We start from the raw sequence: 144,179 nt of genomic DNA, 5'->3' as shown, positions 1-144,179 counted from the left end.
GGGAGGACAGATCAGTGTGTGTCCAGCCCTCAGTGTTGTTGCAATTAACTATAAATTGTGTCCTTCAATGATTGAAGCACGGTGATTGCTGTGGGCCCTGAGGGGAGGGAGATGGATGAATAGAATATATGGAAAAGAGGTATGTAGGTGGCAATGGAAGGGTTCTGTGTGATCTTGTAATTGATGGTTACAGGCCTTGTTGAACATCATCATAAATTTATAAAGCTGTACGGTCTAGAAGGGAGACCATAATGTAAACCACTGACCATGGTCAGTGGCTATGTTTCAATATTTGTACATCAGCTGTTACAAATGTACCATACACATATAAAAAGGGTATCGATACAGGAAGGGGGCAAAGGGAGAGGATATTTGGGCATATGGGATTCCCCTTGGTTCCATCTGTGACTTTACTGTGACCTAAAACTTTTTTGAAAACAAAATGAAAAAGAGTAAGACATGGGAAGAAATGGAAGAAAATGGCACTATATAAAGGACAAAAGATATTACAGCAATGAAAAACAAAATGTCAAAAATTTTTAAAAATATTATTTTCATACACCAATTTTTAAATTTTATTTACTTTGTTTTTCCAAATTATTGTGTATTTTACTTCTTATGTCTAAACCAATATTTATTATTTGATTTTCCTATTAATTGTATTTGGTGACAGTCTTGGCTTCATTTTTGATGATGTTTTCATTTACAGAAGGTTTACAACTGTGGTAGGGAGGATCACTGGTGTAGGGTGTCAGTGAGAAAGTTCACTTGGGCATATATATTATGTATTCAAATATGTTCAAATGTTAATTGGGCATGTCACAGTGGGTAGAGATTCACACAGTAACAGAGAGAAGATTGAATTCCCATCCTGGGGAGCTCTGCCACATCCTCTAATAGAACAGCAACAATTCCCCAGGTGCAGTGACAAATGACTACGATGGTCAATTCATGCAACCCTTGATATTCACAACTACGCTTATGAGTCTTTGCTCTTGAAATTGGAACTGAGCCTACAGTAGCCGGGTACCTAAGAGTTACATTCTGAGAACCTCCATGTTGCTCAAATGTGTCCTCTCTCAAAGCCAAACTCAGCATATAAACACCTTACCTTCCCCCCAGTGTGGGATATAACTCCCAGGGATGAGCATCCCTGGCACTAAGGGATTAGTACCATGTTGCAACTAGAAATGCAACTGGAAAAAGCCCTTGAGTAAAAGTGGGAAAAGATAAAGAGATATGAGTTTGTATGGCTAAGAAACATCAAAGTGAGTCAGGAGGTCATCCCAGAGGTAATGCTTATGCATGTAACTGTAGAATCTCATAGATGACCAAAGTAGATACTACCCCAAATAGTGGGACTCCTGAGGGCTCTGTAGACACTCAGGATCTATGGTCATAGCATAAAACTGTAGAGTTTGGAGCCTTGCCAGTCTGCTCTTCTTTGGAGTTTGTGTTCCTGGGTGTGAAAGAGTTGTATTCAGTTGTGATTTCTCTACACATGCCTATTCTTTTCCTTCTGTTTGAACCTATACTTGGTGTGGGAGTTGGTAGGTGTGACAGGCTATTATCGCAACTCAGCTAGGTCACTGTTCCAAATTTGGTCAAGCAAGCACTGGTCTAATTATAATACAAGGGCATTTATGGACTTTAGTCAATTTTGATCTTACTGAAGTGATAAATTATAAATAGGTGATTACAGTTACATTGATCAGGGAGATTGTCATCAGCAACAAGTGAAACTTTATCTAATTAGTTGAATGCCTTAAAAGGGGAAGTGATTCCAGCATTAAGTGAGAAAGTTCCAGCTCATCTTTGGACAGCCAATGCCTCCCATAACTCATCAAGGATCTTCATTGGACTTCATTTGCACCCGTGGTCCTAGTTGCAATATGCCTGCAGAACCTGGACTTGTGTGTGTATCCCCATGGTCACATGAGAGACTTATAAAATCTCTTATCGTTGAGAGGTATGTCTTGTTGTTTCTGTTTCCCTAGAGAACCCTGACTAATAGAGGAGGTGTACATCCAAGAGACTTGATTCTGAGCTGTCCATGTGCCAGCTGGGTTCTGAGCCTCAGCAGAGTTGCAAAACCTGCTCTCCTGTTCATTGGACTCACCCAGGACAACTAACAAGGAGGTGGGGATGGACAACCAACATACCAAAGAACTAAGAGAATGTACAACAGTAAGGAAAAGAGTCTCATCCATCAGCCATATGGGATCAATGCCCCCTCTCAGTTATAGGTGGAGTGGGCACCACCATCCCAGAATACTCAAGACTGGGGAACAAAATGTGGCCTAAAGTAGACTTACTAGTATTCTACTATAGAAACATATTGGTTTCTAGCAATGGAAGAAATTATATCATTGATGTGGAGAAAGTGTCCCCTGGTGATGCTGGGCCCCTGGTGATGCAGCAGGGAAAGGGAAAAAGAGGTGTAATATTTGGGCATTTTGGGGACTTGGAATGGTCCTGAATAACATTGCAAGGAGAAAAACAGGCCATTGTATATCCTGCCATAACCTCCAGAATTGAGTGGGAGCGAGTGTAAACTGCAAGGTAAACCATAATCCATGCTTAGTAGCAATGCTCTAAATGTGTCCATCAATTGCAATAAGTGTATGACACTAATGAAAAATTTTATATGGAGAAGGGTCGGAGGTGTGGGGAGTGGGGCATATGGGAATTCTTTATATTATTTTGTGTAATATTTTGTGTCATCTAAGTATTTAAAGACAAATAAAAATATATTGTTAAAAAAAGAGGAATAGACAAGAGGATGAAATCCATCCCACTGCTCACTGAAATGATAATTTTGTGATTAAATGTCTGTAATTTGCCAGGTATTATTATACTTGATAACTTAATCATCACAACAACCCTATTAGGATATTATTATTATTGCTTTTCTTTTTGGATGAAAAACCTTACCCAAGATCAATATGAAAAGTGGCAGAGAAAAGGTTTGAACCTAAGTCTATTCACTACAAAAATGTCTACTGCTTCCTCCATTGTAAGTTTAAAATAAGTTTTAAACATGTAAGTATTTCTCTATGCTGTTTTAACCAAAAAAGAAATTATTCTGGCACTATGTAGAAACAGCTGTTTTTTCAAACAAAATCTGATTCTATTCCCAAAATTTTGATATGGCAAAGGAAAGATTGCTACAAAGAGAATTCTTAGTTGAACATATTCAAAATTTAATTCCTTGGTAATCTGGGATTTGGGCAAGACAAATCAAACGTATAGCTATTTTACAAATGCCAAGTTTTGAAAGAAAGAAAAAGATGCAAAATCAACAGATGTGATCACTTAGACATTTGTGTTGAACCTAGTTATATCCAGATCTTGAAGCAAAGGGGGGGGCTTTTTCATTTTTATGAATGTATTCCTAGTTTCCCTTATTGTCAGCCAATCATATAAGGTTATGTACACTTTTTTGAAAATTAATCAACAGGCAGCAAAAGAGAGAGAAAGGGAGAGAAGGAGAGAGGGAGAAAAGGAGAGAGGGAGAGAATGAGGGAAGTAGTGAGAGGGAAGGAGGGAGGAAAGGAGGAAGGAAGGATTTTAAAAGGCTAAAAAGGACTAGAAAGTAGCCCATCTCTGATATATCTTTGCAGCAGTTACAATTAGACTTTTAAAGTTCCATTAAGAGAAAATACAACAAGCATCTCTCTTTTTCATTTATCTTACAGTACTCTCATGGTAAATTAACAAATTAGAGTCCTACCTAAATGAGAAATTGTTTCTGAAGTTGGTAGACAACTGATAGAAAAAATTAAAATGTAAAGAAAGAAACCATGAATAACTCAATAAGAATGAGTAGTTCATTATTGTAGAATGGATGATATTTGCTTACGTTTAATGTAATGAATGATTTAAAAAAACTCAAACAAAATATCTAATATCTTTAAATACCTTAAAGGTAAGTTTATGCTAGGTAAGTAAATTATCACAAAATTCAGAGGTCATCTCCTGTGGACCTTAACACCAAATAAAATTCACTGCTTTTTAATGTCACAAAATGATTTTTACTTATATTTATTTACTTATTTTTTCCCCTACTTTCTCCCCCTCACCCCAGTTGTCTGTTTGCTGTGACCATTTGCTGCGTGTTGTTTTTGTCCACTTCTGTTGTTGTCAGCGGCATGGGAATCTGTGTTTCTTTTTGTCGCATCATCTTCTGTGTCAGCTCTCCATGTGTGCAGCACCATTCTCGGGCAGGCTGCACTTTCTTTCACACTGTGTGGCTCTCCTTATGGGGCGCACTCCTTGTGTGTGGGGATCCTCTATGTGTGGGGCTCCCCTATGTGGCACGGCACTCCTTGTGTGCATCAGCACTGCACGTGGGCCAGCTCCATACAGGTCAAAGTGGCCCAGGGTTTGAACCACAGACCTCTCATGTGGTAGAAGGATGTCCTATCCACTGGGCCAATTCTACTTAATATTGGGATTGCTTTTTCAATTTTAACTATGAATTATATAAAACGCAAAAATGTCAAAATTCAGATTGCAGCTCAATGGTTTTTATAAAGCAAACATCCATGATACCAACAACCATTAGATAAATAGAATGTTGCCACACACCAGGAGCTCCTAGAGAATTCACATCAATCTCTACAATTTCTCTTCATCTCTCTAAAGTTTAACTCATTCTTCTATTCTATGAGTTAATCATTATAGTTACTTTTGTGGTAATTACTTCTCATACCTCTAAATACAACAGTCTAGCTTTGGAAGTTTGTGTAAGAACTCATATAGTATTATTCTTTTGTGTCTGGCTTTTCTCACAACATTATTGCATTAGTCAGCCAAAGGGGTGCTGATGCAAAATACCAGAAATTGGTTGGTTTTTATAGAGGGTATTTATTTGGGGTAGGAGCTTACAGATACCAGGCCATAAAGCCTAAGTTACTCCAAAGTCTATTTTCAATGTTGGAGCAAGATATCTGCTGATGTCTGCAAGAGTTCAGGCTTCCTGGGTTCCTACCTTCCTGGGGCTTGCTTCTCTTTCCTTTGTGTGTTTACTTCTTGGGGCTCCAGCATAAGGAGTCAGCATCAAATTCCAACATCAAAACTCCAACGTCAAAAACTCTTAACTCTGTCCTTTGTCATGCCTTTTATTTGTGATTCTCCACCCCTACTGGCACAAGAGGTTTATATAATTAATTCAGTAAACCTATGAATCCAATAAAATCTAATACCCCAGAAGAAAAGATCACTTTACAAATATAATCCAATATTTCTTTTTGTAATTCCTTAATAATATCAAACTGCTACAATTACGTTTGTGAGATTTATTCATGTTATTGTGGCTGAACTTTGTTCATTTTCATTTCTGTTAAACCATCAAGTCAGCAAACCTTTCCATAAAAGGAGCTATTTTCCAATGTTTTATCAGCCTCAAACCATTAAATTGTAGTACACAACTGATATACCACATTTAAACTTTTCAATAGGCTCCATCAAACTTTTCAATAATAAAAAGTAGCTTTAAATGAAAAACAAGTGTTGTTTGTCAGTGAAAGGACTGCTAATGCTTGTCATCTTTCTCCAAGGTATTTCTATCTAGTTTTAAGAACAAAATGTTGAACTAAATATCTAAGTCCTGACTTAAAGCTTTCTTTTTGTATGCACAGTTACTGCTAAATTTGAGAATCCTACCTTACAAATACAGATAGTCAGGAATGGCCATTGTTAGAGATTTCCTCTTACTAGGTCTGCAATAATTAAGCTAGGACTCAGTTCCCCCTGACATTCATTGAGGAAAGACAAGTCCCCCCCCACCACCATAAGCCTAAATGACTGAAAGCAAGGCATTTCCCCAAAGGTTGAACAAAGAAACCATATAGAAATTGGAGAAAAGAGAGATACGGACCTTCACTCACTCCAGATCAAAGCACCACCTGCTCCTCCAGCATTCCAAGGAAACATAAAACCCTAACCCACTACCCTCTGGCCACACAAGGGAAATTTTTCACCTCTAGCTTCCCTTTGGCCCCTGCACCTCACTCAGACCTTTGACTCCCTCCCACTATCATTTCCCAAGTAGAAATGTACTGTATAAATTCAAGCCTCCCTTTCCAAAAGTGGGCTAAAGTCCCATATGCTGGTGAAGGGTGCTGAAGTCTATTGTTCAGATCTCTCCATGAGAGAGCTTCCCAATGACCTTTCTGCCTGCAATCAGTCTCTGGGTTCTAGTGGGTGCCCCTTTTCACCAACATTTGGTGCCAAAACCTGGGACTAGTTTCACGTTGAAACTGATTGATTGGTGAGGAATTTCCCCTCTGCTGTGGCTGAATGCTCATCCTAAACCAGACATTGAATCACAGCTGGGTGACTTAAGGATTTCTCCACTGGAGGATACTGCTCCCTCTCTCTCTCCTTTTCCATTGTCCAGGACAACCCATGGGGAAAAACCTAGCACTAGGTCAGTGACCTCATTGTGTCTGAGGGCCATGGCAGGTGAAAGGCCTGCATTCTCATGGGGAGAAACCCCTTGGCTGCAGAGAATTCTGGTTCCAAGCATGGCTTCCTGTTTCCTTGGAGGTATCTGGCTGATTAGGGAGGGCTTCTCACTCAGAATCTCTCCTGTCCTTGAGATCTTTAGTCTCACCCCAGCCACCTGAAATGGGGAATTCAAGTTTGACCCTCCAAAAAACCACGCCTATCGGCTGTCTCTTTCATAACCTTAAAATTCTGTACCCAGAAGGAGACATCAGACCTTAAAAGATCATTTTCTATTCAATCTCTGGGTGGCTACATACAAATTGGACAATGAAAGTCAATGACCAAAAAACAGCACTTCCAATTTCTGAGTTCTCCAAGACTTAGAGAACTTCATCCAATTCAAGGACAGATGGCCAGAGATCCCTTACATTCAGGCATTCCTTTTCATTCATTTCCTCCCTCTGCCAATCCTGTTCTTCTTTCACATCAGAAAACTCCTCAAAAATCTTCCTCCTCAAACTTTCAACCCCTAAATCTTCTGAACACTCTGTCTGACTTTGGTTCCTCAGATCATGCCCCCCAACACACCTCCTCCATATAATCCTCTGGTATTATCTCTGAACTCACCCTCCACCCATTCCTATGTATAAAGAGTTAGAAATGTTGCAGGTTCCCTCCCACTAGGTTTGCAATAGCTAGCAAGCTGTGACTCACTTTCCCCTGACATGCATTGAGGAAAGAAAAGCACCCCCCCCATAAGCCTATGTATCTGAAAGCATGGCACTTTCCCAGAGGTTAAAAAAGAAATCACATGAAAAGCACAGTAAAGGGAGACAGAGACCTTCACTCCTTCCAGATCAAAGTGCCACCTGCTCCTCCAGCATTCTGAAAAAACGTAACCCCCTAACCCACTACCCACTAACATACAAGGGAAATTTTTCACCTCTAGGGCTTCCTATTGGCCCCTACACCTTACTTGGGTGCTCATGACACTCCCACCAGCTATCATTTCCCCACCTAGGAATGTACTGTATAAATTTAAATCTCCCCTTTCCAGAAGTGGCCTGAAGTCTCTCTTCATACATCCACCATGCTGGCAGAGGGGCTGAAGCCTATTCTTCAGACCCTCTCCATTGAGAGAGCTTTGAAATAAACTTCCTGCCTGCAATCAGTCTCTGGGTCCCAGTGAGAGCCCCCTTTTCTCCAACAGCCATAATGGATGGTGACTCAGAATGCTCCAAATAAATGGCATTAGACATGAACCTAGAAATTATGGAGATTTCTCACTGTAGATTACTTTCATAACTCTGCCAGATCCTATGTCATCAAGAATATGACATTCAAAATCTGTAGAGTCATGGTTCAATTTTGGTGGTAACTGGGGAAGACATGATTGAAGTACATTTAAATAAGTATTCATTTTCTATTGCAAAATGTGGATACTTTCAAAAATCAAAACAAGAATCAACTCTTGATTCTTATCACTGAGGAATGGAAAAAGTTATCAATTGTTAAGTAAAAATCTGGTAGTATGGCCATTTCATCACATGTCATGTGAATACCACAAGGATTACATACTAGGTAACCTTCCAGAAAAAAAGTGTCAAGAATATGAAATTATTTTTCCTAGAACAAGTATTAGCTTCCATTGCCATTCTTTTTCTGCTTCAGAACTTTATAAAGAGGATAAATTTCTTACTTTCTAAACAGCAAATCATTAACACATGTCTCTTATGTTCTTCCTAACAAGACAGGGCATTGGTCTTCACAGTACACTGAGCCCACAAAATTTATATATTTTCATAGTAGATTATGGACACAAACTTAGTCCAATTCACTTTCAAATTGTAAAATGATAAAAGACTTAAAGTTTCTCTTACAGGGTGGTGGTTTTACATACATATATTAAGATAGTCAATCTCTGTTAAGAAGCAGTATAAAAGGAAGTATCTAATTTCAGAGCAAAAAGGGAATATCATTGCACAATAGCAGATATTAAACTCATAGGAAATTACTTCTTTTCATCAGAACACTCTCAAAATTCTTAACAATTTTCTCCAAGAAAATGCACATGAAATGAATCCATTTTTCATTAAATAATATTATGGCAATATTTATGTTATTAGTTAATAAAGGCTCAACACAAACTGAACTTAAAAATTTACGAACAATTACACCTGTAAATTTTGTAGGGAAATAATTCCAAACACTATTATTATCACATTATTCTCTAATAATACCTAAATAGGCACAAAAACAGGGACAGAAAATAGAGTGTAGATTACTTACATTCAGACGGGTATAATAATTCTCTCTCTCAGGGTTCAGAAGACTTATTCTTTGTGCTTACAATACTCCTGTCTCCAGGGTATTCTTCTACTTCCAGAATAGGTCAGGCCAAAGCTTCAGCAGACTTTTTTCATTTGTTTGATCTATGGGGAAATTATACTTTTAATTATTTTAAAATGCATCAAAGTTTCTTCTTACAGTGCTGGTGGGGACAGGGGTTTGGCATATGCCATTTATTTCTGATGGATCTTTTGTAAACAGATAAAATAGGAATTGCCAGTGTTGAACACTGTAATGACCAAAATTAGTATTTTAAATCTAAACCACTAAAAGAAACGTACATCTCTCTTCTGTTCTATTTTTATGGCTAAGCAGCATAGCAAAAGAAAATTAATATTCAAAATCCAAATGACTACAAAAGCCTGCTCAATGTATTTTTATAAGACTTCAACATAATTTTGCAAATCCTTGAGTTTGATTCAACTGGCAGAGATGATTAGGTATCAAATACTTTTATTCATTCATGTTAATGTCTTAGGGCTAAAGAATTGCAGGATGCTTACAAAAATGTATAGCAAAATCCAGTTATAAAAATTTGAATGGAATAATAAAAAGGATGATTTCAAGAACACGAGACAAATCGGAAGCAGCAGAGGGTTGGTAAGGCAGGGCGAGAAATCTGGAATAAGAATTTTATTATTTTTTTATTTATTTTTTATTTTTTTAAAGATTTTGTTTATTTCTTTAATCCCCCCCTCCCCCAGTTGTCTGTTCTCTGTGTCTATTCTCTGTGTCTATTTGCTGCGTCTTGTTTCTTTGTCCGCTTCTGTTGTTGTCAGCGGCAGGGGAAGTGGCGGCGCCATTCCTGGGCAGGCTGCACTTTCTTTCGTGCTGGGCGGCTCTCCTTACGGGGTGCACTCCTTGCGCGTGGGGCTCCCCTACGCGGGGGCACCCATGCGTGGCAGGGCACTCCTTGTGCGCATCAGCACTGCGCATGGGCCAGCTCCACACAGGTCAAGGAGGCCCGGAGTTTGAACCACGGACCTCCCATGTGGTAAACGGACGCCCTACCCACTGGGCCAAGTCCGTTTCCCTGGAATAAGAATTTTAAAGGTAGTAAAATAAGTTTGGTAAATTGTTGTTTAAACAAGGCATATTGGGTAGAGTATAAATCACAAGAATGTTCTAAATCTGGCTTCATCTTAATTCTCTACAAAATCTATAACTCATAAAATACAATGCATCCTACCTTTTCAGGGACACTGAAAGGTGATGTGGGTGATTATGTGAGCTTTGGTGGTAGGAACATTCATAACTTTAAGGGAACTTATTCTATTCTGCAAATTTTGCCAAAATGCCGGTTTCTAATAATGGGCACTTTTTGCCTCATTAAAATTAAATATTAAGATAAATGTCTTCTACATGTACCAGAGCTAGATCACACCTTCTTGGTTTATCTTGAATTCTTTCATATTCCAGCGTACTCCATAATGTTGGTAGAGCATTTGAAACAAAACTGAAAACAAAATACAGAAGTTTGGGGGAAAATGTTCAATTCTTGGGGACACAGCTTGCTGGTGCTTTAAAGCCAGTTTTTGCTCAGAAATTTGACTATTATGTTGGAAACTTATTTTTTGAAAAGTATAGTAGAAAAATAGTAAATAAAGTAATTAAAAGGAAACCAATTAATACCTACATCAGAATAGCCAAACTAAAGCCAAAATAAATGTGGCCCAAGAGGGTACCACTTGAAACCATTTACTTAGTCACAAATTGATACCCTCAGGATCTCCTTCTGTTTTTAACCATTATAAATGGCACTTAGAATCATTTACTTACTATCACTCAAAATAAAGGAAACCTAAGTTTGATTACAAATGTTGAAAGCTATTAAAGGTAATAATCCATTCAAGACTAGATATTTGTATTACAAACAACTGTTGTGTTCTCTTCTGCAAATATTCAATTAATCTTGACCTATTTTAAAGTACTACTGCTAAAATTTATCACTATACACTCTCTATATGAATATTTCCATATAGCGATAAAAACATAGATAGTTCTACTATGGTTTCTAGCATACAGAAATGATTTTTGCAGTAATTTGGGTCAGTCTTAGATCAGTGCACATACCTTCAGGGAAGCCTCTTGAACTGACAAAGGATGCATGATTCACAATAGTAACAAATACTTTTTGTTGTCTTGGACTTACATGTCATTTAAAGCAAAACCTATGCTAATTAATGCCATCCATATCTACTAGAGGTGTCAGAGGAATATGCCAGACCCTTCCAGAATATAGCTTGAGTATGGCTAAAATTATATCGTGATAAGGAAATGCATCCCTTTATGGAAAAATGTATATAGTGAACATACTTTTGATGTTGGAGAAAAACCTGTTTATATGTACAATTATCTATACCTTATGTTTTCCCTTGAAACAAATTTTTAAGAATCAAACTATTCCTCAAAATTTCAATATTTAATATGCTATCATCCTAACCCTATAAAACATAGGACAAATATACCAAGATGTTAGTTGGACATTATCATTATTGCACTTAACACACTACATGGAAATTTTGTTCACAGACTAGACTACAATGGTAGATTCTTTTTTATTCTTTTTTTAAAAGATTTATTTACTTATTTCTCTCCCCTTCCCCCTACCCACCCTGGTTGTCTGGTCTCTATGTCTATATGCTGCATTGTCTTTGTCTGCTTCTGTTGTCATCAGCACGGGAATCTGTGTTTCTTTTTGTTGTGTCATCTTGTTGCATCAGTTCTCAGTGTGTGCAGCACCATTGCTGGGCAGGCTGCACTTTCTTTTGTGCTGGGTGGCTCTCCTTATGGGGCACACTCCTTGTGTGTTGGGCTCCCCTATGCAGGGGACACCCCTGCGTGGCAGGGCACTCGTTGCATGCATCAGGACTGCTCGTGGGCCAGCTCCACACGGGTCAAGGAGGCCCAGGATGAACTGCATACCTGCCATGTGGTAGACAGACGCCCTAACCAGTGGGCCATGTCCACCGCCAGTAGATTCTTAATAAATGTTACAAAATATTAATTATGTTCATTTCCCTAAGACAAAGCTTGATATATATTGGGTACCAATTTTTTTAACTGAGTAGTTAAGTTCCATTAAGGTCATAAAAATTGTGCTTGGCCATGGTGGCTGCTGGGTTTGGGGAATGGGAGGAAGAGATGAGATGTGGAGCCGGTTTCGGGACGTCGAGTTGACCTGGGTGGTGTTTCACAGACAATTACAGGACATTGTAGATCCCCCCAGGGCCCACTGGATGGAACGTGGGAGAGTGTGGGCTATGATGTGGATCATTGACTATGGGGTGCAGTGATGCTCAGAGATGTTCTTACCAGGGGCAATGGATATGTCACGATGATGGGAGCAAGTGTTGCTGTGGGGGGAGTGGGGGGTGGGGGCGGTGGGGTTAAATGGGACCTCATATTTTTTTAATGTAATTTTTAAAAATAAATAAATAATAAAAAAATAAAAATAAAAATAAATTGTGCTTGGTATTTTTGTCAATTAATTCAATATATACAAAAAACAACCATTATTATTGGCAATTAAAACCCTCATTCATGGGAAACAGATGTGGCTCAACCAGTTGGACTCCCACCTACATACAGGAGCTCCAGGGTTCAATGCCCTGGGACCCCTGGTGTGGGCAAACTGGCCCACATTGTGAGCTGGCCCACACAGAGTTCTGGCACAGGCGGGAATGCCACTCTGTGCAGGAATGCTCCCTGTGTGGGAATGCCATCTTGTGTGGGAAAGCTGCCCCGCACAGGATTGCTGGCCAATGGGGAGAGCTCAATGAAGCAAGATGACACAAGAGACACAGAGGAAAGAAAATAAGAAGATGTAGCAGAATAGGGAGTTGAGGTGGCACAAGAGAGTAATCATCTCTCTCTCTCTCCTACTCTGGAAGGTCCCAGGATCAGTTCCTGGCCAACTAATGAAAATACAAGCAGGCACAGAAGGGCACATTGTGAATGGATGCAGAGAGCAGACAATAGGGTGACTGGGGGAGGGAAAAATAAATAAAATAAATCTTTAAAAAAAAACCTTTCATTCATTAATTCAGATATGCTGGTGAAGAAATTGTCTGCTACTCACTTTTCTTTGATTATTCCTTTATCAGCAAATCATTGTTTATATGTATATATATAATAATTTTTTCTCATATGTAATATGTATACAGTAGTGTATATGTAACTATACCTATAAATGCACTATGTAAATATACATATGATTCATATAAGTATGCATATATATGTAATACACATGATATAATAATATAAATATATGTATACAATTTTTTAACTAGAGTTCAATATAACCAATTTTCATTAAATTATTTTCAAATACTTTTCAAACACTTTAGATTTCTCATTTAACATAATTTATAACTGTACTGAGTCAAATAAGGGCATCAGACATGCTAAACTAATAATTTTCCTTTCTGAAAAGGGCACAGCCAATATCATCATTAATGGATTCATACATAAAGGTTATCTAGTTTATGCATAATTTCTGAGTTGACTATATATGAGCTTGTTCATAAAGTAAAAAATATCTCAAAGCAAACAGGCAGGAGAGATGGGGGGGAAACTTACTTTATCTGTATTGCCCTGACAATTCAGTTTGGACAACATTATTTCTAAATGTACCCTATTAAGGACTGGATATGTAATTACATCTAGTTCATAGTTTAGACATTAATGCTTTCATAATATTTAAGAGGCCTTGTAACAAGCTTGAAGCTTGAAGTAATCAAGGCTAAATCTTGAAAACCATGACCATATAATTATCAAGGAATGCAATAAAAGCTGCAATGAAAGAACTTCAGCCTACAAACCTTCAAGTTGCTGTTAAATGAGATTTCTTTGAAATGCAGATCAGTTGAACTAGATTAGTGAATTTGAGCTCCTGTCAACATCATAACATCATGTAAATACAATTGTTCATTGGCCTTAGCTTTTTTAAAAAGATTTAATTTTTATTTCTCTCCCCTTCCCCCCAATTGTATGCTCTCTGTGTCCATTTGCTATGTGCTCTTCTGTGTCTGCTTGTATTCTTGCCAGTGGCACTGGGAATCTGTGTTTCTTTATGTCATCATCTTGCTATGTGAGCTCTCCATGTGTGCAGTGCCACCACTGGGCAGGCTGCACTTTTGCACTGGGCGACTCTCCTTATGGGGCACACTCCTTGCATGTGGGGCTCCCCTATGTGAGGGACACTCCTGCGTTGTGCAGCATCCCTTGCATGCATCAGCACTGTGTGTGGGCCAGCTCACCACACTGGTCAGGAGGCCCTGGGTTTGAACCCTGGACTTCCCATGTGGTAGGTGGAGGCTCAATCTGTTGTGTCAAATCTGCTTCCCTATTGGCCTTATATTCATGCTTCCATCTGCTGATATGTTATTTATTTTCCTTGATTTACCCTGCAGATCTAAATAAGGCACATCAAGGAGGGTTACCAACACAATGGCTTCTTAAGCTTTAAATAAAGGTATTTGAAAGTGAAGACAGGAAAGGGCTGCCATCAAAAACTTATCTCAAATGAACTTCCACATCAGAGAAGATTTGGTATTTAACACTGCTGTGAAAAGAAAGAGTTACAAACCAGAATGGCCTATGAAAGAAAATACCTAAAATCTTAAAGAGATTAGCACCTCTGAGAATTAATATCCCAATAAAAATGATGCCTGATACCTTGAAGTTATCTCCCAACCTTTGCAAATATAATGTACTGTGTCAAAGCAGGGCAATCATTTGACAAGGTTAAAAGGTCAGGAAAGAATTTTTAAAATTTCCCCCAAAGCTAAGAAATATTTTTACTCCTGCTCCAAGTACACCCTTGTCAGAATAAACATATTTCAACATAATTAACACAATTAGCAGATTTGTAAAATTACTCTCTATGTAAAGGCATTTTGCACTATTTTTTAAAAAGGAAAATTAGGAACAACTTCACAGTAAACTAATGTAAACTAAAAAGACAGCAGGTAATACATGTTCATCAATTCAGGTATTTCTCTTTTCTTCCCAAAAGCAGTCTATAGTGACACAGAGTAAAATCTTCAGTTATTTTGAAAATCCTACATTGCGATTTTTATTATATGCCAACTCTCCTTTTTAAGAATACAGTAAATAAGGGGAATTTTTCCTCATATCTTCTCTTTCCCTTTTTTGTGTTTTCCCATTTTTATTTCTAATACACCAAAGTTGAGCAAGCAATGATTCACTAACTTAACTGTGAAAGTTTCCAGCAAATTATACTTGTGTTATTATTTGACAGTTTATACCCCATATGCAGTAAGGTCTATAAACCAATGATACCCTTTCATTTTTACTAAAAAAAAAAGCATTTCACTTATTTATGTTTTTCTATAGCAAGGGAAGATCCCACAGGCGTGTTCTGTTCTGTGAATCAATCAGCTCCAAACCACAGAAGACACATTGTCAACTCCAATGCCTGGAAATCCTGCTGCAGACTCACCAGATGATGAAAACTGAGGTATGTGGTGTTCGGGGCCCACGTGGCATTTGGTAGCTTCTGGGCATGTCAAACTTCATAGCTACCCTACAGTCAATGACAGAAATCACCTTATCTTTTCTTGCCTCCAAACTTATTTTTCCTCTCTATCCTCCCTCTGAATTATGGGCAGTCTTCCAGAAACAAAGTCCTAAACAGAAGCAAGCTCCCATGACTACAGAACAGAAATCAGTTGTCTTTTTCCTGAATTTTATTTCATAGAGGTGATACTGCACACTTATTTAGAATCCAAGAGACTGTTATCTCTCCTTAGTTTAATGATATGACAAAACAACAGATTTGCATATGCAAAAGCAGGTGCTGTATCAGGTTTGACTACTCTTTACCTAAAGCATGTAAAAGAAGTTTATCTGCAACAGCTGTTCTCAAAGGAACTGAACTATGTTGGGCAGTCAAACCTCTACCATCTACAAAAGCATGTATACAAAATGACAATCTGAATTAAAAATTGATTGACAGAGATTCCCTCATCTTTATCCATATGTTGAAATCCCAAAATTGTGTACATATTAGGATATTTTCCTATGAACTCTACATAGGGATGCTGACATGCAATAATAATATGCATTCAATTGATCATTTTAGGACAATGCTTTTCACTATTCTGACATAAAATAAGATATACGACAGTGACTTTCAATTGTAGCATTATATAATAGAGAAAATTTGTTACAGGTTTAATATTCTAATTGGAGGGAATAATGAGCAAAATAACTACTTTGTAGGCTTTTTGCTTACTTAACTTTTTATATTTGGTCTGTATTTTTAGATTTTGAAGGTAATGGAGTTGTATGCAATGGTTTCTTAATCTCTCTTACCTTTAGCTTCAATATACATAGGTACATTTTTCTACTGGGATTAAAATTTTGTTTTAGGATAAAAAGCTTTCTTTCCCTTTTATCCTAAAGAATCTAGTCTGACCACTCACTGAGAAAAAAAAAACAACAAAAAATATGTTTTTGAGTTAAGTCTGCCGAAGGTAACTCCATATGCCCTGTATTAGTCAGGGTTCACTAGGGAAACAGAATTAACAAGAGATATTTGTCAACAATAGCATGCGATTTTATGAGTCTCTTACATGACCTTGAGGATGCACAAGTCCAGGTTCCACAGGCAGGCTGCAACCAGGAGCTCTGATGAAAGTCCAGTGCAGTTCCTTGACAAGTTCTGAGAGAAAATGGCTTTCCAAAGAAGAGCTTGGAAATTCTCACTCAATGCTGGAATCACTTCCCCTTTTAAGACATTCAACTGATTGCATAAAGCATCACTCATTGCTGATGGCAATGTCCCTGATCAATGTAATTGTAATCAGTTATCTATGGTTTACCACTGCAGTAAAGTCAATGGTATCTAAAGTCCATAAATGTCCTTGAATTACAGTTAGCCCAGTGTTTGCTTGACCAAACAACTGGGCACAATTACCTGGCCAAGTTGACACATTTGCCTAACAATCACCGTCTACTCTTGTCATCTTTGCAACCATACACATTACCTTAAACCATACTTAGTCACTAAGAGAAAACAATAATGAACATACATTTATACATATATATACATTTTTTCTGCCTAACAATGTTCACCTCTCCTGCATACAACTGGAAACTCATTAATTCCATACAGAATAGCATGCAAAATCCTGGGTAATATTCACTCAAACTTGACATCCTCAAATTTTATGACACAAAATGGGTACAACTTGTTACATGATAAGGGAAAAGTTTGGGGAAGATGACAAAGAAAATCATTTTTTGTATCATCATCATCATGAAAAAAGGAAGGAAGATTCTGGACAATTACAGCCCTCATTTCTCTAACTGGTCACTTGGCCGAAGTTCATAGTTATCACTACCTTCTTCTACTACCCATTCCATATTTCCATTACACTCAGCAAGCAGTTCAGTTGGCCATGGTTGTTTGCCTGATGGGGTGACCCAAACTTTCATTCCTGATGATTCTGGGCCATTATTAGTCCTGCTTGAATTGGGTTGTTGCAATTTCCCATTGACTTTAATCTTAGGATGTGGCAGTACTAGGAGATGCAGGAGAAGATCTCCCGTATTTCAGGGACACTCATCTTTACCCCCCCATATGTATATGCCATCTTATTTCCCCTTGAGAGTAAGGATCAATCTCCCCAGGCCGTGTAATAATTCCCTTCTTTGACTGTTGATTCAGAGGGAAGAGGAACCCAAAGTGCCCGGGTGGCAGTCTTAACTTCCAGTTCAATGAAATCATTGTGTGGTCCCTGCTGAGAGCAGGCTTCCTTTTGTGACTAAAACCTGCAGACCAGCAGAGTTTGAGGTTGCAGGGACAGGAAGCAAAAATTTTCCTAGTGGGACACCAGGGGTAATAGTGAGTGGTGACACTCCCATTTCCACCCCTTGATTCCTGGACCCATGGATCCTGGTAATGGGAGAAAGAACACCACAGAGTGGACACTGATTTAGAGCATACACAGCCTCCTGGAGAACACTGCCCCAGTCCTGCAAGGTACTGCCCCCTGGCTGGTGCCATGATTAAGACTTCAAATGACCATTGCAGGAGTTAAAAATGCTTTTTGACCTGTATCAAGGGAGAAATGGAAAGGACAAATGAGTTTATATGGCTATGAATCTCGAAAAAGAGCCGGGAGGTTATCAGAGGGGTTGCCCTTATGCATACCTCAGCAGAGTCCCAGAGAGAGATAAAGTAGATACAACCCTGGTACTGGTTTTTCTCAGGGCTACTGAGACACACAGATTCTATGGACATGGCAAATAGAGTTCAGTGCCATGTCAATTGGCCCTTCTTTGGAGTTTGTGTTTCTGTGTGATGCAGCTGGACTCAGATGTGATCTTTGTTCACAAGCATCTCCTGTTAATTTTACCAGAACTGTAGTTGGTACTGGGGTTTAATGTATACCCAGGGGACCTGAATCTCTGGACTGACTATGTGAGAGCCAGGCCCTGAGCCTCAACAGACTTCAGCTTCTACACTTTGGTTTATTGGACTTACCCCACTCAGCTAACATGGAGTTGAAGAAGGTCAACCACCATACCAGGGAGCCAAGAGTGCCTACAACTGAAAGCAGGAGGATTGCATCCAGTATCCATGTGGAATCTAAGTCCCCTCTTGATATAGATGTGAAGTGGACACAACCATTCCAAGGTCCACAGGATGGAGGAATAGAATATGGATTAGAGTGGACTTACTGATATTCTATTCATGAACTATTGTGATTAGTAATTGAAGAAAATGTGGCATTGGTGTGGAGAAAGTGGCCATGGTGGCTGCTGGGGGTGGGGAATGGGAAGAAGAGATGAGATGTCGAGGCGTTTTCGGGACTTGGAGTTGTCCTGGGTGATGCTGCAGGGACAGTTACTGGACATTGTATGTCCTCTCATGGCCCACTGGATGGAACATGGGAGAGTGTGGGTTACGATGACATACAGTTGTTCATAGTATCCTCTCACAGTTTTTCTAATTTCAATTATAATGTTCCCCTTTCATTCCTATTGTACCTTCTCCCTTTTTATTCATATTTCTCTATTGCTTTTGTTCTATTCATTTTATTTCCAGAATTTCCTCCCAGCTCTGGGCTACAGAAGTACTATAGTGGATGTTGGTGGCAGAAGGTTGGTGGACCCAGTTTCCAACCCTGAGCCTAGCACACAGACACTGTTCTATAATGAGATTCTTTAAGTAAAAGCTAGTGAAGACTAAGTCATTCTTTTGTAACCCCAGCCTCTGCTCCAGAGTACTGACCTTTTGCCCAAGGCAGGTCCTAGGATAATCTCAAAGGCTAGCAACACCCTGACCCTGCCAAGGGACCAGGTACTATTTGGATAAGACTGTAAAGCAATTAAAGTCTCAGGGTGTTGTTGAAAACAATTGAGTATTCAGTTAGCAATAATTGGGGCCTAACAGCTGGGTTGGAGACCAACAGAGCCAAAAGCTTAATGGTTACATAAGAAAAAGAGACATTCAAAGAAAGCCCAGCTAAATCTCTGTCATCTTTGGTGATCAGGAAAACTGTACATGCTCAAGGCTGTACACTCTAAAGAACCAGGGAAGGAATTTCTGAGCTACAAGTCTCTGGCTACATATTGGACAAATTCATTAACTCCCTGAAGAGTGAAAGAAGTCTCCCAGTCACACACAGATTCAATAGTAAAAGATGAAAATCTTACTGATTCAGGGGACTTAAGCAAATCCTGACCAATCAGTGGCTGAAAATTAAATGGTGCTGGGAGTGGATGTAGATCAAGTGGTTTAGCACCTGCTTCCCATGAAGGAGGTCCTGGGTTCAATCTCCAGTGTCTTCTTAAAAAAAATGGCACTGACTCCTAGGAAAACTCTAGGGAGCCAACCATAAAAAAACAAACAAGGAAAACAATTGAGCAGGCACATGGGAGGTTGTAAACTAAGGGAAAAATAGACTTTCCAGCCCAGTAGATAACAAACAAATGAGCAAATAATAACAAGTGTAAGAAGTCTTAGGAACATGGGTGGTTGGGACTCACCATCCCAAAATACTATAATATATTATCTAAAATATTCATTTTTCATAACAAATTACAAGACATGAAAAGAAACAGGACAGTGTGACCAACACAACTGGGGAAAACGTGCAGACAAAAGATATTGCCTTTGAGGGGACCCGGATGCTGCACTTAGCAGAGAAAGACTTGAAAGCACCTATTTTAAATATGCTCAATTACTAAAGGAAATCAGGTTTAAAGAACAAAGGAAAATATAATGATAATTACACATCAAAGACAGAATATGAATAATGAGATGGGAATTATAAAATAAAGAATGAAATGCTAATTCTGGACTTCAAATGAATGATGACAAAATTGATAAATTTGCTAGAGGGAATCAACAGTGTGTGCTGGTAGAAGGAAGAACCACTGAACTTTAAGACAGATAAATGGAAATTAAGCAATGTAGGGAACACAGAGACCAAAATTATAGGAAATAAACAGAGCCTTAGAGACTAACTTTGATGACAAACATTAATTTACACATCCAAGAAGTTCAACACACTTCAAGTAAAACAAATGCAAAGAGTCACACACAGGCACATCAAAGTAAAAATGCTGAAAAACAAGACAAAAGGAAATTCTTGAAAGCAGCAAGAAGTATTTGACTATTCACATACAAGGGAACCCCAAAAAGATAAATAGCTGACATCTCATCAGAAATAATGGAGGTCAGAAGGCAGCAAGAGGGCATGTTCTAAATGCTGAAAGAAAAAAACCAAAACTGACAACCAAGAATCTCATATCCAGCAAAACTATCTTTCAAAACGAAGACAAAATAAATTTCTAGTAAGAAAAACTGAGAGAAATAATTGCTAGCAGGAATGCCTTACAGGAAATATTAAAGGAAGTTCTTCAGGCTAAAAGCAAGTCACAGTATTTCAAATCCACATGAAAAATGTAGAGAGTGCCAATAAAGATAATTATGTAGGCAATTAAAAAGACATTATAACAACTTATGTCTTCTCGTAACTTCTATTAGTACATTAAAAAGCAGCTACAGAAAACAATTCATTTGTAATTTTATTGCTGGACTTATAATAATTTATATCGCTGGGTCCATAATATGTAGAAATGTAAAAATTTCATTATAGGAGCACAAAGGAGGTAGATGTGAACAAATCTAAACTGAAGTAAGGACGTAATGCCTGATGGTAACATACCTGCAAGAAGAAATGAAGAAAACCGGAGAGGCAGGTGCAGTGGGAGGAGGGAGAGCGGCGGATGGCTGGTAGCCCCGGGGACAGGTCAGCGCTGCTCCGCCCCGGGCCAGGCTTCGTCCTGCCCATGGCCTTTCTGCACAGGAGATGGGGCGCCAGGGCTCTTCTCGGCTCAGGCTCAGGCTCCAGCTCTGGTCACAACTAAAACCAACCTTCCTCAAGCCTGCAGCTGCGGCTACATCCGGGGCTTTGCAGAGTAAGTGGGACTGAAGCCAGAGGGCAGGAGGAGCAAGGGGAAGGAGGAGGGATGGGGAGGAGATGGGGAGGGGAAGGGGATGGGAGAGGGGAAGGGAGGGGGACAGGAAGGAGAGGGGAAGTGGAGGGGGAAGGGAAGGAAGGGGAGCGGTAGGGAGGCTCAGCTAGAACCTGGAATTGTAATAGAAAAGCAGAACTAAGCAATTTTATGGATTTATCACAAACCAAAACTAATAAAGCAAATTTTATTTTGAAAACTAAAAAGAAATGAAGAAAAACAGATATGATAAATAAGGTTAATAAAATTAACTATTCATATATACTTTTTCTGCATTCTTTACTGAGGTACTTTAAAAGAGATAAGGTTATATAAAATAATAACTATAATAATGTATTTGGGACATATATAGATGGAATATGTATAATATCACAAAAAGGGGAGAGGGAAAACATACAGGAGTAAAATTTCTATATCTCACTCAAATGAAGTTAGTATAAATTTGACAATATATAAGTTTTTATGTATATGGCAAGGCCTGCAGCCAATTGAGAAAATAACTCGAAAATAGTTTCAAAATCATTAAATCAATCCAAATACTTCCCTACAAAAAATATCCATGTAATAAAAAGAATATTGGAGAAGAAAAACAGAGGAATAAAAGGATATAAAATTTATAGAAACCAAAAGGCAGATATAAATTCAATAATGTCCATAACATTATGTGAACAGATTATACAATGCTACCAAATGGCAGAGATTGTCATGCTGAATAAAGAAATAAGAACCAACTCTATATTGTCGATAACAAACACACTTCAGAATAAAAAATACAATAGGTCAAAACTAAAAGCATGGGGAAAGACATACCACAGGAGAGTCAGAAGGATTATACTGATATCAGACAAAATAGACTTTAAATCCCCCCAAAAGGGGACATTTTTAAATAATAAATGGGTAACTGCATCAGGAAGATATAACAACTGAACACACATTATGCATCTAACCACAGAACTCCAAAGAAAGAATGAAACAATTCAGCATTAATAGATGAAGGCTTCAATAACCCATTTTCAATAATAAATAGAAAATGGAGGCAGAAGATCAAAATCTACAGAAAATACTGTTGTGGAAAACTGGCTTACGTGTTTGTTATTATAAATGCTACACCTGTTAAATGTAGCGGTTGTTAGATGTTGCAGTTGTTCCCTGTTATTGTAAATGATGTTGCAGTTCTAATAGCAAACAGCTGCTTGGTAGTTTCCCAATAAATGCCATGGGAAAACTAGGGTTGAGGCTCTCAGGTCCAGAAGCTGTGAGTCCCCTGGTCCCAGGGTTGTCTCCCCTCTTGTGTCTCTACCTTTATTTCTGTGTTGCCTTCCCTTCAAGCCAAACTATTCTGAGATGAATGCAGCAAAATACCACAAAACAACTAGCTTTAACAGATATTTATAGAACATTCCACACAACAAAAGCAGAATACACATTCATTACAAGCACAAATGGAACATTCTTTAGGATTAGTTATATGATAGACCATAAAAATCACCTTAGGAAAAGATGTTTCTAGGACACTGCATTTGCCAAAACAAAATTACACCTTTATAAATCCTACTTGTAAGAAGTGTTTTAATAAACTTTAAAAGTTGGACCCATACAAAGCTATGAAGTTTAGAAAGCAGTAACAAGGAAATTTTTGAAATTCACAAATAAGTGGAAATTAGCACATTCCTAAATAACCAAAGGCTTTTTACTGTCTGTGCCATTAGCTGTGTGATTTTCTGTATCTATTTCTCTTTTTGTCTTTTTTCCCTCATCTTTCTCCTCTAGGATTCACCTGGATTCAATCCTGGGGACCTCTGATGTGGAGAGAGCCACCTCAGTTCCTGGTCTCTGCTGCACTTCACCTTGACTCTTCCCTTCATCTCTCTTTTGTTGTGTCATCATTTTGCTGCATGACACACTTGCATGGGCACCAGCTCACAGTGCAGGCACTTGACGCACCGTGCGGGCACTGAGCTCACCATGTGGGCACTTGTGTGGACACTCAGCCTGCCATGTAGGCACATGGCTCACCTCATGGGCAGTTGGTTCACTGCCATCACCACGTGGGCACTGACTAACTGCTCAGGCATGTGTTCCCTTCTTCTTTTACACCAGGAGGCCCCAGAGATTGAACCCAGGTCCTCCAGTATAATAGGCAGAGGTGCTATCACATGAGCCACATCCTCTTCCCTCCTCTATGGTTTCAGATGAGAGGTGGGTGCTTAATTGTATTGAGTTTCCCTTGTATGGGATGCTTTGATTTTCTCTTTCTGCTTTCAAAATCCCCTCTTTATTGCTGATATTTGTCATTCTGCATAGTAGGTGTCTGGGGGTAGGTCTATTGAAATTTATTCTTCCTGGGATGCATTGTCCTTCTTGGATATTGATATTTATGTTTTTCGTAAGTGTTGGGAACTTTTCAGTCATTATTCCCTCAAATATTCTTTCTGCCCCTTTTCCATTCTCCTTCTTGGACACAAAGAGTACAAATATTGTGCATTTCACACTGTCATTCAATTCCCTGAGACTGTTCCATTTTTTCCATTATAGTCTCCTTCTGTTCTGTCTTTTCCAGTTCAGATGTTCTGTCTTCAAGATGACTGATTCCGTGTTTAAGCAATTCAAAGCTCTTTGAATGTGCTTCTAATGTTTTTTTTTATCTCATCCATCATGTCTTTCATTCCTGTAAACTCTGTTACTTTTATTTGCATGTCTTCAAGATTTTCTTCATACTCTTCCAATGTCTTCTTTGTATCTTTTATTTTTCAGTCCTATTTTCTTTAAATTCTTTGAAGTGATTTAGGAAAGTTGACGAATTGTCTTGAATTCTATATTTCTTCAGGATATTTGGTTTGTTCTTTTGGCTGGGCCATCTTTTCCTGTTTCCTAGTAATTTTTCTAATAATTTTTTGCTGATGTCAAGGAATCTGAATATGTTGGTGAATTTATTCTGATGACCAATTTCTCTTTCCTATTGTTTTTTCTCTTTTCACAGTACTTCTTTGACATTTGATTCAAGTTATTCTAAGTATTTAAATTGACAAGGCTTAAGTTTTCAAAATCAGCCAGACACTCACCAGTGGGGCATAGATTTTTCTCCCAGGGGTTGGATACAGAGAACATGAACAGTTTTTGTCCATGCAATTTCCACACCACCAAACAGATGGCGCTCATCAGCACACCTTTCCACAAAGGTGTTTCAGTCTAGGCTATCCTTTCTTCCTGTGTTGAATCTCCAGATCCATGATTGAAAGTAAAATCTCCTGGCCAATTCACTGAACAAAAGCACCCTGACCTGCCCTCCTTTACTCCCTTGAAACTGCTAACAGGGGGGATGATGTCCTTTCCCCTCTCAGTCAGCTACAGTGAGCAGGGGTTTTTCCCAGCTTAATATCTTGGGGGTAAGGGAAGGGAGCCTTTCTTGGCTGCCACAGGGGCTTGGTAAGTCACGTTTGTCATTTTTGCTTCTTCATCTCTCTGTCCCTTGCTATCCTTAGAATTGTGTAGCATTGTCCTGGTCTGCTGATCCCCAAAGCAGGTCCCTCAGACAGCTTTTGGCTCTTTCTCCACTACTTTTGTGAGAGCATTCAGCTCTGCCTGTTAGTCCATTGCCGTCTTCCCACACCCTCTAGCAATTAAATTTGACCCAGTTTTCAAAAACATCTCAATGATGGGGAAAGAATAGTGCTTCCAACAAATACTACGGGGACAACAGGATATACACATAAAAAAGAATTTCACACTCCTTGCAGAAATTAACACAAACTGAATCATATATCTAAATATATGAGGCAAAACTATGACACACTTAAAGAAAACATTGAAGCAAATCTCCTTGACTTTGTGTTAGGGCATGGTTTCTCAGATATGATGCCAGAATCAGTGGTAATAGAAGAAAAATGGATGAATTTAACTCTATTAAAAAAAAAACTTTTCATTTGCAAATAATTTCATCAAGAAAGTGAAAAGACAACTAAGAGAATGGGAGAAAAAAAATTTCAAATTATATATTTAATGTGTGACTGGTATCTCAAATACAAAAAGAACTCTCAAAGCAGCTCAATAATCAAAAGATAAATATCCAGATTCAAAATGGGTGAAAGATCTTAAAAGATAGTTCTCCAAAGAAGATCTAAACTGGCCAATAAGCATAAGAAAACTACATCATTTGTCATTAGAGAAATGCAAATCAAAACCACAAAGAGATACCACTTTACACAACTAAATTGGCTTTAACAAAAATGACAGTAACATATGCTGATAGGATGTGGAGAAATGGAATTTTCTTACATTCCTGAGGAAAATGTTAAATGGTGCTGTCACTTTGCAAAACATTTTAGAACTTTCTCAAAATGTCAGACATAGAGCTATCTCATGAGCCAGCAATTCTACACCTAGGTATATACCCAAAAGAAATAAAAACATATGTACGTGCAAGAAGTTACACATGAATGTTAAGAGCAGCATTAGTCACAATAGTCAAAAGTGCAAACAATACAAGAGTCCATCAATATACAAATAGATACATAAAATGTGGCATACACATACAGTGGAATAGCTTACATCAATAAAAAGAAATGAAATACTTATGCATGCTATAACATGAGTAATCCTTGAAAACATGCTAAGAAAGATGCCAGTAGCAAAAACTATTTTTTCTGGTTCCATTTATATGAATATCCAGAGTAGGCAAATCCATAGTGGCAGAAAGTTGATCAGTGTTTGCTGTGGACTATGGGCAGTGGCATAGGGAATAGGGAGTAATATGCTAGCAGATACATAGTTTTTTTCTAGGATGATTTAAAATTAGATTGAGTAATGGCTACAGAACTCTGAGTATACCAAAAAGCACTGAATCATTCATTTCAAATGCATGATTTGAATGGCATGTGAACTATACCTCAATAGAGGTGTTTTTGAAAATATGGTGTAGCCTCAGCAATATTTTGAAAAGAAAATCTGGAAGAAATCATTCAAAGATGATAATAGTAGTTGCTTCTGAGTGGTTACATTAGGGATGACTACTTTCTGATACTAAAACTTTTCTGTATTTCCCAAAAAAGCTCTGAAAAGTAAGTCTTTAAAAAATATAACCTGGAAAGCAGACTTTGCTCAATGGATAGAGCATCCACCTACCACATAGGAGGTCCAGGGTTCCAACTCAGGTCCTCCCGATACCCACATGATGTGTTGGCCCACTCACAGTTTTGACACACTCAATGAGTACCATGCCATGCAGGGCTTTCCCCTGCACAGGGGAGCCCCACACTCAAGGAGTGCATCCCGTAAGGAAAGCTGCCCAGTAAAAAAAAAGTCCAGCCTGCTCAGGAGTGGTGCTCCACACATGGAGAGCTGACACGGCAAGATGACACAGCAAAAAAGGACACAGATTCCCAGTGCTGCTGACAGAATATAAGTGGACACAAAAGAACACAGAGTGATTTAACACAGAGAGCAGACAAACTGGTACGGGGGAGAGGAGAGAAATAAAAAATATATCAACTGGGAAACCTATCTTTATAATTTTATAAAATAATCAGGCTGGATTTCAGTTTTATAGAATAAACTATATATACATATATATACACATACATATATTTCCCATATACCCAACATCCTTCCCCTTTACTCTTTTCCTGTATGAATTGCATTTTTTAATGTGGATGGTAGATTTGTTACAATTAATGCACAAATATTGAAAATAAACTACTAACCACGGTCAATTGTTTACATTATGGTTTATATATTGGACTATACACTATTATAAATTTTGATGAAATTTAACATGGCCTGTATCCATTATCGCAAGCTTATGTAGACCACTTCAATTGCCCCACCCCCAAAATGTCCCATGTTCCATCTATTCTATTCCTCCCTCCCCTCCCCTTGCGACCCAGGCAACCACCCGGCTTCACTCCTTGAAGACCAAGATTCATGGTTACTTACAACAACATGGAGGACTTGACATATTGTTCTGTCCTCTCCTATTTGAAACTGCCTGTGCTCTCTGTAGACTCCTGCCCCTCTATTTCAGAACATAGCAAGACTCCCCAGGACAGGAGTGCAACACCTTCTTGCTCATTTTGTGGGTTTCCACCCACTGATACAACCCAAAATGACAAGATTCACACTAACACACTGCCTAGAAGCCTGCCCCAGGGGCATCCTATGCCTAATGTCCCCCACATCCAACACCCTAAACCAGTAACCCTCCGCTGCCATGTTGCCAAAAGAGCATTCCCAGTGTTGTAGTTTTAACCACATACCCATCTATTTCCAGTGTTCACCTGCTCTGTCCCCCAACCCTCCCCCAGTTCCACAGACAGTGCACCCCACCTTCTCCACCCTATTCCTCAGACAAACCAGCACCATTCAACCCAAAGGTATTATTGCACCACTGAATGACTGTCATTTCTAACTGAAAAAACAGGAAAAGAAAGTGACCTTCAAGTAAGTAGAAGAGGATAAGCAAATGATAAAGGAAAGGAAAAAGTAAGAAAAGCAAAAAGATTTAGTTTCTTTAAAAGATCTACCAGATTGGTTAACTTCTACTTAGATATATCAGGAATTAAAGAAAATCAAATTGAATACTAATATTAGTAATAAAATAGTTTACTGAAGGAAAATCTATGAAAATGAAGCTAAATATTTAGTTTCAATGACATTAGTATTTTAGAAAATTATTCTCCACACAACCTTACAAATCTCCCAGTAACGAAAGACTTCTCCATGAGAATCGTTAGTGAAATAAATGTGTTTCATATTTGTAAGTGTATATGTGTAAGAATTATTTCATATTTGAAAGCTCACCAAATATGTAAACATGTAAATATTTTCTAGATGAGCAATATATAGTATTACAAAATCATGCACAGCTGTGAAAATATTCAATGTTTTTAATTCAATGAATTTAAATTTAACATAATATGAAAGTTTTTGCATATTTTCAGATTATAAGCTACAATTATTCTTTGTAAGTAACCACTTGTTGAATTTCTTGTAGAATTTCAATATTATGAAGAGGTATTAATGATTATCTAAAAGTGCTTATCAAATAGTCAACATGTCTATTTTTGACAACATGTCTGTGTGAGGTCCTCTTTTCTCAAAAGAATAAATAAAGACACAGGTAACAAATTCCAGCTCTTTCTTAACATGCAAATCTCTTGGTTTAAAGAGATTTTCATAAGTCCTAAACAATTTCTCATTATGCCCTGGTTTTAGAAATGAATGTATTTTGGACAAAAGATATTAATATATTAATGTATATAGGATTCATTCGGTTAACTAAATTAAATCATTTACAATTGTATGCCTTTTAATTTCTAATATGGTAAATATACATATATGTATTTGTATATATATAACTATCTTTCACGTAATAGAATTATCATGGTGTATTATTAAGAGTGTAAAGTGTAACAAAAACAGCAAAAAATTGAGAAGTGATGACACATAAATTCCATTAAATTTTATTTTCAAAAGTTCAGGAAACTTCAGGAAGCATGTTTTTGGCATGCATTTTGCCTACCAGAATACTCTTTTGAAATCATTTTTTCCATGGAAATAAGGAGACTGTGGCTTTATTAAATGCCTGTTGATCATTATTTATTTATTAGATGCCTGTCCATCATGCTGGGTATATGGGGACCTCATATTATTTGAATGTAACATTTTAAAGAAATAGAGAAAAACAGCATGGGGAAGTGAACTTGGCTCAACTGATAGAGTGTCCACCTACCACATAGGATGCCCAGGGTTCAAAACCAGGGCCTCATGGCCTGTGTGGTGAACTAGCCCATACATAGTGCTCATGCATGCAAGGAGTGCCCTGCTACACAGGGGTGCCCCCCACATAGGGGAATCTCATGCATAAGGAATTCACCCTGTAAGGAGAGCCACCCCATGTGAAAAAGGGCAGCCTGCCCAGGAGTGGCACTGAACACATGGAGAGCTGATGCAGCAAGATAATGCAACAAAAAGAGACACAGATTCCTGGTGCTGCTGACAAGAATGCAAGTGTACACAGAGAAACATGTGGCAAATGGACACAGAGAGCAGACAATGGGAGAGGGGGAAGGCAAGAGATATAAATTAAAAAATAAATATTTGAAAAAATAGTAGCATATTCTTCTTTGCCTAGAGAAGCCTGCACCAAATCTTGGTTTGCATTTCTTTCTTTCTCTCCCATTTCTTAGCAAGCTCTGTTCTTTTACCCATTCCCCAATAATTTTTTTTTTTACTGGCCTAACTAAATTGGTGTGTTACTATATTCATTTGTGCAAAATAGCCAAGAACCTAGAGGAACCTAATGCTTTTCCATCTTCATTTTGTTAACCATTTCTTGCAGAAAATAAGTATGTGGTGCTCCCTGGTTCCCACCAGAGAATGCTGTGAAAGTTAAAGGAACTTCCCAGCTGGGGGCACTTAACCTGAGTGAAGCCAGTTTGCCAGGGAAGTGCCAACTCACCAGAAGCACCTGATGGGGGATATGAGCGCCAGTCATTGGATGGCTTGAAATACATCAAGAGACAAAGCTATGTAATTTCTGTGTCAAATCCAGCTGTCCCTCTAATTCTAGTCCAAACACCTATTGCTAGGGGCAAGGCAAACCAGACACCCCTTAAGAAAACTTACCTGTTTTCATTTCCTATAGTTTCTCACTAAACAATTACTAACAGGGAAATGCCTCTTCTTTACCCCTCTTAGCTGTCTTAAACATAACTACCACCACAGAAAACTGGGACTGGCAATTTAAACCAAACCTTTTATCTATTACCATCTCTCTCTAGAGCTAATAGGATAGCAGAAATTGGCACCCCTTTCCCAGACTATTACAACTCCCCAATTAAATGATATAGAATGACAGAACAGATAAAAATACCAGTCATCTGTTTGTTGTCTACAAGAGACTCACCTTAGGCACATGGGCAAAATCAGGCTGAAAGTAAAAGTATGAGAAGAAATATTCCATGCAAATAAATACTAGTACAAAAAAGATCTGGAGAAGCAATGCTAATATCAGAAAAATAGATTTTAAAAGCAAATGTATTAAAAGAGATGAAGAAGTGGTTATATATAATAACAGGGACAATTACCAAGAAGAAATAACAATAATAAATATTGTTCATCTAAGTTATGTACACCCAAATGAGGCACACACTGGCAAAACTGAAGGGAGGGATATATATCTCTACAATAACTGTTGGAGAAGTCACACTACTTTCAGCAATGGGTAGAACATCTGGTCAAAGGAAAAGTAAGGAAATAGAGAGCTTGACAAATGTGATATATGAACTAGACCTATCGGACATTTGTATTACATTCAACCCTCAAATATTTGTGTATATATGTATATATTCCTTTCAAGTGCTCATGGATTTTTCTTCCTGATAGGACTTATGTGGGGAATTAAGTCAGATCTCCACAAATTTGGAAAGATTACAATGATAGAAAGCATTCTCTGAACATAGCAGAATAAAGTTGGAAATCAGTAATGGGAGGAAAAACTAGAAATTCACAGAAATATGGAAATTAAACAATACAATTAAATACTTCGTGTTTCAAAGGAAAATTACAAGAGGTATCATAAATATCTCAAGATGACAGAAAACAAGAAGACAGCATATCAAAACATATAGACACCAAAAGCAGTGCTGAGAGGAAAATTGACAGCTCTCAATGCTCACATTAAAATGAGAGTTACAATCAAAGACCTAACTGGACACATGGAGGAACTAGGAAAAGAACAGCAAATGAATCCAAAAGCAAGCAGAAGGTATGCAACAGTAACGATTAGAGAAGAAATAAATAAAATGTAGAATTAAAATCAAAACAAAATCAATAGAACCAAAAGCACATTCTTTGAGAAGACCAACAAAATTGACAATCCTCAGCTAGACTAAAAATGAAAAAGCAAGAAGATGCAAATAAAGAAAATCAGAAATGAGAAAGGGTACATGACCACTGACCTAACAAAAATAAACAGATGCTAAAAGGATATTATTAACAGCTGTATACCAAAAAAGTAGACAAATTGAGGAAATGGAAAAATTCCTAGAAACACATGAGCAAACCACAATGACCTCAGAAGAAATTAAAGACTTCAAGAAATTAACCAAAAGCAAAGAAATTGATAGAATCAACAACACCCACCAAAAATGAAAACCCATTACCAGATGGCTTTTCAAGTGATTTCTACAAAGTATTTGAAGGCATTCTAATACCATTCTTCTTCAAAATGATCCCAAAAATTGAACAAAATGGAATGCTAGCAAACTCATTCAAAGAAGGAAACATCACCAAATCAAATAATTAACACCAAAGTCAAATAGAGATATTGAAAAAAAGAAAATTATAGACCAGTTTCTCTAATAAATAAAGATGAAAAATCCCCAACAAAAATATTTTCTAACTGAATTCCAATGTATATTAGAAAACTAATCATCATGATGAAATGGGTTTTATACCTGGAATGCAAGTGTGGCTCAACAGAAGATACTCAATCAGTGTAACATACCAAAAATATAAAATGAAGATGAAAAAATCACAGGATCATCTCATTTGATGTAGAAAAGGCACAGACAAAATGCCACATTCCTTCTTTATGAAAATACTCTGAAAGATAGGAATAACAGGAAAATTTCTCCAAACGATAAAGTGCATAAGGGAAAAATCCATGAAAAATATCATAATGAATGACTGAAAACTTTCCCATTGAGATTGGGGGGAAAAAAAGACAAGGATGCCCACTGTCATCACTGTTATTCAATATTGTGCTAGAAATTCTAGCTAGAGTAAGTAGGCAAGAAATAAAGAAATAAAAGTCACCAAAATACTAAAGGAAGAAATAAAACTTTTGCTTTTTATGGATGATATATTCCTATATACAGAAAATCCTTTAAAATCTACAAGAGAAAAACTAGAAATAATAAACTATTTGAGCAAAGTGATTTAATGTTTAATATACAAGAGGACTTCCGGCAAGATGGTGACTGAGAGAGCCTTGCCGTCTCTCTCCTGGGAAGAGGCAGCTGGGCATCGCTGGAGTTCTCTGGGACCATGCTTTTTCGGGACTTTTGCAGACAGGAAGTGTCTGGACATCGATTTGGTGGGAAGGTAATGGAGAGGACTGGTCTATAAGATATAATCTGGGTTCTATTGCCCGGAGGTGAGACCTGCACATGGGTGCTCCCTCCTTGGGTGTGGGTGGAGCCATGGAACCCGCACTGGGGTCATGCGTTTTGGTGGCTCTGTGGTGCTGTGGAATTCGCGAGTCCTGGGCGGGCTGTTGGGGGGTTGATGGGACGGGACGCCTTTGCGGATTGATTTGGGGAGACAGACGGTGTTTTGTTGTGAAGCGGGGGAATTTTTGATTGTGGACACAAATAATAATGCTTCCACCTGGAGCCCTGCCCCCACAGGCCTGGCTGCCGATCTGCAATGGAATTAGATTGTTGGCAATAAAAGGACGTAATTGGGAGGTTGTTACAGGGTGCGGTGAGGGAGGGGGACACGTCTGGAAGCCGATTGGGGAATATTTTGCGAAGCCTGGGAATTCCAGTTTTGGAATCTGTTTTCGGCATTTCCAACTGGAGCCCAACCCATGGGCTGGGCTTCAGACCTGTGTCATTAAATTGGCTGTGGTGTAGAGGTGCCCTCAGGTGGCCATTTTGTGGGATCACAGGGTGGGAGCAGTCAAAAAGCTGAATTGACAAAATATCCACATAAATAAACCCTAGTGAGTAAGTGAATTGCAGGGTTCAGACATAATATAGAGTTTGCGGATCTGACTTCCCCCAGAGGGCTGGCACCCGGCTGCGGGGATCCCTGAGGGCTGTGTTACACTGCGGGGCTCCTAGGCTTCCTGTTGACCAGATTTGAGGTTGCCAGGTCTGAATCCCCTGAACTCTGGTGACCCACAACCCAGAGACTCACACCACTTGAGTCTTCAATATCTCAGACTTACCACCCCTGAATCCATCATGCCCTGAGGTCCATCTGAGGTTCTTGAATGCCCTAGCCTTCAACATTTGCATTTTTTCTTTACCGTTTCATTTTGTTTGTTTTTATTTTCATTTTATCTTATTTTTTACTTTTTTTAATGTCCTGATTGCTAATATTGCATTATCTCCTAGTCTTTTCTCCCAGCATATCGCCCAAAGTCTTCTTTTTTATTCAGTTATTTAGGGTTTTTTGTTGTTGTTGTAGTTGGTGTTGCAATTGTGGTTCGTGTATATCTCTTTTTTCCTTTCCCCTACCTGTTCCCCACCCTTTGCCCACCCTCTTTTACTTTTTTCCTTTCTTCTCTTCTTTCTTTCTATTTTCATTTTTTCTTTTTTCTTTTTCTGTTTTCACTCTCCCTCTTGTCCCTCATTTTCTACTTATTTTATTTTAACTCAATTATACAATAGGTGCTGCAGGGAACACCTCACATTTCCTGGGTTTTCTCATCCTCCACTGCCTCATTTCTGTGTGAACTGATTTAGGCTACCTACACTATCCCCTTTCCCCTACATCTTGATATCCGCCATCATCTACTGTCTCTCCTATATTCCATCTCCCACCTCCCTTTCTTTGATCCACAAGATATCTAACTCTTAATTTCTAATACCCTTGTTTTGTTTTCTATCTGTTATCCACTCTTGAAACTATTACCTTTCTTTTCTCTTTCCCTCTCTCATGAAAACAATAGCTTTTTAGCTCATACTATATTCCTCCCATATTCAGTCATCTACCTCATAATAGGTACTCTACCTACTGTTATAACTCTACACAATTTTACATGAATCTAACCTCCATCCTCTTAGATCTCATATTCTTGCTTTGTTAACATATATCACCAATACTACTTTACACTTTTTCCTTGCTTACACAATTGCCTTTCCCCGGCACTAATACTTTCCTTTAAAGTGAACTTAACCAGCAACAAGAAATTAGAATAAGAAGAACAAAGTCACAAAGAGAAGATATAACACCTATGCAAAAACAACAGCTAATTAATCTCCAAGAGCAGACAAAGAAGCTAAGGAACTGATTAAACCCATCAAGATAAAATGATGACCAGACAGCAACAAAAATCTACAAACCAAACCAGTAATCGGGAAAACATGGCTGAATCCAATCAACAAACTAAAAATCAGAAAGGGGAGCAGAACTTCACAGAAGCAATGAAAGATCTCAGAACATTTATCACCAACAAATTTGATGAAGTAATGAAGGAGGTTAACAAAATGAAGACAATACTTGGAGGGGAAATTGCAGACATATGCTAAAAGATAACAGATATGATGGGAATGAACACCACAGTTCAAGAAACAAAAAATACACTTGCAGCAAATATTAGCTGACTAGAAGAGGCAGAGCAGAGAATTAGTGATGTGGAAGACAGTACATCAGAAATCAAACAGATAGTAGAAGGGGTCGATAAAAAGATAGAAAAAATCCAGCTAGGACTTAGGGACCTGAATGACAATGCAAAACGCTCAAACATATGTATTGTAGACATTCCAGAAGGAGAAGAGAAGGGAAAGGGGTCAGAAGGAGTGTTGCAGGAAATAATGGCTGAAAACTTCCCAAATCTACTGAAAGAGACAGATGTGCATATCCAAGAAGCACAGCACACTCCACAAGTCAAAAACCCCAACAGACCCACCCCAAGACATATACTTGTCAAATTATCCAATGCTCAAGACAAAGAGAAAATCCTAAAAGCAGCAAAAGAAAAGAAAACCATCATATACAAGGGAAGCTCCATAAGATTAAGTGCTGTTTCTCATCTGAAACCATGGAGGCAAGAAGGTAGTGGTATGATATAATCAAAGTACTAAAGGAAAAAAATTTCCAACCAAATGATCTATCCAGCTAAACTAGCATTCAAACATGATGGAGAGTTCAAAATATTCGCAGATAAACAGAAACTGAAAGAGTATACCAACAAGAAACCTCCCCTGCAAGAAATTCTAAAGGGAGTTCTGCAGGAAGAAAGGAAAAAACAGGACAGGCAGAGTTGGAGGAGAGTATAAGAGCAACAAAAAAAAGACAAAAATAGACGGAAAAAAATACAAATAAAATATGACAAACACAAATCCAATCACAATAGGGCTAACACAAATAATTCCTTGAAAGTAATAACACTGAGTGTCAACGGATTAAATTCACCTATCAAAAGATTCAGACTGGGACATTGGATGAGGAAATATGACCCATCCGTATGCTGTCTACAAGAGACACATCTTAGACCCAGAGATGGATGGAGATTGAAAGTGAATGGCTGCAAAACAATCATACAAGCAAACAATAACCAAAAAAAGGCAGGAGTAGTAATATTAATATCAGACAAAATAGACTTTAAATGTGAAACAATTGTGAGAGACAAAGAAGGATACTACATTTTAGTGAAAGGGAAAATCTGTCAAGAAGATCGAACAATCATAAATATTATGCTCCTAACAAGGGTGCCTCTAAATACATGAGGCAAACGCTGGAAAAACTAAGTGAAATAATAGATGCATCTACAATTATAGTGGGGGGTTTTAATACACCACTATCTACCTTGGACAGAACATCTCAAAAGAGAATCACTAAAGAAACAAAACATTTGAACAGTACAATAGAGGAGCTGGATCTAATAGACATATATGGATCATTACACCCAAACACAGCAGGATATACATTTTTCTCAAGCACACATGGATCATTCTCCAAGAAAGACCATATGCTAGCCACAAAGAAAGGCTTAATGAATTCAGAAAGATTGAAATTATACAAAACAATATCTCTGACCACAGTGGAGTAAAGCTGGAAATTTGCAAGGGACAGAGGCCCAGGTTTCACACCATGATTTGGAAATTAAACAGCACAATCTTAGAAAAACAGTGGGTCAAAGAGGAAAACTCAAAAGAAATCAATGACTACCTTGAATCAAATGATAATGATAACACAACATACCAACATGTATGGGATGCAGCAAAAGCAGTACTGAGAGGGAAATTTATAGACATAAATTCATATATCAAAAAAGAAGAAAGAGCAAAAATTGAAGAACTAACTGCACATTTGAAGGAATTAGAAAAACAACAACAAAGTAACCCAACAGGAAGAAGAAGGAAGGAAATAACAAAGATAAGAGCAGAACTAAATGAAATAGAAAATAAGAAAGCACTTGAGAAGATAAACAAGACCAAGAGCTGGTGTTTTGAGAAGATCAACAAAATTGACAAACCTTTAGCGAGACTAACAAAGAAAAAAAGAGAGAAGATGCAAATACACAAAATAAGAAATGAGAAAGGCGGTATCACCACTGACCCCACAGAAATAAAGACTATCATAAGAGGATACTTTGAAAAACTATATTCCAAAAAAGACAATTTAGAGGAAATGGACAAATTCCTAGAAACAAATAAGCAACCCATATTGATGAAAGAAGAAATTGATGATCTTAACAAACCAATCACAAGCAGAGAGATAGAATCAGTCATTAAAAATCTCCCAACTGAGAAGAGCCCAGGACCAGATGGCTTCACAGGTGAATTCTACAAAACATTCCGGAAAGAACTAACACCAATCCTGCTGAAACTATTCCAAAAAATCGAAACAGAAGGAACACTGCCTAATTCCTTCTATGATGCCAACATTACCCTAGTACCAAAGCCAAACAAAGACACCACAAGAAAGGAAAATTACAGACCAATTTCTCTAATGAACCTAGACGCAAAAATACTTAACAAAATACTTGCTAATCGTGTTCAACAGCACATTAAACGAATTATACACCACAACCAAGTGGGATTTATTCCAGGTATGCAAGGATGGTTCAACATAAGAAAATCAATCAACGTAATACACCATATAAACAGATTGAAGGAAAAAAATCACAGGGAGATTATATCTATAGATGCAGAAAAAGCATTTGACAAAATACAGTACCCCTTCTTGATAAAAACACTCCAAAAGATTGGAATACAAGGAAATTTTTTGAACATGATAAAGAGTATATACAAAAAACCTGGGAAACGGACTTTGGCCCAGTGGTTAGGGCGTCCGTCTACCATATGGGAGGTCCACGGTTCAAGCCCCGGGCCTCCTTGACCCGTGTGGAGCTCGCCATGTGCAGTGCTGATGCGCGCAAGGAGTGCCGTGCCACGCAAGGGTGTCCCCCGCATGGGGGAGCCCCCACGCACAAGGGGTGTGCCCGTGAGGAGAGCCGCCCAGCGTGAAAAGAAAGTGCAGCCTGCCCAGGAATGGCGCCGCCCACACTTCCTGTGCCACTGATGACAACAGAAGTAGACAAAGAAACAAAAGCAGACAAAGAAACAAGACGCAACAAATAGACACCAAGAACAGACAACCAGGGGAGGGGGGGAAATTAAATAAATAAATTAATTTAAAAAAAAAAAAACCTAAAGCCAACAATGCTTACAATGGAGAAATCCTAAAATCCTTCCCTCTAAACTCAGGAACAAGACAAGGATGCCCATTGTCTCTGGTCCTATTTAACATTGTCTTAGAAATACTTGCTCGAGCACTGAGGCAAGAACCAGATATAAAAGGCATTCAAATTGGAAAGGAAGATGTCAAAATTTCATTATTTGCAGATGACATGATCCTATACATAGAAAACCCTGAGAGATCTACAACAAGCTTCTAGAACTCATAAATGAGTTTAGTAAAGTTGCAGGTTATAAGATCAATGTGCAAAAATCAGTAGCATTTCTGTACACCAATAATGAGCAAGATCAGGAGGAAATCAAGAAACAAATACCATTCACAATAGTAAATAAAAAAATCAAATACTTAGGAATAAATTTAACTAAAGAGGTAAAAAAACTTATACACCGAGAACTATACAAGGCTGTTCAAGGAAATAAAAAAAGACCTAAATAAATGGAAGAATATTCCTTGTTCATGGATAGGAAGACTGAATATTATTAAGATGTCTATCCTACCAAAACTGATCTACACGTTCAATGCAATCCCAATAAAAATCAACACAGCCTTCTTTAAGGAACTAGAAAAACTAACTATGAAATTTATTTGGAAAGGAGAGAGACCCTGAATAGCCAAAGACATATTGAAAAAGAAAAACGAAATTGGAGGAATCACACTACCTGACTTCAAAACATACTACAAAGGTACAGCAGTGAAAACAGCATGGTATTGGCATAAGGAGAGACACACAGATCAATGGAATTGAATCAAAAGCTCTGATATAGACTTCCGGCAAGATGGTGGCTGAGTGAGCTTGCCTTGCCGTCTCTCCTGGGAAGAGGCAGCTGGGCACTGCTGGAGGTTCTCCGGGACCAGGCTTTTTCAGGATTTTTTCAGGGCAGGAAGTGTCTGGACATCGATTTGGTGGGAAGGTAACGGAAAGGACTGGTCTATAAGATATAATTTGGGACTTTTCAGGAGGGGGAGGCAAGATGGCGGCTGAGTGAACTTCCCGGTTACTAGCTCCTGGGGGGAATTGGCTGGGAGGCATCGGAGACTCTTTGGGACCGGCTGTTTCAGGATTTTTCCTGGTCCGGAGGTGTCTGGACATCGATTTGGAGGGAAGGTAACAGAGAGGATCCATCTGTGAAATATACATGGAGATCCCAGCTACGTGTGGAGGACTCCCTCCTTGGGTAGGTGGAGCCGAGGCAGCTAGCACCGCGGCGGATGGCGGGCAGGAGAGCCAAGCCAAGCTGTGCCGCGGCGGGCGACGGGCGAAGGAGACAAGCCCAGCCGAGCCTAGCCGCGCCGCGGCGGGCGGCGGGCAGGAGAGCCAAGCCGCGCTGCGCCGCGGTGGCGGGTGGTGGGCGGGGAAGCCGAGTCCGGCCGAGCCCGGCTGAGCCGCGGTGGGGGGGGGGGCCGAACCCAGCCACGCCGCCCCGGGTGGCGGGCAGGAAAGCCGAGCCCAGCCGAGCCCAGCCGAGCCACGGCGGGCGGCGGGCGGGGGACCGGGGCCCAGCTGAGCCCAGCCGAGCCTGGCGGCGGGGTTTCTGTCCTTTGTTTTTTTTTTTTTTCTTTTTCTTTTTTTTTTTTATTTTTTGTTGTTGTTGTTGTTCTTGTTGTTCTTTTTTTTTTTCAATCCTCTCTTTCTTGTCCCCAATATTCTTCTTATACTATTTTACCTTAACAATACAATAGGTCCTACAGGAAATACCTCACATTTGCTGGGTTTCCTCACCCTCCACTGCCTCATTTCTCTGTGAATAGATTTAGCCTATCTACACTATCCCCTTTCCCCTACAACTTGATATCCTCCACCATCTGCTATCTCTCCTATATTCCATCTCCCTTTCTTTGATCCACAAAGTGTCTAACTCTTAATTTCTAATACCTTTGTTTAGTTTTCCATCTGGTATTCGTCCCTGAAACTATTACCTTTCTTTTCTCTTTCCCTCTCTCACGAAAACAATAGCCTCTTAGTACGTACCACATTCCTCCCATATTCAGTCGTCTACCTCATTATAGGTACTTTCCTACTACTATAACTCTACACAATTTACATGATCTAACCTCCATCCTCCCAGAACTCATATTGTTGCTTTGTAAACATATATCACCAATACTACTTCACACTTTTTCCTTCCTTACACAATTGACTTTCCCAGCACTAATACTTTCCTTTAAAGTGAGCTTAACTAGCAATAAGAAATTGGAATAAGAAGAACAAAGTGACAAAGAGAAGATATAACACTTACGCAAAAACAACAGCTAATTAATCTCCAAGACTAGACAAAGAAGCTAAGGAACTGATTAAACCCGTCAAGAAAAAATGTTGACAAGACAGCAACAAAAATCTATAAACCAAACCAGTAATCAGGAAAACATGGCTGAATCCAATCAACAAACTGAAAATCAGGAAGGGGGGCAGGACTTCGCACAAGCAATGAAAGATCTCAGAACATTTATCACCGACAAATTTGATGAAGTAATGAAAGAGGTTAACAGGGTGAAGACAACACTTGGAGGGGAAATTGCAGACATGCGCAAAAAAATAACAGATATGATGGAAATGAACACCACAATTCAAGAAATCAAAAATACACTTGCAGCAAATATCAGCAGACTAGAAGAGGCAGAGCAGAGAATTAGTGATGTGGAAGACAGTACATTGGAAATCAAACAGATAGTAGAAGTGGTCAATAAAAAGGAAGAAAAAATTCAGATAGGACTTAGGGACCTGAATGATAACGCAAAACGCTCAAACATATGTATTATAGGCAATCCAGAAGGAGAAGAGAAGGGAAAGGGGTCAGAAGGAGTGTTGCAGGAAATAATGGCTGAAAACTTCCCAAATCTACTGAAAGAGACAGATGTACATATCCAAGAAGTACAGCGCACTCCACTGGTCATAAACCCCAACAGGCCCACCCCAAGACATATACTTGTCAAATTATCCAATGCTCAAGACAAAGAAAAAATTCTAAAAGCAGCAAGAGAAAAGAAAACCATCACATACAAGGGAAACTCCATAAGATTAAGTGCTGATTTCTCATCTGAAACGATGGAGGCAAGAAGGCAGTGGTATGATATAGTCAAGGTACTAAAGGAAAAAAATCTCCAACCAAGAATACTCTATCCAGCTAAACTAGCATTCAAAAATGATGGAGAGTTCAAAATATTCACAGATAAACAGAAACTGAAAGAGTATATCAACAAGAAACCTCCCCTTCAAGAAATTCTTAAGGGAATTCTGCAGGAAGAAAGGAAAAAACAGGACAGTCAGAGATGGAGGAGAGTGTAAAAGCAACAAGAAAGACAAAAATAGAAGGGGAAAATAAAATAATACAAACAAAATATAACAAACACAAATCCAACCAAAATATGGCTACCATAAATAACTCTCTAAACGTAATAACACTGAATGTCAACGGATTAAACTCACCTATCAAAAGATTCAGACTGGGACACTGGATAAGGAAATACGACCCATCTATATGCTGCCTACAAGAGACACATCTTAGACCCAGAGACTCATGGAGGTTGAAAGTGAATGGCTGGAAAACAATCATACAAGCAAACAACAACCAAAAAAAGGCAGGAGTAGCTATATTAATATCAGACAAAATAGACTTTAAATGCGAAACAATTGTGAGAGACAAAGAAGGATACTATATTTTAGTGAAAGGGACAATTTGTCAAGAAGATCAAACAATCATAAGTATTTATGCTCCTAACAAGGGCGCCTCTAAATATGTGAGGCAAACACTGGAAAAACTAAGTGAAAGAATAGATGCATCTACAATTATAGTGGGGGATTTTAATACACCACTATCAACTCTGGACAGAACATCTCAAAAGAGAATCACTAAAGATACAAAACATTTGAACAGTATATTAGAAGAGCTGGATCTAATAGACATATATAGATCATTACACCCAAACACAGCAGGATATACATTTTTCTCAAGCGCACATGGAACATTCTCCAAGATTGACCATATGCTAGGCCACAAAGAAAGGCTTAATGAATTCAGAAAGATCGAAATCATACAAAACAATATCTCTTACCACAGTGGAGTCAAGCTGGAAATTCGCAAAGGAACAGAGACCCAGACTTCACACGACAATTTGGAAATTAAACAGCACACTCTTAGAAAAACAGTGGGTCAAAGAAGAAATCTCAAAAGAAATCAATGACTACCTTGAAACAAATGATAATGATAACACAACATACCAAAATTTATGGGATGCAGCAAAAGCGTTACTGAGAGGGAAATTTATAGCCATAAATTCATATATCAAAAAAGAAGAAAGAGCAGTAATTGAAGAATTAACTGCACATTTGAAGGAATTAGAAAAACAACAACAAAGTAACCCAACAGGAAGAAGAAGGAAGGAAATAACAAAGATAAGAGCAGAACTAAATGAAATAGAAAATAAGAAAGCACTTGAAAAAATAAACAAGACCAAGAGCTGGTTTTTTGAGAAGATCAACAAAATTGACAAACCTTTAGCGAGACTAACAAAGAAAAAAAGAGAAAAGATGCAAATACACAAAATAAGAAATGAGAAAGGTGATATCACCACTGACCCCACAGAAATAAAGACTATCATAAGAGGATACTTTGAAAAACTATATTCCAACAAAAATGACAATTTAGAGGAAATGGACAAATTCCTAGAAATACATAAGCAGCCCATACTGACGAAAGAAGAAATTGATGATCTTAACAAACCAATCACAAGCAAAGAGATAGAATCAGTCATTAAAAATCTCCCAACTAAGAAGAGCCCAGGGCCAGACGGCTTCACAGGTGAATTCTACAAAACATTCCGGAAAGAACTAACACCAATCCTGTTGAAACTATTCCAAAAAATCAAAACAGAAGGAACACTGCCTAATTCCTTCTATGATGCCAACATTACCCTAGTACCAAAGCCAAACAAAGACACCACAAGAAAGGAAAATTACAGACCAATTTCTCTAATGAACCTAGACGCAAAAATACTTAACAAAATACTTGCTAATCGTATTCAACAACACATTAAACGAATTATACACCATGACCAAGTGGGATTTATCCCAGGTATGCAAGGATGGTTCAACATAAGAAAATCAATCAATGTAATACACCATATAAACAGATTGAGAGAAAAAAACCACATGATTATATCTATAGTTGCAGAAAAGGCATTTGACAAAATACAGCACCCCTTCCTGATAAAAACACTCCAAAAGATCGGAATACAAGGAAACTTTTTGAACATGATAAAGAGTATATATGAAAAACCTAAAGCCAACATTGTTTACAATGGCGAAATCCTGAAATCCTTCCCTCTAAAATCAGGAACAAGACAAGGATGCCCATTGTCTCCGCTCCTATTTAACATTGTCTTGGAAGTACTGGCTCGAGCACTGAGACAAGAACCAGATATAAAAGGCATTCAAATTGGAAGGGAAGAAGTCAAAATTTCATTATTTGCAGATGACATGATCCTATATATAGAAAACCCTGAGAGATCTTCAACAAAGCTCCTAGAACTCATAAATGAGTTTAGCAAAGTCGCAGGTTATAAGATCAATGCGCAAAAATCAGTAGCATTTCTATACACCAATAAGGAGCAAGATCAGGAGGAAATCAAGAAACAAATACCATTCACAATAGTAAATAAAAAAATCAAATACTTAGGAATAAATTTAACTAAAGAGGTAGAAAACTTATACATCGAGAACTATACAAGACTGTTCAAGGAAATCAAAGAAGACCTAAATAAATGGAAGAATATTCCCTGTTCATGGATAGGAAGACTGAATATTATTAAGATGTCTATCCTACCAAAACTGATCTACACATTCAATGCAATCCCAATAAAAATCAACGCAGCCTTCTTTAAGGAACTAGAAAAACTAACTATGAAATTTATTTGGAATAAAAAGAGGCCCCGAATAGCCAAAGACATATTGAAAAAGAAAAACGAAATAGGAGGAATCACACTTCCTGACTTCAAAACATACTACAAAGCTACAGTAGTGAAAACAGCATGGTACTGGCATAAGGAGAGACACACAGAGCAATGGAATCGAATTGAAAGTTCTGATATAGAACCTCATGTATATAGCCATATAATATTCGATAAAGCCATCAAACCTTCTCAACTGGGAGAGAGTGGCCTATTCAACAAATCGTGCCTGGAGAACTGGATATCCATATGTAGAAGAATGAAAGAGGCTTACCATCTCACACCTTATATAAAGATCAACTCAAGATGGATCAAAGACCTACAAATAAGAGCCAAGACCATAAAAACCTTGGAAAGCAATGTAGGGAAACATCTACAGGACCTTGTAATAGGAAATGGATTCATGAATATTACACCAAAAGCATGAGCAGCAAAATAACTAATAGATAAATGGGACTTCCTCAAAATTAAAGCCTTCTGCACCTCAAAGGAGTTTGTCAAGAAAGTAAAAAGGGAGCCCACAGAGAGGGAGAAAATATTTGGCAACCATGTATCTGATAAGAAACTTAGAACTTGCATATATAAAGAACTCCTATATCTTGAAAATAAAAAGATAAACAACCCACCCATTTAAAAAATGGGAAAAAGATTTAAACAGACACTTCTCCAAAGAAGAAATACAAATGGCTAAAAAGCAAATGAACAAATGCTCCAAATCTCTGGCTATCAGGGAAATGCAAATCAAAACCACAATGAGATACCATCTTACCCCCATAAGATTGGCAGCTGTGAAAAAAACAGAAGAATACAAATGCTGGAGAGGATGTGAAGAAAGGGGAACACTCATCCACTGCTGGTGGGAACGCAGAAGGATCCAACCATTCTGGAAGACAGTTTGGCGCTTTCTCAAAAAACTAACCATCGATTTGCCATATGACCCAGCAATACCACTGCTGGGTATATACCCAGCAGAACTGAAAACAAGGACACAGACCGATATATGTACACCAATGTTCATAGCAGCATTGTACACTATCACCTAAAGTTGGAATCAACCCAAATGCCCATCAACAGATGAGTGAATCAATAAAATGTGGTATATAAGCACAATGGAATACTACTCGGCTGTAAGAACAAATACACTACAAACACACGTGATAACACGGATGAATCTTGAGAACCTTATGTTGAGTGAAGCAACCCAGGCATTGAAGGACAAATACTACATGAACTCAATGATATGAAATAATAAAGCTGTTTCAGAGAGCTAGAGACTGAACGATAGGCTTACAGGAAATCGGGGGATGGAGGAAGGATGTGAGCCGACATCTGCAGGGGTGGAATTTATGATGAGCTGGTGGTAAGTATGAACACAAAGAAGAGATAAAATGGGGGCAAGGGGTTGCCTTTGGGTGGGACTTTGTGGATTTGAGGGGGGCTGGGGATGGGCAGATGGGTAATATTGCCCAAAAAGTGGGGGGAGGTAGGGGTAGCATATGAACATAGGAGAGTGTCAGGTGTTGGTTGAGAGTAAAAAGCTGAGAAAATCGTATCAAAATATAATTAAGAGGGTTACCTGTTTAGGATGCTTGGAGGGGGTGGTTGGATGCGGGGCGGGCTCCTGGGGAATGTCTGAATGCTCGTTTTGCCAGAGTGGGTGGTACCATTGGGTAGAGACCCAAGTAGTGAGAGTAGGGGTGGACCCACATCCTGGGGAGGACTAATGCCATCAGATAGAGGGAACTGTATCTCTCGAGAGAAAGGGTGGCTCCCTGGGCATTGGGGCAGATGAGCAAGTTAGGCCCTGAACACTGTTGCAAATATCTCTGGACGTGGCTCCCTGGGAAACGGAGGTTGGCTGTCACTGTGGGCACCAAGGGGATGGGAAAATGGATGTTAAATGTGTGGAACCAAAGTAAACATGGGGTAAAAGAGGAGTTTCATGAGAGTACACAAGGATGGATATAAAACATGTAATATTACACCATAAACATATAGGTGTGGACCATTGACATTGACCTATGGCAGACTAATAAAGTAAACCATAATGTAAAACATAGGATAACTAAAAATTTAGAAAACTGTATATCCTAAAGTATGGAACACAATGTAAGCACAGATGTCACCTTGTTTGAAAGCTATTGTCTCAGAGTCTGTATATCACTTTAGGTAAATATGATATGACTAAGTTATAAGAATATTGCTGTGGAAGGGAACAGGTTTAATGGTAGATGTGTGGGAGTATTGTATATTGTGTATATGAATTACTGTGGTCTAGGGCTCTTGTGAAGAGAAGTTCAAAAATTAGGGGTAAAAAAAAAAGAAAAAGATAGGATGTAGAATTTTTCCAAGTCAACACGTATTCTATATCTAACCTTTAAACCCATCGCTATATGCCATTTTACTAGTAAGGGACCCTGAAATTATACTGAGCTTCAATTTTCAGGAAGTTTTGGATCACAGAGTGGTTCAATAAAGGCAGCGGAGGAATAATGGTATAGGATACTATTGACAGGTGATATATGGCTGACAGGGAGTTATATAGGGCATATGTCCAGGGCGCATGGTAATGTTTGAATATACTCATAGTAGCAACAATTAAAAACTACAGCTGGGGGGCTACTGAGTTCCTGGCCAGGGGTGCTCTGTCATGGTTCCTAGGGGAACAGTGGCAGTCCCCCAGGTGCAATGGTAAGGACCAGGAAGGAATGAGGGTCCAACAGTGAGACCATGATACTAATGACTATGCTTGTGATCCTATATGCCTGAAATAAGAACAAGGCCTAGAGCAGCACTGTGCCTGGGAATTTCCTCCTGACAGCCTTCATGTTACTCAAATGTGGCCAGTCTCGAAGCCAAACTCAGCATGTAAATGCAATGCATTCCCCCAGCGTGGGACATGACACCTGGGGATGAGCCTCCCTGGCACTGAGGAATCACTATCAAGTACCAGCTGATGATGCAACTAGAAAATGACCTTGAATTAACGGTTCAATGCGGATCAGCAGAATATCCCTGTCTACATATAATAATATGACTTTAAAATGCTGTTTGACCTAATGTAAGGGGGAAATGGAAAGGAGAAATGAGTTTATATGGCTACGAGTCTCTAAAAATGAGTCTGGAGGCTGTCAGAAGGATTGCCCTTATGCACAACTGAGCAGAGTTAAGAGACAGATAAAGTAGATACAATCCCCAGGTATTGGTTCCTTTGAGGGCTAAAGAGACCCACAGGTTCTATGGTTATGGCAGACGGGGTTCACTGCCATGTCAGATGGCCCTTCTTTGGAGCTGGTGTTTCTGCATGATGGAGGTGGACTCAGATGGGATCTCTTTTCATAAGTCTTTCATGCTACTTTACTGGAATTGTAGTTGGTGTTGGGGTTTAAGATATATTTAGGGGATTTGAATCTCTGGACTGACAATATGATAGCCAGGCCCTGAGCCTCAACAGACTCCAGCTCCTACAATCTGATTTATTGGACTCACCTCACTCAGCTAAGATGGAGTTGAAGAAAGACAACCACCACACCATGGAGCCTAGAGTGCCTACAACTGAAAGCGGGAGGATTGCATCCAGTATCCATGTGGAATCTGAGCCTCCTCTTGACATAGAGGTGCAATGGACACAACCAATAATGTCCACATAGAAACGGTGGCATTGGAATGGGAAAAGTGGACATGGTGGCTGATGGGTATGGGTAATGGCAGGAAGAGATGAGATGTGGAGGCTTTGGGACTTGGAGTTGCCTTGGATGGTGCTTCAGGGGCAATCACCGGACATTGTAAATCCTCCCAGTGCCCACTGGATGGAATGTGTGAGAATATAGGCCAGGATGTGGACCATTGACCATGAGGTGCAGAGATGCCCAGAGATGTACTTACCAAATGCAATGGATGTGTCATGATGATGGGAGTGAGTGTTTTGGGGGGGGAGTGGTGGGGTGGGGGTGGTGGGGTTGAATGGGACCTCATATATATATATTTTTTAATGTAATATTTTTACCAAATCAATAAAAAATATATATATACAATGAAATACTATTCAGCTGTAAGAAGTAATAAAATAACGATGCATATGGCAAAAAAAAATGTTTAATATGCAAAGAACCAATAGATTTACTATACACTACTAATGAGAAGAACTGAGGAAAAAGAACTAAATTACTTTTAAAATCCCAACTGACTGAATCAAATATTTAGGAATAAACTTAAACAAAGATATAAAGGGCCTGTATTCAGAGACTTATAGAATATTGGTAAAAAAAACTAAAGACTTTAGTAAATTGAAGGATATTTTCTATTAATGAGTTGAACTGAATATCATTAAGATGTTAATTGTACTGATACTGATCTACAGATTTAATATAATCCAATAAAATTTCCAACAACATTCTTTGTAGAATTGGAAATTCCAATTATCAAAATTATCCTGAATAGCCAAAAATATCTATAAAAAGAGGAATGAAACTGGAAGACACAGACTGCAAGACTTGAAGGTATATTACTTAGGTACACTGGTACACTGGTACACTGGTAAAAAGAGTGTGTCCTTGCAAATCAAGAGTTCAAAAATAGACCCTCACTTGGGAAGTGGACTTGGCCCAGTGTTTAGAGCATCCGTCTACCACATGGGAGGTCTGCGGTTCAAACCCCAGGCGTCCTTGACCCGTGTGGAGCTGGCCCATGTGCAGTGCTGATGCGCACAGGGAGTGCCCTGCCACACAGGGGTGTCCCCCACGTATGGAGAGCCACCCAGCATGAAAGAAAGTGCAGCCTGCCCAAATAAATAAATAAATAAATAAATAAATAAATAAATAAATCTTTTAAAAAATATAGACCCTCACATCTATGGCCAAGTGTTTTTTTAACAACAGTATCAAACAAACCCAGCTGTGTCAGAACAGCCTATTAATCAAATTGTGTGGGGAAAAATGGATATCCATATCTAAAAGAGAGAAATAGGACACTTATCTTAAAACTTACACAAAAACTATCTGAAAAATATATCAAGAAACTAATTCTAAAATCTATAACCATAAAACTCCTAGAAGAAAATATAATGAAACATTTTCAAGTTCTTCTGGTAGGTGGTGGTTTTTTGGACTTGGAAAAATAATGATATTGGACTTCCTCAAAATTAAGTACTATTGCTTTTCAGAAAATTTTGTTAAGGGGGAAAGGCAGCCTACTCAACAGAAGAAAATGTTTAGAAACCACATAGCCAACAAAGGTTTTATATGCCTGCTATATAAAGGGGTTATAAAAGGACAGAAAGACAAGCAAACTAATTAAAATATTGTCAAAAGTCTTGATAGACATTATATCACAGAGGAAATACAAATGATCTAAAAGCACATGATAAGATGCTCAACATCACTAGTTATCAGGGCAATACAGATCAAAACTAAAATGAAATACCATTTCATGACTTACACAATGGAAACCTGAAAGAAACAGAGCTAGGGGTGTTGCAGAGTTGTGGAGAAATAGTAACACTCCCTCACTGTTTGTGGGATTGTAAAATGGTATATCCTGTGTGGAGAACAGTTTAGGGGATCCTCAGGAATCTAAATGTAGAACTGCCTTATGACTTAGCTATTCTGCTAGTAGCTATATATACAGAAGGAGTGAAAGCATGAATGCTAATAGATGTTTCCACACCAATTTTCATAGCTGCATTTCTCACATTTGCTAAAAGACAGAAAAAACTTAAATGTTCATCATCTTAACCTGGATAAAGAAAAGTGATATATACCTATGATGGAATACTATTCAACTCTAAGTAGAGAGAACTGGGAAAGTACATGACAGCATGAATGAACCTTGAAGATATTGTGTTGACTGAAATAAAACAAAAGGATGAATATTGTATGTTCTCATTGATATGATGTAAACACCATTAGTAAGCTTAAGGAATTAAACTATAGAGTACAAGTTAACAGGAGACAGAATGTTGGTTATGAAGGGGGAGATGATACTAAATGTATGTAGAATGTGTAATAAGGTTGAATGTAAATATGTTGTAATGAAAAGCATTAATAGTGACACATTATAATGAATATAACAATCCTTCCTGATTTACAAATGGGATTGTGGTTGAAAGGGTACTCTGGGGAGGTTAATGCTAATTGAAAGATACTCAGAAGATAATCTAGGGGATATATAACAATGATTTTGTAGTAAATGAGGATGGCAGTTGATAATATAAATACAAGAATGTTTTTCTACTCTATGGTGATAAGGATATGCCAATATATGGGAAAAATACCACTAATAAAGCTTAGAGATTATAGTTACCAATAGTATTGTAGCAACAGAAAAGAAGGTACTAGATCAATGCTAAAGGTGAAAAATATTATTTGGGGTTTAAAAATCAAAACAAGAGTTCAAAAATAGATCCCCCATATTTATAGGTCAAGTGTTTTTGATAAGACTGTCAAACCAACCCGGCTGTGTCAGAACAATCCATTCAATAAATTGTGCTGGGAAACTGGATATCCCTATATAAAAGAAAGGAAGTGGACCATTATATCACACCTTATACAAAAATTACCTCAAGAAAAGTCAAGAAATTCATTTTAAAATCTATAACCATAAATCTTATAGAAGAAAATAAATTTTACAATATGAGATATGAATATGATTAAGCATGGTTTTCTTCATTTTCTTCATTAACAAAGGGACCTTGGTCTTGTCAACCAATCTGTGTTCATTTATATTTCTTTTCTAACCCTGGAGAAACAATTGTTTGTTTTTAGAATTAAGTAATTTAAATGAGCCTGAATAGAATTTTTTTAGAGTAGTGCTTCCATAATTTGTTAACCTGCTTTTTTGTCTTTTTTAATTTTGAAGATCAAATGAAGATAAAAAATCAGTGGTGGAGGGTGATAGACCAGGGTCTCCATCTTGCACCCACCCTGCCTTCATCCCCGCTCTCCTCCTCTGCTGTAGCTGTGAAGTCCTAATTGATATGAAACCAAATTTCCTCTCCCTAAAGGAGAAGTCTCTCCCTAAACATTCAGGCTTGATAGTAGCAACCCATCTTTGAGGGAGGCAGATGGAACTACAAAGCCTATATGAGTTATCTTGCTCTGAACTTAAAAATGCAAAGCTACCATAAACCATCACAAACTAGTCCCCTTGTAGTATAGCCCCCAAGAGAGTTAAAAATACCCCCCTCCCTCTCCTTGGCTGCTGCCATCTGTTCTAACTCAGTCCTGCCACAGGGATGAAAGACACACACACTAAAACTCATATGAAGGCAAGGCACCTTTTGGTTTTTTTCTTTGCTCATATATTATGTATCTTGGATTTGACCAAGCGCTGTGGTTAAAGTTAAATTTCTCAAGGATGTTTTGTCATGGAACAAGAAACCTTGTCTCTAGATCACATCCTATCTAGTGGCAGAAATGCAAGAAAAAGCCATTTTCAAACTTCAAGCAAAAAGAGATAGCTTGTGCAGAGATAGCAAGGACAGAGCTACTTTTGCTCTGAAGCAAGAACAGATGAGCTTTACTAAATCATTTAACCATGCCTGTGCCGAGGTGGTGGAACTAATCCCCACATCTTCCCCCTTTCTTTTATAAGCAGGTGGTTTTACTGAGTACCTCTGTATATGGTGACCAGATACTCATAGAGTTGTGTGGTACATTGGTAGAGTTGGAAGAAGCTTTGGCATCCTATAAATGTAACAAGACAGAGAAAAATCAATCCTATTGTTGCTTACCATTCAAAACTTAGATTGGAAAACCATGTTGAAGGGTTCAGTCATTGTAACTGTTCAGTTAAAAATTTTAGTGTGGTTTGTTAAGTTTGAGTTCCATAATTGCCACTCCAATTGGAGATGTGGAACTTCTACTTCATCTGATATATGAGAGGAGAATGCACATTGAAGGGTTTTTTTTTTTTATTCCAATTATGTTGGGTGTCATTCCATTTTAAAGGAGTGACACAAATGTTACAATGCCTCCAATCAATTTCATTTATTAGAGGCCCTGCAGAAGGAACCCAGTATCCTCCTATCCATGTTGAATCATTTGAGGATAATGCAGGCTCAGGATTATACCAGGAGGTAAGAGCAAACATGGGTGGATCTGTTGAATGGGCCCAATAGGTGTGATTAGCTGTGCAGGTGTTAAAACACATAAGGATGAACAATACATACATTTTCCATGTTCCCACTTCAGGAGAAGTGGTAGTGACTACTGCCAAGTAAGCTAAAAATGTATTTTCAGGCTTCTTGGGGCACCCAACTCATACCATAATAGTTTATGCTTAGTTGCCCAATTTTTTAAGACTCCCCCATGCACTTGGTTCATCTCCTTGGGTAGTCTTTAGGGGGATGTTAGTCAGTTTCACCTTGAATCCTTCCAGGCTCAGTATTGGGTTCTACTGCAGATTCCACCAGGCCACAGTATGGTTTTACATGCTTTGCAGGAAGTCAAAGAGGTCCTCCTTAGGGAGAGACCACAATGCATCATCTTGTCCCCAAGTTAGTAAATTTACTGGACGATGCCAATTACCATTAGCTTCTGGTTCATCCAGGAGTTTGTATAACACTTTAGGATAAATTTTTACAATTGGTATCTGAAAATGTTGTTCTGCTGATGTATAACTACCCTCAATGTGATTTTTAAAATGTAAAGTATATAAGGCTATTTGTATGACATTCTTTGGACTGGTTAGACCTAACACCCTATTCCCCTTTTTTGTTTTGTAAGCATAGTTTTAAGGTGCAGTGAGATTATTCTGTGAAAAAAAAAATATTTTTAATATATTATTAATATAGCTAAAAAGGGTTAAAACTGCAGGTTTTGTATACAGTTAGATTTTTGTAATTAGGCTAGGATACATAATTGGGTTATGCACACAGCTTTGGGAAAACACTATAAAATTTACTGTTGGCTTGTTCACATATGAATGCAGGTTGGCTTGACTTGCTGAAGGAGATATTAGAGAAAGCTTTAGCAAGTTTTCAAACACTGTGATAGTGACACAATTGGATATTAATTTTTGAAATAAACTAACAATATTTAGGGTTGATGAACACAACAAAGTGTTACTTTAATTTATGAAAGCTTACTATTTTATATCATCCTTTGGCAGTTTTCTATGTGTATCAGACAAATATCAGTTAAAATATTTGTCTTGTGGCAGCTTTCAGTGTAAATCACACAAGTATGAGTTAAAACATTGGCTTTTTCATTTTTAAGTAGGGAAGTTGTTTATGTGATATATACTATTTGATTAATAACTAAAATTATGATTAACAATGTTATATTTTTATTTAATATTATGTTGGAACATTATTAAATTTTCAGGAATTTTATATATGCTTTAAATATTCACATGGACTTTTTATTTATAAAGCTTTAACAGAGGGTTAAAGAATCTATTTAATTTTATAACTTTTAAAATATTGTTCATTTAATTTATAACATATTAAATGAACTTAATTTTTATCACTTCACTTCTTTTCAGGTAAAAGAATAAATTCTCTGCAACAGCTTGAAATAAAAGATACTTTTCAGGATTTGACATTGAGAAAGCATGTTTGAATATTATTTCTTTAAAAGTGAGAAGACTTGCTTTACTTAAACAGCCAAGGACATGCATGGTTAAAATACAAGAAGCTAATTTGATAAAAGAGACTTTTTTGTACACTGATAAGTCAGGAGAAAATTTCTTTGTAAACTTTTGCTAAAACAGAATAGTGATTTAAGAAACTTTGAAAAAGAGCAAAATTTAACTTTGCATTAGTATACTATTTGATATTAAAGCTTTTAAAACTTAGACCCATCAAATTTTATTCAACTTTAAACATAAGAATTGCTTTTCCACACACCTTCTGCACTTTCTGTATTTATTGAGGTTTTGTCCTAAATTTTACTATTTCTTAATAACTAGTCATTTCATCTTAGGACAAAATTATTTGCTGTTTCCTTAATAATAAAAACATGTTTTACATCCTTTACATATATGTTATCAAAATGATTTTGGAAACTGTCTTTAAGCAAACTTCTTACAACAAACAATTACTATTAACACTAAACAATCTTGTAAAATAATAATTCAATTTGGCTATGTACAAATATAACCTCTTCTTAATTTCAAATACCATGTAGCGTGCAATACTAGAAACAGATTTTTAGAGGCAAGTTGGCAGGGGAGAGGCTGGCTAGTAATAACTTTTCCTGTTATGAAGTTACATTTTGTTGTTATTATCAGTTCAGTTTCTGTGTCATAATGACTTTTTAGAATTAGCTATTTAAAAACATCAATTTAAAAAATGCTTCTACAAACTTCTTATAATTATTCATAACCACATTAACTATAATTATTTATCTTATGAAAAATTTTACCTTCATAGTACACATTCTCTTCTTGAATGCCACAAAAATACTTTTTATAACTTGCCATATGTATGTAAGTTTTGTCCTGCATATCTCATTTTGTTTTTATGAAAACTAGCCATTTTATTTCAGGACAAAACTCACTTTTTTGAACAAACTTATCAAAATTCAGTTATCATTCCCACAAGCCTTTTACCTTTTTAAATATTCATTTAAGTTTTACATCCTTCATTTTATCCTGTGAAGAAAAATTGACTATTTATTTCGCCTTAGTTAAGAACTATGTTTTATGAAGACTTGTAGTAATTTCATTAATCAGGACTTACAATTTTTATCATTGTAGAGATCTTATTAGCATTTATACTTATGTATTAATATAAGCACTTATTTTTTGGCTATTTGAATAGAGCTCCGCTAGGAACTATTATCCATTAATTTAATATTACCACCCAGAGGCACCTAAATATACACTGACATTGAACAAACACACACAAAAACAATTACACCAAAAGAAATATAAAGTTTATAATGACTCATAATTGTAGGTCTAGAGTTCCTAGAATTCAAAATCTAATGTTCCCTCATTGGGGATGTATGGACAAAAGTCTATACTCTTTGAAGCAAAGTAATACTTTGTTGTTTTTCCACTTCACAATTAGCTGCTTTCAATAGTTGTTGTGTTGTAGAATTTGAGAGAGGTTCAATTATTTGTGTGTAGAGAGGCCAGGACTCAGGAATGATTTTGAGAAGGAAAAATGGTTTATTGACGGCCCGCCGGACTCGGGAGCTTTCTGTTTGAATCCGGAGCCCTGAACAAGATTTTCAAATGTCTTTTATACAGAGAGGAAAGGCCAAATGGTTCCTTTGTTTCAGTTCTCAATAGGCTCAATTAGCATATGTATCTTCCACATCTTAGGTAAGCTTTTAGCCTGGACTCCAGACATTCTAGATAAGCATTTAGCATATTTTGTTTGCATTTCCCCTAAATACTTAAAGTTTATAGACCTTGCATTGTTAACTGTTTCCTGCTCACCAAGGGCAGGACTGCTGCCTTTTATCTGTTGTAAAGTGCAGAGAGAAAGATCTCCTGTTGCCTGGATAGTGTATTTCTCATGTTATACTAGTGTCTGCAGTCAGCTTTCCTCTCTCAGGGCAGTTGATGTCCTGTCTCTGCAGGAAGTTTGGTCCAGACTAATCATACTAGGCAGACATGCTTCTATGCATGAACCCAGTGAGCAGCTTACCTCAAGGGCGGCTGTGATTACTAGCAGCAATGAACTAATGAACGATGAACGCCTGGAATGTAGTTACATTGGGGGCCAACCTGAAAAATTCCCTGCAGCTAGGGAGAAAATCAGCTGCCCCAAGTTTGGGCCCAAATTGCCACGGAAATGAAAAAAACATACACCAGAAGTCATATGCAGGGAGGGCCTTATCTGGCTTATTTCTCTTGATTATATATCATGTATTTTTGGATTTGGCCAAGGCCTGTGGGTAAACTTAAATTTCTCAAGTATGTTTTGTCCTGGAACAAGAAACCTTGTCCCTAGACTCACATCTTATCTACCAGCAAAAATGCAAGAAAAAGCCATTTCCAAACTTCAAGCAAAAAGATATAGCTTGTGCAGAGATAGCGAGGACGGAGCTATTTTTGCTCTGAAGCAAGAACAGACGAGCTTTAATAAATCACTTAAGCATGCCCGTGCCGGTGGTGGAACTAATCCCCACAAGTCCTACTGCTAAGCCCCCTCTCTCTCATTAAATGCTTTGCTTAAACTGATTTCAGCTCCTGGCCTGATTTCTGAGCACCTGCGTCCCTCGCTTCCCCCTGAGCCTAACGAAGAGTTGACGTCATCAACAGAGCGACAGAAGTTAACGCCTTAAAAAAACGGCAGCGACATCATCCAGCGCTCTGGAGGCTGTTAGAAGCTGGACAAAGACTCCATCAACTTTGAATTGAAGAAAGAGAAAAATACCAGGTGAGAAAATTTCATCCATGACCTGCCTGTCCTCTTCCCTTCCCTCTCAATGTGTCTCATGTAATGCATGGGAGTTCTCTAGAGGGGGCCAGCAGCATGAGTCCCCCTCACTGAAGAAAAAGATTTTAGAAGAACTCACAGCTGTGAGTAAGAACCCCATGCATATCCAGGCACGGAGACCCAAGTCCATCCACAGAGACCAAGGGTGGAAAACAAGCCTTTGAGGAGTACTGGAAACAAAAGGGCCCCTCGGTGGAGGAGGGGAGGTGAACATAGGCAGAATGGCGGTAGCTAATGCCGTCTAGTTATCGTTCGTGGGATTCTAATTGCAGAATTGACTTTTCTGGAGGGACTCACCTTACGGGAATAACTCCATCTGAAACCCAGAGGCAGGGTTTTCCTAGCAGGGAGGAAACCTAAAGCAGAAAAGCCTCATGAGGAAAATAGTGGGGATGCTTAAACGGAACTGCTTTGTGAGAGGAGGGTCTCAGAAACAAAATGTGCAAGGAAAATGGGGTACAGAGTGAGGAAGAGAATTTAAACAAATTACAGGAACTGGGGACAGAATTCTGCACAAAAATAAACAAAACTGATCAACTTTCCTGCTGAAGACAGGAAAGAAGCCGCCAAGTTAGGGCAAGTTGTGATTATGTTTCGGGTTCTGGAGAAATGACAACCTCAAAGAGATAGGACCTTAGTTAAGCTTCAGTTTGCTGGTAGAGGGCTTAGTATAAGGGAAAACAGCTGTGGCATAAATTAATTTAACAATTTCCTTCAGTTTGATCTGGCTTTCAGCTGTTGATCAAAATTTAAGGTATTGTATCCATTTTCAGTTACTGCCTGAGGTCTTGGAGTAGTACTTACAGGTTGTTTTCAATGGCACATAGTCACGATGATGTCAATTTTTCCTTGATCATCATTTTTATGTTACTCTAGATACAAAGAAATCATTTGCTATTTTACAAGTGACTGATGTCATGAATTCAAAACTCTTGAGAGCAATGAGTGCACCAGGGAGACTAAAATGAGTATTGTAAATAAAAAATGCCCGAATGCCCACCTCATGGTATGCTACTAAGCCTAGGGCCCATGATTTGAACCAGGAAGGCCTTATCTCTTTAAGCTATACGGCATGTTTTAATTTTTTCATGCTTTTGTGTTATGTGTGAGACAATTTCCCCAATAGAGTTAACTTAAGTAGAGCAAGTGGTGTTGGCAACGGCAAAATGCTTCCTTGTTCAGCCAAGTAAACAAATTTGGCAATGCTATTTTCTAAAATAAATTAAGCAAAAAAATCTAATGACTTGCTGTGCTGCTGTATAGTAGTAGATTTATTATTTTCTCCTATTGTGATCGATAAATATCTAATCCCGTTTTCATTTGTGTTAAGCATATGGCAAAGTAGCAAAAATCTGCCTAAAGAGGCAAAATCAGAATTATTAACTCCCTGTGTTCATCCTGTTTTGCTTGAGAATGTAGATTGGGGCTAGTAGTCCAGTGAAAAGTTTGATTGATTATACACTCCTAAGGGGCTGTGAGGAGACCAAGTGCACATTGCCCAGGAATTTACTAGCTATTAAGGCAATTTACTGCCCAGGGAATTGCCCTATAAAATTTCCACAATAGAAATTTTGCCTGGCAAAACATCAGTACATCCAAAGTGATCTTGTTTAAAGATCCATTACTAGGAATACTGTCACTTGTCGGTTGGATCCAAGGTTCTGTGGTATTCAGAGTATAAATGAGGAGAGGACCAAAATTTGCTTGTGTTGTGAATCTTTTGCAATTGAGTACCTTAACCCTGAAAGTAGACACGCATTAAGTTAACTTATAGTTCTTGGAGGCATATGGATTATTTTAGTAAGGTTTCCATGCACTTCTGTGATATGTTTAATCATCTAGACCAGTTGTGACTATAGAGTGATTGATCCTGAGCAAAAGCAGTCTTTTTCTTCCCAATTCACTTTATTTTTTATATTTATTTTTAAATGCATTTTTTGTAGCTATATAGATTTAAAAAGTTACAAAAATATGTGAGATTCCCATATACCGCACACCCCACCCCGCCACTCCTCGTACATCAACAACCTCTTGCATCATTGTGACACATTCATTGCACTGGGTGAATACATTTTGGAGCTCTGCTGCATCATGTGGATAATAGCTTACGTTGTAGTTTACACTCTCCCCCAGTACATGCAGTGGATTATGGCAGGATGTATAATGTCCAGCATCTGTCCCTATAACATCAATCAATAACACCCCATACCAGTGTTCTTTCCCTGCCATAGTTGAATCCCTCTGTGGTCCAAACTCCTTGAAAATGAAGCATAATATATTGCCAAATTCAATTAGTAGGAAAATGAAATAGTAATGGTAGATTTAAAGATTAGAAATAGAATACATACTAGTTTAGAAAAACTAAAAGTAAAAAATAATTGGGGTATCAAAAATGAAAAATATGAAACTTTGTTTTTGAGATTTTGCCTTTCATAACTGTCATAGGTATTGCACTGTATGTATAGGGGTAAGGCAATTTCATTCTTCCTCAGGGTCTATATCCTTTTAAAAATTTTTAATATTGTCTTCAAAAAGCTTTTAGATCACAGAAAAGTCACATATACTATATAAGGCACTCGTAAATATCCAGCATCAAACACTTCCCCTTCCACAGCAATGATCATTTAACATGTTCATGTTATAGTTGCTATTGCTGATGTGCAGATATTGAAACATAGCTTTCAAACATGGTTCCATTTTGGTTTACATTATGATTTATATTTTAGACTTTACAAATTTCTAAATTTTTAGTTTATAATTTACATTTTAGCTTAGAGTTTTATACAGTTGTGGTATTGTTGTAGCATTTGAGAGAAGTTTAATTATTTGAGTATAGAGAGGCCAGGACTCGGGAATGATTTTGAGAAGGAAAAATGGTTTATTGACGGCCCGCTGGACTCGGGAGCTTTCTGTTTGAATCCTGAGCCCTGAACAAGATTTTCAAATGTCTTTTATCCAGAGAGGAAAGGCCAAGTGGTCTCTTTGTTTCAGTTCTCAATAGGCTTTAATTAGCATATATAGCTTCCCCATCCTAGGTAAGCTTTTAGCATGGACTCTAGATATTCTAGATAAGCTTTTAGCATATTTGGTTTTTGCATTTCCCCTAAATACTTAAAGTTTATAGTCCTTGCATTGTTAAACTGTTTCCTGGGACTGGAGCCCTTGCAATTGTGCCTAAGGGCAGGACTGCAGCCTCTTACCGTTCCACACCCACAAGTCAAACAGCTTAGGTTATCTCTGAAGAGACAAAGAGCCTTCCACTCATAGCCCACATCAGTATAAGTTGACATGTCCTATATCCATCATTACATGATCTTGTGGAGCACTTCTATTGCCCCCCAGTTACTGGGCTTCCATCTATTCTGTACCTTTCTCCCTCTCCCCTCAGGGCCCACAGTGACAATCAATCTTCACTGCTTGAGGGACCAGATTTACAGATACTGGCAACAATGCTGAGTGCTTGACATACTAGACTGCCCTAACCAATTGGGAGCCACCAATTCTCTCAAGGGACACAATTCCCTTATTTGAGAACATCAGGTTTCTCCAGGATGTGGGTATACCTTCACAATCATATAGTCTCCACCCAAGGATTTAACACATTATGACAAATGAGCATTCACACACTCCCTAGAAGCTTGCCCCTGTGTCAGATGCCCCCTTTAAGCACCTTAAACTCATAATCCTTCCTTATTATATTGTCTAAAGAGTCTTCTCAGCCTTATTCAACCATGTACCTGACAGTCTCGCATATTCAACTGTTCCCCAAGCCCTCCCCCTAATTCCTTGGGCCTTCTGACTCATCCAGCCCTAGCCCCCCTCAAACCTACAAAGCCCCACCCAATAATATTCCTATGCCCCCATCTTATCCCTTCCCTGTACAACTACTTACCTCCACTTTATCATAGATTTCACTCATGTAGACATCAGCTCACAACCTTGCTTTCATCCCCAATTTCCTGTAAGCCTATCATCCAGTCTCTAGCTCTCTGACACAGCTTGGTTTGCTCTTTCAAAGGAGAGGTCATGCAGTATTTGTCCTTCAATGCCTGGGTCGCTTCACTCAACATAAGGTCCTCAGGATTCATCCATGTTATCCTATGTGTTTGTACTGTATTCCTTCTTATAGTTGAGTGGTATTCCATTGTATGTATGTTCCACATTTTGTTTATACATTCATCTGTTGATGGCAATTTGGGTTTATTCCACCCTTTGGCAGTAGTGAATAATGCTATGATGAACAGTGTTGTGCATACTTTGGTTTGTGTCCTTCTTTCACTTCTTCTGTGTATATCCCCCAGTATGGAATTGCTGTGTTACATGGCAAATCTGTAGCAGCTGGATCCTTCTGCATTACCACAGCAGTGGGTAAATGTTCCCATTCCTCCACATCCTCTCCAACACCTTTATTTTAAAGATTGATTGATTGATTGATTGCCCCTCCTTGTAGATTGCTTGCTGTCTGCTCTCCTGTCTTCATTCACTATATGATCTTCCATGTTTGCTTGTCTCCCTATTTTGCATCACCTTGCTGCCTCCCCCCCTTGCAGTTTGCTTCTGTCTGCTTCCTGTGTCCATTGGCTCCATGTTCTTCTGTGGTTGCTTGTCTCCCTTTTGTTGAGTCACCTTGCTGTGCCAGCTCTCTGTGGCATGCAGGTTGTTGGCTCTCCATGGCATGTGGGCCGTTGGCTTACTGTGGTGCATGGGCCTTTGGCTCTCTGCTGTGCACAAGTGAGCTTGCCTTCACAAGGAGGCCCTGGAACAGGAACACAGGGCCTCCCATATGGCAGATGGAAGCCCAACCGGTTGGGTCACAGCCACTTCCCCTCCCCAAAACTTTCAGTCTTGTTTTTTTAATAGCTGCCAGTCTTACGGGAGTATGATGGTTTGTCATTCTAGTTTTGATTTGCATTTCCTGAAAAGCTAGTGATTTTGAGCATCTTTTCATGTGCTTTCTAGCTAATTATAATTCTTCTTTAGAGAAGCATCTGTTCAGACCTTTTGCCCATTTGTTGAATGGGTTGCTTGTCTTTTTAATTTTGAGATATAGGTGTTTTTTTATGTGCAGGATATTAGCCTTTTATCAGATATATGGTTACCAAATGTTTCTCCCATTGGGTAGGCTGTCTTTTCACTTTCTTGACAAACTCCTTTGAGGTGTAAAATGCTTTAGCTTTGAGGAGGTCCCATTCACCTATTTGTTTTTTGGCATTTTGTTCTATGGGTGTGAAGTTCGTGAAGCCGTTTCCTATTACAAGATACTGTGGATGTTTCCCTACATTGTTTTCCAAGATCTTTATTGTCTGGGCTCTTATATTTAGGTCTTTGATCCATCTTGAGCTGATTTTTGTATAAGGTGTGAGATGGTAATCCTCTTTCATTATTTTGCTTATGGATATCCAATTCTCCAAGCACCATTTGGTAAAGAGGCCATTCTCTCCAATTGAGTGGGCTTGGTGGCCTTGTCAAATATCAAGTGACTGTATTTATGAGAATTTATATCAGAACTCTCAATTTGGTTCCATTGTTCAGTATGTCTATCTTTGTGTCAATATCATGCCATTTTCAACACTGTTCCTTTGTAGTTTGTTTTGAAGGCAGGTAGTGTGAGTCCTTCAATTTCATTTTCCCATGTAATATGTCTTTGACTGTTTGAAGCCTCTTTCCTTTCCAAATAAATTTCATAGTTTGTTTTCCTAGTTCATTAAAAAATGCTGTGTTGATTTTTTTTATTGAAGTATGTCATTCATACATGAACACAAATAAACAATAAGTGCATAGTAAAGATTGTGAACCTAAAAAATAAACACACATAACATTTCACAGGGGTCTCATACATCACCCCTCCACCAACTCTTTGCATTGGTGTGAAACATTTGTTACAAGCTATGCTAGAGCATTGTCAAAATATTACTACCAGTTATATTCATTATCTTACATTTGGTATATTTTTCCCCCAACCCGTCCTATTTTTTTTAATGTAGTTTTGTTATAGGTATTGGGAACCTGCAAAACAATCATACAGATGTATAGATTTCCCATAAAACTCTACCCCCTGGTGGAACATTTGTTACAGATTATGAGATCATATCATCAGGCTATTACCACCAATCATGGTCCATAGCATACATTTGACACATTTTTTCCACACACCTCCTTTATCAACACAGTATACCTTGGCATTAATGCAAGAATGTTATAGTACTGCTGTTAACCATAGTCTATAGGTAATACCAATTGTAGTTTTCCTGTGTTTCTCTGTATTCCCATCACCCTGCAATAGTGATGTACATCTGTCCTAGCTAACAGAAGGACTCTCTTGCATTTGTACCCTTAACCACAATTCTCAACTGCCTCTGGGCTCACTGGGTTGTTCAGTCCCTAGATTATTCTTTAGCTTTCTTTGTATTGGTATTTACTTCCCCAGACTAACTTTTTCAGTTACAATCCCATTTATAAATCAGTTGTTACTCACTATAATGTGCTAGTATCACCTCTATCCATCTCCACACTTTTACAGTCAAGTTCATTAAAACTTCTACATACATTAGACATCTATAGTTCTTCTCAACCCTACTCTTATCTCCTTATAATCTATACTCAAGGTTTTAATTCCATGTGTTTATTATTTGTATTTAGTTTCATATTAATGAGACCATGCAATATTTGTCCTTTTGTATCTGACTACTTTGCTTAGTATAATGTCTTCAAGATTCATTCATGTTATCCCATATTTCCCAATCTCATTTCTTCTTATTGTAACATAGTGTTCCATCATACATATATACCACAGTTCGTTGGTGGATGGATGCTTGGATTGTTTCCATCTTTTGGCATTTTTCAACAATGCCACTATGAACATTGCTGTACAGGTGCCTATTCATGTCATAGTTTTTAGTTCTCCTGGATATATTCCTAGTAGAGGAAATGCTGGATCATATGGCAGTTCTATATTTAGCTTCCTTAGGAACTGCCAAACTGTCTTCCATAGAGGCTGCACCATTTTACACTTCCACCAACAGTGATGAAGTGTTCCTGTTTCTCCACATCCTCTCCAGCACTTATTGTTGTCTGTTTTTTAAATAATGGCTATTCTATGTGGTGCTAGATGATATCTCATCGTCGTTTTAATTTGTTTTTCCCTAATAGCTAGTGATATGGAACATTTTTTATGTGCTTTTTGGCCATTTGTATTTTCTCTTTGGAGAAATGTCTTTTTAAATCGTTTGGCCATTTTAAAATTGGATTGCTTGTCTTTTATTGTTGAGTTGTATGATCTCTTTATATAGAATTGAAATTAAATGCTTATTGGATTAATGGTTTCTAAATATTTTCTGCCATTAACTGGGCTGCCTTTTCACCTTCTTGATGAAGTCCTTTGAATCACAGAAATGTTTTAAGTTTGAGGAGGTCCCATTTATCCATGTTTTCTCTTATTGCTCATGCTTTTTGGTGTAAGGTTTAAGAATCCACCACCTACCAACAGGTCTTGAAGATGTGTCCCTACATTTTCTTCTAAGAGCGTTATTGTACTTACTTTTATATTTAGGTCTTTGATCCGTTTTGAGTTAATTTTTGTATAAGGTGTGAGTTAGGGGTCTTCTTTCTTTCTTTTGCCTATGGATATCCAGTTCTCCCAAGACCATTTATTGAATAAACTGTTCTGCTCCAACTGGGAGAGCTTGACAGACTTGTCAAAAATCACTTGGTTGAAGATTTGAGGGTCTGTTTCTGATTGATCATTTCAGTTCCATTTGTCTATGTGTCTATATTTATGTCAATATCATGCTGTTTTTACCACTGTAGCTATGTAATATGATTTAAAGTCTGGAAGTGAGAGTCCTCCAACTTCACTTTTCCTTTTTAAGATGTTTCTGGCTATTTGGAGCCTCTTACCCTTCCAGATAAATTTGCTGATTGTGTTTTTCATTTGCTTAAAAAATGCTGATGGAATTTTCATTGGGATTCCCTGCAATCTGTATATCAATTTGGATAAAATTGATATCTTAATGATATTTAGTCTTCCTATCCATGAGCATAGAATGTTTTTCCAATTATTTAGTTCTTTTTTTATTTCTTTTAGCAATGCATTACAGTTTTCTGAATACAAGTTGTTTGCATTCTTGGTTAACTTTATTACTAAATATTTTATTCTTTTAGTTGCCATTGTAAATGGAATTTTTTCCTGACTTCCTCCTCAGATTGTGCATTTAAAATTTTTTTTTTAGTTAATAGATCACAAGGGATGTTACGTTAAAAAACCTTAGAAAGAACATGAGGTTCCCATATAACCCACTCCCCTCTCCGCACCACATTATTTTTGTAAATTGTATATTTGAAGATATATACATCACAAAAATATGTTACACTAAAAAATATGAGGTTCCTGTATACCCCCCCACCCCACTTCTCCCACACCAACAACGTCCCTCATCGTTGCGGCACCCTCATTGCACTCATTGAAGACATTTTGGGGCACTGCTGCACTACACAGATAATAGTTTACCCTGTAGTTTGCACTCTCCCCCAGTACATTCAGTGGGTTATGGCAGGATATATAAAGGTCAGATGCTCTGACCCTGCAGTATCATTAAAGCAACTCAAAATCTGAAAATTGCCCCCACATCACATCTCTTCTACCCTCTTCCTGTCCTCAGCAACTACTGTGACCATGTTCTCCTCGATACTAAAATTTCTTCGATTTCTCATCACAGTAGTTTTATAGTAGAATATCAGTAAGTCCACTATAGTCCATATTTTATTCCTCCATTATGTGGACTCCAGGATGGTGATGTCCCCTCCACCTCTAGATCAAGAGGGGGCTTAGATTACACAGTTGATGTTTATAACTGTAACTACTATAAAAATACCCAACATACCTTGTAACATATTTATGTTCCCTACATACGTGCCCTGGAGAACTCCTCCCCACCCATGTGCCCCCCATCAATAACACCCCACACTGGAGTTCCTCCCCTGCCACAGTTGAACCTCTCTGTGATCCAAAACTTCTTCAACAATGAATCTTAATATATTGCCAAATTCAATTAATAGAAAATTGAAATACAGTGATGGGTTTAAAGTTTAGAAATAGAATACATAGTAATTTAGAAATACTAAAATAAAAATAAATTGATGTATTAATAAAATGAAAGATATTATAAAGCTTTGTTTCTAACATTTTGCCTTTCATCACTGTAGTAGGTGTTGCCCTGTATGTACAGTGGCAAGACATTTTCATTTCTTCCTCAGTGTCCACATCATTCCTTTTTTTTTTCTAATTTTTTATTTTGTCTTCAAAAAAGTTTTAGATCACAGTAATTCACATACACAGTATTGGGGACTCCCAGATATCGAACATTAAACCCTTTTCCCCTTTCCCCAGCAATGATCTCTTTACATATTCATGTTATATTTGGTGCAGGTATGTAGAAATTTTTAAACATAGCTATCAAACATGGTTCCATTTTGGTTTACATTATTGTTTCTATTTTAGACTGTACAAATTTCTAAGTTTTCAGTTTCCTTATGTTTTACACTATAGTTTACATTTTAGTTTAGAGTCTTTTATACACTTTAGATGTAAGTTTACATATCCATCATTGCATAATCTTGTGGAGCACTTCCATTGCCCCCCAGTTCCCTTCTTCCGTCCATGCTATATCTCTCTCCCCCTCCCCTCAGGGCACACTGACACTCAGTCTTCACTACTTAAGGAACCAGATTTACAGATACTGCAGCAATGCTGAGGGCTTGACATATTCACCTGCCCTAACTAATTTGGAGCCAGCAATCCTCTTGGGAGACACAATTCCCTCTCTTTGGGAACATCAGATCTCCCCAGGATGTGGGTACACCTTCACAATCATTGTATGGGTCTCCACCCAATGTTATAACACACTATGACAAAATGATCACTCACATACTCCCTAGTAGCTTGCCCCTATACCAGATGCCTTCCCCTTAAGCACCTGAAACACGTGATGCTTCGCTATTATATTTTCTAAAGAGTTTTCTCAACAGTATAGTTTCAACCATATACCTGACATTCCCCCATATTCAATGGTTCCCCCAGCCCTCTCCCCAATTCCTTGGGTATTCTGACCCATCCTCCCAAGCCTAACCCCCTCAATCCCACAAAGTCCCACCGAAAGGTATCCCTATGCCCCCATCTTATTCCTTCCATATAAAAATACTTAACCTCCAGCTTGTCATAGACTTCACCCATGTAAGTGTCAGCTCACAACTTTCCTCATCCCCAGATTCCTTTAAGCCTATCTTCCAGACTTGAGCTCTCTGAGACAGCACAGTTTGCTTGTTTCATATCAGAGAGGTCATGTAGTATTTGTCCTTCAATGTCTGGCTTGCTTCACTCAACATAAGGTCCTCAAGATTCATCCATGTTATCACATGTGTTTGTATTATATTCCTTCTTATAGCTCAGTAGTGTTCCATTGTATGTACATATGACATTTTATTTATCCATTCATCCATCGACGGGCATTTGAGTTGATTCCTTCTTTTGGCAATAGTGTATAATGCTGCTATGAACATTGGTGTGCATATATTGGTTTGTGTCCGTATTTTCAGATCTTCTGGTTATATACCCAGCAGTGGAATTGCTGGGTCATATGGCAAATCTATAGCTAACTTTTTGAGAAACCGCCAAACAGTCCTCCAGAATGGCTGGGCCCATTTGCATTCCCACCAGCAGTGGATGAGTGCTCCTGTTCCTCCACATCCTCTACAGCACTTGTAGTCTTCTATTTTTTTTAATAGCTGCCAGTCTTATGGGAGTAAGATGGTATCTCATTATAGTTTTTTTTTTGAAGAGTTTTTTATTTATCCCCCCCCCCCATTGTGTGTTCTCTATGTCTATTTGCTGCATCTTGTTTCGTTGTCCACTTCTGTTATTGTCAGCAGCACGGGAATCTGTGTCTCTTTTTGCTGTGTCATCTTGTTGCGTCAGCTCTCCGTGTGTGCGGTACATTCTTAGGCAGGCTGCACTTTCACGCTGGGCAGCTCTCCTTACAGGGTACACTCCTTGCGCGTCGGGGTCCCCTATGCGGGGGACTCCCCTGCGTGGCACGGCACTCCTCGCGTGCATCAGCACTGCGCATGGGCCGGCAGCATACGGGTCAAGGGGGCCCAGGGTTTGAACCGCCGGCCTCCCATGTGGTAGACGGATGCCCTAACCACTGGGCCAAGTCCGTTTCCCTCATTATAGTTTTGATATAAATTCCCCTAATAGCTAGAGATTTTGAGCATTTTTTTCATGTGCATTTTAGCCATTTGTATTTCTTCTTTGGAGAAGCATCTGTTCAGATCTTTTTCCCATTTTTTAAATGGGTTGTCTTTTTATTTTTGAGATATAGGAGTTCTTTATATATGCAGGATATTAGTCTACTATCAGATATATAGTTACCAAATATTTTCTCCCATTGTGTAGGCTCTCTTTTCACTTTCATGACAAACTCCTTTGAGGTGCAAGAGGCTTTAATTTTGAGGAAGTCCCATTTATCTATTGGTTCTTTTGCTGCTTGTGCTTTTGGTGTGAAGTTCATGAAGCCATTTCCTATTACAAGGTCCTGTAGGTGCTTCCCTATGTTGTTTTCCTAGGTCTTTATGGTCTTTGTTCTTACATTTAGGTCTTTGATCCATCTTGAGTTGATATTTTTATGAGGTGTGAAATAGTAATCCTCTTTCCTTCTTTTGCATATTGATATCCAATTCTCTAGACACGATTTGTTGAAGGAGCCATTCTCTCCCAGTTAAGTGGGCTTGGTGGCCTTGTTGAGTATCAGATGACTGTATATATGAGCATCTATATCAGAACTCTCTATTCAGTTCCATTGCTCAGTGTTTTTCTCCTTGAGCCAATACCATGCCATTTTCACTACTGTAGCTTTGTAGTATGTTTTGAAGTCAGGTAGTGTGTTTCCTCTGGTTTCATTTTTCTTTTTCAATTTTTCAATGTGTCTTTGGTTATTTGGGACCTCTTTCCTTTCCAAATAAATTTCAGAGTTTATCTAGTTCCTTAAAGAATGCTGTGTTGATATTTATTGGGATTGCATTGAATCTCTAGATCAGTTTTGGTAGGTTAGGCATCTTAATAATATTTAGTCTTCCTATCCATGAACAGGGAATATTCTTCCATTTGTTTAGGTCTTCTTTGATTTCCTTGAACAGTTTTGTGTAGTTTTCTGTGTTTACGTCTTTTACATCTTTGGTTAAATTTATTCCTAGGTATTTGATTTTTTTATTTGCTATTGTAAATGGTATTTCTTTCTTGATTTCCTCCTCAGATTGCTGATCATTGGTGTACAGAATGCTACTGATTTTTGTACATTGATCGTGTACCCTGTGACTTTACTGAACTCATGTATAAGTCCTTAGAAGCTTATCTGGAGACTTCTCATGATTTTCTATGTATATTATCATGTCATCTGCACATAGAGAAATTTTGACTTCTTTCTTTCCAGTTTGGATGACTTTTATATCTGGTTCTTGCCTCAGTGCTTGAGCAAGTACTTCTAAAACAGTGTTAAAATAGAAGGGGTGATAGTGGGCATCCTTGTCTTGTTCCAGATCTTAGAGGGAAAGATTTTAGCATTTCACCTTTGTAAATGATGTTGGCTGTGGGTTTTTCGCATATACCCTTTATCATATTCAGAAAGTTTCCTTCTATTCCAATCTTTTGCAGTGTTTTTATCAAGAAAGGGTGTTGTATTTTGTCATTCTGCATCTGTAGATAGGATCATGTGATTTTTTCCCCCTTCATTTTGTTTATATGGTGTATTATATTAATTGGTGTTCTTATATTGAGCCATTCTTGCATACCAGGAATGAAGCCTACTTGGTCATGGTGTATAATTTGTTTAATGTATTTTTGAATATGATTAGCAAGTATTTTGTTGAGGATGTTCACTTCTAGGTTCATTAGAGAGACTGGTTTTTAATTTTCCTTTCTTGTGGTTTCTTTGTTTGGCTTTGGTATTAGGGTAATGTTGGCGTTACAAAATGAATTAGGCAATGTTCCTTCGATTTCAATTTTTTTGAAGAGTTTAAGCAAAATTGGTGTTACTTCTTTCCGGAATGTTTTGTAGACTGCACCTGTGAAGCCATCTGCCCCAGGGCTCTTCTTAGTTGGGAAGTTTTTAATAACTGATTCTCTTTACTTGTGATTGGTTTGTTGAGACCATCAGTTTCTTCTTTTGTCAATGTACACTGCTTATGTGTTTCTAGGAATTTGTCCATTTCCACTAAATTGTCTTTCTTATTGGAATACAGTCTTTTGAAGTATCCTCTTATGATAGTCTTTATTTCAGTAGGGGTCAGTGGTAATATCACCCTTCTCATTTCTTATTTTGTGTATTTTCATCTTCTGTCTTTTTTTCTTTGTTAGTCTAGCTAAGGGTTTGTCATTTTTGATTGATCTCCAAGAACCAGCTCTCTTGTTTTGTTTATTTTTTCGAGTGTTTTCCTATTTTCTATTTCATTTAGTTCTTCTCTGATCTTTGTTATTTCTTTCTTCTTTCTTTGTGGTTAGTTCGTTTTTTTTACTAATTCCTCCAATCGTTCAGTTCGTTCTTCAATTTTAGCTCTTCTTTTTTGATGTATGAGTTTATGGCTCCGAATTTCCTTCTCAGTACAGCTCTTGCTGCATCCCATAAGTTTTGATATGTTGTGTTATCATTTTCATTAGTTTCAAGATAGTTATTGATTTCTGTTGAGGTTTCCTCCTTGACCCACTGTTTTTCTAAGATTTTGTTGTTTAACTTCCATATCTTGGTGCCAAATCTGGGTCTCTGGTCCTTGCAGATTTCCAGCTTTGCTCCACTGTGGTCAGAGAAATTATGTATGATTTCAGTCTTTCTGAATTCATTGAGGCTTTCTTTGTGGCCTAGCATGTGGTCTATCTTGGAGAATGATCCATGTGCACTTGAGAAAAATGTATATCCTGCTGTATTTGGTTGTAATGTTCTGTATATGTCTGTTAGGTCCAGCTCCTCTAATATATTGTTCAAAGTCTTTGTTTCTTTATTGCTTCTCTTTTGAGATGTTCTGTCTAATGGTGATAGTGGTGTGTTAAAGTCCCTCACTGTAATTGTAGAGGTATCTATTCCTTCACTTAGTTTCTCCAGTGTTTGCCTCACGTATATGGAGGCACCCTTGTTAGGGGTGCAAATGTTTATGATTGTTCTTTTTTCTTGAATGATTATCCCTTTCCCTAATATGTAGTGTCCATCTTTGTCTGTCACAATTGTTTGCATTTAAAGTCTATTTTGTCTGATATTAATATAGCTACTACTGCCGTTTTCTTGTTATTGTTTGCCTGTAAGTTTTTTTTCCCGCCATTCACTTTCAATCTCCTTGAATCCCTGGATCTAAGATGAGTTTCTCTTAGATGACTTATAGATGGGTCATATTTCCTCATCTAATCTTCCAATCTGTGTCTCTTAACAGGTGAGTTTAATCCACTGATATTTAGTGTTATTATTTTCAAGGAATTACTTATATTAGGAATATTTTCTTTGGATTTGTGTTTGTCTTATGTTGTTTGACTTTTTTTCTCTTTTTGTAGTTGTGATTGTACTTACACTGTCCTCCAATTCTGTCTCTCCTGTTTTTTTCTTTCCTCCTGCACAACTCCCTTTAGTATTTCTTGAAGGGCAGGTTTCTTGTTGGCATACCCTCTTAGTTTCTGTTTATCCATGAATATTTTGAACTCTCCATCATTTTTGAATGCTAGCTTTGCTGGATAGGGTATTCTTGGTTGGAAATTCTTTTCTTTTAGTACCTTGATTGTGTCATACCACTGTCTTCTTGCCTCCATGGTTTCAGATGAGAGACAAGCACTTAATCTTATGGAGCCTCCCTTCCTTCTGATGGTTCTCTTTTCTCCTGCTGCTTTTAGTATTTTCTCTTTGTCTTGAACATTGGATAATTTGACAAGTATATATATTTCTTGGGGTAGGCCTGTTGGGAGTTATGCTGTTCGGGGTGCATTGTGCTTCCTGGACATGTACATGCATCTCCCTCAATAGATGTGGGATGTTTTCAGCCCTGATTTCCTCCAACACACCTTCTGTCCCCTTTCTCTTCTCTTCTCCTTCTGGGATGCCTACAATGTGATATTTGTGCATTTTGCATTGTCAGTCAGGTCCCAAAGTCCCTGCTGGATTTTTTCTATCTTTTTATTGATTAATTCTCCTATCTGATTTCAGATGTACTGTCTTCCACATCCCTAGTTCTTTCCTCTGCCTCTTCAAATCTGCTGTTATTTGCTTAGAGTGTATTTTTGATTTCTTGGATTGTGCTATGGATCCCCATCATCTCTATGATCATTTTGTTCGTGGTCACAATTTCTTCTGTACGCTCTCCAAGTGTTTTCTTAATATGCTTAATCTTGTCCCTCACTTTATTGAATCGGTCCATGATACATGTTTTGAGAACTTTAATTGTTCAATGTTCCACTTCTCTTCCTGGTTTTTAGTTTGGTCACTGGACTGGGCCATGTTTTCCTGATTATTAGTATGGTCTGTAGTTTTTTGTTGTTATCTGGTCATCATTTTATCTTGTTTTTTATTCTGTTGATTATCTTCTTATTCTGGTCTTGTGGTTTAAATATTTGTTGTTTTTGTGTGTGTCTTAAGACTCTTCTTTGTTACTTTTTTCTTCTTATTCTATTTCCTTGTTGTTGACTAGGTTCCTTGAAGGAAAATATTAGGTCCATAGACAGCAAAAGGGGTAAGAAAAGAAAAATAACATAGCAGTATTGATAGTGAATGTTTGCAGAAGAACCATGTGAGTTCTAGGAGAATGGATATAGAACTCATGGAAGCTGTGTATAGTTACAACTGTAAAAAAGTGGAGTACCTATAATATATTAAACTGAATATTGGGATGAATGTACAATGAATTCAAAGGTCAGTGTGGTCAGGATAGAGGGAAAAAGAAAAGGGAGGACAATAATATAAAGAGTGAATAAATGATAGAGAACAGATTCGAGGTATTAGAGATAAAAAGTCAGGAATATTGGGGGCTAAACAGAGAGAGGTGGGATTTAAGAGAAGCAGGAAGTGGTGGAGGAGAGAATGATGTAAAGGAAAGGGGATTGCTTTGGTAGCCAAAATCAGTATGCAGAGAAAAGAGAAAATTGAGGATGAGGAAGCATAGCAAATAAGAAATGTTGCCTGCAGCACTAATATTAAAAAAAAGAAAAAAATGGAAAAAGAAAGAATAAAAAAAGCAGAAGAAAAAGAGAAGGGAGAAAAAAAGGAAGAAGAAAAAAAAAAGATGGTGGTGGGGATAAAGAGGAAGAAAAAACAAGAAGACAAAAAGACCTGACAAGGACTCAGGCAAAGAATCCTCTTTGCATTTGAATAAACGCCTTAGGGGTCTGACCTTCCCCTTTTTTCCCTTCCTCACTTTCCTCTCTCCCAAGGCAGCAGGAAGGCTGCATAAAGGCTCCTGTAGGAAATTCAAATGGGTCCCTGGTGAACCAACTCACCTGAGAAAATAATGACTCTTAATTTCTTGAGAGAGAACCTGCCTCTTGTCAGAAACCCTAAATATGCTATTAGAAGCCTGTAAAGCACATCCTACTGTCCCTCTCCCTTAGGTGTGCTACAGGGAGGCTAGTTAATTTTATGACTCCACCTTCTCTCAAACCAAGTTTCCTATATCATGGTGTTTAGGTAAATTGGGCTCTCACTGGATTCACCTCTCCTCTCTTCCCAGACACTCTGGAAATTGGCTGATATGCTCCTCCAAACTCAATAAAAGGGGGGAACCAGAAAATTGAACCTCCACTCCTTGTCCCCTCTTCACCTCCCACCTAAACCCTCCCACTCCCAGAGTTAGTCCATGATGGGAGGTGTAGGGCAATGCCAGATTTCTGGGAGTGCTGGACTTGGGAAACAGAGGCTCAGAAACATGAGGACTCGGAGTATGTAGGTCTGTGAAATGTGGGCCATGGGAGTTCAGGGGACACAGGTTTGGGGTTCACACATTTGGGAAACATGGGGCTTGGAATCTCCGCTCTAGGGCCAGCAGTTCTCAGTGAACGCTGTGGCCCTTAGCCCTAGGGGGAAGACTTCCAAGTTCAGTGTTAGAAACCCACAGTTCTATCTTGAGCAAACACCACTTCTGCTTCAGTCTTGCCAGATTGATGTCCAGACACCTCCTGCCCTGCAGGTTCCCAAACCAACCTGGTCTGGTAGGACACTGTCACCACACAACCGGTCTTTTGTAAGAGAAATGATGATGGTGTACTTACTCAAATGCCATCTTGCCCCGCCTTCAGATTGTGCATTATTAGTGTATAGAAACACCACTGATTTTTGTGTATTGATCTTGTATCCTGACACTCTACTGAAATCATTTATTAGCTCTAGCAGTTTTGTTGTAGCTTTTTTTTTTTTTTTGGATTTTATAAATATACAATCATATCATCTGTCAGTAGTGAAAGTTTTAATTCTTCCATTCCAATTTGGATGCCTTTTATTTCTTTTTCTTGCCTGATTAGCTATATAACCTCTAGCAATATATTGAACAACAGTGGTGACAGTGGCACCTTTGTCTTATCCCTGATCTCAGTAGGAAAGCTTTTAGTTGTTCACCATTGAGTACAATGTTAGCTGTGGGTTTTTCATATATGGCCTTTATCATGTTGAGGAAATTTCCTTCAATTCCTACTTTTGTAGTATTTTTATCAAGAAAGGATGCTGTATTTTGCCAAATGCCTTTTCTGTGTCAATTGATAAGATCAGGTGATTTTTCTTGATTTATTAATGCGGTGTATTATGCTGATTGATTTTGTTGTGTTGAAACAGACTTGCATGCCTGGAATAAAATCCACTTGATCATGATGGATAATTGTTTTAATGTGTTGTTGGATTCAATTAGCAAGTATTGAGGATTTTTGCATCTGTATTCATTAGAGAAATGGGTCTGTAATTTTCCTTTTTTTGTATTATCTTTATCTGGCTTTGGTATTAGAGTGATATTGGCTTCATAGAATGTGTTTGGTAGCATTCCTTCTTGTTGAATTTTTTGTAAGAGCTTGAGTAAGATTGGTATTAAGTCTTCTTTGAATGCTTGATAGAACTCACCTGTGAATCCACTGGTCCTTGGCTTTTCATTTTGGGGAGTTGTTTGTTGACTATTTCAATTTCTTTACTTGTGATTGGTTTGTTGAGCTCTTCTATTTCTTCTAGTGTCAATGTAGATTGTCCATTCCTAGGAATTTTTCCATTTCATCTAAATTGTCTAGTTTTTTAGCATAAAGTTGTTTATATTGTCCTCTTATGATCTCATTTCTGTTGCATCAGTAGTAAGATTCCCTTTTTCATTTTTTATTTCATTTATTTGCATCTTCCCTCTCGTTTTCTTAGTCAGTTTAGCCAAGAGTTTGTTGACTTAGTTAATCTTCTCTATTGTTTTTTGTTCTCAATTTCATTTATTTCTGCTCTGATATTTGTTATTTCATTCCTTTTACTTGCTTTAGGATTAGCTTGCTGTTCTCTTTCTATTTCCTCCAGCTGTGTAGTTAGGTCATTGATTTTAGCTCTTCTTTTTTTAATGTAAGCTTTGAGGGTTATAAATTTTCCTCTCAACACTGCCTTCGCATCATCCCATAGGTTCTTCTATGTTGTATTCTCATTGTCATTTGTCTCAAGATATTTATTGATTTCTCTTGAAATTTCTTCTTTGATCCACTGATTAAGAATGTGTTGTTTAATGTCCGTATATATGTGAATTTTCCCTTTATTTCCACTTGTTGATTTCCAGTTTTACTCCATTATGATCAGAGAAAGTGCTTTGTATAATTTCAATTTTGTTGAATTTATTGAGATCTGCTTTGTGTCCCAACATATGGTCTATCCTGGAGAGACTCATGAACACATGAAAAGAATGTATATTCTGCTCTTTTGGGGGCTGTGTTCTGTATATGTCTGTAAGGTTTAGTCCATTTATCATATTATTTAAGCTCTCTGTTTCTTTACTAATCTTCTGCCCAGGTGTTCTATCCTTTGCTGAGAGTGGTGTATTGAAGTCTCCCACTATTATTGTAGAGTTGTTTATTTCTCCCTTCAGTTTTGTCAGTGTTTGCCTCATGTATCTAGGGGCATCCTGGTTAGGTGCATATATACTTATGATTATTATTTCTTCCTGGCGAATCATCCCTTTTATTAATATGTAATGTCTGTCCTTCTCTCTAAAAACAGTTTTGCTTTGAAAGTCTGTATCATCTGATATAACTATTTTTTTGGTTATTGCATGCATAGAATATCTTTTTCCAGCCTTTCATTTTCAACTTACTGGTATTCTTGGGTCTAAGGTGAGTCTCTTGCAACTCCATATAGATGGCTTAAATTTTCTTATCCATTCTGCCTATGTCTTTTGATTGGGGAGTATAATCCATTAACATTCGATGTTATTACTGTAAAGGCAGTTCTTTTTTCATCCATTTTGATCTTTGCATTTTGTTTGTCATTTTATATTTGACACTTGTAGTTACTATTACAGATACAGTTGTCATTTATAGAGTCTCTTCCAGGCCTCTTTTTCCTGTCTTTTCTTTTCAGGTTTTAACACTCCCTTTAGTATTTTTTGGAAAGCTGGTCTTTTTGTTATGAACTCTCTCAATTTCTGTTTATCTGTAAATATTCTAATCTCACCCTCATTTTTAAAAGATAATCTTGCTGGGTATAAAATCCTTGGCTGGCAGTTTTTTCTCCTGCAATATCTGAAATATATCATATGAGTGTCTTCTTGCCTCCATGGTTTCTGATGCGAAATCGGCGCTTAATCTTATTGCGTATCCCTTATATGTTATGCATTGCTTTTCTCTTGATGCTCTCAGAATTCTCTCTTTGTCTCTGGCATTTGTCATTCTGATTAGTATGTGTCTCACAGTTGGTCTATTTGGATTTCTTCAGATGGGCATACGTTGTGCTTCTTGGACATGGATATCTATGTCCTGATAGGGTTGGGAAATTTTCCACCATTATTTCTTCAAATAGTCTTTCTGCACTTCTTTGCTTCTCTTCTCCTCCTAGGAAACCCATGACATGTATGCTTACATGTCTCTTGCTGTTATTTAGTTCCCTGAGACCCTGTTGAACTTTCTCCATTCTTTTCTTCATTTATTCTTTTGTTTGTTCCCTTTCAGAGGTCATGTCTTCAAGCTCACCGATCCTTTTTTCTGCTTCCCCAAATCTGTTATATGCCTCCCATGTATTTTTTATTTTATTTATTGCTTCTTTCATTCCCATAAGGTCTGCTATTTTTCTGTGTATGCTTTCAAATTCTGCTTTGTGCTCATTCAAGGTCTAGTTAATATCCTTAATCACTTTAGCCATCTCACTGAATTTATTGAGAGATCTGTTTGAACATCTAAGATTAGTTGTCTCAACTCCTTTATGTCATCTGCAGGTTTATCTTGTTCCTTTAACTGGGCCATCATTTCCTGTTTCTTGGTATGGATTGTTATTTTTTGGTGTTCGCACATCTGGCTTGCTAGATGTATTTATTCTGGGTGCAGTTTCTCCCTTTAGTTTAGGGATTTATTATCTTTTCTCCCTTTCTGGTTGTGTAGTAGGAACCAACGATTTAGTTGGTGCTGCAAGCTATGGAGGCTGAAGCTGCCCACGTTGCCCCAGGAATTGATGAAATTTCTCCCAACTTTGTCCTCTCTCAGGGATAGGGACAGAGCTGTAGCCATGTATTATAATCCCAGTTTTGCACAAGACTGTAGTCACCCATAGGCCCTGATTAAGCTTTGCACCCCTTCCTCCCCTACCTTAGGCAGGGATGGAGCTATACTTTTGGTCAGCAATGTATGCTGTGTGGGTCCAAAATGACCACAGTTGCTCAGTAAACTGATGTATCACCAGACCCTGTCCCTACTTGGAGTGGGAATGGACCTTCTACTGTGGACAACAATCTAATCTCTGTGGGTCAGATATGCTTGAAGTTGCCCAGAGAGGCTTAGGGAGTGCTGTCCCTTCTGCCCTTTAGGGGATGGGAACAGAACCACAGATGCTCAACAGTTAAGTCCTCTAGGTTGAAATTACCTATCATTGCCTGGAGAGGCTGAGAAAGCACCAGGTACCTCCTATCCTATTGGGTGGCAGAAGTGGTTCTATGGGTGCTCAACAGTTCAGTCCCTTTAGGCTGAGAATACCTGCTATTGCCTGGAGAGTTTGAGGAAACACCAGCCCCCTTCTATCTTTTTAAGGCATGGGTTTGGATCCACAGACACCTGACAGTACAGACCCTGTTGACTGATGTTCCCACCATTATCCAGAGAGGCTGTGGAGACACCAAAACACTCCTATCCTTTTGGGGGTGGGGATGGATTCATAGGCATCCAATAGTCCATCCCATGGAGGCTGAAGGTCTGCTATTGCCCAAAAAGACTGTGGAAAGACCAGCCCCTTCTTTCCTATGGGGGTGGTGGTGAGGTTGCATCTATAAATACCCACCAGACCAGGCTGTGTGGGCCAAAATCTCCTGCAGTTACCCAAAGAGGCTAGGCAAACACAGTCCGTCTCTTTTCCTATTGGGAATGGAGGTGGAGCCACATGTCCCCAATAGCCAGACTTGTGAAGCCCCAAACTGTTGCCCTGAGAGGTTGAGGCAACACCAACCCCCTCCTATCCTGTTGGGGAACAGAGGTGGAGATGGGCTAAAAGGCACTGAACAAATCTCTGTGGGCTGAAAATTCCTGCCATTCCTGGAGAGGCCGAGGATACCTAGCTCCTCCCCTATTCTCTTGGGGTGCAGGGATTCAGCCCCAGGTGTCTGACTATTCATCTTCTGCCAGCAGAGAGCACTTGCAGTTGCCTGGAGAGCCTGGTGCAGGTCCTGCCAGCTTCCTCTCTGCTGGAGGTGGGGCTGGAGCCTAGGCTAGGGCTGCAGTCCAATCTTGGTGGAAAGAAGCCTGTCCCTAACTTCACTGGATTACAGTCAGCGAGGCTCCCCCTCATGCTGGGGGCAGAGTCAAAATGGCAGCTACTGGACTCTTTCCCACTTGACAGGCTCAGGCTCCAGCTGGCTCTTGGATTATGCTTTAACCAGCTGAGTCCACTAATCAGTATCTGAGGTCAGTGGACATTTGTCTCTTCCTCCACTGTTTATGGGAAATGGAGTTTTCTACACCAGCCATGGAATAGTTCCTGAGGCAGCTTGTGCCCCTAGGGTAGGATGGGCACCAACCTCTGCAGCGTGGCTTGCTGCTTCCCAGGGAGGCAGTGCAAGTTCCCCCAGCTTCTTCCCTGCCAGAGGTGGGACTGGGTTTTAGGCTAGACCTCCAATCCTACCTGGGTGGAAAGAAGCTGTTCCTTACAAGTGCTGATTTTCAGTCAGCACCACTGTGTTGATTTTTATTGAGATTGCTTTGAATCTGTAGATCAGTTTGGGTAGGCTAGATATTGTAATGATATTTAGTCTTCCTATCCCTGAACAGGGAATATTCATCCATTTATGTAAGTCTTCTTTGATTACGTTGAACAGTGTTGTGTAGTTCTGTGTTTAAGTCTTTTGCATCTTTAGTTAAATTTATTCCTAGGTACTTTAGTTTTTAAATTTGCTATTGTAAATGGTATTTGTTTCTTGATTTCCTCTTCAGGTTGTTCATTATCCATGATGCTACTGTTTTTTGTGCATTGATCTTATATCCTACAACATTACCAAACTCATTTATAATTTCTGGAAGCTTTGTTGTAGACGTCTCAGGGTGCTCTATGTAAAGGATCATGTCATCTACAAATAGTGAATTTTAACTTCTTCCTTTCCAATTTGGATGCCTTTTATATCTGGTTCTTGCCTCAGTGCCCAGGGAAGTCTTTCTAACACGAGATTAAATAATAGAGGTGATAGTGGGCATCCTTGTCTTGTTCCTGATCTTAGAGAGAAAGATTTTAGGGTTTCACGGTTGTAAATGATGTTAACTGTGGGTTTCTCATGTAAATCCTTTATCACATTCAGAAAGTTTTCTTCTATTGCTGTCTTTTGCTGTGTTTTTATCAAGAAAGTGTTCTGTATTTTTGTGAAATGATTTTTCTGCATCTGTAGATATCATGTGATTTTTTTCCTTTGATTTGTTTATGTGGTGTATTATATTAATTAATTTTCTTCTGTTGAACCTTCCTTGCATACCGGGAATGAAACCCACTTGGTCATGATGTAAAATTCATTTAATGTGTTGTTGAATACAATTAATTAGTAATTTTTACATATATTTTTAATTAAATTGTCTTTTTTATTGATATGTAGATCCCCAAATTGTTACATTAAATAATTTAAGAGGTTCCTGCATTCCACTCATCCCCCAATTAGCAAGCTTTTTTTTGAGCATTTTCACTTCTAGATTCATCAGAGACATTGGGCTGTAATTTACCTTTATTGTGGTGACTTATTTTGGCTTTGTTATTAGGTTATGTTGGCTTCATACAAGGAGTTAGGAGACATTCTACTCTTTTGATTTTTTGAAAGAGTTTAAGCAAGATAGCTGTTATTTCTTTCCAAATGTTTGGTAGAATTGACCTATGAAGCTGTCTTGCCCAGGGTTCTTCTTAGTTGGGAGGTTTTTAATGACTGAGTCTATCTCTTTTTATGTGAAGGCTTGTTAAGATTACCAATTTCTTCTTTCATCAATGTAGGATACTTATGTGTTTCTAGGAATTTGTCCATTTCATCTAAGTTGTCCTTCTTGTTGTCATATAGTTTTTTAAACTATTCTTTTACAATATTCATAATTTCTGTGTAGTCAGTGGTGATATTACCTTTCTAATTTCTTATTTTGTGTATTTTTTAAAAGATCTATTTATTTCATTTATTTGTTTCTCTCCCCTCGCCCCCAGTTGTCTCTTCTCTGTGTCTGTTTTCTGCGTTGTCTTTGTCCGCTTCTATTGTTGTCAGCGGCATGGGTATCTGTGTTTTTTTTTTGTTGCATCATCTTGTTGTGTCAGATCCCTGTGTGGGCGGCACCATTATTGGGCAGGCTGCACTTTCTTTCCTGCTGGGCGGCGCTCCTTATGGGACACACTCCTTGTGTGTGGAGCCCCCTATGCAAGGGACACCCCTGTGTGGCATGGCACTCCTTGCGCACATCAGCACTGTGCATGGGCCAGCTCCACACGGGTCAAGGAGGCCTGGGGTTTGAACCTCAGACCTCCCATGTGGTAGATGGATGCCCTAATCACTGGGCCAAGTCCACTTCCCTTATTTTGTGTATTTGCATCTTCTCTCTTTTTTTCTTTGTTTATCTAGCTAAGGGTTTGTCAATTTTATTGATCTTCTCAAAGAAGCACCTCTTTGTTTTGTTTATATTTTCTACTGCTTTCCTATTTTGCATTTCATTTAGTTCTGCTCTGATCTTTGTTATTTCTTTCTTCTTCCTTTAGGGTTAGTTTGTTGTTTTTTTTTACTAATTTCTACAAGTTTGCATTTAGGCCTTCAAATTTAGCTCTCCTTTTTTGATGTATGAATTTATGGCTATGAATTTCCCTAATAGTAGAGCTTTTGCTACATCTCATGAGTTTGATATGTTGTGTTGTCATTTTCATTAGCTTCAAAGTAGTTACTGATTTCTTTCAAGATTTCCTCTTTGACCCACTGTTTGTCCAAGAATGTGTTGTTTAACTTCCATATCTTGGTGCCTAATCTGGGTTTCTGGTCCTTGCAGATTTCCAGTTTTATTTCACTGTGGTCAGAGAAGTTCTTTATTTTTATTTATTTCTCTCCCCTTCTCCTCCCCACCCCACCCCAGTTGTCTGTTCTCTGTGTCTATTTGCTGCACATTCTTTTTTTTGTCTGCTTCTGTTGTTGTCAGGGGCATGGGAATCTGTGTTTCTTTTTGTTGTGTCATCTTGCTGCATCAGTTCTCTGTGTGTGCATTGCCATTCTTGGGCAGGCTGCACTTTCTTTCGCACTGGGCAGCTCTCCTTATGGGGTGCACTCCTTGCACGTGGTGCTCCCCTTTGTGGGGTACACCCCTGCGTGGCATGGCACTCGTTGCATGCATCAGCACTAAGCATGGGCCAGCTCCCCATGGGTCAAGGAGGCCCGGGGTTTGAACCGCAGACCTCCCATGTGATAGATGATGCCCTATCCACTGGGCCAAGTCTGCTTCCCAAGAAGTTATTTTTTATGATTTCAATCTTTCTGAATTCACTGAGTCTTTCTCTGTGGCCTAGCATTAGAATGATCCATGCGCACTTGAGAAGAATGTATATCCTTCTGTATTTCAGTGTAATGTTCTGTATGTCTATTAGGTCCAGCTCCTCTAAGATATTGTTCAAAGTGTTTGTTTCTTTATTGATTGTCTGTTGAGATGTTCTGTCCAATGGTGATAGTGGTTTATTAAAGTCCCCAACTATAATTGTAGAGGCATCTATTCCTTCACTTAATCTTTCCAGGTTTCCTCACCTATTTGGAGTCACTCTGGTTAGGAACATAAGTGTTTATGGTTGTCCTTTTTTCTTGATACATTACCCCTTGCCCATCTTTGTGTTTCTCAGTAGTTGTGCATTTAAAGTCTGTTTTGTCTGATATTAATATCGCTACTCCTGTCCTTTTTTTTTTGGTTATTATTTGCTTGTAAGATTGTTTTTCAGCCAGTCACTTTCAACCTTCTTGAATCCTGGGTCTAAGATGTGTTTCTTGTAGGCAGCATATAGATGGGTTACATTTTCTTATCCAATCATCCAATCTGTATCTCTTGACAGGTGAGTTTAATCCATTGACTTTCAGTGTTATTACTCTCAAGTAATTAGCCATATTGTTTGGATGTGTGTATGTCATATATTTTTGTGTTTTGTCTCTTTTTCTCTTTTTTTTTTTTTTGTTGTTTCTATGCTCTCCTCCTACTCTGTCTCTCCTATATTTTTCTTTCCTCCTGCAGAACTCCCTTTAGTATTTCTTGAAGGGTAGGATTCTTGTTGCCATACTGTCTTAATTTCTATTTATCTGTGAATATTTTGAACTCCCCTTCATTTTTGAATGCCAGTTCTGCTGGGTAGCATATTCTTGGTTGTGAATATGTTGAACTCCCCTTTATTTTTTAATGCCAGTTCTGCTGGCTAGCATATTCTTGGTTGGGTTTTTTTTTTTGTGTGTGTGTGTGCCTTATGTCATACCACTGTCTTCTTGCTCCATGGTTTCAGATGAGAAATCAGCACTTAGCCTTAGAAAGATTCCCTTGTAAATGATGCATCTCTTTTCTCTTTCTGCTTTCAGTATTTTCCCTTTGTCTATATTGTTGGATAATTTGACAAGTATATGCCTTGTGGTAAGCCTGTTGGGATTTATGTTGTTGAGGTACATTGTACTTCCTGGATATGTACATCCATCTCCCTCCATAGGTTTGGGAAGTTTTCAGCCATTATTTCCTCCAAGTCCCATTCTGTCCCCTTTCCCTTCTCTTTCTGGGATGCTTATAATGTGTACCTTTGTGTGTTTTGTGTTGTCATTCAGGTGCCAGTCCCTGCTGGGTCTTTTCTTTTTATTGATCACTCCATCTACTGGTTTTATTTCAGATGTACTCTCTATCACATTACTACTACTTTCCTCTGCCTCTTCAAATCTGCTGTTATTTTCTGAGAGTGTTTTTGATTATTGGATTGTACCGTTCATTACCATCATCTCCTTATACTTTTTTGATTATGTTTACAATTTCTTCCGTATTCTCTTCAAGTGTTTTATTCATAATTTCTTCCTTCATTTCATTAAATTTGTCTGTGATGTATTTTTTGAGAACTTTGATTAGTTGTTTGATGTTCTGCTCCTCTTCAGGTTTTTAGTTTGTTCATTGGATTGGGCCATGTTTTCCTGATTATTTGGTATTTTTTTTGTAATTTTTTGTTGCTGTCTGGTTATAATTTTATCTTGATGGATTTTTTTGAGTTGATTTTCTTCTCCATCTAGTCTTAGGATTTATTTGGTGCTCTTTGTATGTGTGTGTTATGTCTTCTCTTTGACACTTTGTTGTTCTCATTCTCTTTGCTTGTTGTTGTCTGAGTTCCCTTGAAGGAAAATATTAGGGCCAGGGAAGGCAAAGGAGGTAAGGAAAGCACAAGTATAATAGTAGTATTGATAGTAAATGTTAGCACAAGATAAATGTGAGGTCTAGAAGAATGGTTATTAAATGCATGTAAGCATTGTAGAGTTAGAACAGTAAAATGTGAAGTATCTACAATGAGATGGCAAACTGAATGTAGGGAAGAATATAGTACATTTTAAAAGACCAGTGAGTTCAGGAGAGAGGGAAAGAAGAAAGAAAGTACAATAACATAAAGAGTGAATAAAGATAGGAAACAAATTAGAGAAGTTAGAAATAAAAATTCAGAAAAAAATGGAGGGTAAACAAGAAGGGGTGGAATGTAAGAGAAACAATAGATGATGGAAGATAGAAAGATGTAATGGAAAAGGGATATCATCAGTAGCCAAAATGAGTACATAGAAAAGAGAAAATTGAGGAAGACGAAGCACATCAAATAATAATCACTGCCTACAGCACCTAATAGAAAAAAGAAAAAAAGGGAAAAAAAGAAAGAAAAAAGGGGGAAAGAGAAAAAGTTGGGCATGGTAGTATAAAGAGGAAGGAAAGAGAAGAATATAAACCAACAAAAAAGACCAGACAAGCCTCAAGCAAGGAATCCTCTTGGCAAATGAATAAACTGCTTTAGGAGTCTGTACTTCCCACTTTCTCCCTTCCTCACTTCCCTCTCTTCCAGGGCAGCAGGAAGGCCATGTGAGGGCTCCCCTCAAAGATTCAAATGGGACCCTGGTGAACCAACACACCACAGATGATAATGACTCTTAGTTTCTTTGAGAGAGAGCACCTATTTGCCAGGAACCCTAAATATGCTATTGGAAGTATACAAAGCACATCCTACGATCCCCCTCTCTTAGGTGTGCTATGCATTATTAGTTAATTTTCTGACTCTACCTTTATACAGATCAAGTTTCCCTATCCCAGGGCATTTATGTAAATCAGACTCTCAGCAGATTTACCTCTTCTCTTTGACTGGCCTGTCCTCAAGCCAGCTGGTATGCTCCTCCAAGCTCAAAGTATACGTTAAGGAACTACACACCAAAAGAAAATGTTAATGATTTGCAATAATTAACAAGGTGTACCTCAGTTTCCCCTGATATGCATTGGGAAAAAGGTAAATCCCCTCCCCTATGTGGCACTTTCCCCCTAGTTAAACAAAGGAGCCCTGGTAAAGGGAGGTAGACATCTTCACCCTCTGCATATCAGAGGCAGATGGAGAGCTTTACTACCTCTACCTGCATATCAGAGGGAGATGGAGACAGAAACCTTCACTGTTTATAAACGCTTTTTAAAACCTTACAGATCAAAAGAAACATCTCCTCCTGCAGCATTCCAAGAAGCCATGGACTCACTCAACTCCTTCCCACTACCTCTCTCAGACTCTCAACCCCCGTCTTAGTAACTATCATTTCCCTGCCTAGGAAAGTTCTGTATAAATTCAAGTTCTGCCCTTCCAGGAGTGGGCTGAAGTCTCTCTTCAGACCCCCACCATGCTGGTGGGGGGGCTGAAGTCTGTTCTTCAGACCCCCTCCATTGGGAGAGCTTCTCAATAAGTTCTTTGCTTATGGTCAGCCAGTCTCCTTGACCTAGTAAGAACTGTATTTTCTCCAACAATATCATTTATCTATTTTAATTTATAAAAAGTGTTTGGCCCAATACAAAACCAATAATTATCTCAGGAATAATGGTCTAGGTTTGTGACTCTAGTAATAGGTAAAATATTCAAAAATTTTTATTATTTTTCCTAATGTATGTTTATTATTCATGCCAGGGTTATTTGGAAGAATTTTCATGCTTAATTTTCAGTTCATAGATTAGATTTTGCATGTTTACCATTACTTTATGGATTTTTTAAAATAGGGAATATTGTTCATCCCTTCAAAGTTTGCAACCATCCTATTGTATGGAACATTTATATTACGTGTCCTTGAGTTCTTTAAAGATAGTTTTTTCTTTTTCCTAAGCCAGGAGAACAACACAGAGGAATAGATATGGCTCTTTAGATATGGCAGAAACCCCAGGGAGAGAGACAGAGCCATTCACCTGATAGTCTACAGCTGACCTTGTAGAGAGAGGCAAAGTCTAAAGAGCCTCATAGCCTATAGCTGAACTCACGGAGGAAACAGAGGAGCTGAACCCAGAGGAACCCAGAAAGCCTGAATCTTCACAGGTGCCGGCAGCCATCTTATTCCAATACATGAAAAAGGACTTTGGTGAGGGAAGTAACTTATGCTTTATGGCCTGGTAACTCTAAACTCCTACCCCAAATAAATACCCTTTATAGCACCCAGCAGATTTCTGATATTTTGCATCAGTACCCCTTTGGCTAACTAATATACACCCCGTGGTACAGAGAGAGTGGGGCATTTTCCTCAAGGATTTGGACAGTTAAGGTCAGCACTCCATAGGCCTGCGAGGGGTGCCTCTGCCCCCATGGATCAAGGAAGACCAGGTGGTCAATTCATAGCTCTGAGAGGGTTGAGCCTGTATGTCAAAAGTTAGGGGGAATGTTGTCTTCACATCACTGCACTAGGGGGGTTAAGAAGCTAATCCAGGGTTTGGGTAAGTTGTGGTCATCACCCCACTGCTCTCACAGGGTGAGGTCTGGAGCTAGGGTAACACCCAGCTGCTAGATGAGGGTGGAACCAATAAAATGGCCATTGGGCAAGCCTGTAGAAGGGGTGGGTTCCCATAAGGTCCAAAGGAGAAAATCTCTCTTTTTAAGAATGACTTTCAGACTGTGAAATTATATGGAGTATGGTCTGCAGGATGACTGAAATCTCGAGGACCCATGACAAATGTTTATCCTTTGTCCATTTGTGTATTGGAAGCAGATAAATTGTTTTGTAAGTTTCAGAGATCTACATCCAGGATGGAAATTGCCCCAAGACAAACATTATTTCTTTAAATTGATTATGATGTGATTTAGTACCTCCATTGTTACTGATTTAAAGTTCATTTTAATATTGTAATGTCCTTTTGGAATTCAGAGAGTGGAGTTTAGCAGTTCGATACAGTTATGAATTTGAAAAATACATATTGGATTATGTTTGTAAACTGGCCTGAACCTGGGCATGATTATGTTCTGATTAGGGCTTTGATTGGGCCAAGTCATTAGTGTTTTCATTCCCTACCACTTGGTGGTCATGGCAAAGGACAGAGTTGGAGTGTTTTTAATGTTGGAGTTTGATACTGAAGTCTTAAACTGGAACCCCAGGAAGTAAGCACACCAAGGAAAGAGAAGCAAGTCCCAGGAAGAGAGGAACTCTGAGCCAAGGAAGAAGCAAGCTCTGGGAAGAGAAGAACCTTGAGCCCAGAGAGAAGCAAGACCTGGGAAGACAGGAACCCAGGAAGCCTGAACCCCAGGAGTTGTTGGCATCTGTCTTGCTCCAACATGTGGAAGTAGACTTTGGTAAGGGAAGTAACTTATGCTGCTTGTTATCTGTAAGCCTATACCTAAATTAATACCCTTTATAAAAGCCAGTAGGCTTCAGGCATTTTGGCTGACTAATACAAAATTAGAGTTTTTAAAATAAGGAATAAAATATAAGAAATTTTAAAAATGAAAAAATTTGGAGTAATAAAAATAATGTAAAAAATATTTCAAAAATATTTGACAGTGTCTTTCATCACTGTAAGACCTGTTCGCTTGTATGGACAGCGAACATTTCCAACAATGGCTTCATAAGGAACTGCCAAACTGCCCTCCACAATGGCTTTAACATTCTACATTCTATATTCCCACCAGCAGTGGATAAGAGTTACCAGTCCTTCACATTCTCTCCGACACTTGGGGCCCTCTGTTTTTTCAATTGCTTCTAGTGTAATGGGTGTAAGACAATATCTCATTGTAGTTTCGATTTGTATTCCCCTAATAGCTAGGGATATTGAGTATCTTTTCATGTGCTTTTTAGCCATTTGTATTTCTTCTGTGGAGAAATGTTTACTCAAATCACTTGCCCATTTTATAAGTGGGATTTTGTCTTTTAACTTTCAAGGTGTAGGATTTCTTTATATGTGCTGGATATTAGGCTGCTGTCAGAGATATTGTTACCAAATATTTTTTTCCATTGCGTATGCTACCTTTTCATTTTCTTGACAAACTCCTTTGAGGTCCAAACATTTAAAATTTTGAGGATGTCTCATGTATCTATTTTTCTTCATATCTCATACTTTTGATGTAAATTTCATGAAACCATTTCCTAATATAACATCCTGTAGATGCTTCCTTACATTATCTTCCAAGATCCTTATCATCTTGGCTCTTATATTTAGATCTTTGATCAATTTTGAGTTAATTTTTATATAAGGTGTGGATTGAATGTTCCCCTCTGATTCTTATAGACATGGACATTCAGTTCTCCAAGCACCATTTGTTGAAGAGACCCTTCTCTCCCATTTGAATGGGCTTAGTGCCTTGTCAAATATCAGCTGACTATATATCCAAGGATCTATACCAGAACTCTCAGCTTGATTCCATTGGTTAGTATGTCTATCTTTGTGCCCATACCATGCAATTTTGACCACTGTAGGTTTCTAGTATATTTTAAAGTCAGGTAGTGTGATTCCTCTGATTCCACTTTTCTTTCTCAATATGTCTTTGCCTATTCAGGGCTTCTTGCCCTTCAAATTAATTTAAGAGTTAGTTCTTCCAATTCAGTAAAGAATGCTGTGGTAGTTTTTATTGGGATTCCATTAAATTTGTAAGTCATTTTGCATAGGATAGACATCTAATTGATGTTTATTTTTCCTGTCTATGAACAAGAAATGTTCTTCCATTTGTTTTGTTCTTCTTTGATTTCCTTTAACATTGTTGTATATTTTTCTAAATCCTAATCATTTACATTTCTATTGATTCCTAGGTATTTGTTTCTTTTGGTTGCCTTTGTGAATGGAGTGTATTCCTTGATTACCTCTTCAGGTTGTTCATTATTGGTGTACAAAAATGTCATTGATTTTTGCACATTGATCTTTTAACCTGCCACTTTACTGAACTCACTTATCAGCTCTTGAAGTTTTTTGTAGATTTCTCAGGGCTTTCTATGTATAGGATTATGTCATCAGTAAATAGTGACATTTTTACTTCTTCCTTTCCAATTTGGATGATTTTTTATATCTTTTTCTTGCCTAAGTGCTTGAGCAAGTATTTCTAATACAGCGTTAAATAAGAGCATTGAATATGGGCTTCCTTGTTTTGGGAATGGTTGCTGTATTTTGTCAAATGCTTTTTCTGTATCTATAGACATGATCATTTGATTTTTAAGTTTTGATCTGCTTATATGGTGTATTACATTGATTAATATTCTTATTTTGAAGCACTCTTGCATGCCAAGGATGAAACACATGTTCTGATGGTATATATTTCATTTGATGCAATGATGAATCTGATTAGCAAATATTTTTTGAGGATTTTAGCATCTAGGTTCGTTAGAGAGATTGGTCTACAATTTTGCTTTCTTGTGGCATCTTTGGGTTTGGTATTAGAGTGGTGTCAGCATCCTAGAATGAGTTATGCAATGTTCACTGCCCTTCTATTTTGTGGAAGACTTTAATCAGGATTGATGCTATTTCTTTCCAAATATTTGATAGATACCACCTGTGAAGCCATATGGTCCTGGGCTCTTAGTTGGAAAGCTTTAAAGTCCCACAAATGCCTCCATATCACACCTCTTACAATAGTTTTGCATCTAAAGTCTCTTTTGCCAATATTAGGATAGCTACTCCCACCCTTTTCTGATTATTGGTTGCATGTAGAATTGTTTTCCGACCATTCAGTTTCAATCTCCTTCCATTCCTGGTTCAAAGGTGAGTTCATTGTAGATAACATATAGATGGGCCATATTTCCTTATCCATTCTGCCAATTTTCTATAGCTTAATTTTCAATTTGATCATGTAATTGAAAAGAACACTGCAAGGCATTTCTAGTAGTAACATTATTTGTTAATCAGACAATGACAAGGTTTTATCAAGTTTACTGGTCAGTAGTTTGGGTTGACTGTAGTTATATCAATGGTATTTAAAGTTTCTTTCCATTTTTGCTTTTCTTTTGTAAAATACTTTAAAGCTTTCCATTTAGTAAATTGTAAGGGAGATACCCCAAAGATAATCTAGAAACACTTGAAGTTGGCAGCTGTCCACAGACTCAAGAATTAGACAGAATTACTCTATAAAGAGTTAGCATAAGAATTAGCCCATTGGAGAAACAGATCTTTTTCTTGTGATTGTACAGTTAAGGAAAGGAGAGAGAGCATAGTAATGGGTTAAGTAAGCATGCTAAGAGAATTCAATATTCAGGTAATCCTAAATAAATAAAAAAGTTTATATTATCCAGGATCCCAAGTTCTAGAAAAATGAGAAAAAGGGAATTAACAATAAACACAACCACGAATTACTAATGAATTTTAAAAAATAAATGTTTGAGTCCATCCAGAGGTTCACAAGTATACCTGAGTTCTGGATCTTTGGATGGGTCAATGGTAATAACTGCTTTTTGAGTGAGTGATGGAGAATCACCTTGTAGGATAGGTTGTGCCTTGATTCTGGTATGATGGATTCATGGTTTTAGGTCCTGTAACTTAAGGATGAGTGACAAGCAACACCCATTTGGGATTTAATTGTCCTTGTTCTTCATGTACACAGCCATACCCAGTCTCCAGGTTGGTAATTGTGTAAAGGACTATAAGTGGGGAAATTAAGATAGTTGGAAGCATGTATATTTTTGAGTTAGGATAGCTCATAAAGATTTCACATATTGTATGGTGGCTGGTTCATAACTAGATGTGTATTGCCAGCATATTCAACTTTTAGAAATGGCTTTCTACAGATCATTTCATAAGGGCTTAAACCTAGCACACTTCAAGGTGCTACTCTTATCCTCAGGAGGGATTTATCCCATTTCAGTTGTGTTTCTATGCAGGTTTTTGCTAGATATCCCTTTAATGTTCAGCTCATATGTTGTGTTTTTACTGTGGCTTGAGGCCATAGGAATAGGGTAGTCACTAATGAATGCCCAGCAAACCTGAAACATCTTTGCTACTTTACAGGTGAGAGTAGCACCACTGACACAGATTGGAGAAAGGGAGTCCAAACCTATATGTTGGGAGATGAGTTTTGATGTGCATTTTCCTAATAGCTAGTGATGTTGAACATGTTTTCATGTAGTTTTCATGACTTGTATTTCTACTTCAGAGAAATTTTTGTTCAATTATTTTGCCCATGTTTAAAATGGGGTTGCTCGTCATTTTGTTGATAAATTGTGTGATCTCATTATATACCATGGAAATAAATCCCTCATCAGGATAACTTTTCACAAATTTTTTTATCATTGATTAGGCTGCCTTTTTACTTTCTTTACAAAGTCTTTTGAAGAACTGAAGTGTTTAATTTTGAGGCAGCCCCATTTATCTAGTTTTTCTTTTGTTGCTTGTGCTTCGGGTGTAAGGTGTAAGAAACCAAGCCACAAGACCTTAAAGGTGTTTTCCCACATTTTCTTCTAGAAGTTTCATAGTTCTTTTTCTTTATACTTAGGTCTTGATCCATTTTTTATTAATGTTTATTTAGGGTGTGAGATAAGGTTCCTCTTTTTTAGATATGGATATTCAGTTTCCCAGTACCATTTGCTGAATAGGCAATTATGACCTATTTGAATGTGTTCAAAATTCTTGTCAAAAATCACTTGACCATAGATTTGTCTAATTATGAACTCTTGATTTGATTCCACTGGTCAATCTGTCTGTCTTTATGCAAGTACCATGACATTTCTACCACTGAAAGTCAGATGATATGCTTTAAAATTTGGAAGTGGGATTTCCTAACTATATTCTTTTTTATCTTTAAGATATTTTTGGCTATTTCGGGGCTTTACATTTCAACATAAATTTGATAGTTGGCTTCTTCAATTCTGCAAAGAAGGATTTTGGAAAATTCATTAAGATTGCATTAAAACTGCAGATCAGTTCAGATCAAATTGACATCTTAATGATATAGTCTTCCAAATGATGAACACAGCATATTCTTTCATTTAGATCATCCTTGATTTCTCTTAACAATGTTTTATAGTTTTCTTAATATGGGTCCTTGGGAAGCAGATGTGGCTCAACTGATAGATCATCTGCCTACCACCTAGGAAGTCCAGGGTTCAAACCTAGGGCCTCCTGGCCTGTGTGGTGAGTTGACCCATGCTCAGTGCTGCCACACATGAGGAATGTCATGCATGTAGATGTGTCCCCCATGTAGGGGAGCCCCATGTACAAGGAGTGCACCCTGCAAGGAGAGCAACCCAGTGTGATAAAAGCACAGCCAAACTAGGATTTGCACTACACACATGGAGAGCTGACATAACAAGATAACACAACAAAAAAAGACACAGATTCCAGTGCCACCAAGAATGCAAGTGGACACAGAAGAACACATGGTGAATAGACACGAGAGCAGACAATGGGGAGAGAAGGGAAAAGAAATAAATACATAAATGTTTAAAAATAAATAAGCATGGGTCCTTTATGTCCTTGGTTAAGTTTTTTCCTAAATATTTGACTCGTTTAGTCAATATTGCAAGTCAAACTTTTCTGGCTTCCTTCTCAGATTACTCATTAATAGTATATAGAAAGCTATTGATTTTTGCATCTAGATCTTGTATCCTGCCACTTTGCTGAAATTGTCTATGAATTCTAATAGTTTTGATGTGGATTTTTTTTGGATTTTCTAAAGATAGGATCATAACAACAAATAAAATTTTGTCTTGTTTAATATTTGTATTATATTTACTTCCTTTCTTGCCTAATTGCTCTAGTTAGAACTTATAGCACCGTACTGAATCACAGTGGGATAAGAGGGCATTCTTGTGGAAAAGGTTTCAGTCTTGCACCATTGAGTATGTTACCTCTGGGTTTTTCATATATGCGCTTTATCGTGTTGAAAAGTTTCCTTGTATTTCTACCTTTTGGAGTGTTTTTATCAAGGAAAGGTGCTGTATTTTGTCAAATGCCTCTTCTGCATCAAATAAGAAGATTAATGCATTAATTCTTTTTTTTTTTTGCATTAATTCTTTTTAAATTTACTGATGTGGTGTATTACACTGATTGATTTTCTTATGTTGAACCACCTTGCATACCCACGATATTAGTCAGCCAAAGGGGTGCTGATGCAAAATACCAAAAAACTGCTGGGTTTTGCAAAAGGTATTTATTTGGGGTAGGAGCTTACAGTTACCAGGCTATAAAGCATAAGTTACTTCCTTCACCACACCAAACTCTATTTACACATGTTGGTGTAAGATGACTGCTGACATCTGTGAGGATTCAGTCTTTCTGGGTTCCTCTGGGCTCAGCTCCTCTGTTTCCTCCACAAAGTCAGCTATATAGTCTAGGAGGCTCTCTAGGCTTTGCCTGTCTCCACAAGGTCTGCTGTAGACTACCAAGTGAACAGCTCTGTCTCTTTCCCCGGGTCTCCAGCTTAAGCGTCAAGCTCCATCTCAACTGCAACATCAGAAACCATCAACCCTGTTCTTTGCCATGTCTTTTATCTGTGAACCCCCTACCTGTGCCCTAATCATAACTCAGTCATGCCCAAATACACATCAGATTACAAGCATAATTCAATATTTCTTTCTGGAATTCATCAATTATATCAAACTCCTACACTTCACCCTCTGAATTCCAAAAAGTCATTACAATATTCAAAAAAGCCTTAAATTAGTTGCAGTGCAAGTACTAAATCATATCATAATCAATTAAAGAAATACAGTTTGTCTTGGGGCAAAGCCCTGTCTGCTATAGACCTCTAAACTTACAAAACAATTCACCTGCTTCCAATCCAAATGGACAGATATAGAATAAACATTTTCATTACAATAAGGAGAAATTGGGAGGGAAACATGAGTTGTGGGTCCTCTACAGTTCAGTAAACCTGCAGGGCATTCTCCATTAGATTTCAAAGTCGGAGAGTCATTCTTAAGATGATGGTTTCTTCTCTTTGGGGCCATATGGGGTCCCACCCTTTTCTACAGTCCTGCCCAATGGTTCCACCCTGATCAGGCATCTTGGTTCCACCATCATCAAGCATCTGGGTGTCAACCAAGTTCCAGACCTTTTCCTCCAAGAGTGTTGGGGTGATTGCCACACCTCATCCAAACTTTGGGTTAGAGTCTTAACCCCCTTGTATAGTGGTGTGAAGGCAACATTCCCCCTAATCTCTGGCATACAGGCTCAACTCTCTCAGAGCAGTGAGCTGACCACTTGGCCTTCCCTAACCTTTGGGGGACAGGTCCACCCCTCTCAGACCTGTGGGATACTACCTTAACCACCCTAATTCATGGGGAATGTTTTCCACCCCCTCTGTACTCTGGGCAGCAAAACTCTCACGGAACATCGGACAGGAACATCCACAATCTTCAACTGCTAGGGCAAACTCACCCTTCTGTGCACATGGATGGGGTTCCACTCTTGACCCATAGTGAAGTCTTAATTCCAGATCTCAGCTTCCATGGTCGTCTTCTTAAAGCTGTTTCTTCAATCTCTCCCTTCCATGTCCTTTTTATTCAAGGCTGACAGTGGTTTTGTTCATACAGCTCTCTCAAAAATCTTGTTAGTTTAGCATGCAGGTGGCAGCGGTACAAGCCCTCAGACAGTAAGACTTTCCACAAGTCTTTCCTAGATAACTGCATCTTCAATCTTGATTTACTAGTTCCAAGTTCGGTTAAGTCCTCAAATGGGGCACTTTCATCTGGGAGCTTGATTTCCAAAGGCTTGGAACTTCTGGAATCAGTCTCTGTTTTCCTTTTGCCAAACAGTTCAGTTCTTAGCATATCTCTCTCATCCAGCATTTTGCTATAAGCTGCAAGCAGAAGCCAAGCTACATTCTCTTTGGGAAGTTCTTCAGCTAAATGCCCAGGCTTGCCATATTAAAATTACCCCTCTGTACAACAGCACAAGTTAATCTTGCTAAGTTCTCTGCAACTTTAAAACATGGATTGCCTTTCCTCCAGTTTCCAATAATAGTTTCATCATTTACTTCTCAGGGATTATAAGAAGTCCCTCTAGCATCGATATTGCTACCCTCAGTCACTTCAAAGCAATCTAGGCCTTTTTCCATCAAGCATTTCACAATTCCTCCAATAAATACCCGTTACCCAATTATAAAACCATCCCAGCATTTCAGTAATTGCAAAAGCTCTTTCCCACTCCTTGATACCAAATTCTGTATTAGTCAGCCAAAGGGGTGCTGATGCAAAATACCAGAAATTGTTTGGTTTCTATAACGGGTGTTTATTTGGGGTAGGAGCTTATAGTTACCAGGCCACAAAGCATAATTTTCTTTTCTCCCCAGCTCTGTGTTTCCTGCACAAGATCAACTATAGTTGATGAGGCTCTCTAGGGCTTTGCCTCTTTCACAAGGTCAGTTGTAGACTATCAGGTTAATGTCTCTGTCTCTTTCCCCAGGGCTCCAGCTTAAGGCTTCAGCATCAAACTCCAACATCACAAACCCTGACCTCTGTTCTTTGCCATGCCTTTTATCAATGCCCTAATCATAACTTAATCATGCCCAGGTACAGATAAGATTATAAGCATAATCCAGTATTTCTTTTTGGAATTCATCAATTATATCAAACTACTACACCCAGTATAAAGTTCTCTTGATGATGATGTATTTTATAGGTGTTTTTTTATTTTGTTAGCAAGTATATTTGTGGATTTTTGCATCTATTTTCATTAAAGAACATGAGCTGTAATTTTCTTTTTTCATAACATCTTTACCTAGCTTTAATATTAGGGCAATGTTAGCTTCATAGAGTGATTTGGGGAGCAATACTTCCAGCTCAGGTTTTTGGAAGAGTTTGAGCAGTATTTGTATTAGGTCATCTTTAAGTGATTACTAGAATTCACCTATGAAGCCAACTTTTCTTGGACTTAGCTTTTTTTTTTAACAAATCAGTTTTATTTATTCCTATTTATAAAGTATCTGTCCATCCACTGTGTACAATCAATGCTATTCTGTTTTGCATTTATCACTCCAATCACTCCCAGAGCATTTTCATTATTTTGATGATAATACTAAAAAACAAAACCAAGAAATCAAACAAAACAAAACTCATCACCTCTCAATCTGTCTATGCTTCCCCTGACATATATTGCTGCAATTCTTTCCTTCTCTACATTTTATGTGTGTTTATGTTTTGTAAAAACAGTCTTATATATGCAGTGTCACCCATATTCATATTTTAAATGAGGTTTCTCTATTTTATACAATCCAGTGCTACATTTTGTTAACTTTCCTTCTAGTAATATAAATGTTCTTAGGCCTTCCCTTTCAAGCTCTGTCATTTTGGGAATAATTTTGAAGCCTGTTTCAATTTCCATTTTATTTGGTTTTTGAGGTCTTCTATTTCTTTTAGGTTCAGTGTGAATTGTTCATGTTTTTTAGAAATTTGTGCATTTCATCAATTTTGCCCAGGTGATTAGTGTAGCAGTTTGATATAGTTATGATTTACAAAAATAGATATTGGATTATGTTTGTAATCTGATCTGTAACCTGGGCATGATTGAGTTATGATTAGGGCATTTACGTCTTCACCCATGGGTGGGTGGGGATTCACAGATAAAAGGCATGGTGAGGAACAGAGTTGAGGATTTCTGATGTTGGAGTTTTGATGTCTGAGTTTGATGCTGAAGACTTAAGCTGGAACCCTGGGAAGTAAGTTCACAGAGGAAAGAGAAGTCAGCCCCAAGAAATGGTACCTTGAACCCAGAGAAAAGCCAGCCCCAGGAACATAGGAACCCAGGAGGCCTGAAACCTTGCAGATATTAGCAGGCATCCTTCTCCAAATAGACTTTGGTGAGGGAAGTAACTTATGCTTTATGGCTTGGTATCTGTAAGCTCCTAACTCAAATAAATACCCTTTGTAAAACCAACCAATTTCTGGTATTTTTGCATCAGCACCCCTTTGGCTGACTAATACAGTTGGCATACAGTTTTTGACAGTGATACTATCCTCTTCCAATCTCTTTTCTTTCTGCTGGGTCAGGGATAATGTCACCCTTCTCATTTCTTATTTTATTTATTTTTTATTTGTTAATTTCACTAAGGGTTTATTGATTTTGTTATTCTTTTCCAAGAAACAACTTTTGGTTTTGTTGGTTTTCTGTATTGTTTTTAATTCTCCATTTCATTTATTTCAGCTCTAATTTTTGTTATTTCTTTCCATTTGCTTGTTTTGGGATTGATTTCCTATTCTTTTTCTAATTCCTCCAGGTGTACAGTTAGGTCTTTTATTAAAGCTCTTTCTTCTTTTTTAAAGTGCTCATGGAAGCCTATAAATTTCCCTCCCACCATTCCCTTTTCTGGAACCCCTAGCTTTTGGTATGTTGTGTTCTCATTTTCATTTGTCTTGAAGTATTTACTCATTTCTCTTGCAATTTCTCCTTTAATATACTGATTAAGTGTATATTGTTTACTGTCCATATATCTGTGAATTTTCCTTTATAACATCTGTTATTCATTTCCAACGTATTTCCACTATGATCACAGAATATGCTTTGTAAAACTTCAATGTTTGTAAATTTATTGAGATAGGACTTATTTCCCAATATATGGTCTATTTTGGAGAAAGACCCATGAGCACTTGAGTAGAGTATATATTCTGCTGTTTTGCTGTGTAATGTTCATAAATATCTATTAGATCTCATTTCTTTATATTAGGCAAGCTTTCAGTTTCCTTAATTATCCTCTGTTCAGATGTTCTGTGTAATGCTGACTTGCAGTGTTGAAGTCTAATAATTATTGTATTCCCCCTTAGTATGATACATACTAGTGTATGTGTCATATTTTTTGGCAACTATGGTAGGTGGATAAATATTTATTATTGTTATTTTTCTTGGTGAATTGTTCCTTTTACTAATATATTGTACCATATTTCATCTCTTATAACAGTTTTCCAATTAAAATCTATTTTATCGGACATTAGTATCACTACAGCTTCTCTTTTTTGATTGCTATTAGCATGGAATAACTTATTCCAACCTTGCATATTCAGCCTGGTTATATCCTTGCATCTAAAGTGAGTCTTCTGTAGCAAGCAAAAATCGCTTATTTTAAAAATTACTTCTATCAGTCTATGACTTTTTATTTGCCAGGTTATAGAATATGCACATCTTTCATCACATGTTATTTCCAAATCACTTACAAAATGGATCCAGCAATACACAATCTCAGAAATAGAATTTTATTTATTCCATATTCCCACAAACACTTGGTACTGAAAAACTTATAATTTACAAATTTGTCAGATGTATGATAATTGTACTGTTTTTCATTTTTCCTTAGGTTTTGGTAGTGTTTATTTGGATCTTTCCCATTTTTATTCTGGGTTGTTTATTTTTTCCTTAATAATTCTAATAGTTTGTGTTTTTTTAAGAGATTTATCTTATTTCTTTCTTTCCTGTTCACTTCCGTTGTCTCCTCTCTGAGTTCATTTGCTGTTTTTCTACATCTACTTGCGTTATCTGTGGCACTGGGAGACTGCGTCTCTTTTCTGTTGTGTCATCTTGCTGCATCAGCTCTCTGTGTGTGCTGTGCCACTCCTGGGCAGGCTGCACTTTTTTTCATGCAGGACAGCTCTCCTTGTGGGGTGCACTCCTTGTGCATGGGGCATGCTTATGTGGGGGCACCCCTGCACACGGCAGCACTGTGCATGGGCCAGCTTACCAGTCAGGTCAAGAGGCTCTGGGGATCGAATCCTGGACCCTCCATATGGTAGACAGATGCTCTATCAGTTGAGCTATGTCTGCTTCCCTGTAATAGTTGTTTATTATCCTATATTTTTAAAATGGACAGTTCCATGTGCTGTAAATTCAAACATATATGAATGGAATCTTACAGTATGTGATATTTTTGAATAGCATTTTTTGTCTCAGCATAATTCTGTGAGATTGATCCAAATTATTGCATGTATCAGTAGTTTTCTCCAGTTTATTTTGTCTTATGTCCTTCATTTCTACACTCTTGTCCAAGGCTCTCTTCCTTGTCTTCAGGCTGTAACACAGTCTTTGATATCACTTATAGATTTGGTCTCCTGGTAACATACTCTCTCAGTTTTTTCTTATCTTTAAAAACTTTAAACTCACCTTCATTTCTGAAGTATAGTTTTCCACATAACGAATTCTTGGATGGCAGTTTTTTTTTCCTTTGTGAACTTAAACATTTTATACCTTCTTACCTCCATAGTTTCTGAAGACAGAAAAGCACTTAGCTTTATTAAGAATTCCTTGTAAGTAATACATTCCTTTTCCTCTTGCTGCTCTCAGAGTCCTCTCTTTATGTTTGGCCTTTGACAATCTGAAGAGTAGTTATCTCAGAGTAGTTTTATTAGGATTCATAAACTTTTGGGTTCATTGTTCACCCTGAATATTGATATTGTTCCTTCAGGTTCCAATTGGGAAAACTGTTCCTGAGCCCCACAATTATGTATGCTTTGTAATTATCCAGGTTATTTCAGCCCCCTTGTTCATTCAGGTTCCATTTGGGGTCAGTTATTTGAATGGTATGACTCCCTAGGACATGAGTGGCTTTGTGAAGGTTTCTACTGACTAAAATTCAGCATGCTCTTGATCCTTTTCTAGTACAATTTGCTTTTCATCCGAGGTTACAATTAGGTTTGGTAATGATTGCATATTTGCCCGATTTTTTGTGATGATTCCAAATATAGACTTGAAAGTATTTTTCAGTTGCTCTCTATAGCAGTAGACTCAATCTTTCCAATTATATAGGTCTGCTATTGAAAATGGAATATGGGTATATAGATAGCCCCATGGTGGTCTTTATTTATCCAATCCTAAAGGTTGTTGTCAAAGACAGAATTGGCCCTGACTTTGCTCTTCCAAGGTCGAGGCACCCTGAAAAAAAGTCTCTTCCCTCTGGTTGTAGGGTGGGGTGGGGGGGATAATTCCTGGGGTATCTAATGGTAATTCAGGCTCATTTCTATCCCTCTTATATGGCAGTGTAGGTGATATTGGAGTTGTGACAATTCCAAGTATCAATATATTAGCAATGATATTATCTAAAACATCATTGGAAATAAAACATCATCAGTGCAGATAGAATCAGGGAGGGTTTTACAGACTTTTATTCATCCATCCTTATAGCTATTTAACTCCTGCTTTGGTTTAGAGGTTTGACAAATTTCTTTTCTGGTTGGTGTGGTAAACCTTTGCCATTTTTTACTTTCAAGTGTTGAGGATATAGGTCCTGAGCAACTCGCAGTACACTTTGACTGAAACAAACTCTCAAGATTTTTATTTTGGGCTAACTCCATAAAATATGGAACCTAAGGAATCTAATCACATTTACTTAAATTTTTTCAGAATAGATGCAATTGCAGAACAGTATTGTACTCTAAGGACGCTTGTGCTGGTCATTCATGTTCATCGTCTAATGCATATTGAGGCCAGCTTTACTTAAACAGACAGAGCATTCACCTTTTTGTCAGTTCATACCCAAATTGTTCACAATGGTTAATAATTCAGCTTATTGTGTTACTCTATTTTTGCCTTAGAAGTCTGAATATTTCTCATTTCAATAATTTGACTAAACAAGTTCCAAGAAACCTGGACAACCAATGTTAGTAACACCGCCTTTGTAACTAACACCTCCCCAAAACCAAGCATGGCAAATCTCCACTTACAGTTTCGGCCAGAATTATTGTGCTGTTGAATAGGACAGCACACAATACACAGAGAACATGTTTCCCTTCATGCCCTGCCTCCTTTAGGGATGCTAGCTACCCAGGGCAAGAAACTCATGTTCCAAGTCTCAGAATAAAATACACTGGCAGCTACAGAGCCAAAGGCCATGAACATCTTATCTTTAGGGACCACCAAGCAGTGCCCTTATCATGAGGACAATAGTCCATTTGGTTGCCAAATTGAAGGTGACCAGAACGGTCCACTGATCATCAGATGGCACAGCAGAATAGGAAGACACACCAAACTAGGCTAGGGAGGAAGTGGTTTTATCAGAAGGTGGATTACAGGATCTAAACAATCTCCTATATGCCTCCCTATTGAGGGATTTTCATATGGCTTTTATATAGATTTGAAACAAATGTATTATTAAGTTGAGATCTCTGGGAAGGGGCTTAGGACTTTCTCTAGTGTACAGCTCTCATTCATATCAAGTTAAATATGGCTGGTAAATCTAAGTCTCACGGTGATAAGGATAAATGAATGAGAGAAGCATTCCATTCTGACGACATGTATTTTTTTCTTTACAAAGAAGAAATAAATGGTCTCCTTAATTTCAAATAAAGCACATAGACAGAACTATTTGCTTTCCTACAGAAAGTATTTCTTCCTAAGGTGCTTGTAGGTTACACATAGATTTTATTTTACTAATGCTACAGAAATTAGGCTGAAAACACATAGGACTACATTAGAAAACTATGAAAGGGGAGAAATTGATTATCTAAAATGTATTATACCAAAATAATAATGTGCAATTTTTTAATTTCAGAAGAGTGAATTATAAAAGAAAATGACAAAATATTTATTTGCATGTAAATACCTACACCTATAATGGAAATATACTGCTTGATTTCCTTACAGAAATACCTTATTTTTCTATATTTCATGATGTGTCTGAATAATTTTGTAGTTATAAATGCAAAAATTCTTTAAAGTCCATATCAGTGAATTTAATCACTTATTTTGGGGACACCAAATGTTTTGAAGTTTGAAGCAATAGCTGACAAAAGAAGACCTTTACTGCATGGTCTCTCTTTTTCTTGGTAGAAAAATATACACCAAGAAAAGTTAAAATAATTTTCCTTGAATGTATTTTTTCAACATGAATTTTTTTTTTGTAGTCACAGGAATGACTGATAAAAGTCCTTTTAGACACACAGATTAGCAGTAATTTTCTTGCTATAGATGCTCTACTGTCCTTATCCAGGACAAGCAAATTTCTTAAAATTGTGAAGCCTCATGGACCCGGCAGAAGATGGATTTTGAGACTATTGGAAGGGAATGACCGAGGCATGACTTTATTAGATTTATCTTGAATAACATCTGAAATAATCAAGGTATGACTTTTGATTATAGGACTGATGGGGTTATCAGCTACAAAAAAAGAGGATTCACCATCCAAATGGTGCTTTTTGTAGAGAGAAAGAAGCTCTGACTACAGAATTTGGTGAAAGCAGCCTCATTAAAACTTTGATTCCTTGCCTTCACAGTTCTTTTTTGTTCTGATAAGGAAAGGAGAGAATTTTAACCAGGTGTGAGAATTCTAATTTAATTTGGAAATAATTTTCTTTTTATTCAGAACGTATTCAATTTACTGCAGCCAGTTGGGCCAAAGTAATCTGAGGTCAGGTGAAGTTATTGTGAAGATACAGTATCTCTGGAATCATTAATTTTCAAAGGGAAATTCACCTGAAATAAATATTCGTAGGAGAATTTTATGCAGTTAGGCCAGTAGGAGAGAAAAAGGAACAAAAAAATCTATAAAGAAAAATTATATGAGTGACCTGAAGAAATTGCAGAATTTTTTTTGTCTTTATTTTTTAATGTTACATTTAAAAAATATGAGTTCTCCATATATCCCCCACCCCCCTCAACCCACTCCTCCCCCATAACAACAATCTCCTCCATCATCATGAGACATTCATTTCACTTGGTGAATACATCTCTGAACACTGGTGCCCCTCATGGTCCGTGGTCCACACCACAGCCCACACTCTCCCACAGTCCACCCAGTGGGCCATGGGAGGCCATACAGTATCCAGTAACTGTCCCTGTAGCACCACCCAGGACAACCCCAAGTCCCGAAAATGCCCCCACATTACAGCTCTCCTCCCACACCCTACCCCCAGCAGACACCATGGCCACTTTCTCCACACCAATGCCACATTTTCTTCAATTACTAATCACAATAGTTCATGAATAGAATATCGGTAAGTCCACTCTAATCCATACTCTATTCCTCCAGCCTGTGGACCCTAGAATGGCCGTGTCCACACCACATCTACATCAAGAGGGGGCTTAGATTCCACATGGATGCTGGATGCAATTCTCCTGCTTTCAGTTGCAGGCACTCTTGGCTCCCTGGTGTGGTGGTTGACCTTCTTCACCTCCATGTTAGCTGAGTGGGGTAAGTCCAATAAACCAGAGTGTAGGATTTGCAAGTCTGTTGAGGCTCAGGGCCTGGCTATCACATGGTCAGTCCAGAGATTCAGGTCGCCTGGGTATATATTAAACCCCAGTGCCAACTAGAGCTCCGGTAAAAGTAACAGGAGAGGTTTGTGAACAAAGATCACATCTGAGTCCAGCTCCATCACACAGAAACACAAACTCCAAAGTAGGGCCAATGCAGAATTTTAATAGAGGCTGTAGGAAAGGAAAAAGGTATCTTAGGCTGGGATCAATGAAGAGACTTCTGAAGAAATGACAAAATAAAGACCAAAGGAACATACTATTATTTGGGACAACTTTTGAGGGGGTTGCCATGGAAGTAAAGGATGATTATAGTGGTCAGAGCTGAAATAATATCTTTCCTTATATGTGTTTGTGCATTTTTGAGCAGTGATTTCTATTTTAACCCTTGGATACCTGGAGGAATCCTAAATGAAATTTATCCAATTTGAAGGGAAATATTTTGTTAAAGAAGCATGCCTTGATTATACTTATCTTGTTTGACATCTAGGTTACCCAGAAAGTAATCTCTATAGGAGGATAATTATTTTTAAGATTTCTGGGTCTGTGTTGTTAATGTCTTGAATTATATTTTATTTTCTATACCTCTGCCTATGAAAATACAGATCCTCATTTTCATTTTAGGGCTGAGAGTGCAATAAATTGAAGCAATTAAATAAATGTGTGAGAATATCATGACAGCTACAGAAATGGGATAGTAAGGAGTTACAATTGAGTATTAAGATGTTCTAATAATATAGTTTGAAGAGTACCATGCAGAACAAAAAAGGAAGAAAATAACCAAAATAGCTTGAATACATTCAGGGTACTGAGATCTCAGAGATGACTAGGGAAAAGAAAGTTCTCAAAAAGTCTAATTCTTTAATTCCAAGTTATAGAATGAGACACACAAAATGGATTCATTCATAGGACACTTATTGGAGATAGCATGATTTTTAAAGAGGAAGGCAGTGATGTTAAGTGATCATATTAAGCTGTGTGATGACGGGGTAAAATGCTAGTGCAGATTGATCATGAGAGGAAAATATCAGGCATGAGAGAGGAAATCGGCACAGATTACATTTTGATTCTTAGCAAGATAAACAGTAATAAATGCTGAGATGATTATGATAAGAGACAGATATTGCTTGTGAAGATTTCAGGAAGAAACAGAAAAGATGGTAATTCAATTGGCGCATTCAGTCAGGTGATATGACACTTCATGAAAGAGAAGGATTAACTAATGTGTATGAATAGAGAAATAGTGAATCTAGGAATATTATGGTATTGAAGTGATTTCTCAAATTCCATCATACAACTGGTTATTATAAGGTAATATGAAATGTGAGAGAGTATGATGTTCAAAACTATAGGATGTAAAGTCATTATGGAATGTAGGAAATTGAATTTTCAAGCTGTAGTCTGTTTCCCAGATAATATTTGAAAGCACTAGAGTAGTGATTCTTCATTGAGACCTAAAAGAAGAGATTAGTAATGTGCTTTGTCAGATGAGTAAAAACAAGATTGATAATTACAGTCACCTCCTATGAGGGTAGGAGTGGTAAATAGTAAGATATTTATTGACAGAGTAAGGTAAATAAAACCACATCAGGAATGTCATTCTAAGGAAGAATATGCATGAAATAAGTATGCTTGGACAGACTGATAATAAACATTAAGTGAGTTAGAATCTGATGTTTTGGAAGTGGGTCCAATGCAATGGAGTTTTCCTTGTGATAGGAAAATCTGGGCATGGGGTATAATTGTGGTAACAGACTATATAAAGAGAACACTTTGAAAATATGGTGAGGGTCTGATTATCGATATGAATGGTGACATTCCAGGTAACACCCGGGAGTGGCATGTAACCCTTGTGTTATTTAAGATTGGGATACAGGAAGAAAAAATTCAAACTCTAGGTGTCTTTTTCTGGACAGGTAAGTTTGTCATATTTTTCTTCCTGAACTCTCTGTATGAAACTTGTTAAATTTGTAAATTAACATTTATCAGCAGGGTTAGTGTGAGGATTAAATTTTAAAAAATATGTAATTCTCCAAGCATATTGAATACAACCATTTTCTTTGTGGACTTCAGATACAAATAACTAAGTTAATCCTAGCTCTGTTTATGATGCCTTCTCATTAATTGTCCATGAAATGGATGTAATTGTTAATGATAGTTTAAAGGAGAATTTACAATATACCCATTTTCTCAAACAAAAATAATGAAATGTAGAGATACTGTAGCTGATGATGATTAATACTGAACAAGAATTCATTTATCATTTCATACTGTTCAAATGTATTTTCTCCCAAATTCCTTCATTCTGCATTGTCTGAGCCTTCTAAGCCTATGAGGATTGTGGGATATGACTAAGACATTATGACCTATATAATTCTGCTATTTATTGATGCAGGGGATTTTCATGACTAGATTTCCTTGATGGGAGCTATTGATCCTTCCCAATCGACTCCCAATTAATGAAGAGTTTGAATTGATCAACCACATAATATAATACGTTAAGTTTTTCAGTTGAATTTTTCTTTTTTAAGTTTTAAATAGATTTTTATTTTATTTTTTAAAGATATTTAGATCATACAAAATGTTACATTAAAAATATAAGAGGATTCCATATACACTCACTCCCTACCTACCCATTCCTCCCACATCAAAAACCCCTTTCATCAGCATGGCACATTGCATTTGAAGAATACACTTTGTAGCACTGCTACACAGCATGGATTACAGTTTACATTGTAGTTTACACTCTCTCCCAGTCCATTGAGAGGATAATACCTGTATATATAATATCCTGCATCTGTCCCTGCAGTAGCATTCAGGACAACTCCAAGTCCAAAAAATGACCCCATATCATAACTCTTCATCCTACTCTGCCCTCAGCAACTCTATTGGCCACAGTCTTCACATCAATGACACAGTTTCTTCCATTGCTAGAGTCACAATAATTCTATAGTAGAATACCAGTAAATCCAATCTACTCCATATTTTTTCCTCCATGCTGAGGATCCTGGGATGGTGATGACCACTCCACCTCTAAATTGAGAGGGGGCTTAGGTCCCACATGACTGCTGAATGGGATTCTCCTGCTTGCAGTTGTAGACTCTCAGTTCCTTGGTGTGGTGTTTGACCATCATCACCTCCTTGTGAGCTGACCTGGGAAAGTCCAACAAAGAGGAGAGTAGTTGTTGCAACTCTGCTGTGCTCAGGGCCCAGCTGGCACATATACAGTCCAGAGATTCATGTCTCCTGGGAATACACCAATCCCAGAACCAACTGCAGTTTTAGTAAAAGTGACAGAAGAGGCATGTGTACAGAAGTGACATCTGAGTCCAACTCCCATCACACTCAGGAGCACAAATTCCAAAGGGGGTCTACTGGAAAGGCACAGAACTCCAGAGCCATCTGCCATGACCATAGGACCCGGATGTGTCTGCAGCCTTCAGGAACACCACTACCTGGGGTTGTATCTACATTGACTATCTCTGGCCTCCTGCTGAGATGTGCATAAACATGACCTCTCTGATGACGTCCCAACTCATTTTGAAGTCTCTTAGCCATATAAACTTATTTGTTCTTACCATTTCCCCCTTCTACTCACGGAATTTTTCTAGTTGCATCACCACACAGAGCCTGGTAGAAATCCCAAAGTACCAGAGGGGCTCAAACCCGGGAGTGAGGTCCCACACTGGGGGAAGGCATTGCATCTATATGCTGAGTTTGACCTAGAGAGTGGCCCCATTTGAGCAACATGGAGGCTCTCAGGAGGTAAGTCTTAGGTACCCTGAGGCTCTAGGCAAAGTTGAAATTTCAAACACACAGGATCACAAGCATAGCCATCATCATCAAAGACCCACAGTTTGACCATCTCTCTGTACTGGTCTCTGTCCTTGCACCTAGGGAAATGCCACCCTACCATTGGGGAAAATGTCAGATCTCCCCATGATGGGAACCCAGCCCCCTCAGGCATTATGTGAAACTCCACCCATTATGTCAACACCCAAAGAAAATCTGATCATGTAAATACACTTCACATGCATGCCCCGGTATACTCCTTCCCATACATGCATCCCCTGTCAATGACACTGCACACCATGCTCCTCCCCTGCCATAGTTGAACCAGTCTGTTATCCAAAATTTATTAAAAAATGAAGCCTAATACACTGCCAAATTCAAAGACTAGGGAAAAGACATAGTCATGATAGGTTTAAAGATTAGAAATAAAATATATATTATGAAGAAAAACTAAAATGAAATAAGTTAATTGGGACATTAAAACTGAAAAATATCATAAATTTTTTTTTTGACATTTTTCCTTTCATCACTGCAACAGGTGTTGTTCTCTATGTACAAGCAAGGCAATTTCTTCCATTTCTTTCCTGTGTCTTACACCTTTTTTTTTTTTCTTATCTCTTCAAAGGAGTTTTAAATTGCAGTAAGGTCACATGAAGAATATAGGGAACTCCCATTTACCCAACATCCTCACCTTTTCCCCCTTCCTCAGCAACAGTTGCTTCACATGCAGATGCTACATTTGCTAAAACTGAGGCACAAATATTGAAACATATCTACCAATCATGGTTACATTATGTTCTACACTATGGTTTACATTTTAATCCATTCACCGTTATACATTTTTTGTTACATTATGGTTTACATTTTAGACTATACACTTTTATAAAATTGTGATGACATTTACCCTGGCCTGTATCCAACATTGCACAATCATGGAGAACACTTCCATTGCCCCACAGTTACCCCCTCTTCCATCTACTCTATTCATCTCTCTTCCAAACTTCAGGGCCAACAGTGACACCTAAGCTTCACTGCCCAAAGGATTTAGAGTCATAGATACTTGTTAAAAATGCTGAGGGCTTGACATACTAGTCTGTTCTTCCCCAGTAGTGACCATCCATGCACTCAAGAGACACCGTGCCTTCAGTTTGAGATCAGCCTTCCCCAGGATTGGGTTACAACATTGTATGTGTCTCCTGTGACAGGATGAGCACTCTCACACTCCCTAGAAACCTGTCCCAGGCACACCCTGTTCCAGATGTCCTCCATCAAACACCTAAAACCAGTAACCCTTCCTTATTGTATTTTCTAAAGATTTTTCTCAACATTATAGTTTCAGCATTGCACCTGACAATCTCCCATGTTCACCTGCTCCCTATCCAACACTCCCCCTGTTTCTGCAGACCATCTGATCCATCCTCCCAACCCTAGCTCTCTTAAAACCTGCAAAGCCCAACCCATTTGTTTCCCTATGTCCCCATCTTATCCCTTCACTTCACAACTACTTACCTCCACTTTAGCATAGATTTTGCCCATGTGGGCATTGGCTCAGAACCTTCCTCTACCCCCATTTCCTGTAAGCTTATCTTCCAGTCTCTAGCCTTCTGAGACAGCTTGATTTACTTAATTTATGTCAGAGAGGTGATGTAGTATTTGTCCTTCAGTGCCTGCCTTGCTTCCCTGAACATAAGACCCTCAAGATTCATCCATGTTATCCTGTGTGTTTGTACTGTATTCATACAGCTGAGTAGTATTCCATTCACTGTATACACCACATTTTGTTTATTCTTTCATGTGTTGATGGGTATTTGGGTTGATTCCAACATTTGTCAATAGTGAAGAGTGCCACTATGTATATTGGTGTACATATATTGGTTTGTATCCCTGATTACATTTCTTCTGGGTATATACCAGGCAGTACAATTGCTGTGTCATATGGCAAATCTACAGCTAGTTTTTTGAGGTACTGCCAAACTATCCTTCACAATGCCAGGATCCTTCTAAATTCTCAACAGCAATTGATGAGGATTCCCATTCCCACATCCTCTCCAACTCATGTAATCTCTCTCTTTTTTAAAATAGCGGCCAGTCTAATGCAAGAAAGATGGTATCTCTTTGTAGTTTTGATTTGCATTTCCCTAATAGCTAGTGATGTTCAACATCTTTTCATGTGCTTTTTAGCCATTTGTATTTCTTCTTTGGAGAAGTATTTGTTCAGTTCTCTTGCCCATTTTTAAAATGGGCTCTTTGTATTTCTATTTCAGAGATCTAGGCCTTCCTTATATATGATGGTTATTAGGATACCCTCAGATACATGGTTACCAAATATTTTCTACCATTGTATAGGCTGTCCACTTTCTTGATAAACTCCTTTGAAGTACAAAAGGATTTAATTTTGAGGAACTCCCATTTATTTTTTCTTTCACTGCTTGTGCTTTGGGTGTGAATTTTATGAAGCCATTTCCTATTACAATGTCCTGTAAATACTTTCCTACATTGTCTTCCAAGGTCTTTATGGTCTGGACTCTTCTATTTAGGTCTTGGATACATCTTGAGTTGATTTTTGAATAAGGTGTGAGAGGATATTCCTTTCTCATTCTTTTGCATATGGATACCCAGTTCTCAAAGCACCATTTGTTAAAGTGGCCATTCTCTCCCAGTTGAGTGGGCTTGGTGGCCTTGTCAAATATCAGATGACTGTGTATGTGAAGATCTATATAAAAACCCTCAGTTCATTTCCATTGTGCGGTATTTCTATCCTTGTGGCAATACCATGCCACTTTGATCACTATAGCTTTGTAGTATGTTTTAAAAGTCAGATAGTGTGATTTCCCTGATGGCATTTTTCTTTTCCAAAGTGTCTTTGGGTATTCAGGGCCTCTTTCCCTTCCAAAAATCTTCCATAGTTAATTTTGTCAGTGCATTAAAAATGCTGTGTTGATTTTTTTGGTGATTGCATTAAATCTCTAGATCAGTTTGGATAGGATTGACATCTTAATAATGTTTAGACGTCTTATGCATGAACAGGGAATATTCTTCCATTTCTTTAAGTCTTTCTTGATTTCCTTGAACAATGTTGTGTAGTTAGTTAAATTTATTCCCGGGCATTTGATTTTTTTATTTACTATTATAAATTGTGCTTGTTTCTTGATTTCCTCCTAAGATTGCTCATTATTGGTGTCCAGAAATGCTACTGATTTTTACCCTTTGATATTATAACCTGTGACTTTACTGAACTCATTTATAAGATAAAAAAGCTTGGTTGCAGATTTCTCAGTGCATTCTATATATAGGATCATGTCATCTGCAAATAGTGGAATTTTGACTTCTTCCTTTTCAGTTTAGATGTCTTTTATATCTGTTTCTTGACTCAGTGCTCAAACAAGTCCTTCTAACACAATGTTAAATAGAAGGATTGACAGTGGTCATCTTTGTCTTGTTCCTGATCTTAGAGGGAAAGACTTTATGATTTCACCACTATAACTGATATTAGCTGTGGGTTTTTTTTTCCTTCATATATACTTTTGATCATGTTCAGAAAGTTTCCTTCTATTCCTATCTTTTGCAGTGTTTTTTTTTAGGAAAGTTTGCTGTACTTTGTTGAAAGCTTTTTCTGCATCTATACATATGATCATGTGATTTTTTTCTTTCAGTTGATTTTCATATTGGGGTGAGATGTAGAACTCATGTTAGAGGGAGTGCATTGTTAGTCTTCTCATGGAAGAACAAAATGATTTAGGACATGTGTGCCCATAAGTTCAGGTACAGAATAGTGTAGGAAGGGACTGAGAGTCCAGAAGACAAGGAGAGAGGTTGGAGAACCAATGTTAGTGCTAAACCTAAGGATAAATATAATTGAGTAACTTCAGTCTGCATTCTCTGGTGTGGAGGCATAATTCTAAAATGTGACATGGGTCAAGGATTTCTAATTTTAGAATCATGAAAGGAACTGAAATTCTTCCTCTAATTTGGCAGTTAATGAGATCCTGCTATATGTGCATAAGCACAATCTCTGTAATGACTTCCTATTCCCTTTGAACTTTCTTAGTTATATAAACTAATTTGTTTTTAACTTTTACCTCTTTTGGTCAAGGTCTTTTTTCAGTTGTATGCTAATTGGTGCTTGGTAGTCATCCCTTGATGCCAGGAAACCTCATCCCTGAAAGTCATGTCACATGCTTGGGGGAATTATTGCATTTATATGATGTGTTAGGTTTAAAGACAGGCCACAATTGAGCAACAAATTGGCTCTCAGGAGGTAAACTTTTGGCTCCCTTTGATACTGTGCTAAGTTTCACTGTCAGGAATAAAGGTTTATAACTACAGTCATCAATTTCAAGGTCCTGTCAATGGACCATTATCCTTCTCTAGCCATTGCCTCTGTCCTTGGGGGATTCTTGCTGTTTCATCAGAATATGGCAGAACACCTCAGGATGGGAATTCAACATTCTTTCAGTTATTGTCTGACTCTCCACCCACTATGACAATGCATTAAAGAACATTTGAATGCATTTATATGCTTAATATGTATGCTCATGTGAATCGTCTCACGTATACCCTTTCATTGTCCTCCCCTTTCACAGTTGTAACCATTTTGTGATCTAAACCTTCATCAAAAATGACCCCCCCAAATGAACCCAATAAAATTGCTGAATACAATTATTAAGAAAATGAAATAATCTTGATAGTTTTGATGATTGAAAATAAGATACAAAATTTTTTTATAAAATAAATTTTAGGATAACAGATAATGAAAAATATAAAATTCTTTTTGATGTTGTGCCTTTCCTCCCTATAAGATCTGTTTCCCTGTATGCCCAGTGACATTTTCTTCCATTTATTCCTCCAATGTATTACTATTTTCATTTTGTCTTCAAAGAAGTGTTACATCACAGCACTGTCACATGCAGAATAAAGGGGACTCCTATATATCCAACATCCTCCCAATTTCCCCTTCCCCTATTAATAACATTTTATACATGTACGGTCCATTTCTTATAACTGATGTACAAATATTGAAGCATATCTACCAACCATGGTCAGTGGTTTAAATGATGGTTTACATTTTGGACCATATACTTTTATAAATATTGATGAAAGTTAACATCACTTATATCCATCATTGCAAGATCATGTAGAACACTCATTGACTGTCAAATTAGATAGTACCCCAAATAGCAGGGCTCCTAAGGTCTCTGGAGACACCCAGGCACTATGGTCAGGGTAGATAGCTCATGAGGTTGGTACCTTGCCAGTGGGCCCTACTTTGGTGTTTGTACCCCACAGTGACACAGAATTGGACTCAGTTGTGGTTTCCCTATGCATGTCTCTTTGGTCCCTTCTATTTGATCCTATATTTAGTGTTGGAATTGTTAGGTGTACATCTGAGAAACTTGAATCTTTGGATTGTCCATGTGCCACCTGGGCCATAAACCTCAACAGAGTTGCAATACTTATGCTCCAGTTCATTGGAATCACCGATCAAAACTAACAAGGAGGTGATGATGGACAAACACCATACCAAGGAACCAAGAGAGCCTACAACTGCAAGAAAATGAGCTTCATCCATCAGGCATATGGGAAGCCTGTCTCAGTTAGTTAGAGTGAGCATCACCATCCCAGAATCCTCAGGATTGGGGAATGAAATATACCCTAGAGTGGACTTACTGGTATTCTACTATAGACTTAAAGTGATTACACAATGGAAGAACTTATATCATTGATGTGGAGGCAGTGGCCAATGGAGGTTCTGAGGTCAGGAAGAGGGAAAACAGATGTAATACAGGGGAATTTTCAGGAGTTGGTAATCTTCCTGACTGACATTGAAATGACAGATACAGGCCATTGCATACCTTGCCATAACTTACAGAATTGTGTGGGAGAGAGTGTAAACTGCAATGTAAACTATAATCCATGCTTAATGGCAATGCTCTAAAATGTGTTCATTTGCAATTAATGTACCACACTCTGAAGGATGTAGTTAATTGGGGCAAATGTGGGTATTGTGGGGAATAGGGCTTATGGGAATCCCCTATATTTTTTGTAATATTTATGCAATCTAAATATCTTTAAAAATTAAAGGAGAAAGTCTCAGAACATCACAGTCTAATTAATAAAATTCATGGATTTTCATGTTCTTATCTGTACATTGAGGTATTCATATCATCTTTATTAGCCAGGAAAGATAAGACCTCTGGCCACTTGACCTTCATAAAAGAGAGTCCTTCCCTTATTTCCCTTGGAGCACACTTCATTTTCCTCTTGTTGACTGGGCTGGGTTATTACTAGGTGACATGTTTGGTATTCATAACAAGTGGACCTGAAATTTGTGATCAAGTCTTGACTCTTAAGGCTTCTTTCTCTATTCTCAGCTTTCTTCTTCTGCTTGTGTGGATTTGCATGAAAACCCAGAGGAAGATAGATTGCAGCTGAGGTAGTGACAATGGAATCACAGGTGAGTTTGGTATTATTTAACTGAAATTGTACCTCTGCTGACAGCAGATGGGGAGATTTCTCCTAGTGGCATGGATTATCCAAGTGTATTCATGAGCTATTCAAGGATCTGGTCTCAAATTATAATTATACACAACTCTAGAATTATGGTAAATTAGGTAGTGATCAATAAGTAATCTCCTTCACCCATTACAGTAGTTGTTTCCAGCTTCCACAAAGGCTGTGTATTCTCTGGAAAGATAAGACACATTTTCTTTTTCTCTCCCAACCTATGGCATCATTAGAGAAATAGTGTATTCATGAATTATGCTAGTGTCTGAAATTGGTTTAACATGCAGTGATTAGAGGTGATAGTGATGAGAAAGAATATAAGTTTACACTTAGAAAAATAGGCTGAATTTACAACAGGTTCATTCAATCCATGCAAAATTACAGATACTAGTGTGTAAATCTAAGTATATTCACCGGAAGCACAAGAGAAGCTTAGGAAAGGAAAGGAAAAGAGGGGGAAGCAGATGTATATCAACAGATACAGAATTCACCTACCATATCAGAGGTCCAGGGATCTAACCTAGGGCCACCTGGCCAGTGTGGTGAGCTGGCCCATGCACAGTGTTTCTGCACACAAGGAGTGCCATGCCATGCAGGGAAGCCCCTGCATAGGAGTGTCCCACATGCAAGGAATGTGCCCCACAGGGAGAGCTGCCCCATGTGAAAAGTGCAGCCCACCCAGGAGTGGCACCACACACATGGAGAGTTGATACAGCAAGGTGATGCAATAAAAAGTGGACACACAGCAAATGGGCACAAGAGAGCAGACAATGGGGGTGGGGAAGGGAGAGAAATACATTTAAAAAAATAAAATCTTTAAATAGAAAAGGAAGTGAGGAATCATTTATATATTTTCCCCAAATTAATTTTCTTAAAATTTTCTATAGAATGTGTTTGCCCATTTTGAAATATTCAAAAATTCTCCTTACCAATGCTCTTCAAGTTTACCAACTTCAGTTTTTCTAAATCAAATTTATAAAAATTTTATAAATGAATGCCATGTATAGGAATTATTTTTTCCTTCATTGTGGCTGCTTGTTCAGATTGCATATCAGAAGCAGAATAAAAATTATGTCCCTGTGAAATTTTTTAAAGATTTGGAGATTCCAGAAGCAAAGGAGAGTTTTCTCTTAATCTGTATCACACAGAAGACATGAAGAAACAAAAGAGACAATGAAAACTAATATTTGTAGGCCCCAGTCCTACCATAGGGCTCATCAGTCTAGCTCCAGTTTCTGTACAATGGTTGCAGAAGTCCATGACTTGCAACCATGATCCATCTGTCCTTTCACAGTATTGTGAAAATTTGAAATATGTATACTTGAAGCAAGCAGACCTTATTGATTTGAGATGGATATGAAAACTATTCTGCATATTTCTGAATATTGCTTCAGAGCTCCCTGCCATTTTCAGGAATAATAGACCTGTGAATTTAATCTGGGAAGAAAGGACTTCACACATTAGCTGGTTAGATTTGTCAATATGTTAATTTATTCTTTAAAAATGTTTAAAAAATGAGAGGAAAATGAAGTTATATGTACATTTATAATCTAAACATACTTATTTCTTTTAAAAACTTTCTTTTAAATACTTTCAAACGGACAGGCAGTTAAAATGATATTGATGATGTCTGTAAATTAACAAAGTTGGTGGAAGGATTGTTTCAATTATGAATTGTTGAGTGAAAGCTTTATAATCACCAGTAAGAAGTCATAATTACAAGTTTATTGTGAAGTTTCCAGGTGTATATCATACATTTCATGTGATATTCTTTAACAATAGAGTTTTATGCATTCAAAGTGTATATGAGACTGTGAGCATATCAGAATGGCAGATGACAGTTAAGCATTAATAATAAGTATACTGGAACTCCTCACACACGTAGAGTTTTTCATGCACAGTCTGCTTTTTAGTGTTGGGTGTTCTTTTTTTTTCTTTTTCTGTATAATAGATTTTATTCTTTTAAAGAAATTTTAGATTACAGAAATGTTTCATCAAAAGCATAAGTTAATCCCATCTACCCCAACTTTCCCTCTCTCACATTCTCCCTATTAATATTTTACAATAGTGTGGTACATTTGCTACAGCTGACAAATAAAATTTAAACATTGCTACTAACCCAGGTCTATATTTTACCATAATGTTTACAATTTGCACCACAGAATATTATGGTTTTGAAAAAATATATAAAGGTCTGTATTCATCATTGCAATATCATGGAGAACAGTTTCAGTGACCTTAAAATGCCCTGTTTTCCACCTTTTCTTCCCTCCTCTTCCCCTCAGATACTCTGGTACTACCATATTTATGTCAGTTTTACAAGTTCTACCATTGCTACAATAATAAAGTCTATTTTGGTCCATGATAGCATTCCCCTTTTATGTTTATTCATTCCTCAATCTTGAGGATTATGCAATCTGCTTCAGATTGAGAGGATGCTTAGATCTTATGGAACAGGTGGAAGGACCTGTTTTGCTTGCAGTTGTATATCCTCCCTGTTTGGGGGCATGGGGCTTTTCCAGCATCAACATTATGTTAGTTGTCCTGTGTGAGTCTGATGAACTGGAGATTAGGTGTTGGTTGCACCTCTGCTGAGATTCAGGGCTCAGGTGACATAGGAACAGTCTGAAGATTAAAGTCTCAGGGATATATATTTAACTGGTAAGATACTCTTCATTGGCTCAAAGAAAAGGGGTGGAAGAATCATGTGTAGGAAAATAAATGAGTCTAACTCTGTTACATCGGGGAAATTGGTTGACAAATGTTGCAAGATAATGCCCATTTTTATGAGAGAATGTGGAGGAATAGGAACACTCATCCACTGCTAGTGGGAATGTAGAATGGTGCAGCCATTTTGAAGAACAGCTTCACTGTTCCTCAGGAAGCCAAGTATAGAATTGCCATATGACCAAACAATTCCAAAACTAGGAATATTTCCAAAAGAATTGAAAGTAGGGTCATTAACATATATATGCACACAAATGTTCATTGCAGTATTATTCACTACATCCAAAAGTTGGAAGCAACACAAGTTTACATCAAGGGATGAATGGATAAACAAGACGTGGTATATAATGTGATGTAATATTATTAAGCTGTAAGAAGGAATAAGTATTGATATATGAGACAACATGAAATAACCCAAGTACTTTATGATGAGTGATATAACCAGTCACTAAGAGAGGAATATTGCCTGATCTCATTGATACTAAGGATATTTAGCAGACTCAGAGAGATAGATTCTGGCAGATAGTTTGCCAGGATATAAAAGGGAGTGGAGAGTGGTGAGGTGATGCTCAAAGTGGGGAGAAACTATGGTAAAGTGGATGGGTTTGGTTTGGCAAAAGATGGGCTAATGGTGGAGGAACATTGTGAGTGGGGCCAGTAGTACTCAATGTGAGTATGTGAAGGGTTGGAGGGGGTGGCTTGGGCTCTCCATGGAGCTGAGGGGAGAGCAGGAGAAAGGAACAGTTGATCTTTGGGGAGGTGGGGGGCTGTAGTTGATAATACATTGTGGGGAGTGTTATTTTGGCAAATATTGCAGGAGAGGGTCACTGGTGCTGGGTGTTATCAAGTATGAGGATGTATGGGGAAAGGTGTACCTGGAACATGCCCCTTTGAAATATGAATGTGTTCATGTTTGCCTAGAATGTTATCTTAAGTGGGTAGAGACCCACACAACAAAATTATAAACGCCCATCCTTGGGATTCCTGCTACATTCTCAAATAGAGAGGCAAGAATCTCTCAAGTACATAAGCAATGCTAATAAAAGCAAACACAAAATACCAGACCACTGATGAGCAAATAAAAACACTACTTTATAACCCCTGCATGGGATATGACCTCCAGGGATGAGGCTCCCTGGCACCAAGGGATTAATATGAAGCACCAACTAGTGATGAATTTGGAAAAAGACCTTGGCCAAAATGGGGAATCATTAAATATGAAAGAGCCTTTATGGTTAAGAGATCTCAGTATAATATGAAAGTTTATTGTAGAGGTTAGTGATGTAATTTGAGCATCACACTCAAGACATTGTTACAGATAGCCCTATGTGAACCAAAATTGCTGTGACGTTTTAGGAGTTAATTACCTTGAAAGATGTAGCTGTAGACTTCACCCAGGAAGAGTGGGACATGCTAGACTCCTCCCAGAGAAAGCTATTCAGAGAAGTGATGCTGGAGAATATCAATCACCTGGTCTCAGTGGGTAAGAATCTAAAAATATATTTATCAACTTTGTCTATCTCTGTTTACCATCTATCCCACCTATGTATCTAGCATTTACCTATATATTTACTATAAATCATCTTCCATTTATTCAGATAGCAAGATCAGGTTTTCTATATTGTCATGTAATCATTATTTTACTTATATTTTATATATTGTAATTTAAATATATTATTTTATAACACATACAATTACCTAAATGAAATTTGTTCCTTTCTTTTACTTACCTCTATTTCAATCCAATATAATTTAATCTTGACCACAACTTAATGTCCTTTGTGAATCTCCATTTCCAACACTCTGTGCAGTGTGGAGAACTCAGTGAATGCTGTTTGAATGGATAAATAGCCATTGTGAAATAAGTATTCTGCTGCAAGGGCTATGCTGAGTTTTCAGAACAGTTAAAAAAAATATGCGTATTACTTTCCCAGATAGAATTTAGATAATTCTGATGGAATAAGTTTATTTGATTGTTTTTCAACATAAAATGAATCTCATGAACTATAGAGAGATTGAGAGGTGATGAATTTTTTTTTGTTTATTATTATTAAAGTAGTGAAACTGCTCTAATAATGCTTTAAGTAATGATTGCCCAGTGATGTTATTATTCCAAATACCATTGATTTGTACACCCTGAATGGATCATATGCTTCACTAATATGTATCAATCAAATTGTTTTAAAATATATTCAGTCACTGTGGAAACAGATTTCTTCCTATTTAGAATTAATGGGATTCTTTACTTTCTCTGAAGTATAACTAATGTAATTAGAACCTTTTATTTCAATAATTATAACAAACAAAAACCAGACACATAAGATTCTTCACTTCTCAATTTATCTATGCTTCAGCTGTTTTACATAGCTGGTATTTCTGGCTATTTTTCGTTATTTATTTATTTATTTATTAAGTAGTTTTTCTGAGATATACTCATATACCATACAATCTTTCCAAAGGGTATAATCAGTGGCTTTTATTATAATCAAATGGTGTGCATTCATCAACAGAAAAACATTTTAGAACAATTTCATTACACCAAAATAAAAACTACACCCTGTTAGCAGTCCTTCGCCAGTCTTACATAATCAGTAGACTTATTTCTATTTTATATAAATGGAATCATATAATGCATAGTATTTTGCATCTGGTTTCTTTCTCAGCATGTTTTTTGCCTGATATTAACTTCTTATAGTATTAATATACATTTGTTCAGTTTTTCAAAAATCATATATGCAATTTTGCCCATTATAAGTGGATATAATAGTTTTTTTGTTTAGAGTATTCAATTTGATTCCCTTTTCCTGATAATTCTGAATGTTGGAAACATACTGAGAGAGATACTTGGAAACTTTAAACATTTTCAAGCCCTGAATCGTACCCTAACATGTAAATTTTTTCCCCAATTATTACAGGTAGCAAAAGAGTCTCTAAAAAATGGGAAATGATAGAAATGATATTCAACCCACCTCTCTGTAGGAAAGATACTTCTGAAATCATGTCATTGGTAAGTTTCAATGTGTGAACCCTAGTTTCCACATAGATACCTGGAGGTAGAGTAAATTAGGAATTTAGTAAAATAGCCTAATTTAATCAATTTTGGGATTAAATTCTAATCTAGAAAAAATCTGAGTTTGAATTTAAGGAAAATTAACCTAAGCCAAAACTAACCTGAGAAAATATTTAAAAGAATTGCATAAATAGGTTTCACATATGTAATCTTTAACACATAGTGAAGTTCAAAATTTATCAGATAACTCTGATATTGGATTTCTGTAATGAAGAGTATCTCTGTGTTATGGAGAAGAATAATGTATTTATGAATGTAACAAGGGAATTATTTAATTGGATTCTATCACTGAAGGATTAGTGTAGAATTCATATGCATGGAAATAAAGAAATTCATGTATATTGACAAATGTTTTACAGTCTCTCATCTAGTTCCCCACAGCAGAGATCTAACATTAAAAGGAATTCTTTCAAATACAATTATTTGAAAGAAGATACCACTGACAGATCCACAGTGACACAATATGCTTTAATTTGCAAGACAAAGAAACCATATTTTAGGAGTCTGATGGCAAAATTACACAGGAACCACTCAGTTATTAGTCAGCATAAGCAGATTCATGAATATCACTATTCTCATTTTAAAGAAAATAAAAGAACTCATACTGCCCAGAAACACTACTTATGCCATCTTTGTGGGAAATATTTTGTTTCTTGCTCTTCCTTTAAACAACATGAGAAGACTCACTCTGGAGAGAAACCTCATGAGTGTCTTCTGTGTGGCAAATGTTTCAGTCAACATTATCGCCTTAAACAACATGTGTTAACTCACACTGGAGAGAACCCTCATCAATGTCATCTATGTGACAAAGGATTCAGTCAACGTTCTGCCCTTAAACAACATGTGAGAACTCACACTGGTGAGAAACCCTATGCGTGTTCTATATGTGGGGAATGCTTCACTGGTTACTCTTCCCTTAAACAACATGAGAGGATTCACACTGGAGAGAAACCCCATGAATGTCATCTATGTGGGAAATGCTTTGCTAATTGCTCTTCCCTTAAAAGACATAAAAGAACTCACACTGGAGAGAAACCCCATGAATGTCATCTATGTGGCAAATGTTTCAGTCAACGTTCTTCCCTTAAAACACACGTGAGAACTCACACTGGAGAGAAACCTCATCAATGTCATCTATGTGACAAAGGATTCATTCAACGTTTTCAGCTTAAAGAACATGTGAGAACTCACACTGGTGAGAAACCCTATGCATGTTCCCTATGTGGGAAATGCTTCACTGGTTACTCTTCCCTTAAAAAACATGAGAGGATTCACACTGATGAGAAACCCTATGCGTGTTCTATATGTGGGAAATGCTTCACTGTTTACGCTTCCCTTAAACGACATGAGAGGGTTCACACTGGTGAGAAACCCTATGCGTGTTCTATATGTGGGAAATGCTTCACTGGTTACTCTTCCCTTAAAGAACATGAGAGAATTCACACTGGAGAGAAACCCCATGAATGTCATCTATGTGGGAAATGCTTTGCTAATTGCTCTTCCCTTAAAAAACATAAAAGAACTCACAATGGAGAGAAACCCCATGAATGTCATCTATGTGGCAAATGTTTCAGTCAACGTTCTTCCCTTAAAACACATGTGAGAACTCACACTGGAGAAAAACCTCATCAATGTCATCTATGTGACAAAGGATTCATTCACCGTTTTCAGCTTAAAAAACATGTGAGAACTCACACTGGTGAGAAACCCTATGCATGTTCTCTATGTGGGAAATGCTTCACTGGTTACTCTTCCCTTAAACAACATAAGAGGATTCACACTGGAGAGAAACCCCATGAATGTCATCTATGTGGGAAATGCTTTGCTAATTGCTCTAACCTTAAAAAACATAAAAGAACTCACACTGGAGAGAAACCCCATGAATGTCATCTATGTGGCAAATGTTTCAGTCAACGTTCTTCCCTTAAAACACACGTGAGAACTCACACTGGAGAGAAACCTCATCAATGTCATCTATGTGACAAAGGATTCATTCAACGTTTTCAGCTTAAAGAACATGTGAGAACTCACACTGGTGAGAAACCCTATGCATGTTCTCTATGTGGGAAATGCTTCACTGGTTACTTTTCCCTTAAACAACATGAGAGGATTCACACTGGTGAGAAACCCTATGCGTGTTCTATATGTGGGAAATGCTTCACTGTTTACTCTTACCTTAAACGACATGAGAGAATTCCAACTGGAGAGAAACCCCATGAATGTCATCTATGTGGCAAATGTTTCAGTCAACATTCTTCCCTTAAAACACATGAGAGAACTCACACTGGAGAGAAACCTCATCAATGTCATCTATGTGACAAAGGATTCATTCGACATTGTAACCTTAAATGACATTTGAGAACTCACACTGGTGAGAAGCCCTATGCATGTCATGTATGTGGGAAATGCTTCACTAATTGCTCTTCCCTTAAAAGACATGAGAGAACTCACACTGGAGAGAAAAACCCATGAAGGCCATCTATGTCACAAAGGCTTTGGTCAATATGCTAAACTTAAACACCATGAAAGAACTAACACTGGTGAGAAAACCCCATGAATATCATCTAAGTGAGAAAGCTTTTAGTCGATTTTCCAAACTTAAGTGACATAAGAGAACTCACACTGGAGAGAAGTCCTATGAATGTCATCTCTGTGGGAAAGTCCTCACTGCATCCTCTTGCCTTAAATACCATGAGAAATGTCATGCTGGAGAAAAACTCCATGAATGTCATCTTTATGTGAAAACCTTCTTCAATCCTCTTCTCCAAAACAAAATGAGAGAACTTACACGGGTGAGAAATTCCATGAATTTCATCTGTGTGAGAAACACATCTTTCATCACTCTTCTTTTAAAAAAACATGAAGGAACTCACACTGGAGAGAAATCTCATGAATGTCATTTATGTGTGAAAGCATGCAATGAATATTTTAAGCTTAAAGAACATTGGAGCTCTGAGACAGCAAGGAAACCACATTCATGTTATCTATACAGGAATAGAGATTCCCACATCTCACTCTGGGTGAAGGTAAGACAATCAGCTCTTAGGGACCACAGAAGTTGCTGAGGGGCAATCATACAGGTGGGTCTATGCCCAAGCAGCTTAGAGTAGCTAGAGCTGAATGAAATATGAAGGGAGCTGCGGGAAATTAGTGAAAAGTGTTTTTTCTGTTTGTTCCCTTTTCTTTATAGTTTTTAAAATCATTTTTTCTTTATTTGGGTTCTGGCATAGAGGCTACCCGTGGATGGATTGTTTGGCACGTAAAAGCAGCCAGATAAGAGTAGACAAGACAGGTGAGGTCCTGCTGGACTGAGGTAGAGGCCTGTTTTTTTATATTTTTGTGGGGTGGTCAATTGCCCAAAACAAGCAGTCCGAGTGCATCTGGTGACCTGAAAGGGAGAACCAAATTTGTTTCCTTTTGTATTGTTTTGTTTGCCTATTTATTTCTTCCTCTCCTCTTCCTCATTTTCATTTCTTCTTTTGCTTTTGTATTTCTTTCGCTTCCCACTTCTCATTTTTTAAATTTTTTTTAATTTTCCCTATTTTTATTTTCCTCCATTTTTGTGATTTTCCTTCCCTTTTCATATTATTATTTCATCTCTTTTCTTATTTCTCTTTCCTTCCTCTTCACTTTTCCTTTCATCTCTAATACTCTGTCATAATTTCCTCTTATTTTCTTCCCTCCTTTCCCAGTTTTGTTTTCTCTTTTGACGTATTAAGACATTTCTCTATTTTCAGTTTGTCCTTTCTATATATTCACATTTTAAAATTTTATTTCGGTTACTCTTATTATTAACTTTTTCTGTTTCTTTTTGTACTTTTTCCTTTTTTAATTTTTTCTCTTTTTCTTTTGTCTCTCTTTTTTGAATAATTTTTTTTTCTGTTGAAATGGGCAATAAGAATATAGAAAAAGTGGAACTGAGTGATAGTCTCATTGTAGAAAACCAATCAAAAATAAAACCCTAGAGTATAACGAGGAACTAACAAACTGAATGTGAACCTCAAAATAAACTGATGTCTAGACATCAGGAAAAAATATTACTCCATATTAAGAAACCAGAATTTATGGTCCAGCATAGTGAACAAACTAAAATGTAAGAGGAGTCACACAACATGGAAGAACTAATAAAAGATGTCCAAATAACCTTGCTAATCATATCCAACCACACAACAAATTATACACCATGATCAAGTGGATTTTATCTCATGTATGCAAGGATGGTTCAAAAGAAGAAAATTGATATAATACACCACATTGACAAATCAAAGAAAAAATCAAACAATTATCTCTTTATGCAGAGAATGCAACTGACAAAACATAGCATGCATTTTTTTTTATCACAAACACTTCAAAAGATAGTATTAGAAGTAAATTTCCTCAACTTGATAAATGGCATATATGAGAAACCCATAGCTAACTTCATACTCTATGGTGAGATGCTAAAGGCTTTCCCTTTAAGATCTAAAAAAGACAAGTATTCACACTGTTGCCACTCTTGGTTAACATTGTATTGCAAGTACTTACATGAGCACCTATGTGAGAAAAAGAAACAAATGAATCCAAATTGGAAAGGAAAAATAAAAATTTCGCTATTTGCAGATGACACAACCCTATTTGTAGAAAGTCCCAAACATACACAAAAAAGCTTCTAGATCTGACAAACCAGTTCAATAAAGTGGTAGGATATAAGATGAACACACAAAAATCAGTAGCATTTCTGTAAAATAATAATGAACAATCTGAGGAAGAAATCAAGAATAAATTACCATTTACAATAGCAACAAAAAGAATCAAATATCTAGGAATAAATTTATATGTGTAAAGGACTTGTACTCAGAAAAGTACACAACATTGCTAATCGAAATTAATGTAGATCCATATAAATGGAAGTCTATTCCATGCTCATGGATAGGAAGACAAAATATTATTAGGATGTCTGTCCTGCACAAATTAACAAATTGTATGCAATACTAATAAAATTCCTGCAGAAATATATTCTGAAACAGAAAAGTCAATTATCAAAAATATTTGGAAGGGCAGGGGGTCCAAACTAGCCTAAAACAACTTGAAAAAGAAAATTGAAATTGGAGGAATCACACTACCTGACTTTAGAACATACTACAAATCTACAGTAGTAAAATTCATTATACTGTCCCAAGAATAGACAGACTGACCAATGGAGCCAAATTGAGAGTCCTGATATAGTCCCACACAGATACAGCCAACTAATATTTGACAAGACCACCAAGCCCACTCAACTGCGACAGAATAGTCTCAGTAAATGGGGCTCGAACTGGATATATATATGTTAAAGAATAAAAGAGGATCACCATCTCATGCCCTATAAAGTTTTAACTCAAGATGGATCAAAGACTTTAATGTAACAGTGAAGACCATAAAAATCCTGGAAGATCATGTAGGTATGCATCTATGACATCACTATGTAGGTAATGGTTTCATAAACATTACACCCAAAGGATGAACAATAAAGAAAAATAGATAAATGAGATACCCTGAAAATTAAAACCTTTGTGCTTCAAATGAGTTTAAGAAAGTGAAAAGGCAGCCCTCTCAGTTGTAGACAATATTTGTAAACCACTTATATGATAAGAGCCTAATATCCAGCCTAGATGAAAAAGTCATACATCTCACAAATAAAAACATCCCATTTAAAAAATGGGTAAGTTATTTGAATAGACACTTTTCCAAAGAGAAATACAAATGGCTAAAATTACTTGAAAAGATGTTCAACATCACCAGCAGCATTAATCAGCGAAAGGAGTGCTAATACACAATAACAGAAATCTGTTGGCTTTTATAAAGGGTATTTATTTGGGTGTAGAAGCTTACAATCACAGGTCCCTAAGGAGTCCAACTCAAGGTACCATCAGAGGTGTTTTCTCACCCAAAATCATTTGCCACATGTTGAAATAAGGTGATGGGCAATATCTGTGAGGATTCAGCCCTCATTCTTCTTAAGGCTCTATGGCCCCAGCTTCTTCTGACTTCAGCTGTAGGTTGGCATATGGCTCATGTCTCTCCCCAAGGATGTTTCATTTTCAAGTCGGCTGCTCTCTTCTCTTCAAAAGGTCAGGTGTAGATTATCTGGCTCATCTTTCTTCCTGGAGCCTCTTCTGTGTCTTTGCACCATCTTTATTTCTCTATGTTCTTCTCCTGCATGTCTAATTTTGTGTGAGTCTGTTTTATCAGTGCCTGAGTTCCACTCTAATGATGAGGCTGAATTAAATCCCTAATCTTAACATAATTTAGTCAGATACCTCACCTGAATCTAACACAATCAAAGAGTTATCAAACCAAGAGGTAAAGAGCAGTTTACAAACATGATCTCTCCTTTTGGTATTCATAAATAATCCCAAACAGTCACACCAGCTCTTAGGGAAATGCAAATAAAAAACAATGGGATAGCACCTTACACCATTAGCCTAACTGCTATTAACAAAACAAAACTATAATGTTTTGGAGAGGATGTGATGGAATAGGAATACTCATGCACTGCTTGCGGGTATGTGAAATGCTGCAGCCACTGGGAAGGATGGATTTACACTTCCTTAGGAAGCAAAGAATCGAATTGTCTTATGATCTGGCAGTCCTATTACTGGAGAATTGAAAGCGAGGATGTGAACCTATACATACAACAATGTTCATCACAGCATTATTCACAATTCCTGGAAGATGGATACAACTGAAGATTTCTTCAATGGATGAATAAATAAAATGTGGTATATACATATAGTGGAATATTACTCTGCCCTATAAAGGCATGAAGTATTGACATGAGACAACATGAATGAATCTTGAAGGCAATGTTGAGTGAAGTGAACCAGTCATTAAAGGGCAAATATTGCATTATTTCACTGATATGAACTCAGGATATTGAACAGACTCCAAGAGCTAGAGCCTTGAATATATGTCATCAGCAGATGAAAAGTGAGTAGAGATTGGTGAGCCAATGCTCAATCTGAGAAGAATCTATGATCAAGTGAATGAGTGAGGTTTCAGCCTCAAACTACGATGCCCTGAGGGCTCTAGAGAAACCTGAATAATGCAAACAAAACACAGATCCCCATGAAATCAGCATCCCACCACTGTGACTTACCTTGGAACATTTGACAACCTATTTCCCCACTGTAACAGTAAGGCTCATTTACCATTTCCTTCAGAAGATTCTTCTACCCTTGTATTTGCACCTATAATTAGTACTATCTACATTAAATGTTGGTGCAAGAGACTTAAATCTCCAGGTCTGTCCATATGCCAGTTGAACCCTGAATCTCAGCACTGTTGCCACCCATACCCACTCTTCAGTTCATCAGCCTTGCCCAAGACTAAACAAAGGATGTTGATGGACAACACCCATTCCAAAAAGCAAAGAGTAAAACTGCAAGCAAAATTGTTCTTTCCAGCTTTCCCATAAAGCCTAAGCCCCCTTTCAGTCTCAAGCAGGGCAGGCATCACCATTCCAAAATCCTCAGGACTAAGGAATGAGAAACTTGAGAATGAAACCATGGACCAAATTAGACTTATTTTAGAAATGGAAGAACTTTTAACATTGTTATGGAGCTAGTAGTTACCAGATGTTTTGAGGGGAGGGGGCAAGAATAGTTGGAACATAGGACATTTAAAAATGGAAAATTATAAATGGACATTGAAATTGTTCTGTATGATATTGCACTGATGGATACAAACCATTGTCCATTTTTTTCAAAACCTGTAAAATTATACGCTACAAAGTGTGAGTCATAATAAAAACTCCTAACCATGGTTAGTAGCAATGTTTTGATATCACTTTTTACAAATGTGCCATATTCATTTAAGATGTTATTCATAATGGAAAATGTTAGAGGGATTGGTGCATATGGGAATGTCCTATATATTTTTTTAAGATTTATTTATTTATTTCTCTCCCCTTCCCCCCACCCCAGTTGTCTGTTCTCTGTGTCTATTTGCTGCATGTCCTTTGTCTGCTTCTGTTGTTGTCAGCAGCACGGGAATCTGTGTTTCTTTTTGTTGCATCATCTTGTTGTGTCAGCTCTCCGTGTGTGTGGTGCCATTCGTGCGCAGGCTGAACTTTCATGCTGGGCACCTCTCCTTATGGGGTGCATTCCTTGTGTATGGGGTTGCCCTACGTGGGGACACCTCTGTGTGACAGGGCACTCCTTGCACACATCAGCACTTCACATGGGCCAGCTCCACAAGGGTCAACGAGGCCCAGGGTTGAACCATGGACCTCCCATGTGGTAGATGGACACCCTAACCACTGAGCCAAGTCTGCTTCCCTCCTATATTTTATATAACATTTTGGTAACCTAAAACTTCTTTAAATATAAAGTGAAAATATAACCATATAAAACCTTGAAATTAGAGGGAAACGTATTTATTAAGAGGATGAAACTACTTGATGGACTTCGAGAAAATTCATGGTGGAGAATGTATTCAAAAAAAATCAGGGGAATCATCTTTTTGGCAATTGTGAAGGTGGTGTGCATCAGTTATTGTGTTTCTATAGGGATAATGTTTGAAGTGTTTGGGCAAATGATTGGGTATCTAGAGGCTGAGTTATTGATATCATTGGGAGACATGTTATAGGTTTAGGGGGAAAAAGAATGTGTGGAGTCTCTTGATTTTTTAATCTTCTCCAGTAAGTGAATATAGTTCCTTGTATGGTCCTCCTGAGACAGTGATTAAATATCTAAATGATAGGAAACATATGGTTGCTTTGTTCCTGATCTGAGAGGAAACAATATTTGATTTCACTGATTGGAATCTTCACTGGTGGCTGTGAGGGTCTTGTACATAATATTTCATTTTGCCAAGGAGAGGTCCAGATCATTCCCATTGCCACCCATTATTGACCCAGTAAGGAGTATCAATCAAAATGCACTGCAATAATTGTCTTGTTATTAATCAAATATTAATAGATTCCAAAACCTCTGGTCCTATGGAACTATAAGCAATGACGTTACGATGGTCAAGATTTGGAAATCCTGTCCTGGTTATTAATAATTAAAAAAAAATATGACCCCAGAACTTGCAAATATCAAAAACATACAGCTAATTTCATGCCTACTTTTAAATGATTGCAGAATGCTTTCCTACTAAAATTGGGGTTACTACAATTATTTCTGTTATTCTCACTACACCTTGTCTTTTATGTCATAGTTATAGAGAATGCATTACTATAAACAAAGACAAAAATTGTGTCTTATCAGTTGTATTCTATATAGATATAATGCCAGGTGTCTTCAGCTTGGCTGATCCATCAGTGAATCAGCACTGAGTATGAGTATCTTCAGGATGCCAATGCGTGGACAGCAAAGCATTTGTCTGGTATTGTATCAGGATTTTTCATTGGTGACTCCACCACTCTCACATGCAGCTGTGTCACTTCCTGCGGTCATGGCAAGCATGGTCCTGATTTTACCAATGATACTGTCATTGGGCACTCCCTGGGTGAAGGGTACTGATAGCCCAGGACCCAGTATGAGATGGAGTTTTCTAGCCTCAGGAGGACCTGAAAGCTCTTGACAATCCTTCCTATTTCCACCAAGCCACAAAAACATAAAATATATTTCCCTTTGAAGCAGTAGTACTGTCTCAGCCACAGATAGAAGGTCTTTATGAGTCTGTATGGTCCTTTTCTCCACCAGGAAGACAGTATTGGTGCAGCTGACAATGCAAAGAGATGCTTACACTGGGCATGCATGGTCTCTCACACCCCCAATCATGAATTTGTTGGAATTTGGAGCAAACAATTTTAGAAATTGCTGGGATGTGCAGTGGTGCAGAATTTATATGTATAGACACCAAAAATTTTAAGAAATAATTATGGATTAACTATCACCACTTTCCCCTGGTAATCTATCTTTAATATTTTGCACCTATGACAATTATTTTTTTTAATTTTTTGGTCTTTATTTTTTTAATATTACATGAAAAAAATATGGGGTCCCCATGTACTCCCCACCCCCCTCACCCCACTCTTCCCCCCATAGAAACATCTCCTCCATCATCATGAGACATTCATTGCATTTGGTGAATACATCTCTGAGCATTGCTCCACATCATGGTCAATGGTCCACATCATATCCCATACTCTCCTATGTTCCAGCCATTGGGCCATGGGAGGACATACAGTGTTCAGTAACTGTACCTGCAACATCACCCAGGACAAATCCAAGTCCCGGAAACACCTCCACATCTCATCTCCTCCTCCCATTCTCCACCCCCAGCAGACACCATGGCCACTTTCTCCACACCAATGCCATATTTTCTTCGATTACTAATCAAAATAGTTCATGAATAGAATATCAGTAATTCCACTCTAATCCATATTCAATTCCTCCATCCTGTGGACCTTGGAATAGTTGTGTCCATTCCACATCTATATCAAGAGAGGGCTTAGATACCACATGGATGCTGGATGCAATCCTGCTTTCAGTTGTAGGCACTCTTGGCTCCTTGATGTGGTGGTTGACCTTCTTCAACTCTGTGTTAGCTGAGTGAGTTAATTCCAATAATCCAGAGTGTAGGAGCTGCAATCTGTTGAGGCACAGGGCCTGGCTATCATATGGTCAGTCCAGAGATTCAGGTCCCCTGCGTATATATTAAACCCCATCACCAACTACAGTTCTGGTAAAACCAACAGGAGAGGCTTCTGAAAAAAGATCACATCTGAGTCCAGCTCCATCACACAGAAACACCAACTCCAAAGAAGGGCCAACTGGCATGGCACTGATCTCCATCTGCCATGTCCGTAGAACCTGTGGGTTTCTGTAGCCCTCAGAAGAACCAATACCTGGGGTTGTATCTACTTTGTCTCTGGGACTCTGCTGAGGTGTGCATAAGGGCAACCTTCTGATATCCTCCTGGTTATATTTGGAGACTCATAGCCATATAAACTCATTTGTACTTTCCATTTCTCCCTTGATTCAGGTCAAAAAGCATTTTTAACTCCTGGTATATGTAGACTAAGATATTATGCGGTTCAGGGTTTACGCTTTTATTCAAGGCCATTCTCTGGTTACATCATCAGCTGGTACTTGGTAGTAATCCCTCGGCACCAAGGAGACTCATCACCGAGACTCATATCCCATGCTGTGGGGAAGGCAATGCATTTTCATGCTGAGTTTGGCTTCGAGACTGGCCACGTTGGAACAATATGGAGGCTCTCAGTAGGCAACTCTTAGGCACCCTGCAGCTTTATGCCTTGTTCTTATTTCAGGTGCAAAGGCTCACAAGCATAGTCATTAGTATTAAGGGCTCATTGTTACACCATCATTCTTTTTAGCCTTTGCTATTCACTTGGGGGATTGTTGCTGTTCCTTTAGGGACTGTGGTAGCGCTCCCCTGGCTAGGAACTCCACACTCCCTCAGTTGTCGTTTTCAATTGTATCCATTATGAAAATATCCAAACATTTTTATGTACCATAGATAAATGCCCTGGAGAACTCCCTGCCAACCATGTGTCCCCGTCAATAACATCCCACACCAGTATTCCTCCGCTGTCATTGTTGGACCTCTCTGTGATCCAGAACTTCCTGAAAAGTGAAGCCCAGTATATTGCCAGGTTCTATTAATAGTAAAATAGAATATAGTGATGAGTTTAAAGATTCAATATAGAATATATATTAATTTTTAAAAACTAAGGTAAAAATAAATAGGGGTATGAAAAAATTTAAAAATTCAAAAGCTTTGTTTTTAATGTTTTTCCTTCCATCACTACACTAAGTGTTCCTATGTTTGCCAATTAGCAAGGCAACTACTTTCATCTTTTTCTCAGTGTCTACATCCTTTTTTCTTTTTTCTAATTATTAAGCTTATCATCACAAGAGTTTTAGACCACAGTAATTCACATATACAATATACAGAACTCCCACATATCCAACATAAAACCTTTTCCCTTCCACAGCAATAATGTTTTTGCATATTCATACTAAATTTACTGGAACTGATATACATATATTGAGACAATAGCTTTGAAATAAGGTAACATTTCTGTTTACATTGTGGTTTATATTTTAGACTATACAGTTTTCTAAAGTTTTAGTTACGTTATGTTTTACATTATGATTTACATTTTAGCCTATCAGCCCCTCTACATTTTTTATGTAATTTTACATGTCTTGTATCCATCCTTGCATACTCTTGTGAAACACTTGTATTGCCCACTCAGTTACATTGGTTCCATCTTCCATCTATTCAATACCTCTTTCCCCCTCCCCTTAGGGCCCACACTGACAGTCAGTCTTCATTGCTTGAAGGGCCATGTTTAGAGATAGTTGCAACAGTGTTGAGGGCTTGACATGCTCAACTGCCTTAATGCACTGAGAGGAACCATTTCTCTTGAGAGATGTTCCCTCTATTCACTGGCATCAGTCATCCCCAGGATGTGGGTATATCTTCACTCTCATTATATGGTTCTCTATCCAATGATATAAACACACTATGGCAAAAATGAATATTCACATGTTCCCTAGGAGCTTGTCCTGCATCAGATTATCCCCTTTAAGCATCTTAAACAGGTAACATTCTTATTATATTTTTGAGAAGATTTTCATAACATTATACTCTCAACCAAATACCTGACAATCTCCTATGTTCATGTTTCCCCACCCTCCCCCAATTTCTTGGGCAATATTGCCATCCTCCCATCCCTAGCTCCCCTCAAGCCTGCAAAGCCCCACCCAAAGGTAACCCTATGCTCCCATTTTATCCCTTCCTTATACAAATACTTACCTCAAGCTTATAGATTTCACCCATGTAGGTGTCAGCTTACATTCTTCCTCTACCCCCCAATTTCCTGTAAGCTTATCATCCAGTCTCTAGCTTTCTGAGGCCACTTGGTTTACTTATTTCATATCATTGAGGTCATGTAGTATTTGTCCTTCAATGCCTGGGTTGATCACTCAACATAATGTTCTCAAGATTCATCCATGGAGGAGTTGGGGCAAGATGGTGGCTGAGTGAACTTTCCTGGTAGTGTCTCTGCAGGGGGCGGCTGGGCAGCATTGAAGGCTCTTTGAGACCGCGCTGTTTCGGGGATTTTTGCTGGTTGGAAGGTGTCTGGACGTCGATTTGGTGGGAAGGTAACAGAGAGGATACGTCTATAATATATAAACGGAGGTCCAAGCTGGGCGCGGAAAGTTCCCTCCTTGGGTGAGTGGACCCGCAGTATCGGGCGCTGCTGCAGCTCGGGGAGCCGTCGTGGCCAGGGTTTTTTTTCCCTTTTTTTGGAGGCTCTGCGGTGCTGAGGAATTCGAGGGTCCCTGAAGGGCTGGTGAGGGGTTGATGGGACAGGACTCCTTTGCAGATCGATTTGGGTAGACAGACGGTGTTTTGTTGTGAAGCGGGGGAATTTTTGGTTGCGGACAAAGGTGGTAGCGCTTCCGCCTGGAGCCCCATCCCCACAGGTCTGGCTGCTGATCTGCAATAGAATTAGATTTTTGGCAATAAGGGGACACAATTGGGAGATTGTTGCAGGGTGCAGTGAGGGAGGGGGACACATCTGGAAGCCGATTGGGGAATATTTTGTGAAGTTTGGGAGTTCTGGTTTTGGAGTCTGTTTTCGGCGTTTCCAGCTGAAGCCCAGCCCACCCGGCGGGGCTTGGGATCTGGGTCATTGAACTGGCTGCGGTGTAGAGGCGCCCTCAAGTGGCCGTTGTGTGGGAGCACAGGGTGGGAGCTGTCCAAAGGCTGAATTGACGATACACCCACATTAATCCAGAGGAGTAGGTGAATTGCAGGGTTCAGACATTAAATATAGTTTGCGGATCTGGCTTCCCCCATGGGGCTGGCACCCAGCTACAGGGATCCCTGAGGGCTGTGTTGCACTGCGGGTCTCCTAAGCTTCCTGTTGACCAGATTTGTGGTTGCCAGGTCTGGGTCCCCTGGACTCTGGTGGTCCACACCCCAGACTCACATCTCTTGAGTCTTCAGTGTCTCAGACTTTCCACCCCTGAATCCATCATGCCCTGGGGGCTATCTGGGGTCCTTGAGTGCCCTGGACTTTAACGTTTGCGTTTTATCTTTATTGGTTCATATTGTTTTGTTTTTATTTTCATTTTATCTTATTTTTTACTCTTTTTGATGCCCTGATTGCTAATATTGCATTATCCCCTAGTCTTTTCTCCTAGTGTGTCCCCCAAAGTCCTTTTTTTATACAGTTATTTAGGGTTTTTTTCGTTGCTGTTGTAGATAGTGTTCCAATTGTGGTTCGTGTATACCTCTATTTGTCTTCCCCGTACCTGTTCCCCACCGTTTGCCCACCCTCTTTTTCTTTCTTCCTTTCTTCTTTTTTTTCTTTATTATTATTTTTTTCTTTTTCTGTTTTCTCTCTTCGTCTTGTCCCTCATTTTCCACTTATTTTATTTTAATTCAAGTATACAATAGGTGCTACAGGGAACACCTCACATTTCCTGGGTTTTCCCATCCTCCACTGCCTCATTTCTGTGTGAACTGATTTAGGTTACCTACACTATCTCCCTTCCCCTACATCTTGATATCCGCTATCATCTACTGTCTCTCCTATATTCCACCCCCCCACCTCCCTTTCTTTGATCCACAAAGTGTCTAACTCTTAATTTCTAATACCTTTGTTTTGTTTTCTGTCTAGTATCCACTCTTGAAACTATTACCTTTCTTTTCTTTTTCCCTCTCTCACGAAAACAATAGCTTTGTAGCTCATACCATATTCCTCCCATATTCAGTCATCTACCTCATAATAGGTACTCTACCTACAGCTATAACTCTACACAATTTACATGAATCTAACCTCCATCCTCCCAGATCTCATATTCTTGCTTTGTTAACATATATCACCAATACTACTCTACACTTTTTCCTTGCTTACACAATTGCCTTTCCCCGGCACTAATACTTTCCTTTAAAGTGAACTTAACCAGCAACAAAAAATTAGAATAAGAACAAAGTGACAAAAAGAAGATATAACACTTACGCAAAAATAACAGCTAATTAATCTCGAAGACTAGACAAAGAAGCTAAGAAACTGATTAAACCCGTCAGGATAAAAGGATGACCAGAAAGCAACAAAAATGGACAAACCAAATCAGTAATCAGGAAAACATGGCTCAATCCAATCAACAAATTAAAAATCAGGAAGGGGAGTAGAAGTTCACACAAGCAATGAAAGATCTCAGAACATTTATCACCAACAAATTTGATGAAGTAATGAAAGAGGTTAACAACATGAAGACAACACTGGGAGGGGAAATTGCAGACATATGCAAAAACATAACAGACATTCTGGGAATGAACACCACATTTCAAAAAATCAAAAATACACTTGCAGCAAATATCAACAGACTAGAAGAGGCAGAGCAGATTATTAGTGATGTGGAAGACAGTACATCAGAAATCAAACAGATAGTAGAAGGGGTCGATAAAAAGATAGAAAAAATCCAGCTAGGACTTAAGGACCTGAATGACAATGCAAAACGCTCAATTATACGTATTATATGTATTCCAGAAGGAGAAAAGATGGGAAAGGGGTCAGAAGGAGTGTTGCAGGAAATAATGTCTGAAAACTTCCCAAATCTACTGATAGAGACAGATGTACATATGCAAGAAGCACAGCACACTCCACTGGTCATAAACCCCAACAGGCCCACCCCAAGACATATACTCGTCAAATTATCCAATGTTCAACACAAAGAGAAAATCCTAAGAGCAGCAAGAGAAAAGAAAACCATCACATACAAGAGAAGCTCCATAAGATTAAGTGCTGATTTCTCATCTGAAACCATGGAGGCAAGGAGGCAGTGGTATGATACAGTCAAGGTACTAAAGGAAAAAAATTTCCAACCAGGAATACTCTATCCAGCTAAACTAACATTCAAACATGATGGAGAGTTCAAAATATTCACAGGTAAACAGAAACTGAAAGAGTATACCAACAAGAAACCTCCCCTTCAAGAAGTTCTAAAGGGAGTTCTGCGGAAAGAAAGGAAAAAACAGGACAGGCAGAGTTGGAGGAGAGTATAAGAGCAACAAGAAAAGACAAACTAGAAGGGAAAAAAATACAAACAAAATATGACAAAGACAAATCCAATTAAAATATGGCTAACAAATAATTCCTTGAAAGTAATAACACTTAATGTCAATGGATTAAACTCACCTATCAAAAGATTCAGACTGGGACATTGGATAAGGAAATATGACCCATCCATATTCTGTCTACAAGAGACACATCATAGACCCAGAGATGCATGGAGATTGAAAGTGAATGGCTGGAAAACAATCATACAAGCAAACAATAACCAAAAAAAGGCAGGAGTAGCTATATTAATATTAGACAAAATAGACTTTAAATGTGAAACAATTGTGAGAGACAAAGAAGGATACTACATTTTACTGAAAGGGAAAATCTGTCAAGAAGATCAAACAATCATAAATATTTATGCTCCTAACAAGGGTGCCTCTAAGTACGTGAGACAAACGCTGGAAAAACTAAGTGAAACAATATATACATCTACAATCATAGTGGGGGATTTTAATAATCACTATCTACCTTGGACAGAACATCTCAAAAGAGGATCACTAAAGAACCAAAACTTTTGAACCGTATATTAGAGGAGCTGGAACTAATAGACATATATAGATCATTACACCCAAACACAGCAGGATGTACATTCTTCTCAAGCGCACATGGCTCATTCTCCATGATAGACCATATGTTAGGCCACAAAGCTAGGCTGAATGAATTCAGAAAGATTGAAATCATACAAAACAATATCTCTGACCACAGTGGCGTCAAGCTGGAAATTTGCAAGGGACAGAGGCCCAGGTTTCACACCACGATTTGGAAATTAAACAGAACACTCTTAGAAAAACAGTGGGTCAAAGAGGAAATCTCAAAAGAAATCAATGACTACCTTCAAAGAAATGATAATGATAACACAACATACCAAAACTTATGGGATACAGCAAAAGCGTTACTGAGAGGGAAATTTATAGCCATAAATTCATATATCAAAAAAGAAGAGCAAAAATTGAAGAATTAACTGCACATTCGAAGGAATTAGAAAAACAACAAAAAAGTGACCCAACAGGAAGAAAAAGGAAGGAAATAACAAAGATAAGAGCAGAACTAAATGAAATAGAAAATAAGAAAGCACTTGAAAAGATAAACAAGACCAAGAGCTGGTTTTCTGAGATCAACAAAATTGACAAACCTTTAGTGAGACTAACAAAGAAAAAATGAGAGAAGATGCAAATACACAAAATAAGAAATGAGAAAGGCGATATCACCACTGACCCCACAGAAATAAGGACCATCATAAGAGGATACTTTGAAAAACTATATTCCAAGAAAAATGACAATTCAGAGGAAATGGACAAATTCCTAGAAACATATAAGCAACACATATTGATGAAAGAAATATTGATGATCTTAACAAACCAATCACAAGCAGAGAGATAGAATCAGTCATTAAAAATCTCCCAACTAAGAAGAGCCCAGGGCCATACGGCTTCACAGGTGAATTCTACAAAACATTCCGGAAAGAACTAACACCAATCCTGCTGAAACTATTCCAAAAAATCGAAACAGGTGGAACATTGCCGAACTCCTTCTATGACGCCAAATTACCCTATTACCAACGCCAAACAAAGACACCACAGAAAAGGAAAATTACAGACCAATTTCTCTAATGAACCTAGACGCAAAAATACTTAACAAAATATTGGCTAATCGTATTCAACAACACATTAAATGAATTATACACCATGACCAAGTGGGATTTATTCCAGGTATGCAAGGATGGTTCAACCTAAGAAAATCAGTCAACATAATACACCATATAAACAGATTGAAGGGAAAAAATCATGGAGATTATATCTATAGATGCAGAAAAAGCATTTGACAAAACACAGCACCCTTTCTTGATAAATACACTCCAAAAGATTGGAATACAAGGAAAATTTTTGAACATGATAAAGAGTATATACGAAAAACCTACAACCAACATTGTTTGCAATGGAGAAATCCTAAAATCCTTCCCTCTAAACTCAGGAACAAGACAAGGATGCCCATTGTCTTCGCTCCTATTTAACATTGGCTTAGAAGTACTTGCTCGAGCACTGAGGCAAGAACCAGATATAAAAGTCATTCAAATTGGAAAGGAAGTAGTCAAATTTCATTATTTGCAGATGAAATGATCCTATATATAGAAAACCCTGAGAGATCTAAAACAAAGCTTCTAGAACTCATAAATGAGTTTAGTAAACTCGCATGTTATAAAATCAATGCGCAAAATTCAGGAGCATTTCTGTACACCAATAATGAGCAAGATCAGGAGGAAATCAAGAAACAAATACCATTCACAATAGTAAATAAAAAAAATCAGATACTTAGGAATAAATTTAAATAAAGAGGTAAAAAACTTATACACCGAGAACTATACAAGACTGTTCAAGGAAACTAAAGAAGACCTAAATAAATGGAAGAATATTCCTTGTTCATGGATAGGAAGACTGAATATTATCAAGATGTCTATCCTACCAAAACTGATCTACACATTCAATGCAATCCCATTAAAAATCAACACAGCCTTCTTTAAGGAACTAGAAAAACTTAACTATGAAATTTTTTGGAAAGGAAAGAGACCCTGAATAGCCAAAGACATACTGAAAAAGAAAAACAAAATTGGAGGAATCACACTACCTGACTTCAAAACATACTACAAAGCTACAGTAGTGAAAACAGTGTGGTATTGGCATAAGGAGAGACACACAGACTAATGGAATTGAATTGAAAGCTGTGATATAGAACCTCACATATATAGCCATATAATATTGGATAAAGCCACCAAACCCTCTCAACTGGGAGAGAGTGGCCTCTTCAACAAATGGTGCCTGGAGAACTGGATATCCATATGTAGAAGAATGAAAGAGGATTACCATCTCACACCTTATACAGAGATCAACTCAGGATGGATCGAAGACCTAAATATAAGAGCCAAGACCATAAAAATCTTTGAAAGCCGTGTAGGGAAACATCTACAGGACCTTTTAATAGGAAATGGATTCATAAGTATCACACCAAAAGCACGAGCAGCAAAAGAACTAATAGATAAAGGGGACTTCCTCAAAATTAAAGCCTTCTGCCCCTCAAAGGAGTTTGTCAAGAAAATAAAAAGGGAGCCGACACAGTGGGAGAAAATATTTGGCAACCATATATCTGATAAGAAATTTATAACTTGCATATATAAAGAACTCCTATATCTTGAAAATATAAAGATAAACAACCCATTTAAAAAAGGGAAAAAGATTTAAACAGACACTTCTCCAAAGAAGAAATACAAATGGCTAAAAAGCACATGAAAAAATGCTCCAAATCTCTAGCTATCAGGGAAATGCAAATCAAAATTACAGTGAGATACCATCTTACCCCCATAAGATTGGCAGCTATGAAAAAAACAGAAGAATACAAATGCTGGAGAGGATGTGAAGAAAGGGGAACACTCATCCACTGCTGGTGGGAATGCAGAAGGATCCAACCATTCTGGAGGACAGTTTGGCGGTTTTTCAAAAAGCTAACCATAGATTTGCCTTATGATCCAGCAATTCCACTGCTGGGTATATACCCAGCAGAACTGAAAACAAGGACGCAAACCGATATATGTACACCAATGTTCATAGCAGCATTGTTCACTATCGGCAAAAGTTGGAATCAATCCAAATGCCCATCAACAGATGAGTGGATCAATAAAATGTGTTATATACACACAATGGAATACTACACAGCTGTAAGAACAAATACACTACAAACACATGTGATAACATGGATGAATCTTGAGAACCTTACGTTGAGTCAAGCAACCCAGGCATTGAAGGACAAATACTACATGACCTCAATGATATGAAATAAACAAGTTGCCTCAGAGAGATAGAGACTGAATGATAGGCTTACGGGAATCGGGGGGTGGAGGGAGGATGTGAGCCGACGTCTGCAGGGGTGGAATTTATGATGAGCTGGTGGTAAGCATGAACACAAAGAAGAGATAAAATGGGGGCAAGGGGTTGCCTTTGGGTGGGGCTTTGCGGGTTTGAGGGGGGCTGGGAATTGGCGGATGGGTAATATTGCCCAAAAAGTGTGGGGAGGGAGGGGTAGCATATGAACACAGGAGAGTGTCAGGTGTTGGTTGAGAGTAAAATGCTGAGAAAATTGTATCAAAATATAATTAAGAGGGTTACCTGCTTAAGATGCTCGGAAGGGATGGTCTGATGCGGGACGGGCTCCTGGGGAATGTCTGAATGCTCATTTTGCCAGAGTGGGTGATACCATTGGGTAGATACCCAAGTAGTGAGAGTGGGGGTGGACCCACATCCTGGGGAGGACTAATGCCATCAAATAGGGGGAACTGTATCTCTCGAGAGAAAGGGTGGCTCCCAGGACATTGGGGAAGCTGAGCAAGTTAGGCCCTGAACACAGTTGCAAGTATCTCTGGACTTGGCTCCTCGGGAAACGGAGGTTGGCTGTCACTGTGGGCACCAAGGGGATGGGAAAATGGATGTTAAATGTATGAAACCAAGGTAAATGTGGGGTAAGAGAGGAGTTTAATGAGAGTACACAAGAATGGATATAAAATATGTAATATTACATCATAAACATATAGGGGACGACAGGATGATAATGTAAACCATAATGTAAAACATAGGATAACTAAAAATGTTAGAAAACTATGTGTCCTAAAGTATGCACCACAATGTTAGCACAGATGTCACCTATTTTGAAAGCTATTGTCTCAGACTCTGTACATCACTTTAAATAAATATGTTATGAATAGGTTGTAAGAGTATCGCTGTGGAAGGGAAAAGGTTTTGTGGTGGGTGTGTGGGAGTGCTGTATATTGTATACATGAATTGCTGTGGTCTAGGGCTCTTGTGAAGAGAAGTTCAATAATTAGGGGAAAAAAAAAGGAAAAGATAGGATGTAGAATTTTTCCAAGTCAACACGTATTCTATATCTAACCTTTAAACCCATCACTATATCCCATTTTGCTAGTAAGAGATCCTCAGAATATATTGGGGCTTCAATATTCAGGAAGTTCTGGATCCCAGAGTGGTCCAACAATGGCAGCGGAGGAATACTGGTATAGGATACTATTGACAGGGGATATATGGCTGACAGGGAGCTATACAGGGCATATGTCCAGGGTGCATGGTAATGTTTGGATATACTCATAGTGGCAACAATTAAAAACTACATCTGGGGGGGTACTGGGTCCCTGGCCGGGGGTGCTGTGCCATGGTCCGTAGGGGAGCAGCGGCAGTCCCCCAAGTGCAGTGGTAAGGACCGAGAAGGAATGAGGGTCCAACAGTGAGCCCCTGATACTAATGACTATGCTTGTGAGCCTATACACCTGAAATAAGAACAAGATCTAGAGCAGCACTGTGCCTGGGAATTTGCTCCTGACAGCCTTCATGTTACTTAAAAGTGGCCAGTCTCGAAGCCTAACTCAGCATCTAAATGTAATGCCTTCCCCCCAGTGTGGGACATGACACCTGGGGACGAGCCTCCCTGGCACCGAGGGATCACTATCAACTAACAACTGATAATGCAGCTGGAAAATCACCTTGAATTGAAGGTTCGATGCGGATCAGTAGAATATCCCTGTCTACATAGAATAATATGACTTTAAAATGCTGTTTGACCTAATGTAAGGGGGAAATAGAAAGGTGAAATGAGTTTATATGGCTATGAGTCTCTAAAAAAAAAAGAGTCTGGAGGCTGTCAGAAGGATTGCCCTTATGCACAACTGAGCAGAGTCTAAGAGACAGATAAAGTAGATACAATCCCCAGGTATTGGTTCGTTTGAGGGCTAAAGGGACCTACGGGTTGTATGGTCATGGCAGATAGGGTTCACTGCCATGTCAGATGGCCGTTCTTTGGAGCTGGTGTTTCTGCTCCAGAGGGGATCTCTTTTCATAAGATTATCATGCTACTTTACTGGAATTGTAGTTGGTATTGGGGTTTAAGATATATTTAGGGGATTGAATCTTTTTACTGACAATATGATAGCCAGGCCCTGAGCCTCAACAGACTCCAGCTCCTACAATCTTATTTATTGGATTCACCTCACTCAGCTAAGATGGAGTTGAAGAAGGACAACCACTACACCATGGAGCCTAGAGTGCCTACAACTGAAAGCAGGAGGATTGCATCCAGTAACCATGTGGAATCTGAGCCTCCTCTTGACATAGAGGTGCAATGGACACAACCAATCCAAGGTCCACAGAGAAAAGGTGGCATTGGAGTGGGAAAAGTGGACATGGTGGCTGATGGGTATGGGGAATGTCAGGAAGAGATGAGATATGGAGGCGCCTTTGGGACTTGGAGTTGCACTGGATGGTGCTTCAGGGGCAATCACCGGACATTGTAAATCCTCCGAGGGCTTACTGGATGGAATGGGGGAGAGTGTGGGCCATGATGTGGAGAGTGTGGGCCATGATGTGGACCAATGACCATGAGGTTCAGGGATACCCAGAGATGTACTTACCAAATGCAATGGATGTGTCATGATGATGGGAGTGAGTGTTGCTGGGGGGGGCAGGGGTGTGGTGGGGGTGGTGGGGTTGAATGGGACCTCATATTTTTTTAATGTAATATTTTTACAAAATCAATAAAAAAATTAAAAAGAGAAAGATTCATCCATGTTATTCGTGTTTGTAGTGTATTTGTTCTTCAAGCTGAGTAGTATTCCATTGTATTTATATACCACATTTTATTTATCCATTCTTCTGTGGATGGGCATTTCAGTGGATTCCAACTTTTGGCCATAGTGAACAATGCTTCTATGAACATTGGTGTGCATATATCGGTTTGTGTCCTTGTTTTCCATTCTAATGGATATACCCGGCAGTGGAATAGCTGGGCCACATGGAAAATCTATGGTTAGTTTTTTGAGAAATTGCCAAACTTTCCTCCAGAATGGTTGCATCCTTCTGTATTCCTACCAGCAGTGGATGAGTGTTCCCGTTCCTCCACATCCTCACCAGCATTTGTAGTCTTCTGTTATTTTCACAGCTGCCAATCTTGTGGGTATAAGATGGTATCTCACTGTAGTTTTGATTTGCATTTCCTTGTTAGCTAGAGATTTGGAGCACTATTTCATGTGCTTTTTAGCCATTTGTATTTCTTCTTTGGAGATGTGTCTGTTTAAATCTTTTTCCCATTTTTTAAGTGGGTTGTTTATCTTTTTATTTTCAAAATATAGGATTTCTTTAAATATATGCATGTTATAAGTCTCCTATCAGATACATGGTTACCAAATATTTTCTCCCATTGTGTAGGCTCTCTTTTCACTTTCTTGACAAACTCCTTTGAAGTGCAGAAGGCTTTACTTTTGAGGAAGTCCCATTTATCTATTTGTTCTTTTGCTGCTCGTGCTTTGGGTGTGAAGTTCATGAAGCCATTTCCTATTACAAGTTCTTGTATATGCTTCCCTACATGCTTTCCAAAGTTTTTATGGTCTTGGCTCTTATATTTAGGTCTTTGATCCATTTTGAGTTGATTTTTGTATAAGGTGTGAGATGGTAATGCTCTTTCATTCTTTTACATGTGCATATCCAGTTCTCCAGGCACCATTTTTTGAATAGGCCATTCTCTCCCAGTTGCGAGGGTTTGGTAGCTTTATTGAATATTATATGAGTATATATATGAGAATCTATATCAGAACTTGCCCCGGCCCGCGGGACGGCAACGAGGGCTCGAAACCTGCCGAGAAAGAATGGTGGGACAAGAGCCACAAAGAATGACAGCAAGACAGTGTTATGATCAAGCTGCAAATTTTATTGAGGGGAACAAAGCATATATACTCTTGGGAAGGGGAGGAGCGGGGAGTGAGGAGGTGGAGGCTAGGGATTGGTTGTTGCTGTTGCTGGGGAGGGAGGCAGACTTTAGTTTCGCGCCTTGCGCCTGCGTACTACCTTATCAGTCTGGGCAGTGGCGGGAAACGGAGAACAAAGGAGCAGGGAGGGAGAAGAACAAGGAAGTGACAGGGCAGATTTGAGTTCTGCCATAATGTGGGACCCGCCATGTTGTGGTGAACTAATTATAGTTTACTCAAATGAGAAAGTTGGCTTCTCTCTGGCAGCCATGCTGCTGGCTCTGCTGAGTTCGGCGTGTACTTTATTTTGACTGCTCCCAACATCTCCTCCCTTTTTCTTTTATCAGCACAGTATTTCTCGTAGGCTAGCTGAGGGAAGTAGAGGCCTCATTTCCCTGATGTATACGGCTTTGATTTTTTGGGAAGGGGTTGTGTAGCAAAGGCAGATGAGGGGAGGCTGTGCCTGTCTTAGGTCGGAACCATACCTGGCGAGCCGTTTCAGCTCACACACGCTCTAAGCCCCACTTATGCACGTGACCAGTCTTACCCATGAGAGCCGTCGATGATATCCGTTGTGGGGAGGCTTGGCAGCGAAAGGCCATGTCTCTGTTTGGGTTGACTGTCAGGTTGGCTCAGTTGCCGGTCATTGGGTAGCCAGCCTAGCTCCCTGAGCAGTTAGGTTGCTATCAACGTGCTCCGCCTGTCTCTGCAGGCTGAATGCGGTCGCAGCACCTTGCTTAGTGGCCTTTGCAGACAGAGCGTACCCCTGTGATGGTTAGGCATACTTCTCAGAGATCAGTTAGGTTGTGCTTACCTCTGTCTCCTGCAGTGCTGTGCCTTGCACTCAGGAGCTTATTGGTGGGGAGAGTTCATCCAGGAGGGGCGACAGTCTGCATGGTCCATGGACACGCCTTGGTCAGCGAGGTGGAGCCGGTCGTAATGCACCTGAATAGGCTTACCGAGAGCGGAGTCAATTTGGTCCTTAACTAACTGAATGATTCTTTTTTTGGCCCAAGGCCTGAAAGATATTACAAGGAGTATGGTTAGTAATGGGCCTAGTATGGGGAGCAGATATGGTAGTATTCCTTGGAGTCCATTCCATATGGGGTGGTTGGCTAAATCTCTCCTTCTTTTTTCTAGATCTTCCTGAAGCCTTTTAACTTTATTTCGAACAATGCCAGACTTGTTGGCATAAAAGCAGCACTGTTCCTGCAGAGCTAGACATATTCTTCCACGTTCTGCTGTAAGCAGCTTTAACCCTCTTCTGTTCTGTAACACTACCTCAGCTAGAGAGTCTATTTGATATTGAATATCTTGTATAGTGCTCGACAAAGCCTGGATATTATCAATTAATTGCTTAGATAATTTTGTATATTGGGTAAGAGCGAGTCCTAACCCCGCAGTACCAGTGGCTAGGGCTCCAGAAATGCATAAGGTAACAAAGAGTGGGATAAGTTGCACAGCTCTTGTAGCGTGGCCGGCAATGTAGTCCATGCTGGGGATAGGTACAGGTTCAGTTCCATTAATAACACTAACATCGGGGAGGAGGATGACTGGGAGGGCAGTATCCCTTCCCGCAATTCTCGTATTTTAACATTTTGCTCAACAATACCAGATTTATTTATATAGTAGCAACATTCTTCCTGGGGAAAAGGCAGGTTCCCCCTTTTTCAGCTGTAAGTCAAGGGCCTTGTGGTTTTGTAAAGCTACTTGGGCAAGGGATGTTAGTTGCTGCTGTATAGAGTTAAGAGACTGCACACTGGATTCTAGGCTAATTTGTTGTTGTTGTTCAAAGTATTGCAAGCTGATGAGGCCATGACCAAGAGCACCACGTGCTGTGGCAGCTGCAGCGACTGA

The 144,179-nt window shown here is 38.2% G+C and overlaps 1 protein-coding gene across 1 annotated transcript; it reads left to right on the top strand.

The window, feature by feature from the left end:
- The first annotated feature begins 55,920 nt into the window (after positions 1-55,920).
- LOC131276637 (zinc finger protein 420-like) lies at positions 55,921-123,533 on the top strand. Its single transcript, XM_058290168.2, has 5 exons — positions 55,921-56,032; positions 112,526-112,608; positions 116,742-116,868; positions 118,301-118,392; positions 119,137-123,533. Exons 2-5 carry the CDS (start codon positions 112,597-112,599, stop codon positions 120,805-120,807), a joined length of 1,902 nt encoding a protein of 633 aa, XP_058146151.2. The 5' UTR covers positions 55,921-56,032; positions 112,526-112,596; the 3' UTR covers positions 120,808-123,533.
- Positions 123,534-144,179: the final 20,646 nt, after the last annotated feature.

This window comes from Dasypus novemcinctus, chromosome 30, assembly GCF_030445035.2.
Source record: "Dasypus novemcinctus isolate mDasNov1 chromosome 30, mDasNov1.1.hap2, whole genome shotgun sequence".
NCBI classification, from domain to species: Eukaryota; Metazoa; Chordata; class Mammalia; order Cingulata; family Dasypodidae; genus Dasypus; species Dasypus novemcinctus.
Note: the sequence above shows the minus strand (reverse complement) of the source record. Positions and strands in the feature narration are given on the sequence as shown.

Coding starts and splice junctions, on each gene's coding strand:
- LOC131276637 (XM_058290168.2), top strand. Junction 116,869..118,300: donor CAATCACCTGGTCTCAGTGG/GTAAGAATCTAA, acceptor CAATTATTACAG/GTAGCAAAAGAGTCTCTAAA. Junction 118,393..119,136: donor CTTCTGAAATCATGTCATTG/GTAAGTTTCAAT, acceptor CAACATGAGAAG/ACTCACTCTGGAGAGAAACC.